General features: G+C 44.9%; 2 protein-coding genes across 15 annotated transcripts in view; one reads left to right on the top strand and one right to left on the bottom strand.

The window, feature by feature from the left end:
- Window positions 1-27846: 27846 nt before the first annotated feature.
- On the top strand, window positions 27847-130512 carry MPRIP (myosin phosphatase Rho interacting protein). 14 transcript variants are annotated; one of them, XM_073648506.1, is made up of 26 exons: window positions 27847-28190; window positions 41400-41477; window positions 50992-51057; window positions 75767-75915; window positions 87091-87175; window positions 88999-89194; window positions 89326-89755; window positions 98999-99134; window positions 99819-99923; window positions 100687-100743; window positions 102396-102464; window positions 102552-102641; window positions 103393-103502; window positions 103714-103752; window positions 107893-108463; window positions 108586-108702; window positions 110001-113489; window positions 118752-118899; window positions 119026-119143; window positions 119320-119479; window positions 119574-119684; window positions 122559-122645; window positions 122765-122927; window positions 123181-123266; window positions 124051-124112; window positions 125871-130512. In XM_073648506.1, exons 1-25 carry the CDS (start codon window positions 28071-28073, stop codon window positions 124081-124083), a joined length of 6813 nt encoding a protein of 2270 aa, XP_073504607.1. In that variant the 5' UTR covers window positions 27847-28070; the 3' UTR covers window positions 124084-124112; window positions 125871-130512. The 14 variants fall into 14 exon arrangements, with proteins under 14 accessions (XP_073504607.1, XP_073504608.1, XP_073504609.1 ...); XM_073648507.1 differs by having other exon boundaries at window positions 124051-124116; XM_073648508.1 differs by lacking the exon at window positions 124051-124112 and adding an exon at window positions 123832-123869.
- Window positions 130513-142100: 11588 nt separating this feature from the next.
- Window positions 142101-144179, bottom strand: part of PLD6 (phospholipase D family member 6) — a 3505-nt gene continuing 1426 nt past the window's right edge. The window contains exon 2 of the mRNA XM_073645980.1: window positions 142101-142665. Coding sequence (XP_073502081.1) covers window positions 142424-142665 — 242 coding nt within the window. The 3' untranslated portion in view covers window positions 142101-142423. The remainder of the gene's footprint in view (window positions 142666-144179) is intronic.

Genomic DNA, 144179 nt, shown 5'->3' with positions numbered 1-144179 from the left:
GCTTCACAAATTAATCTGTAAAAATAAAAAAGTGGTTTTTTTTCCACTTTTTCATTTTTACGAATCAATTTGTGAAGCACCTGGGGGTTCCAAGTGCTCACTATGCATCTAGATAGGTGCCTTGGGGGGTCTAGTTTCTAAAATGGGGTCACTTGTGGGGGGCTCAAATGTATTATCTCTGTACTGTGACATCACTGGGTTTATAATCCCTGTACAGTGACATCACTGTGTGTATTATCCCAGTACTGTGACATCACTATGTATTATCCCTATACTGTGACATTACTGTGTGTATAATCCCTGTACTGTGACATCACTGTGGGTATAATCTCTGTACTGTGACATCACTGTGTGTATTTTCCCTGTACTGTGACATCACTGTGTGTATTTTCTCTGTACTGTGACATCACTGTGTATTATTCCTTTACTGTGTCATCACTGTGTGTATTATCTCTGTATTGTGACATCACTGTGTATATTATCACGGTACTGTGACATCACTGTGTGTATAATCTCTGTACTGTGAAATCACTGTGTGTATTATGCCTGTACTGTGACATCACTGTGTGTATTTTCTCTGTACTGTGACATCACTATGTATTATCCCTATACTGTGACATCACTGTCTGAATTATTTCTGTAATGTGACATCACTGTGTAGTATCCCTGTACTGTGACATCACTGTGTATTATCCCTGTACTGTGACATCACTGTGTGTATTATCCCTGTACTGTGACATCACTGTGTGTATTATCTCAGTACTGTGACATCACTGTGCATATTATCCTTGTAATGTGACATCACTGTGTACATCATTTCTGTAATGTGACATCACTGTGTATTATCCCAGTACTGTGACATCACTGTGTGTATTATCCCTGTACTGTGACATCACTGTGTGTATGATCTCTGTACTGTGACATCACTGTATGTATTATCCCTGTACTGTGACATCACTGTGTGTATTATCTCTGTACTGTGACATCACTCTGTGTATTATCTCTATACTGTGACATCACTATGTGTATTATCCCTGTACTGTGACATAACTGTGTGTATTCTCCCTGTACTGTGACATCACTGTGTGTATATTCCCTGTACTGTGACATCACTGTGTGTATTATCTCTGCACTGTGACATCACTGTGTGTATTATCCCTGTACTATGATATCACTGTGTGTATTATCCCTGTACTGTGACATCACTGTATGTATTATCTTTGTACTGTGACATCACTGTGTATTATCCCTGTACTGTGACATCACTGTGTGTATTATCACTGTACTGTGACATCACTGAGTATATTATTTCTGTAATGTGACATGACTGTGTATTATCCCAGTACTGTGAAATCACTGTGTGTATTATCTCTGTACTGTGACATCACTGGTTGTATTATCCCTGTACTGTGACATGACTGTATTTATTATCCCTGTACTGTGACATCACTGTGTGTATTATCCCTGTACTGTGACATCACTGTGTGTATTATCCCTGTACTGTGACATCACAGTGTATATTATACCTGTACTGTGACCTCATTATGTATTATCTCTGCACTGTCACATCACTGTGTGTATTATCTCTGTACTGTGACATCGCTGTGTGTATTATCTCTGTACTGTGACATCACTGTGTGTATTATCTCTGTACTGTGACATCACTGTGTGTGTAATCCCTGTACTGTGACATCACTGTGTATTATCTCTGCACTGTGACATCACTGTGTGTATTATCTCTGTACTGTGACATCACTGTGTGTATTATCCCTATTCTGTGACATCACTATGTTTTATCTCTGTACTGTGACATCACTGTGCGTATTATCCCTGTACTGTGACATCACTATGTATTATCTCTGCAGTGTGACATCACTGTGTGTAATATCTTTGTACTGTGACATCACTGTGTGTATTATCCCTGTACTGTGACATCACTGTGTGTATTATCCCTGTACTGTGACATCACTGTGTGTATTATCTCTGTACTGTGACATAACTGTGTGTGTTATCTTTGTACTGTGACATCAATGTGTGTATTATCCCTGTACTGTGACATCACTGTGTGTATTATCCCTTTACTGTGACATCACTGTGTGTATTATCTCTGTACTGTGACATCACTGTGTTTATTATCCCTGTACTGTGACCTCACAATGTGCATTATCTATGTACTGTGACATCACTGTGTGTATTATTTCTGTACTGTGACATCACTGTGTATATTAATAATATACACAGTGATGTCACAGTACAGGGATAATATAATATTATACCTGTACTGTGACATCACTAAGTATTATCTCTGCACTGTGACATCACTGTGTGTATAATCCCTGTACTGTGACATCACTGTGTGTAAAATCCGTATACTGTGACATCACTGTGTGTATTATCTCTGTACTGTGACATCACTGTGTGTATAATCCCTGTACTGTGACATCACTGTGTATTATCTCTGCACTGTGATATCACTGTGTGTATTATCTCTGTACTGTGACATCACTGTGTGTATTATTCCTATTCTGTGACATCACTATGTTTTATCTCTGCACTGTGACATCACTGTGTGTATTATCTCTGTACTGTGACATCACTGTGTGTATTATCCCTATTCTGTGACATCACTGTATTATCTCTGCACTGTGACACCACTGTGTGTAATATCTTTGTACTGTGACACCACTGTGTGTATTATCCCTGTACTGTGACATCACTGTGTGTATTATCCCTGTACTGTGACATCACTGTGTGTATTATCTCTGTACTGTGACATAACTGTGTGTATTATCCCTGTACTGTGACATCACTTTGTGTATTATCCCTGTTCTGTGACATCACTGTGTGTATTATCTCTGTGCTGTGACATAACTGTGTGTATTATCTCTGTACTGTGACATCACTGTGTGTATTATCCCTGTACTGTGATATCACTGTGTGTATTATCCCTGTACTGTGACATCGATGTATGTATTATCCTTGTACTCTGACATCACTGTGTGTTATCCCTGTACTGTGACATCACTGTGTGTATTATCTCTGTACTGTGACATCACTGAGTATTATCCCTGTACTGTGACATCACTGTGTGTATTATTCCTGTACTGTGACATCACTGTGTGTATTATATCTGTACTGTGTGTATTATCCCTGTACTGTGACATCACTTTGTGTAATATCTCTGTACTCTGACATCACTGTGTGTATTATCCCTGTACTGTGACATCACTGTGTGTATTATCCCTGTACTGTGACATCACTGTATGTATTATCCCTGTACTGTGACATCACTGTGTATATTATCCCTGTACTGTGACATCGATGTATGTATTATCCTTGTACTGTGATATCACTGTGTGTTATCCCTGTACTGTGACATCACTGTGTGTATTATCCCTGTACTGTGACATCACTTTGTAATATCTCTGTACTGTGACATCACTGTGTTTATAATCCCTGTACAGTGACATCACTGTGTGTATTATCCCAGTACTGTGACATCACTATGTATTATCCCTATACTGTGACATTACTGTGTGTATAATCCCTGTACTGTGACATCACTGTGGGTATAATCTCTGTACTGTGACATCACTGTGTGTATTTTCCCTGTACTGTGACATCACTGTGTGTATTTTCTCTGTACTGTGACATCACTGTGTATTATCCCTGTACTGTGACATCACTGTGTGTATTATCTCTGTATTGTGACATCACTGTGTATATTATCACGGTACTGTGACATCACTGTGTGTATAATCTCTATACTGTGAAATCACTGTGTGTATTATGCCTGTACTGTGACATCACTGTGTGTATTTTCTCTGCACTGTGACATCACTATGTATTATCCCTATACTGTGACATCACTGTCTGAATTATTTCTGTCATGTGACATCACTGTGTGGTATCCCTGTACTGTGACATCACTGTGTATTATCCCTGTACTGTGGCATCACTGTGTGTATTATACCTGTACTGTGACATCACTGTGTATATTATCCTTGTAATGTGACATCACTGTGTACATCATTTCTGTAATGTGACATCACTGTGTATTATCTCAGTACTGTGACATCACTGTGTGTATTATCCCTGTACTGTGACATCACTGTGTGTATGATCTCTGTACTGTGACATCACTGTATGTATTATCCCTGTACTGTGACATCACTGTGTGTATTATCTCTGTACTGTGACATCACTCTGTGTATTATCTCTGTACTGTGACATCACTATGTGTATTATCCCTGTACTGTGACATCACTGTGTGTATTCTCCCTGTACTGTGACATCACTATGTGTATTATCCCTGTACTGTGACATCACTATGTGTATTATCCCTGTACTGTGACATCACTGTGTGTATTATCTCTGTGCTGTGACATAACTGTTTGTATTATCTCTGTACTGTGACATCACTGTGTGTATTATCCCTGTACTGTGATATCACTGTGTGTATTATCCCTGTACTGTGACATCGATGTATGTATTATCCTTGTACTCTGACATCACTGTGTGTTATCTCTGTACTGTGACATCACTGTGTGTATTATCTCTGTACTGTGACATCACTGAGTATTATCCCTGTACTGTGACATCACTGTGTGTATTATCCCTGTACTGTGACATCTCTGTGTGTATTATATCTGTACTGTGTGTATTATCCCTGTACTGTGACATCACTTTGTGTAATATCTCTGTACTGTGTCATCACTGTGTGTATTATCCCTGTACTGTGACATCACTGTGTGTATTATCCCTGTACTGTGACATCACTGTATGTATTATCCCTGTACTGTGACATCACTGTGTATATTATCCCTGTACTGTGACATTGATGTATGTATTATCCTTGTACTGTGACATCACTGTGTGTTATCCCTGTACTGTGACATCACTGTGTGTATTATCTCTGTACTGTGACATCACTGAGTATTATCCCTGTACTGTGACATCACTGTGTGTATTATCCCTGTACTGTGACATCACTGGGTGTTATCCCTGTACTGTGACATCACTGTGTGTATTATATCTGTACTGTGTGTATTATCCCTGTACTGTGACATCACTGTGTGTAATGTCTCTGTACTGTGACATCACTGTGTGTATTATCCCTGTGTGACATCACTGTGTGTATTATCCATGTACTGTGACATCACTGTGTGTATTATCCCTGTACCATGACATCACTGTGTGTATTGTCTCTATACTGTGCTGTGACATCACTGTGTGTATTATCTCTGTACTATGACATCACTGTGTGTATTATGTAACATCCCTGGCGGCGTGCTTGCATAGTGCACCACTTCCCACTATGCAAGACCGCAATCTTACCTTTCAGTCCAGCCTACAAACCTTGCTCCAGTTTATGCTGTGTGCATATCTCTTGACTGACAGCTTAAGGTGGCGGCCCGGTTAGGTGCCTGAGCAACACCTTCACTCAGTTCGTCTTTGCTACTGGATTGCCAGGTCCTGTCCTGTTTCTAGTCTGTTTCCGCCTCTCTGGGGGCTGCATACCCAGACCTGTTATCTCTGACTTCTAGTCTGTTTCCGCCTCTCTGGGGGCTGCATACCCAATGTACTGTGACATTGCTGTGTGTATTATCACTGTACTGTGACATCGCTATGTGTAATATCTATGTACTGTGACATCACTGTGTGTATTATCCCTGTACTGTGACATCACTGTGTGTATTATTCCTGCACTGTGACATCACTGTGTGTATTATATTTTTACTGTGGCATCACAGTGTGTATTATCCCTGTACTGTGACATCACTGTGTGTATTATCCCTGTACTGTGACATCACTGTGTGTATTATCCCTGTACTGTGACATCACTGTGTGTAATATCTCTGTACTGTGACATCACTGTGTGTATTATCCCTGTACTGTGACATCACTGTGTGTATTATCCCTGTACTGTGACATCACTGTGTGTATTATCTCTGTACTGTGTGTATTATCCCTGTACTGTGACATCACTGTGTATTATCAATGTAATGTGACATCACTGTGTGTATTATACTTGTACTGTGACATCACTATGTGTATTATCCCTGTATTGTGACATCACTTTGTATTATCCCTGTACTGTGACATCACTGTGTGTAATATCTCTGTACTGTGACATCACTGTGTGTATTATCCTTGTACTGTGACATCACTGTGTGTATTATCCCTGTACTGTGACATCTCTGTGTGTATTCTTCCTGTACTGTGACATCACTTTGTGTATTATCCCTGTACTGTGACATCACTGTGTGTATTATCCCTGTACTGTGACATCACTGTGTGTATTCTTCTTGTACTGTGACATCACTGTGTGTATTATTCCTGTACTGTGACATCACTGTGTGCATTCTTCCTGTACTGTGATATCACTGTGTGTATTCTTCTTGTACTGTGACATCACTGTGTTTATTATCCCTGTACTGTGACATCACTGTGTGTATTATCTCTGTACTGTGACATCACTGTGTGTATTATCCCTGTACTGTGACATCACTTTGTGTATTATCTCTGTACTGTGACATCACTGTGTGTATTATCTCTGTAGTGTGACATCACTGTGTGTATTATCCCTGTACTGTGACATCACTGTGTGTATTATCTCTGTACTGTGAGATCACTGTGTGTATTATCTCTGTACTGTGACATCATTGTGTGTATTATCTCTGTACTGTGACATCACTGTGTGTATTATCTCTGTACTGTGAGATCACTGTGTGTATTATTCCTGTACTGTGACATCAATGTGTGCATTATCCCTGTACTGTGACATCATTTTGTGCATTATCCCTGTACTGTGACATCAGTGTGTGTATTATCTCTGTACTGTGACATCACTGTGTGTATTATCCCTGTACTGTGACATCACTGTGTGTATTATTCCTGTACTGTGACATCAATGTGTGTATTATCTCTGTACTGTGACATCACTGTGTGTATTATCTCTGTACTGTGAGATCACTGTGTGTATTATTCCTGTACTGTGACATCACTGTGTGTATTATCCCTGTACTGTGACATCACTGTGTGTATTATCCCTGTACTGTGACATCACTGGGTGTTATCCCTGTACTGTGACATCACTGTGTGTATTATATCTGTACTGTGTGTATTATCCCTGTACTGTGACATCACTGTGTGTAATGTCTCTGTACTGTGACATCACTGTGTGTATTATCCCTGTGTGACATCACTGTGTGTATTATCCATGTACTGTGACATCACTGTGTGTATTATCCCTGTACCGTGACATCACTGTGTGTATTGTCTCTATACTGTGCTGTGACATCACTGTGTGTATTATCTCTGTACTATGACATCACTGTGTGTATTATGTAACATCCCTGGCGGCGTGCTTGCATAGTGCACCACTTCCCACTATGCAAGACCGCAATCTTACCTTTCAGTCCAGCCTACAAACCTTGCTCCAGTTTATGCTGTGTGCATATCTCTTGACTGACAGCTTAAGGTGGCGGCCCGGTTAGGTGCCTGAGCAACACCTTCACTCAGTTCGTCTTTGCTACTGGATTGCCAGGTCCTGTCCTGTTTCTAGTCTGTTTCCGCCTCTCTGGGGGCTGCATACCCAATGTACTGTGACATTGCTGTGTGTATTATCACTGTACTGTGACATCGCTGTGTGTAATATCTATGTACTGTGACATCACTGTGTGTATTATCCCTGTACTGTGACATCACTGTGTGTATTATTCCTGCACTGTGACATCACTGTGTGTATTATCCCTGTACTGTGACATCACTGTGTGCATAATCTTTTATTGACCTTGATAGAATCCATAGATAAATGAGAAGCCAGACGTGCAGATTCCAGTAGAGAATGCTCAAGAGAAACTCAAAGTGGACAGCCTTTTGCGAAGACTCAACCAGATGCAGAATGGCATCTTGGCCGTGAAAACATTTCCAGAAATTTCTTCCGGAGCTAAATCTATTTGTCTCACAAATGGCAGAATATTATTAATTGAATTAAATTACAAAGAAATTTTATTTTGTAAAAATGGGCTTCATTGCCACTTTTTGAGGTCACCAAAAAGCCTCTTGAAATATCATTGATTTTGGGTGCCATATCGGCAGCTTTCTACAGCTAGAAATATCTATAGAAATTTTCTGCCATCAAGTGGTGAAAAGCGGTACTACGTTATCCATAAACAAAATGTATCCGCAAGAAATAGAAAGATGACCCTAAAAAGGCGAGTTTTGCAGTGGTAAGTCCCATAGGCAGATGAGCAACAACCTGACAGTCCATCTAGGCCCTTTAATTGTAATTTGTTGCATTTACCTTAGAAGGAAATTCTCTATTCTCACCCCATTTATCATCTCTGTGCCATTGTATTGCGGCAGCTGGTGACATTGATGAAAGTGTGCAGCAAGAGCTGACAGCCGGTAACCACGGATACCGCACAAAAAAATGTACAAAATATTGAAGAATTCCAGTATCTCAAGAAGTCTCATCATTTGTTCTTAATGGAGGAGTTAATAATATAATCAAGGAGAAATTGGGAGTATTACTCCAATCAAAGGCTTCAGTTCAAACAGTTTTCGCCATAATTCTGGCATAAAAGTCATAGATGCGCAAAAATGTTGCAGCTTTTGATGTTTTTACACCGACTCTTTGACAACTTGGAGTTTGTGATTGCCTGTAAGATGTCAGCAAAGTCACTAATCCAACTTTTTTTCAAGTGTCTGTACCTCTGGAACGCATCGGAAATAAGAATTTGCAATGTTGCAAAGCCTTTATTAAAAAAAAAAAATCTCTTACAATTTTGTGTCCTACAATTTCAATGCAGACTTATGTGTTGCCATGGTAACAGACTACAAGTAAACTCTGTGTAGTCTGATCCTGCAGTCGTGCATCACACCACTTCCTCCGCTCTGTATTATTATTATGATGGCACCATACAATCCTGCCAGGATTTTGTTTCATTTCTCCAGTGATTTTTCCAGCAGAGGCGAGCAGCTGATAACGACATGTGGAGGAATCCATGAACTCTCAATCCTGTGATTTGTGACGGATATCGTATTTACCTCCCACCATATAAAATCATAGCGATGACCTGTGGGCTTGCTGGGTGGCACGCAGAGTTAGAAGAACATCACATGGCTGTAGGGAACAGGTGGCTGCCTGCTATAGCAATGACTATTGGTAGGCTTTGTGCCAGTCCATTTAAGTGGATAGAATGTGGAACGGAGCAATTCTCACCGAAGACGCAGTCCGGCTGGCTACAGATGTGCCCTGAGTGGCTACAATTACCCATTAATCCATGACACTGCCTGAAGGGCACAAAATCCATAAAACTGGAACAAGCTGAAAGTGGAACAGAGACTTCTCAAAAATACAAATAAAACTTTTCTTCTACCTCAGCAATGAATATAGTCAGTATATGGACCCAGAGGAACATCCAGGCCCCTAATAATTATCCCATACATTATGATGTATCACACCTTTTCTGATCAGCTCTTGACTGAGGAAACTGCACGATACTCCACCTTGGGCAAATTTGGGCTCATCCAGCAGTGTCACTGTATTTCTCTGGGACTCCATCACTAATATAGTCAGCATATGGACCCAGAGGAACTGCTATGGGGGTGCATTCAGGCCCCTGATAATTATCCTACACTTTATGATGTGTCACAGCTATTTCTGATCAGCTCTTGACTGAGGTACTGCGCTATACTTCACTGGCCCATGAAATTTGGTTTTATCCAGCTGTGTCACTGTGATTTCCTGGTACTCCACCACTAATATAGTTAGTATATGGGCTCAGAGGAACTGCTATGGGGGGTGCATCCAGGCCCCTGACAATTATCCTACACTTTATGATGTGTCACAGCTATTTCTGATCAGCTCTCGACTGAGGTACTGCGCTATACTTCACTGGCCCATGAAATTTGGTTTTATCCAGCAGTGTCACTGTGATTTTCTGGTACTCTACCACTAATATATTTAGTATATGGGCTCAGAGGAACCGTTATGGGGGGTGCATCCAGGTTACTGATAATTATCCTATATTTTATGATGTGTCACTACTATTTCTGATATAACAGCGGTAGAATGGGATAGGGAAAGTCAGCTCCCCACATTTAGATGCAAATTCCTTCACCTGACGAGCACTGCACTGAGCCGTCTTAGTCTGGGACATAAGAATCAAGAAGTGCAGGAAAAGGAAGTTTCCACCAGTGATGACAACATCAGTTAAAAAGTAGAAAAATCATCTTTATTAATCCAATTGTAAAAAGTGGTAAATACACTGGTCACCATGAGATATCCATAGTACACAACCCAATACTCATGGTGACCAGTGTATTTACCATTTCTTTACAATTGTATTAATAAAGATGATTTTTCTCCTTTTGAACGGATGTTTCGTCGCTGGAGGATCTTCCTTTTCCTGAACTATTTCTGATCAGCCATTGATTGAGGTTCTGTGCTATACTCCGCTGGCTCATGAAAACTGTTTTTTTCCAGGAGTGTCACTGTGATTTTCTGGTACTCTACCACTAATATAGTCAGAATATGGGCTCAGAGGAACTGCTATGGGGTGCATCCAGGTTACTGATAATTATCCTATATTTTATGATGTGTCACAACTATTTCTGATCAGCCATTGATTGTGCGATACTCTGCTGGTCCATAAAATTTGGGCCAGTCCAGCAGTATCACTGTATTTTTCTGCAACTCCGTCGCTAATGTAATCACCATATGGACCCAGTTGGAGCATTCAGGGAATGCATGCCGGGCCACTGATAATTATCCTAAACTTTATGATGTATCACAACTGTTTCCGATCAGCCCTTCACTGAGGAAATGTGCAAAACTCCGCTGGCCGATGAAATTTAAGTTCCTTTAGCAGTGTCACTATATTTCTCTGTGACTCCACCAGTAATATAGTCAGTATATAGGCTCAGAGGAACCGCTATGGGGGTGCATCCAGGCCCCTAATAATTATCCTAATATTCATAATCCTGTTGTGCAGTATCACCCAAAGCTCAGCACAAGCTTACCATCCCAAAAAGTGGCACCACACTTTCAGTTTAAAGGATATTAACCCTTTGGGGGCATTTTATTTTTACTTTTTTCTTTGCTTAAATGTATATCTTTTAGACTATCAATAATTTTTGAAGTTATGTTTCATTAAAAATTTTGCACTGTTTGGCTGTTAAGGCAGTTTGCTTCCTTGCTCTTTCCCAGCTTTTTGTCCGTGACCTGCCTCCATGATTTTTTTTTGCACTCACACTGTCTGCAAGAAAGCACGGACATGTGAACAGCCACATAGACTATAATGAGTACGTGGTCTATCCCTAAAACCACTTATAGAACACGTATGCAAAAAATAAACACCTGAATAAGACTTAAAAGACACATGGTGGAAGCTCTCACACAGAACAAACTCACTGACAAATACTTTGATAACTCGTTCTGCATCTAGCAATTGACAGTGCAACACGGAAGCTATGGAAGATAAACAGTCTGTTATGGGTCCGGGGGGGTGGAACCTCTGTACTACGGTGCAAGGAGGGACCCAGAGGGGCGTAACTAAGTATCAACCCGGACTAACCCTGGTCGTACGGCGGCTAACGACTCCGTGACCAGGGAGGGACCGAGCCGAGGGACCAGGTGCTACTCTGGGGACGACCTTGTAAGGGAGCAGGTGACTCCCACGGTACAGATGGCAGGGACTGACCGGAATAGCAGGTAGGCACAGCAGGCAGGCTGGCAAGCGGAAGCCTCCAGGTAGGCTATCAGGTAGACACGGCAAGTGACGGCACGAGTCTCTAGGTGGGCTGGCAGGTGGTCACGGCAAGTGACAGCAGGAGTCTCTAGGTGGGCTGGCAGGTGGTCACAGCAAGAGACGGCAGGAGCCTCCGGGTAGGCACGGCAGGTAACAAGCAGGTAACAGGCAGGTCACAGGCAAGTGCTCCCAGGTGAGCGGGCTGGCAGGCACGGCAGGTAACAGGCAGGCAACAGGCAAGTGCTCCCAGCTGAGTGGACTGGCAGGCACGGCAGGTAACAGGCAGGCAACAGGCAAGTGCTCCCAGGTGAGCGGGCTGGCAGGCACGGCAGGTAACAGGCAGGCAACAGGCAAGTGCTCCCAGGTGAGCGGGCTGGCAGGCACGGCAGGTGACAGGCAGGTAACAGGCAGGTATCAGGCAGGTAACAGGCTGGTGGGCAAGACTGGTAGTCAGGCTTGCAGTGGGACCTGAGGGCTGAAGCAGAGGTCAGAAACACTGTGCAACAACTGTTGCTCGGGCACCTCCATTTTGGAGGAGGTGCCTTATATATGGGAGGACCCTCGGCTATTGGCCGGGGACTCCTTAGGACGGCGCGCGCGGCCCCTTTAAGAGGGAGGGAGCCCGCGCGCGCCCTAAGCACAGTGCCCGGGGAGCTGTGCGCGCCGGCAGCAGGAAGAGGAGCGCTGGTGAACGCAGAGCAGGGATCGCGGGGAGCGAGGAGGTGAGTGGGACGGCGTCTCTGCCTAGCAGGGGGCAGAGACACCGATGCTACACAGTCCGGCATTTTTAGTGAAAACCAATTGCAAAAATTGTTTTTAGCCCAAAATACAAGCATTTAAGTTAAAAAAAAATTATCCTGAAGGTTTCCATATCTTTTAATTCCTTGTTACAATAGGGACAGTCTCTTTTAGCTTATCGCACCAGTGACATTACAGAGCTTATGCCTGACCTTCACCACCTCGCAGGATGGTTCTCTGGGCACGTAGGGTTTTTCTGAGAGTCCAGTGGGCTTGTCATGGTCTTTCTAAACTTTCCGAGTTCTTTGACACTACTAGATGCAGAGGCATGTGATCGTAGGTCTCTCTTTTGTTCTACAACTCTGGACTGACACTTCCACAGCCCACCCTGACCCCGTCTCATCCCACCAGGGCATTCCTGTGTTCAGATCTAGATCCAAGCGCCTCATGTGGTCTCACAATAACTTGTACGAAAATCCCCCCCACCTGCCAGCAGGGGCATAACTCTAGAGGTTGCAGAGGTTACTGTCTCACCTAAAGCTTAGGGGAGTCCAAAAGATGTCTTCGGCCCATATATGAAGACCAATACCAATATTTGTATGTGTATATGTATATGTGTATATGTGAATGCATTTGTCTATACGCGTATGAATGTCTAGGTATATACACAGTGCATTTAAAAAGTCTCCACCCCCCCCCCCCACATTAAAATGACAGTTCATTCCAAGAAGGATCATAAATTATACCAAGAAAGATCATTGCAGACATTTTCCCATAATCTTTACAAATCCATTGAGAAACTTTTTGTGTGGAAGAAGAAAAGTAAAGAAGTAAAATATTATGGTTGCGTAAATCTGCACACCCTTAAACTAATACTTTGTTGAAGGCCCGTTTGAATTTCTGACAGCATTCAGTCTTTTTGGGTCGGAGTGTATCAGGATGGCACATGTAGAATTGGCGCTTTGCTCCATCTTCTTTGCAGTTGCTCCACAATTGTTAAATCATGGGGGCATCTCCTGTGTACAGCGCCCTCTTCAGATCACCAACAAATTGTCACTTGGATTCATGTGTGGCTTCTGGCTGGGCCTTTCTAAAACTGTGATCTACTGGAGAAGCCATTCTTTTGGTGATTTTGGAGGTCACCTAGGGTCATTGTTGTGCTGAAATTCCTCTTCCTCTTTACCTTTTAGCCGAGGCCTGAAGTTGTTTTTGGCTAAACTGATTGATATTTGGAACTGTTCATAATTCCCTGCACCTTGAATAAAGGCCTAGTTCCAGCTGCCAAAAAACAGCCCCAAAGCACAATGCTGCCTCCATCATGCCTCACTGTGGGGATGTTTACCTTCTGATTATGCGCGGAGTTGGCTTTGCACCTTTTGGAATTATGGCCAAAAAGGTCCCCTTGCTCTCATCAGACACTTTTTTTCCCACAGGCTTTTGACAGACTTGAAGTAGGATTTAGCAAAACATAGCCAGGTCTGGATGTTTATCTTTGTAAGAAAAGGCTTCCATCTTGCCTCCGTAGCCCACAGGCCAGACATATGAAGAACACGGGAGATGCATGGTCAAATGCAGTGCAGAACCAGTACTGTCCTCAAATTCCTGCAGCTCCTTTAATGTTGCTGTTAGTCTTTTGGAAGCCTGCAGGACCATTTTTTTTCATCAATATTTCACAGGCGTTCAGTTCTAGGTGATGTCACTGTTGTGCCCAATTTAAGCCACTTCTTGATGATGTCTTCACAGTATCCAATGCTTTGGAAATTTTTTGTCCCTTCTCCTGTCTGATAACTTTCAACAATGAGATCCATTTGTGTGTTGTCAGCAGTTTACGGACAATGGATTCTGCTGAAAAATGCAACCAAGAAAACGTCAGGAGAATCCTTGTCAAACAATGAAACTTTGATCAGAATCGCTGTAAATGACGGCAGACGTACTGACTACGACACTGTGTGCCGAATTATTAGGCAAATGCATATTTTGATCACTTTGATATTTTTTATACATGTTGTCCTACTCCAAGCTGCATAGGCTTGAGAGCCAACTACCAATTAAGTAAATCTGGAGCTGTGCATCTCTGTAATGAGGAGGGGTGTTGAATAATGACATCGACACCCTATATAAGGTGTGCTTAATTATTAGGCAACTTCCTTTCCTTTGGCAAAATGGGTCAGAAGAGAGATTTGACGGGCTCTGAAAAGTACAAAATTGTGAGATGTCTTGCAGAGGGATGCAGCAGTCTTGAAATTTCCAAACTTTTGAAGCGTGATCACCGAACAATCAAGCGTTTCATGGCAAATAGCCAACAGGGTCGCAAGAAGCGTGTTGGCCAAAAAAGGCGCAAAATAACTGCCCATGAATTGAGGAAAATCAAGCGTGAAGCTGCCAAGATGCCATTCGCCACCAGTTTTACCATATTTCAAAGCTGCAACATTACTGGAGTATCAAAAAGCACAAGGTGTGCGATACTCAGGGACATGGCCAAGGTAAGGAAGGCTGAAAAACGACCACCTTTGAACAAGAAACATAAGATAAAACGTCAAGAATGGGCCAAGAAATATCTTAAGACTGATTTTTCAAAGGTTTTATGGACTGATGAAATGAGAGTGACTCTTGATGGGCTGGATGGATGGGCCAGAGGCTGGATCAGTAAAGGGCAGAGAGCTCCACTTGACTCAGACACCAGCAAGGTGGAGGTGGGGTACTGGTATGGGCTGGTATCATCAAAGATGAACTTGTGGGACCTTTTCGGGTTGAGGATGGAGTGAAGCTCAACTCCCAGACCTACTGCCAGTTTCTGGAAGACAACTTCTTCAAGCAGTGGTACAGGAAAAAGTCGGTATCATTCAAGAAAAACATGATTTTCATGTAGGACAATGCTCCATCACATGCATCCAACTACTCCACAGCGTGGCTGGCCAGTAAAGGTCTAAAAGAAGAAAAAATAATGACATGGCCCCCTTGTTCACCTGATCTAAACCCCATAGAGAACCTGTGGTCCATCATAAAATGTGAGATCTACAGGGAGGGAAAACAGTACACCTCTCGAAACAGTGTCTGGGAGGCTGTGGTGGCTGCTGCCCGCAATGTTGATGGAAAACAGATCAAGCAACTGACAGAATCTATGGATGGAAGGCTGTTGAGTGTGATCATAAAGAAAGGGGGCTATATTGATCACTAATTTTTTTGGTTTTGGTTTTTGCATGTCAGAAATGTTTATTTCTAAATTTTGTGCACTGATATTGGTTTACCTGGTGAAAATAAACAAGTGAGATGGGATTATATTTGGTTTTTCTTAAGTTGCCTAATAATTCGGCACAGTAATAGTTACCTGCACAAACAGATATCCTCCTAAGATAGCCAAATCTAAAAAAAAAACCACTCCAACTTCCAAAAATATTAAGCTTGGATATTTATGAGTCTTTTGAGTTGATTGAGAACATAGTTGTTGATAAATAATAAAAATAATCCTCTAAAATACAACTTGCCTAATAATTCTGCACACAGTGTATGTAACATGACTGTAAATTTAACTGTCTAATTCTGTCACGGGTGTGTCAGAGGTGACAGACAGTTGCCCTGAGGTGGTTTTCAGGAGGTCTCCACGTTTGGCAATGCAGACAGCTGCCTAGATAGGATGCTGTGTTTAGGACCCAGTGACTACCTCCCTTTAGTCTGGGTGCATATATACCTGGTGTGTCTAGGTGGGCGTCGCCGGTTCTACTCATTTCTACTTGGAACTTGACTGAAGCAGCATCACGTCCTCTTTGGAGTCTTGAGGCCGTGTGCTCTGTTGGAGTTTCTTCTAAAGCTAAGTTTGTTATTCCCCTGTGTTGTCTTCCCTTTTTGTCTTTAGAGTGCTAGCGGAAGTTGACTAGTGCTCGTCTCCTTCCGCCCGCAGCTTTAGCCTTACACCAGAGATAGTAGGGCGAGGCACGTGATCGGCGACAGCTGCGGAGGCTGTATAGGGATGTTAGGGGGAGACAGGGTGACGCTAGTCCAGATTAGGAGGTCACCTCTTCCCCCCTTTCCCTAGTGTCTAGGCTGCTTTTCCCTTTCCACTGTGTTGCACTCACACCTGGCCTGACTCTCTGTGTTGCACTCACACCTGGCATGACATTTTCTGAACACAACCACATCCCCAATTATAAGAGGGTGTTCACACTTATGCAACCACATTATTATAATTTAATTATTTTTATTTTCCTATTCAAAATTATTTCAGATTGTTTCTCAAAGGATTTGTACAAATTATGGGCGACATTGAAGGGGAAAAAAGTTCTGAAATGATTCTCTCTGGTATGATATTTTTACATGTCAGAAACCTGGAATTTTAACAGGAGTGTGTAGACTTTTTCTATCCACTATATGTACAGGAATATAACTCTTATAACGTTTGCTATAATATTTGCCGTTTTCAGTATCTTCGTACATGATGTGCAGTGCTGGGGTTTTCTTTCTCATTCGTGGTACATTGGTGATTTCACGTAACATCTGTTCTTGGCGTTTGGATAATGTATCTTGGGTTCACGTCAGGTGTTTCGCCTGAGACAATGATGGATCCAGTGGGGCGCATTCCTGTGGTAAGCTGAGGTTGTAGTCATTATCCCACTCGTCATCCGTCCCCGGCGATTCTCTAGCGCTTCTTTACCTCCCATTTCCGTCATCTCTTATAGAAGATACATACAATAGGTAGAACCCGTTCTTACTGTTTATTATGATTTTGGTGTCTGATGTGGTCATGTGACCGTGTGAATCACGACCGCTTGCGTCTGTACCAGATGAAAACATAAAAAGGGGCAGCAACATGAAACCATCTCATATAAGAACATAAACACGGACCCCTTGCTGTAAGGATGAGTCAGCTTCCTCCAGTCCCACAGATTTATAGTGTTTTCAGTCCAATCCGTTACTTTACACAGAACATCATGTCTCCGAGAGCATTTCCAGTCAGAGCTGACGATAACGGCAAAGTAGAGTTACGACATGTGTTAGGATGGGGATCAAAACGTAAAACCAACTGCAAAAGAATAGGAAGAGAACCCTTTGGAATTCCCTTTAGTTCTGCATTAATTACAAATAATCTTTTCGGACCAATCTTTAGTTGATCTAGTTGTGTGCTTTGGGTTATTGTCTTATTGCGTCACACAAAGTCTCTACCATGTCAGGTCATGGTCAATTCATTGTTCCTTCAATGCTTGCAAAGCGTCCAGGTAGGAAACTGCCTCACAACGATGATCTGTCCACCATGATGTTCACTCCAACATGATGCCTCTTCCACCATGATCATCCTCCCACCATCTGCTTGCTCCACCATGATGCTCTGTCAACCAGGTTGCTTTCTCCACCATGAGCTTTCCATTAAGCTGATGTTTTCTTCAGCATGGTGCCCCCCACCATGAACATCTCTCCACCTTAAGTCTTCCTCTACCATGATGCATTTTCCATTGTCAAACTTCCTCCATCATGTGCCTTCCTTCACCATGAACCTTTTTCAACAGTGATGCTCCACCTTTCATGATGCATGATGATTTCACCACAATGAAACTTCTTCCATTATAAGCCTTTGTCCAAAATGAACCTTTCTCCACCATGATGCCTCATCTACCATGATGCGTCTTCCACCATAAGTCTTCCTCCACTACTATTACACTTCCTTCCCCATTATACTTCCTCCACCATGATGGTTCCTCTACCATGATGCTTTTTCCATCGTCAAGTTTCCTCCACTATGAACCTTTTTCCACCGTGATGCTCCCTCTTCCATGATACTCATTCCAGTTTGATACACACCACAATGAAGCTTCTTCCATTATAAGTCTTCGTCCACAAAGAATCTTTCTCCACCATGATGCCTCAAAACACCTGTGAAATGCACAATTCGAAATTTCATATTTTTAATTGTACAGAATAAAGAAAAAAAAATCAGAACATGGCACCTCATAGAGCAATGTGACCCAGAATGATCTTAATCCACCTGCTATACTGCTCACCTTGGAAAGTTGTGCACAAGGCAGGCACAACACTGAGGATTGGGGTGTAGTGAACAGAGGTGGTAGCAGTAATCCAGCAGTAGCAGTAAACCAGGAACCGCTGCCGCTCAGGGGAGTGGTGGTGCACTTGCATCCACTCTTTAGAGTAATGGGGTAAAATGTAAAAGAAAGAGCCAAGCGATGGGCCCTGTTGGATATAGATGCACAGGAGAAATTTCAAATGGATCCAAGGCTGTAAAGTATTTAGATACTGTACATGTATTTCTGTTATGGCTTACTTGGTGAGTTGAATTTTCTAAGCTGAAGGATGAACAGGAGGCATTTTATGCAATGAAAAATTGTGGGGTTGGAAGCCTTGTGGAACAGCAGAGATTGATATGCAGGTTTGGTACCCAGAGAGGCATGGAACAGTAGAACTGGATGTGATGGACAGCACATGGAACAGTGGAGCTGGAGATGCTGGATACAGCAGAGCTGAGTGAGTAGTCAAGTAACTTGGTACATCAGAGCTGAGTAAACGAACAAACACACTGGCACAGTAGAGCTGAGTATGTGGAAAAACACACTGGTACAGCAGAGATGAGTGTGCAGACAAACACATTGGTAAAGCAGAGCAGAGTGTGAAGACAAACACACTGGTACAGTAGAGCTGAGTGTGTGGAAAAACACACGGGTACAGCAGAGATGAGTATGCAAACAAACACCTTGGTAAAGCAGAGCAGAGTGTGCGGACAAACACACTGGTACAGTAGAGCTGAGTGTGTGGACAAACACACTGGTACAGTAGAGCTGAGTGTGCGGACAAACACACTGGTACAGTAGAGCTGAGTGTGCAGATAAGCACACTGGTACAATAGAGCTGAGTGAGTGGACAAACACATTGTACAGTAGAGCAGAGTGTGCATACAAACACCTTGGTAAAGCAGAGCAGAGTGTGAAGACAAACACACTGGTACAGTAGAGCTGATTGTGCGCAAAAAGACACTGGTACAGCAGAGATGAGTGTGCAGACAAACACACTGGTACAGTAGAGCTGAGTGAGTGGACAAACACATTGTACAGTAGAGCAGAGTGTGCACACAAACACCTTGGTAAAGCAGAGCAGAGTGTGAAGACAAACACACTGGTACAGTAGAGCTGATTGTGCGCAAAAAGACACTGGTACAGCAGAGATGAGTGTGCAGACAAACACCTTGGTAAAGCAGAGCAGAGTGTGAAGACAAACACACTGGTACAGTAGAGCTGAGTGTGCAGATAAGCACACTGGTACAATAGAGCTGAGTGAGTGGACAAACACATTGTACAGTAGAGCAGAGTGTGCACACAAACACCTTGGTAAAGCAGAGCAGAGTGTGAAGACAAACACACTGGTACAGTAGAGCTGATTGTGCGCAAAAAGACACTGGTACAGCAGAGATGAGTGTGCAGACAAACACCTTGGTAAAGCAGAGCAGAGTGTGAAGACAAACACACTGGTACAGTAGAGCTGAGTGTGCAGATAAGCACACTGGTACAATAGAGCTGAGTGAGTGGACAAACACATTGTACAGTAGAGCAGAGTGTGCATACAAAACCTTGGTAAAGCAGAGCAGAGTGTGAAGACAAACACACTGGTACAATAGAGCTGATTGTGCGCAAAAAGACACTGGTACAGCAGAGATGAGTGTGCAGACAAACACCTTGGTAAAGCAGAGCAGAGTGTGAAGATTGTAAAGTGCTGCGGAATATGTTGGCGCTATATAAATAAAAATTATTATTATTAAGACAAACACACTGGTACAGTACAGCTGATTGTGTGCAAAAACGCACTGGTAGAGCAGAGATGAGTGAATGGACAAACACATTGTACAGTAGAGCAGAGTGTGTGGACACACTGGTACAGCAGAGCTGAGTGTGCAGACACACTGGTACAGCAGAGCTGAGTGTGCGGACACACTGGTACAGCAGAGCTGAGTGTGCAGACACACTGGTACAGCAGAGCTGAGTGTGCGGACACACTGGTACAGTAGCCAGAGAGTGAGGACAAACACATTGGTACAGTAGAACTGAGTGTGCGGCCAAGTACACTGGTACAGCAGAGCTGAGTGTGTGGAATAGCAGAGAGGAGGATGAATAACAGAGACCATAGATAAAGTAAAGCTGGGATTGCCAGCAGAAGGTGTCAGCCTGCAAGATGTCGAAGTACATAGTAGATTATCAAGGTGGTCTCGGGTAAGAAGCAAAGCCTCGGGGAGAGACATTAGAGGTGCGCGCTGCAGTAGAGGGAGCCGGGTCCCAGGGAGGAAAGAAGCAGAGTCTGACGCTGGAGCTGAGGAACAATTTCTCAATTTCTAGAACAAGTTAACATCCAACAAATATATATATGTATATGTATATATATATAAATATATATTAGCTTCAACATGTCTGAGCGTTGTACCGGCATCTTCATCAGGTGTGAGTTCCATAGATTACATCAGATATATGCTGGAGCCGGGAGATGCTTTGCGGTATTCTAGTAATGTGACGTACAATGCAGTGAACTGTGGATGACCTATACATCGTATTATACAGGTTGTAATCTACCTGCACAGTGAATAGCCCTGCCCCACAGTGATGCAGGATACATAAACACCGCACGGCAGAGGAGGCGAAGACTGGAGGCATCCGAAAATGTCCTACGTGCGACTCTGTAATGCACATTCATTATTCTATATGGAATAGACTAAGACCTGTATATAGTCCGTGCACAATGCAGTATATAGTATACAGGGGTGGACACTGATAGCGAGGAGCTCCTGGGCAGAACGTGCACAACATTTTTTTTACACCTTTATTTTATGCCATTTACTGATCACCATAAATAATATTTTGGCTGTATTATAAGGGTTGTTATAGTTGACTGATTTGTGAAGTTTATTTTAAAAAAAAAGTTTATAAATCGTTCTTAGTTTTCAACTTTTTTATGGAAATTTTTTTTTGACTAATATAGAGGTTATATAGAGATGTGTCTCCATGTACCGGTGCAATATTCCAGCGAAGAAGAAGACGGAGGAGAAGAAGACTGTTTAGTTCTTTAGGCAGAGAAAATTCTCCTACACTCAGCTGTTCAGCCTGTGGCTCACTGGTAAAGTTTCTGCCTCTTCTGCTACAACAGGGAAGTCAAACTTAAACACACATAGGGCCAACATGAAAAAATAGGACAAAGTCGTGGGCCAACCAGTATAGAGTATAATGTGCCCCACATAGTCCTCCATACAGAATAATGGGCCCCACATAGTCCTCCATACAGAAAACTGGGTCCCCCATACAGAATAATGGCCCCACATAGTCCTCCATACAGAATAATGGGCCCCGCATAGTCCTCCATACAGTATAATGGGCCCCACATAGTCCTCCATACAGAATAATGGGCCCCACATAGTCCTCCATACAGAATAATGGGCCCCACATAGTCCTCCATACAGAAAACTGGGTCCCCCATACAGAAAACTGGGTCCCCCATACAGAATAATGGCCCCACATAGTCCTCCATACAGAATAATGGGCCCCGCATAGTCCTCCATACAGTATAATGGGCCCCACATAGTCCTCCATACAGAATAATGGGCCCCACATAGTCCTCCATACAGAAAACTGGGTCCCCCATACAGAAAACTGGGTCCCCCATACAGAATAATGGCCCCACATAGTCCTCCATACAGAATAATGGGCCCCGCATAGTCCTCCATACAGTATAATGGGCCCCACATAGCCTCCATACAGAATAATGGCCCCACATAGTCCTCCATACAGAATAATGGGCCCCACATAGTCCTCCATACAGTATAATGGGCCCCACATAGTCCTCCATACAGAATAATGGGCCCCACATAGTCCTCCATACAGTATAATGGGCCCCACATAGTCCTCCATACAGAATAATGGGCTCCACATAGTCCTCCATATAGTATAATGGCCCCACATAGACCTCCATACAGTATAATAGGCCCCACATAGTCCTCCATACAGAATAATGGCCCCACATTGTCCTCCATAGAGAATAATGGCCCCGCATAGTCCTCCATATAGTATAATGGGCCCCACATAGTCCTCCATACAGAATAATGGCCCTACATAGTCCTCCATAGAGAATATGGCCCCACATAGTCCTCCATATAGTATAATGGCCCCACATAGTCCTCCATAGAGAATAATGGCCCCACATAGTCGTCCATACAGTATAATGGGCCCACATAGTCCTCCATATAGTATAATGGGCCCCCATAATTCTCCATACAGAATAATGGGCTCCACATAGTCCTCCATATAGTATCATGGCCCCACATAGCCCTCCATACAGTATAACTGGCCCCACATTGTCCTCCATACAGTATAATGGGCCTCACATTGTCCCCCATACAGAATAATGGCCCCACATTGTCCCCCATATAGTATAATGGCCCCGCATAGTCCTCCATAGAGAATAATGGCCCCACATAGTCCTCCATATAGTATAATGGGCCCACATAGTCCTCCATATAGTATAATGGGCCCGCATAGTCCTCCATGTAGTATAATGGGCCCGCATAGTCCTCCATAGAGAATAATAGCCCCACATAGTCTTCCATACAGTATAATGTGCCCACATAGTCCTCCATATAGTATAATGGGCCCCCATAGTTCTCCATACAGAATAATGGGCTCCACATAGTCCTCCATATAGTATAATGGTCCCACATAGTCCTCCATATAGTATAATGGGCCCCCATAGTTCTCCATACAGAATAATGGGCTCCACATAGTCCTCCATATAGTATAATGGCCCCACATAGTCCTCCATATAGTATAATGGGCCCACATAGTCCTCCATATAGTATAATGGGAGCGCATAGTCCTCCATGTAGTATAATGGGCCCCACATAGTCCTCCATAGAGAATAATGGCCCCACATAGTCCTCCATACAGTATAATGGGCCCACATAGTCCTCCATATAGTATAATGGGCCCCCATAGTTCTCCATACAGAATAATGGGCTCCACATAGTCCTCTATATAGTATAATGGGCCCACATAGTCCTCCATATAGTATAATGGCCCCACATAGTCATCCATATAGTATAATGGGCCCACATAGTCTTCCATATAGTATAATGGGCCCCCATAGTTCTCCATACAGAATAATGGCCTCACATAGTCCTCCATACAGAATAATGGCCCCACATAATCCTCCATACAGAATAATGGGCCCCACATAGTCCTCCATATAATATAATGGGCCTACATAGTCCTCCATATAGTATAATGGGCCCCCATAGTTCTCCATACAAAATAGTGGCCCCACATAGTCCTCCATACAGAATAATGGGCCCCACATAGTTCTCCATACAGAATAATGGGCCCACATAATCCTCCATACAGAATAATGGCCCCACATAGTCCTCCATACAGTATAATGGGCCCCACATAGTCCTCCATACAGAATAATGGGCCCCACATAGTCCTCCATACAGAATAATGGGCCCCACATAGTCCTCCATACAGAATAATGGTCCCACATAGTCCTCCATGCAGAATAATGGGCCCCACATAGTCCTCCATACAGAATAATGGGCCCCACATAGTCCTCCATACAGAATAATGGGCCCCACATAGTCATCCATACAGAATAATGGGCCCCACATAGTCCTCCATACAGTATAATGGCCCCACATAGTCCTCCATACAGTATAATGGCCCCACATAGTCCTCCATACAGTATAATGGGCCCCACATAGTCCTCCATACAGTATAATGGCCCCACATAGTCCTCCATACAGTATAATGGCCCCACATAGTCCTCCATACAGTATAATGGGCTCCACATAGTCCTCCATACAGAATAATGGCCCCACATTATCCTCCATACAGTATAATGGCCCCACATAGCCCACCATACAGAATAATGGCCCCACATAGTCCTCCATACAGTATAATGGGCCCCACATAGGGGTGGTGATTCTGGTGTCGCGGGCCAAATATTTATAAATACATCTGCTGAGCACAGACTGATGTCAGGGGCCCGGGTCCCCCGATGTACTGAGTGTGAGGAGATCTACAGCAGAAGAGAGCAGCGCACACAGCCGTGTCCTCAGTGACAATACACATCCTGATTCACAGATCTACGTTGCCCTTATTCAGCCGAACCAACTGCAATAGCATCTGATCCTGAGTGTCACACAAGTATATATATGTATGTATGTATATATATACAGTACAGACCAAAAGTTTGGACACACCTTCTCATTTTAAGATTTTTCTGTATTTTCATGACTATGAAAATTGTACATTCACACTGAAGGCATCAAAACTATGAATTAACACATGTGGAATTATATACTTAACAAAAAAGTGTGAAACAACTGAAAACATGTCTTATATTCTAGGTTCTTCGAAGTAGCCACCTTTTGCTTTGATGACTGCTTTGCACGCCGGAAATGGTCTTCCAACAATCTTGAAGGAGTTCCCAGAGATGCTTAGCACTTGTTGGCCCTTTTGCCTTCACTCTGCTGTCCAGCTCATCCCAAACCATCTCGATTGGGTTCAGGTCTGGTGTCTGTGGAGGCCAGGTCTTCTGGCGTAGCCCCCCATCACTCTCCTTCTTGGTCAAATAGCCCTTACACAGCCTGGAGGTGTGTTTGGGGTCATTGTCCTGTTGAAAAATAAATGATGGTCCAACTAAAGGCAAACCGGATGGAATAGCATGCCGCTGCAAGATGCTGTGGTAGCCATGCTGGTTCAGTATACCTTCAATTTTGAATAAATCCCCAACAGAGTCACCAGAAAAGCACCCCCACACCATCACACCTCCTCCTCCATGCTTCACGGTGGGAACCAGGCATGTAGAGTCCATCCGTTCACCTTTTCTGCGTCGCACAAAGACACGGTGGTTGGAACCAAAGATCTCAAATTTGGACTCATCATACCAAAGCACAGATTTCCACTCGTCTAATGTCCATTCCTTGTGTTCTTTAGCCCAAACAAGTCTCTTCTGCTTGTTGCCTGACCTTAGCAGTGGTTTCCTAGCAGCTATTTTACCATGAAGGCCGGCTGCACAAAGTCTCCTCTTAACAGTTGTTGTAGAGATATGTCTGCTGCTAGAACTCTGTGTGGCATTGACCTGGTCTCTAATCTGAGCTGCTGTTAACCTGCGATTTCTGAGGCTGGTGACTCAGATAAACTTATCCTCAGAAGCAGAGGTGACTCTTGGTCTTTCTTTCCTGGGGCGGTCCTCATGTGAGCCAGTTTCTTTGTAGCGCTTGATGGTTTCAAAGTTTGCCCAATTTTTCGGACTGACTGACCTTCATTTCTTGAAGTAATGATGGCCACTTGTTTTTCTTTACTTAGCTGCTTTTTTCTTGCCATAATACAAATTCTAACAGTCTATTCAGTAGGACTATCAGCTGTATATCCACCTGACTTCTGCACAACACAACTGATGTTCCCAACCCCATTTATAAGGCAAGAAATCCCACTTATTAAACCTGACAGGGCACACCTGTGAAGTGAAAACCATTTCCGGTGACTACCTCTTGAAGCTCATCAAGAGAATGCCAAGAGTGTGCAAAGCAGTCATCAAAGCAAAAGGTGGCTACTTTGAAGAACCTAGAATATAAGACATATTTTCAGTTGTTTCACACTTTTTTGTTAAGTATATAATTCCACATGTGGTAATTCATAGTTTTGATGCCTTCAGTGTGAATGTACAATTTTCATAGTCATGAAAATACAGAAAAATCTTTAAATGAGAAGGTGTGTCCAAACTTTTGGTCTGTACTGTATATGTGTACACTGAAATGTAAGGTATCTCTTCTGCTATGCAGGATGGTATACACATTGTAGTACTGTATGATGTAGATTGTGCAAACGTTTTAGGCAGGTGTGGAAAGAATCCTGCACAGTAACCCATCAATATTTGGTGTATATACACATATTTATTGCAGTCCCTGGACACAGTTGTATACATACATTGCAGTGTAATATACATATATACCCTAATATAGTGTATGTAATAGTATAGATTGCAGTGCACTGTCCACAATTTACAGATTGCAGTGCACTGTACATAGTATATAGCTCAGATTGCAGTGCACTGTGTATAGATTGCAGTGCACTGTGTATAGATTGCAGTGCACTGTACATAGTATATAGCTCAGATTGCAGTGCACTGTGTATAGATTGCAGTGCACTGTACATAGTATATAGCTCAGATTGCAGAGCACTGTGTATAGATTGCAGAGCACTGTGTATAGATTGCAGTGCACTGTGTATAGATTGCCGTGCACTGTGTATAGATTGCAGAGCACTGTGTATAGATTGCAGAGCACTGTGTATAGATTGCAGTGCACTGTGTATAGATTGCAGAGCACTGTGTATAGATTGCAGAACACTGTGTATAGATTGCAGAGCACTGTGTATAGATTGCAGTGCACAGTGTATAGATTGCAGTGCACTGTGTATAGATTGCAGAACACTGTGTATAGATTGCAGAGCACTGTGTATAGATTGCAGTGCACTGTGTATAGATTGCAGTGCACTGTGTATAGATTGCAGTGCACTGTGTATAGATTGCAGAGCACTGTGTATAGATTGCAGTGCACTGTGTATAGATTGCAGTGCACTGTGTATAGATTGCAGAGCCTGTGTATAGATTGCAGTGCACTGTGCATAGATTGCAGAGCACTGTGTATAGATTGCAGAGCACTGTGTATAGATTGCAGTGCACTGTGTATAGATTGCAGAGCACTGTGTATAGATTGCAGAACACTGTGTATAGATTGCAGAGCACTGTGTATAGATTGCAGTGCACAGTGTATAGATTGCAGTGCACTGTGTATAGATTGCAGAACACTGTGTATACACTGTGTATAGATTGCAGAGCACTGTGTATAGATTGCAGTGCACTGTGTATAGATTGCAGAGCACTGTGTATAGATTGCAGTGCACTGTGTATAGATTGCAGAGCACTGTGTATAGATTGCAGAGCACTGTGTATAGATTGCAGTGCACTGTGTATAGATTGCAGAGCCTGTGTATAGATTGCAGTGCACTGTGTATAGATTGCAGAGCACTGTGTATAGATTGCAGTGCACTGTGTATAGATTGCAGTGCACTGTGTATAGATTGCAGAGCCTGTGTATAGATTGCAGTGCACTGTGTATAGATTGCAGTGCACTGTACACAGGCTCCGCCCCCCGCAGCTGTCACTGGATCCCTGGGGAATGCTGCGCCTCCACCTAACTTTTTCCAGGCTCCGCCCTCTGCAGTGACAGCTGAACTTGCTGGCCACTCGCGCTCCGCTTTCTTTTGTTATCCTGCGGGGGGGGGGAGGCGGTGGGGGAGGGCGCGCCGCGCTCTCATTGGTTCTCCCTCCTGTCACTCACGCTCCCCGTTGGCCCCGCCCGGCGCCTCTGCCAGGTCCGTTCCAATGTCTCAGTGAGCGGCGGAGAGCAGAGCGGGGGAGCGCCGGGATTACAGGAGCAGCTCCGCTGCCCGGGATGTGAGTGTGAGCCCGAGGATGGGGGACGGCCCCTAGTCTCCTCTCACCCGCCCGCCTGCACCGCTGTACACTCGCCCGGCCCTCGCTATGTCTGCGAAGGAGAACCCGTGTAAGAAGTTCCAGGCCAATATCTTCAACAAGAGCAAATGTCAGAACTGCTTTAAGCCGCGGGAGTCACATCTGCTGTCAGACGAGGACCTGAACCAGGTGAGAGGCTGCCCCGGCTCTCCGCACTGCCCCCTGCCGGCCGGAGGTGTGCAGCCCGGGACGTCCGCCAGGGGGCGCCGGAGGCGGTGTGCGGGCGGGAGACCCCCGGAGTGAGGCCTCTGCAGACCCTGATACCCCAGAGCGAGCACCCCCCCTCGTCTCCTGCCCCGATACCTCCGGAGCGAGCACCCCTTCCCTCGTCTCCTGCCCCGATACCCCCGAAGCGAGCACCCCCCCCATCTCTCCTGCACAGATACCCCCGAAGCGAGCGCCCCCCCCCCTCGTCTCTTGCCCCGATACCCCCGGAGCGAGCGCCCCCCCCTATCTCTCCTGCCCCGATACCCCCGGAGCGAGCACCCCCCCCCCTCGTCTCCTGCCCCGATACCCCCGAAGCGAGCGCCCCCCCCTATCTCTCCTGCCCCGATACCCCCGAAGCGAGCACCCCCCCCCCCTATCTCTCCTGCCCCGATACCCCCGGAGCGAGCACCCCCCCCCTCGTCTCCTGCCCCGATACCCCCGAAGCGAGCGCCCCCCCCTATCTCTCCTGCCCCGATACCCCCGAAGCGAGCACCCCCCCCCCCTCGTCTCCTGCCCCGATACCCCCGGAGCGAGCGCCCCCCCCTATCTCTCCTGCCCCGATACCCCCGAAACGAGCACCCCCCCCCCTCGTCTCCTGCCCCGATACCCCCGGAGCGAGCACCCCCCCCCCCTCGTCTCCTGCCCCGATACCCCCGGAGCGAGCACCCCCCCCCTCGTCTCCTGCCCCGATACCTCCGGAGCGAGCACCCCCCCCCTCGTCTCCTGCCCCGATACCTCCGGAGCGAGCACCCCCCCCCTCGTCTCCTGCCCCGATACCCCCGGAGCGAGCACCCCCCCCCTCGTCTCCTGCCCCGATACCCCCGGAGCGAGCACCCCCCCCCTCGTCTCCTGCCCCGATACCCCCGAAGCGAGCACCCCCCCCCCTCGTCTCCTGCCCCGATACCCCCGGAGCGAGCACCCCCCCCCTCGTCTCCTGCCCCGATACCCCCGGAGCGAGCACCCCCCCCCTCGTCTCCTGCCCCGATACCTCCGGAGCGAGCACCCCCCCCCAGTGTGCGCGGGGCACTGATATGTGTTTGAGGCCTTCATACCCCTCGGGTTTATATTCCCCACATTGTGCCTCATCATAGTGAACGGCAGCACCTGGGTTATCAATATTAGGGTGAGGCCTTATCTCCCTTCGGGTTGTAAGAAGAGACCCCTCATATTCCACCCTGGGTCTTACGTGGCCTTTAATTCCCACTCAGTTTTTGTTAAGTTACAGATGTTGAGGTGACTCCTCTTATTCCTTCCCTTGCTGACCTTATATCGGTATCTGTCCCCCTAGTAATCCTCCATGGGTGGCAATGATTGGGGTGACCCCTCATTAGCTGACCCTATATTTGTATGCGCCTCCAGTGATCCTTTTCGGGGATTCATGTATTGGGGTGGCCCCCGATTGGGGGGTACAGAAGTTACTTCTCCAGTTGCCCCCCCAATATGGAGGACTTGTCTTGAAATGGTGACTTATAAAGTTGGGTTTCTTTCTCTTCCCTCCTGCCCCCGCTGCTGCGTCTTCTTGGCTGATATGTTACTTTGTCCGTCTTATACTCGGTGTCACAATGTTTCCATTGACTGTATAATATTTGCCATCATGTGACCTGGCCCCAGGATTCTGGGTTTAGGATGAGGCCTTGTCTTAGGCCCCACGTCTTTGCTCCCCCCTCCCTTGTCTTGTATGAATGTGTGGCAGTTGAGGGGTTAATCCTCGACTATTTCGCCTTGGGCCCAAGCGTTCGTTCTCCAGCTTTATGGGTTGCACTTAGCAGTGGAAATTGCATATTTCCTGAATGTGCAGCAGAATTCCTGCGCTCGGGAGCCGCCGTGGAGCCTGGAATCATCATCATCATCATCACTGTATGGGAGGATTCCTCAGCCTTTCCACTTGTCTATCTGCAGGAGGAGGAGGACGAAGATCCGGATGATCCAAAATCTGAGCCAGCGACTGTTTCTTTACCAAGAACTGGTCACTTCCTGACAAGTTCTCCCTGTTTTTGCTGTTTGGTGTCTGTGTATTGGGGCCTTCCTGTGATAGGGGGCGGCATGAATGGTTGTAGTCATGGCGCCCTGTGTTGTGTGTCTGCAGTTTAATCCATGGATGTGCAGAGAAAAGGAGGTTGTAAACTCCGATCCGAGGTCTTGTAATGTAACATTCCCATTCTGCAAACTGGATGTTTATTGGAGGACGCAATGTTAAATTATTGGTGTGGTATGTTAGGAGCCTGGGCTCGAGTCCGTCACTTGTGGCCTTCATAATACACATGTAATGGGAATAACTATTACTATCAACGTGCAACATGTCCAAAGGGGCAAGACCAGCTCTGAAGCCAACAATGTGTTGAGAGTTACATCCTGTATTATACTCCACAGCTGCACTCACTATTCTGCTGGTGTAGTCACTGTGTACATACATTACATTACTGATCCTGAGTTACATCCTGTATTATACTCCAGAGCTGCACTCACTATTCTGCTGGTGTAGTCACTGTGTACATACATTACATTACTGACCCTGTACTGATCCTGAGTTACATCCTGTATTATACTCCAGAGCTGCACTCACTATTCTGCTGGTGCAGTCACTGCGTACATACATTACATTACCTATCCTGAGTTACATCCTGTATTATACTCCAGAGCTGCACTCACTATTCTGCTGGTGCAGTCACTGTGTACGTACATTACAATACTGATCCTGAGTTACATCCTGTATTATACTCCAGAGCTGCACCCACTATTCTGCTGGTGCAGTCACTGCGTACATACATTACATTACCTATCCTGAGTTACATCCTGTATTATACTCCAGAGCTGCACTCACTATTCTGCTGGTGCAGTCACTGTGTACGTACATTACAATACTGATCCTGAGTTACATCCTGTATTATACTCCAGAGCTGCACTCACTATTCTGCTGGTGCAGTCACTGTGTACATACATTACATTACTGATCCTGAGTTACATCCTGTATTATACTCCAGAGCTGCACTCACTATTCTGCTGGTGCAGTCACTGTGTACATACATTACATTACTGACCCTGAGTTACATCCTGTATTATACTCCAGAGCTGCACTCACTATTCTGCTGGTGTAGTCACTGTGTACATACATTACATTACTGACCCTGTACTGATCCTGAGTTACATCCTGTATTATACTCCAGAGCTGCACTCACTATTCTGCTGGTGCAGTCACTGCGTACATACATTACATTACCTATCCTGAGTTACATCCTGTATTATACTCCAGATCTGCACTCACTATTCTGCTGGTGCAGTCACTGTGTACGTACATTACAATACTGATCTTGAGTTACATCCTGTATTATACTCCAGAGCTGCACCCACTATTCTGCTGGTGCAGTCACTGTGTACATACATTACATTACTGATCCTGAGTTACATCCTGTATTATACTCCAGAGCTGCACTCACTATTCTGCTGGTGCAGTCACTGTGTACATACATTACATTACTGACCCTGAGTTACATCCTGTATTATACTCCAGAGCTGCACTCACTATTCTGCTGGTGCACTCTCTGTGTACATACATTACATTACTGATCCTGAGTTACATCCTGTATTATACCCCAGAGCTGCACTCACTATTCTGCTGGTGCAGTCACTGTGTACATACATTACATTACTGACCCTGAGTTACATCCTGTATTATACTCCAGAGCTGCACTCACTATTCTGCTGGTGCAGTCACTGTGTACATACATTACATTGCTGATCCTGAGTTACATCCTGTATTATACCCCAGAGCTGCACTCACTATTCTGCTGGTGCAGTCACTGTGTACATACATTACATTGCTGATCCTGAGTTACATCCTGTATTATACCCCAGAGCTGCACTCACTATTCTGCTGGTGCAGTCACTGTGTACATACATTACATTGCTGATCCTGAGTTACATCCTGTATTATACCCCAGAGCTGCACTCACTATTCTGCTGGTGCACTCGCTGTGTACATACATTACATTACTGATCCTGAGTTACATCCTGTATTATACTCCAGAGCTGCACTCACTATTCTGCTGGTGCACTCGCTGTGTACATACATTACTTTACTGATCCTGAGTTACATCCTGTATTATACTCCAGAGCTGCACTCACTATTCTGCTGGTGCAGTCACTGTGTACATACATTACATTACTGATCCTGAGTTACATCCTGTATTATACTCCAGAGCTGCACTCACTATTCTGCTGGTGCAGTCACTGTGTACATTGCCTATACTGTACCTTTTATGGGTGATTGGGGGGCTCGTGCATAGGATGGACCCTTCCTCCTTCCCCATTGGTGATGTGACCCTACATAGATGTCCCTGTGTAGTCTTGGCCTTGGTATAACCAGACCCGGAGATTTCTCCTCCTGAGATTTGTGAGGACTGGTGACTCTGCGCTCGCCTTCTTGTCTTGGTGTCAGGATCTTGGTGCTATTTACCCTGTAGCCCCCCTATCCCCTATGCTCTTATGACCTTGCCCCATTGTGCAGTGATGATGAGGAGCCCCTCTTAGTATTTAGGATATGGCCTGTCGGGGTGATGTCATCTTCCAGGAGCTCTCGATCCTTTAGTTGTTGGTGGTGGTTTTGCAGCTTCTGTGTGCAGCCCCCGAGGCGAGAGTCGTCTTCATCACTGACCGAACATGAATTAAACATAACTGACGACTTTTTTTCCCGGGGGCTCTATGCACTCATAGGTTTCAGGCCCCCACAAGCCTGAAATTCTCACACCTGAACTACACACCTGGTGATAAGGGATGCAGTACCCGGGCAGCTTTGCACTGCCACCTCTACTCTGTGCTGTGATGTCACCATGTACATGATTTCATTACAGACAGTGGAGGAAAAGGGAAAGTATCTTAAAAGGGCCTTTACCAGAGTGTGGGGCCATGTAAACACTAGCGTGTCTGTGGTGCTGGGGTTTGGCTTCCCAAACATGTCCTTGTCCAAACGGTCTTCTTCAACATTGGGTAGTAAAAGAAGTTACCTGAGATGAGACCAGAAACATTGGGTGCATTGCACAGACGCAGCCAAGGACTGTACAGCTGGCTTCTGTGCACATTGCGTGGATGCAGCTGAGGATGGGTCACCTTGCTTTGCTGCACATTAATGTATACAGCTATGTTTTCATGCACATTGCACAAATGCAGGCGAGGACAGCTGTCCGTGTTACGCGTGCTCATGGTGAGGATGTGGCTGAGGACCGTTCACCCCGATGTGCATGCATATTGCACAAATGCTACGGAGCTCAGGTCCCCTCAACCTGCTGTGCATGCGTATTGCACAAAAGCTGCGGAGCTCAGGTCCCCTCAACCTGCTGTGCATGCTTATTGCACAAATGCTACGGAGCTCAGGTCCCCTCAACCTGCTGTGCATGCGTATTGCACAAATGCTACGGAGCTCAGGTCCCCTCAACCTGCTGTGCATGCGTATTGCACAAAAGCTGCGGAGCTCAGGTCCCCTCACCCTGCTGTGCATGCTTATTGCACAAATGCTGCGGAGCTCAGGTCCCCTCACCCTGCTGTGCATGCTTATTGCACAAATGCTACGGAGCTCAGGTCCCCTCACCCTGCTGTGCATGCTTATTGCACAAATGCTACGGAGCTCAGGTCCCCTCACCCTGCTGTGCATGCGTATTGCACAAATGCTGCGGAGCTCAGGTCCCCTCACTGTGCTGTGCATGCGTATTGCACAAATGCTGCGGAGCTCAGGTCCCCTCACTGTGCTGTGCATGCGTATTGCACAAATGCTGCGGAGCTCAGGTCCCCTCACCCTGCTGTGCATGCGTATTGCACAAATGCTGCGGAGCTCAGGTCCCCTCACTGTGCTGTGCATTGCACGGGTGCAGCGGAGGAGAGGTGACCTCGCTTCCCTGCACATGAGCCAGATGCCACTGGCATGTCTGACTGCATACTTGGGACAGTAGGAAAAATTTATGTTTTCGGTAAACCAGGATGACAAGTGCTGGAGAAAGGCAGCAATAGGGACTGTGGAGCTTGAGTCACCAGTCTGGGGGTCAGCGACCAGGATGCGGCCCCTCACTTCTCCGGAATCTTGACACGATGGGATTGCCTTTCTTTCCTCCTTCCTGCGTATTCTGGTTGCTCGCCTTTTGATCTGGCCAATTATTTCGGGAACGCCTTTGTTGTTGTCGCCTTCATCTATGATCTGGGAGGATGCATGGTGTTTGGGTTTGTCACGTGTTGATGGGTGAATGCTTTGTATTCTGCTGGGATATGTAGTTCTGCAGAAGCTGCTCGCTTTGCTGTAGAGCCCCCCCTGTTTATTTAGGACGTGCTCCTGGTGACATATATCTTGTATATTTGGGCACAGGATTAGAAGGTGGATACGGATGCCGCGTGTTGGCAGAGACCACTGTGTACACAGCACGTCAGTCATCCCCTGCAGATTCTGCCAGGACATGAAACACTATACAGCGCAGCACAATTAATCCAGGGCATTACTGGTGTTCATCCAGAGCCAAGACGTTCTGCACGGGTTCAAGACTCCTGAATGCCACGGGGCAGAGGGCTCCTCCTCACTTACTGTAAAACTTCCATCCATTTACCATGGCTTCTTTAGAAATCCATTACTGTCGCGTTTTGCCCTGACTTTTCACATATTCAGTGCACCAAGTGCTGATGCATTTCTGATCTAGAGTCTTGGTATAGTCCTCCCTAAGTCGGAGTTTGTGTAAAACAAATGCGAGCTGCTTAAGTGATGCTGTGACTAGAAGTGTTAGGAAGCCTTAATTGATGCGTTTTGAATCATAAAATCTGTGAAATGTTTTGAACCCACTTTGGGCATAATTCTAAGGTTGTGACAATCAGAAAACATCTAGGCTTAAAATCAGAAATGCGTCAGCACTTGGTTATATAAACTTTAACTTGTGTGCAAAATGCGTCAGCGCTTGGTGCTTTTTAACTCTGATCCAAACTCAGTCAAATACGAAGCAATAAAAAACGGCACCAAATGGCATGTGACACATTTTGGACCAGAGTTAAAATCCACAAGCGCTGACGCATTTCGAACATAAGTTATACAAGTGCTGGCTCATATCTGATTTAAATCTTCGGCATAATATCGTTGTCATTCGCAGCCTTGGGATTATGCCTAAAATAAGTCCTAAATGTTTCAGCAATGCTGTAAACCAAAATGCATCAGTAGCATTTGGTGCTGTTTATGATTTCTTAGCCGACACGTTTTGGACCAGGGTTAAGAGCACCAAGTACGGATGCATTTTTGATTTTACGTTTCTATATTGTTCGTCCTAGCGCTGATGCTTTTCTGAACAAGATCCTTTGTGTGTTTTCGAGGTAGCGGCTCCTTTCCGTGAAGCTGAATGAATAAGGTCTTAGTTTTGAACCGGGTCAGGCGGGAATGAAATGCAAGTTATTGTACCCCCGGTTATCAGCCCAGTGTCGCAGTGTTATACTTGCCCCCGCCTGTCGATGAGCTCTACGTCCCGACCAGTCATGGAGGAGACAACCTTTTTCAGCGCTGCTTCTTGTAGCACATCCTCGGGAGGAATGGAGGGGCCTGGGGCTGTGCAGTTTGGATTTTACCGTCTCCGCCATCGCCTTTGGTTTTGTGTGTGGGCCTCGGCCGGTGACATAACAGCGTAATCCACTGCGGTGATGTAACCAGTAATCTTATTGCTTTAATGAGCCTCTGCCAAGTGACTCACTCGGGGAATGTTGGCTCTCGTCTCCACTCTGGGCGACGGCTCCTCGCTAAAGATCTGGTCTGTTTTTTTTTTCCTAATGGGTTAAGTACTTTTAAATGTTTAACCCCTTTAATGTGGAGTTGATCCAGAGGATCTGCTATGACATCAGGATGCTGGTCATTAAAAGGGACAGACACGCAAAAATAGTTTCCATACTGCCATATTGTGCTCCATCGGTCACTGGATACGTCCAAAAATATCTGAAGGGGTCAGTGGGGCTCCCATTACCATGCCTTAGGTGCCATAATTCAGCTTCATCTGCCACTGTAATGGCCTCTTGGTGATTACTTTCTGGTTGATCAGGAGTGATCGGCGTTAGAAATCATTGATGACGAGGATGATCGATGGCGAAAATGACCATTAGTTTGCTCAAAGTCTTTCTAAATCTGTAACTACCAAGTTGCAGAACCTTTCATTCAGAATGTATTTCATGGGATAATTGTGTAAAGTAATTGTTATATAAGCGATTTTCCCGTGGGGAGAGGGGATCACCAGATGTGAAGCTGCTCCTGGGAGGTAGAACTAGTCTGTAACCTTGGGGGGCTCTAGGCCTTTTGTGATTTGGTAGAGGCTCTTGGGACCTCTCGGTGCTTTCTGACGTTCCCAGATTTGCATAATGAATGGTTTGAGGAGCTTCTTATTACACGGCAGCAGGTAGAGGAGGCGTCTATAGGATTGGGAGCCGCGGTGACACGGTCGTATCCTCAGGTTAATATGCGGATGCGAGTGATGAAACATGGACATCCCAGCACTGGATATGTAAGTGTCAGCCGAAGACCCCCCCCCCACTGTGGCTGCTTACGCTATGTACATGCATATGGCGCTCTACTTCTATGTAGGGCATTATTTTACGACTTTTCTAATTCTCTGCTGTTAGCTCTCGCACCTTGCTGGTTTGTGAAGTGCATCATGGGATATGTAGTTTTAATTGAGTTTTGTTCTCCCAGCTGGGAGCTGTAGTTTTGCAACAAGTAGGGGAGAGACCCAAAAAATAGGAAGGTGTTTTCCGGGCGCCTATCGGTTATTTAGGATGTACTGGCGTCATTATTGCTCCTCAGCTGCGGTTCCTGCTGAATCCGGTCAGGGCCATTTTGAGAACTCCCGCAGCGATTGCCCTTTTATCCGTGGACCTCTCATGACCTTCACAAAGGTATCTGAATTATTTCCTTATGTGTAAGGTTAACTTACAAACTTTTACCTTTTAATACCTGTCCTTCTCATTAAAGCTGTTCCTCCCCTCGGTATATGTGGCTGCACTGTAAAGCATGGAAGCCTGAGCGTCTGATGATACTGGAGGCAGATTTCAGACTCCCTTAGACAGTGAGGTGAGTGGGAGTCAGTCCTCTTAACTCCCTCGAAATCTTCCTCCTATGCCCATCCTAAATTCCGCCATATCTGACCTTTCTTTGCCTACATCTGTTGTCTTGGGAGAGTTGGGACCATATCTACCTTAGATGGTCAGGTTCCCACCGAAGTTGAAGGTTATGGCCACCTTCAGCATCGGGACGAGTAAACTGAACCCTCTTGTTGGATTAGAGCTCATCTGAATGAGGAGCCGGGTGATGGAGGTAGAGACGCAGGTGGCGCGTCCAAAGACCTGTGACCTGCGAGTCACCACGACCATCCAACTTGTTCTGACTTTTTATGACTTTACTCTTGCGGTCGTGGGACTTTTGGGGGGTCCCAATGCTGCGTTTTTTTTTTTTGTTTTTTTTTGGCCACGTGACCTGTGTTGTTGCCTCATAGTCCCAGGCTTTCGGGAGGAGTGATAAATGCGTGATTGGTATGTATGTATGGGTCTGATCGGTGGGACGTCCATCGATCTCAAGACCAGGCTTCGTGAAGACCCTAGTGTGGTTAGAGCGGCAGTGAGCATGTGTGACCGGTTGCTACATAGAAGATTTTGGGACCCCGGTTATCAGGATTTTGGGGGGCTCTCAATGGATGGACACCAAGCGCTCATACATTTCCCTGCTCTGCAGAAAAACCCCTTTAATGGCAGCCTCCGTATGATATAAACGTGGTGGCTCTGACCCCTTACAGTAGCTATGGGGCCCTGGTCTGGTTATTCCCATCCTCTTTCCGTCTCTGATGAAGCTGAGGGTCCCGGTTTTCATTGTGTGGCCCCTCTTCTACTTGATCTGTTCAGGCTTTTCTGTGGTTATTAGGGGGCCGTGGGGCCCGGTGGTCCATGCTTTGTCCTTGCTGTCCACGCAGCCTGATTGTCCGCCATATCTGCTCTTGTTTTCCAGTTAGCGATGGATGAATTATTCCCGGTGCGTTCCCGCACACGACGCCCGCTCTGCAGCGGCTGCTCATCGTCTGCTCCGGGATATGTTACTTTGCGGCGGAGCTGGACGTGCTGTTTACCCTGCCGGACTCGTGTACGGCGGTGTCTGAACCTGGCCCCGTCCGTCAGCGCTCAGGGATTTCCTCTCGGGTTTTATACCTTTCTAAAAACAGACGGACAGCTGCTGTCTGCGGATATCGGGGTGACGAAACAATGCGACAGCTGGAAGCTGCCCCATACGTCCATTGTAGTACCTTACAGCTGAGGGTTTGTTACAGTTAGATCCAGTCTAGACAGTCCTCTGAGCTGTGCTGATCATTTGCTACAGTGTATCAGTGCAGATAACCGGATGCTATTTCTTACGGTCACACCCAGGATGTGAGATTTTAAGGATCCTATAAAGGAGTTTTCCCATCTTGTAAAAGTTATTGCATGTAGCTCGCCATCGCTTTGTTATTGATCCTGAGAATGAGGGGGCTCTGGTGTAGTGAAGGGGGCTGGCTGCTCGCCCCCGTTATCCTATCCATTGGAAGCGATCCTAGCAATACGCCATCACTTTATGAAACTCCCCTTTAAATATGACATTCTGCTCGCTAATGTCGCCTCGTTTACAGCCACCTTCTGGTTTATGTGGCACAGACCTATTATCAGAGCGGTTATTTTCGGGAGTGACGGGGCCGCTGGACTGGACGGATCGCCCTTTCAATAAACCAAGCATTAAATGCCTCACAAACTGTTCCAGGCGGCATTAATGGGGCATTTCACAACCGTCATAAATGTGGTCATCGCCTCCCCGGGTGTCTGCGGTGCGGAGGAACAACGCCGGATGTGAAATGTCAGAGGAGGGACGCGTGTTCATTCAGCAATTCAGGGCTCAAAAACTTTCTGATTTTTGAGCAAAAAAAACCCCCAAAAATGCAGGTGGCAACGACTCTGCTGTTATTGTGCAAGAAAACAAGGCCATAAAGCTGCCCCATGTGAATACATCCCAACAGCTGTAATCTACATTATAGGGACGGGTCAGCAGGAAAGGGTTTGGTCTCTCTTATCCGTGTGTAATGAGGCACGGACAGTTTATGTGGACTTGCGTGTGACCTCCGTCGCAAATCATATGACGGTCATAGAAAGTTTCTTGTGAATTAAGCCAATGCCGATAATTTACTAGGACCCGTCGTTATTAAAGAGGTGGTCAGGTTAAATCAAGTTATCTCCTATCCATAGGACAGACTAATTTGTGGGGGTCCGAGCGCTGGGACCTACACCGATCGAGGAACTTTAATCACCATTATCCCCAAGATGGCGCGGCCGGGATGCTTGATCGTCACTCCATTCACGCTCCGTGAAACTGCTGGAAAAAGACGAGCGCAGCCCCGTAGGGAATGAATGGAGCGGCGATCGGCACTGTGCTCTGTCGCTCCATTCTTGGTGTCCCAGTGGTTGGACTCCCACCGATCAAGTCAATCCTGTGGATGGTGGATAATTTGTTTTATATGGACAACCCCTTTATGTTGCTGATGCTTAAATGGATCGTCTTGTATGGAGGCATGTCCTAGGACCTAGGTTATAGTACATGCCCTAAAAGGGCTTCAATCTACAGCCGGTATAAAGGGTATTTCTGGTTCTAGCTTTAATCATTGTGTCATGAAAAGTTCTGTAACTTTCCAAAATACTTTAGGCCCAATTCATTATTACATTTGCAATTTTTTTTTTCATTTGTGCCTTCTCTAAAGTCTATAATTTTTTTTTTTTAATGTTCGTCATTGTGGACCAGATTTGGTGCTTCCACCTGATTCATCAATTGAGACTTCATAAAACGTCACAGTTTTTGTGCAAATATTCTCCTTCCCGCAGAGTGAATTTTATGTACGGCTGTAATGTTTGTGCAATTTTTTTGACATTTTATTGGAATATGCAACTTTTTCCTCCAAAAAGTTTAAAGATAAAGAACATTTTATTTGTGCCAAATTTGTGAATCGCGTTGCACCATTTTCAAGAATTTAGCAAAAAAAAACAATCAACGAATACGACACTGTGTAAAAAGAAAATTGATTTAAAAAAGCAAAATACGAGGAAATGATGAACCGGCCCTTTTGTATTTCAGTTCTTTTCTATTTTTACGATCTCTGCTTGCTTTTGGTGAATGGGAACAGGCTTAAAACTTGAGTTGTGCAAAAAGAAGGACCACGATTCAGCAGCCTATGTCTGTAGTCGCCCCGGGTCTGAGCCCTGCGGACCTCCTCCTACCTGCAGCATCCCCGGCGCCTCTTCTGATTACTAGGCCTGGCGTGATGTCTTCTCGTCTACCCTCGTGGGCCGCCGCGGGCATCGTGTCTGTTAGGAATGTCCTAATATGGATCCTATAGAAATGTGGAGGTTTCACTTCTCTGGCCGAGGCCAGGAAGCTGCCACGAGCCTCCACTCAACCCACAGCATTGGGGGGTCTGTGTGATGTCAGCGGCCGCGGAGAAGTAAACTGTTTGTTCCATGCACCCATCACTTATCCCTTATATAGTCATATGGTGCCGGCCCGGACCCCCGAGGTGACTGATGGATCTAAGATGCCAGGTCTGGGGGCTTCTGTACTAGTTGACCACAGGTGACGTGTGAAATCCTCACTCTCAGGAAACATGGCGGCCACGATGCTGCTCAGGATCACTGTGGCAGATCTTCCTGTAACGTGTAAACTAACCCCCGGGACTTCCCGCTGGCCTTTCTCACCCTGTCACCCGCTGGCGCGTGTTAAGGTGCTGCTGTCACCTCTGATCCAGTGCAGGCGCTAGCAACACTGAGCAGAGCAGCCGCACCGTCCCCTGTGTATATACAGGTGCAGTCTGCAGACGGGGTGATCAGTCCTTTATCACTCAGCTTTACCAGGCTACTGAATGGCTAACCCCACCATATGTATAGGAACAGAGAAGATGCATTACAGTCGAATGCTGTGCAGATCATCACCCAGCTTTCCCAGGAGCTGATAGGACTGTCTTATGGGGTCGTCTGAGACGCTGCAGGGTCTTCACGTCACACATGTACTCATCAGAGTCCTGAGATTTGTCCTCGGAAATTAAAGGATCCTATAATATTATCTTTTTCTGTGTTTTACAGGCCAAGCCCATCTACGGAGGATGGCTGCTGCTCGCTCCAGAGGGCACCGATTTTGACAATCCAATGCACAGATCCCGGGTAAGAGAAAAAACAAAACACCCTGACGTTAAATGGCTTAAAGTTTCTCAGGTGTCGCCCATAGTCCGGTCCACGGCAGCCGGCTCTGTACTGCAACGTGGCTGGGTCACTGTATGAAATTTAGCAGGCATTGTGGAAATCAACTGCTTTGTGGTGTGTTATTGGGATTTTAGGGATCCAAACTGTAGGACCAGTACTATAACATGGATAAATTAGGGGCCTTCGGGGTCGTGTTCTACAATCCATGGGTCTTACGTGACGGACCTGTACCGATCTATGAAATTATAAGCTTGGGATACCCCTTTAATAAGAGACAAGGTTTCAATGCTCAAAGGGAAAGTTGAGTGTAAAGAGAAGGATTTTCTTACATTTTTCTAAAAAAAAAATCTGATTACTAAGGCAGAAGGCAAAGACAGGCCGGAAATAAAGGCCCTCATACACCTAATACAATGGTGGACCGGAGATAAAGGCCTTCATACACCTAATACAATGGTGGACCGGAGATAAAGGCCCTCATACACCTAATACAATGGTGGACCGGAGATAAAGGCCCTCATACACCTAATACAATGGTGGACCGGAGATAAAGGCTCTCATACACCTAATGCAATGGTGGACCGGAGATAAAGGCCCTCATACACCTAATACAATGGTGGACCGGAGATAAAGGCTCTCATACACCTAATACAATGGTGGACCGGAGATAAAGGCCCTCATACACCTAATACAATGGTGGACCGGAGATAAAGGCCCTCATACACCTAATGCAATGGTGGACCGGAGATAAAGGCCCTCATACACCTAATACAATGGTGGACCGGAGATAAAGGCTCTCATACACCTAATGCAATGGTGGACCGGAGATAAAGGCCCTCATACACCTAATACAATGGTGGACCGGAGATAAAGGCCCTCATACACCTAATGCAATGGTGGACCGGAGATAAAGGCCCTCATACACCTAATACAATGGTGGACCGGAGATAAAGGCTCTCATACACCTAATGCAATGGTGGACCGGAGATAAAGGCCCTCATACACCTAATACAATGGTGGACCGGAGAGAAAGGCCCTCATACACCTAATGCAATGGTGGACCGGAGATAAAGGCCCTCATACACCTAATACAATGGTGGACCGGAGATAAAGGCCTTCATACACCTAATACAATGGTGGACCGGAAATAAAGGCCTTCATACACCTAATACAATGGTGGACCGGAGATAAAGGCCCTCATACACCTAATACAATGGTGGACCGGAGATAAAGGCCCTCATACACCTAATGCAATGGTGGACCGGAGATAAAGGCCCTCATACACCTAATACAATGGTGGACCGGAGATAAAGGCTCTCATACACCTAATACAATGGTGGACCGGAGATAAAGGCCCTCATACACCTAATACAATGGTGGACCGGAGATAAAGGCCCTCATACACCTAATGCAATGGTGGACCGGAGATAAAGGCCCTCATACACCTAATACAATGGTGGACCGGAGATAAAGGCCCTCATACACCTAATACAATGGTGGACCGGAGATAAAGGCCTTCATACACCTTATGCAATGGTGGACCGGAGATAAAGGCCCTCATACACCTAATACAATGGTGGACCGGAGATAAAGGCTCTCATACACATAATACAATGGTGGACCGGAGATAAAGGCCTTCATACACCTAATGCAATGGTGGACCGGAGATAAAGGCCTTCATACACCTTATGCAATGGTGGACCGGAGATAAAGGCCTTCATACACCTAATACAATGGTGGACCGGAGATAAAGGCCCTCATACACCTAATACAATGGTGGACCGGAGATAAAGGCCCTCATACACCTAATACAATGGTGGACTGGAGATAAAGGCCCTCATACACCTAATACAATGGTGGACCGGAGATAAAGGCTCTCATACACCTAATACAATGGTGGACCGGAGATAAAGGCTCTCATACACCTAATACAATGGTGGACCGGAGATAAAGGCTCTCATACACCTAATACAATGGTGGACCGGATCACAGTTGGTAGTCAGCGGTAACCACAACATCTCTGACCTCATCGGCCGTGTTAGATCTTTTGTCAGCAGATGATGTTGCCGATCCTGATCATTGGTGGAAAAAGTCTAACATGCCCGGTGTGTTTAGAACGATTAACAGCCGTTTTCTCAAGACAGCCGACCGTCAATCTGTACTGTCAAAATTGATGATTTCAGCCAACTTTTATCTAATGTGTATGGGGCGTAAATCCCACCAAATCTCCTATCTGTCCTGTTGAACCATTGTGAGACAACTAGAAGGCAGTGATCTGTAGTAACCAGACGGACAGCCATCTTTATCTGGACTGTGCCCACACTGGGATGTTCCCGCTTTACTAATCAGATTTTTCTACATTCATAAACCGGAGCGCATGTTTCCATCCCTAGCTATAAAAATATTTCCTTGGAAAACTTTTTTTTTTTTTTTTTAACTTAGTAAGATAGTAAGAGATCGAGAAAGGAGACTTGTCAGGACTTCTCCCCAGCCCTTACTCATCTCTTACAGCCTTAGTAATTAGATTTATTTTTTGTTATTAATCTAGGCAAATCTCTCATAGAATCATAGAATGGTAGAGTTGGAAGGGACCTCCTGGGTCATCTGGTCCAACCCCCTGCTCAAAGCAGGATTCACTAGATCATCTCAGACAGATGTCTGTCCAGCCTCTGTTTGAAGACGTCCATTGAAGGGGAACTCACCACCTCTCGTGGCAGCCTGTTCCACTCATTAATCACCCTAACTGTCAAAAAGTTTTTTCTAATATCTAATCTGTGTCTCCTCCCATTTAGTTTCATCCCATTGCTTCTAGTCTTTCCTTGTGCAAATGAGAATAAAGATGATCCTTCTACAATGTGACAGCCCTTGACATATTTGTAGACAGCTATTAAGTCTCCTCTCAGTCTTCTTTTTTGCAAGCTAAACATTCCCAAATCCTGCAACCGTTCCTCATAGGACATGGTTTGCAGACCAGTCACCATTCTGGTCGCTCTTCTCTGAACTTGCTCCAGTTTGTCTATGTCTTTTTTAAAATGTGGTGCCCAAAACTGTACACAGTATTCCAGATGAGGTCTGACCAAAGAGGAGTAAAGACCGATAATGACTTCACGTGATCTAGACTGTATGCTTCTGTTAATACATCCCAGAATTGTATTTGCCTTTTTTGCTGCTGCATCACACTGTTGACTCATGTTCAGTCTATGATCTATTAGTATACCTAAGTCTTTTTCACATGTACTGTTGCTTAGCTCTATTCCTCCCATTTTGTATATGCTTTTTTCATTTTTATTGCCCAGATGTAGTACTTTGCATTTTTCCCTGTTAAAAACCATTCTGTTGGTTGCTGCCCACTGCTCCAGTTTATTTAGGTCTTTTTGAATCCTCTCTCTCTCTTCTCTAGTATTAGCTATCCCTCCTAGCTTTGTGTCATCAGCAAATTTAATCAGCTTACCCTCAATTCCTTCATCTAAATCATTGATAAAGATGTTGAACAATACAGGTCCCAGGACGGAGCCCTGTGGTACCCCACTTGAGACATTCATCCAGCTGGATGTGAAGCCATTTACAACCACCCTTTGAGTCCGATCACTAAGCCAGTTATGAATCCACCTAACAGTTGCCTGGTCCGTTGCATACTTGGTCATTTTTTCAATAAGGATGGTGTGAGATACTTTGTCAAATGCTTTGCTGAAGTCAAGATATACTATATCTACAGCATTTCCCTGATCCACCCAGTCAGTGATTCTGTCATAGAAGGAAATTAAGTTAGTCTGACATGACTTGTTAGTTACAAACCCATGCTGACTCTGGTTAATCACTTCATTCTTATCCATGTACTTACATACATGTTGTTTAATAATTTGCTCAAAGATCTTTCCTGGTATAGAAGTCAGACTCACCGGCCTATAGTTCCCTGGGTCCACCTTCTTCCCCTTTTTGAAGATAGGAACAACATTTGCTCTTCTCCAGTCTTCTGGGACTTCACCTGTTCTCCAAGAATTTTCAAAGATTATGGAGAGTGGTTCTAAAATTTCTTCTACGATCTCCTTCAGTACTCTGGGGTGTAATTCATCTGGACCTGGAGACTTGAACTCATTTATGTTAGCTAAATATTCCCTCACAATCTTTCTGTTTACAGATAACTTGGATTCCTCTATTCCTTTAAAAGGACAGTGAAGATCAGTTGATGTTACATTTTCTTTCTGAGAGAAAACAGATGCAAAATAGGAATTAAAAAGTTCGGCCTTCTCAACATCCTCTCTTACCATTTCTCCATTTTCATCCTGTAAAAATCCTATAGCATCTTTGACTTTTCTTTTACTTTTGACATACCCCCAAAATCCTTTTTTATTGCTTTTGACATCTCTTGCAAGCCTTAATTCATTGTCAGCTTTAGCTAACCTGATACGTGCCCTACAGGATCTGCAGACTGCATTATAATCTTCTTTAGATATGCCTCCCTCTTTCCATTTAATAAACATTTCTTTCTTTCTTTTTAGCATGTGTTTAAGTTCTGTGTTCATCCATCCTGGTTTCCTTAAATGCTTCCCATTCTTCCTACTTTCCGGGATTGTTAACGATTGTGCTTTGAGAATCTCATTTTTAAAAATTTCCCATCCTTCCTGGACATTTTTGTCCTTAAGGACATCCAGCCATTGGATCCCTCCTATTCTCTTTCTGAGTCTCTTAAAATCTGCCTTTCTAAAATCTAACCTTGAAGTTTGAGTCTTCACATGTCTTCCTCCTCTAGTTATCCAAAATTCTATAATAGCATGATCGCTGCCTCCTAGGGTCCCAGCCACCTTTACCTCCTCAACCATTTCCTCCCTGTTTATAAGGATTAGATCCAAAGTAGCAGATCCCCTTGTTTTCTCCCCTACCTTTTGGAAGATAAAGTTGTCAGCAAGAGAGGATAAGAATTTGCTTGACCTGTTAGTTTTACTTGAGAGAGATTCCCAACAAATGTCTGGATAGTTGAAATCTCCCATGACCACTACGTCATATTTTTTGGAGAACTTGGTCATTTGATACATAAAGAGTTCATCCATATCTTCAGCTTGCCCAGGTGGCCTGTAGTAAATGCCTACAATGGTGTCCTTTCCGTTGTTCTCTCCTTGTATTCTTACCCAAACAGTTTCCACAGAACTCCCAGTCTCTGAAGCTTCAATCTCTGTGCAGATATACGCTTTTCTAACATACAATGAGACACCTCCTCCTCTTTTATCAAGTCTGTTTCTGGCAAATAAGTTGTATCCTTTTAGCCTTTTATTCCAATCATGTGTATCGTCCCACCAAGTTTCAGTGATTCCAATGACATCATATTCCTTTTCCTGCATTAGTAGTTCCAATTCTCCTTGTTTGTTGCCCATGCTTTGTGCATTTGTATAAAAACATTTTAGTTTGTGATTGGTTTCTCTTCCTCCCATATTTTTATTATTTAAATTGTTTTGTCTTTGTTCTTCCTTTCCACTTCCATTAGCAGAGATCTCAATAGTATTTGTCAGCTGTATGGCTTTTTCTGGCCTTTTGCTTCCCTTCCCACATTGTTCTAGTTTAAAGCTCTTCTGATGAGTGTAGCAAGGCGACTTCCAAATACATGTTTTCCAGTCTTCGTAAGGTGCACCCCATCTCTAGCAAGTAGTCCATCGTATAGGTAATTCATTCCGTGATCCAGAAATCCAAATCCTTGTTGACGGCACCATCGACGTAGCCAGTTGTTCACCTGTAGAATCTTATTCCACCTCATTGTTCCATGGCCATCCACTGGGAGGATGGATGAGAAGACCACCTGCGCTCCCAATTCTTTCACTTTCTTGCCTAAGTCTTCAAAGTCACTGCAGATGGTTTCCAGGTCCTTTCTTGCGGTGTCATTTGTCCCCACATGTATTAGCAGGAATGGGTAGTGATCTGTAGGTCTGAAGAGTCTTGATATCCTGTCAGACACATCTTTAATTTTTGCTCCTGGAAGACAGCACATTTCTCTTGAGGTTATGTCTGGTCTGCAGATAGCGGCCTCTGTTCCTCTTAACAGGGAATCCCCCATGACCACCACTCTCCGTTTTTTCTTCACAACATTCTTCTTTCTCCATCCAGGAGGATTCTGAGGGCTTACAAGGTTATTCATTGCTGGCAAAGTCTTATCTTGCTGTATTTCTTCATGGTTCTCCTGCGTGAGAGCCTGGTACTGGTTCCTGAGCAGTATGGGTGCTGACTGCCTCTCGATCCTCCTGCTTCTGTGGGTCACATGCTTCCATTCCTCTGTTTCGTCAGGTGCAGTTCGAATTTCTTCTCTTTCTGAATCATGAAGAGATAATTCTGCTCTGTCTAAGAACTCTTCACCTTCCTTAATGATTTTCAAGGTAGTTAACCTCTCTTCTAGATTTCGCAACTTTTCCTCCAACAGGGACACAAGCTTGCATTTCTGGCATGTGAAGTTTGGCTTTTCCACTGGCAAGTCTGTGAACATGTAGCAGGATATGCAGCTCACCAAATGGCTCCTGGACTCTTCCATGTTCTGAAAACAGTGAAAAAAGCTTAAAAAAAAAAGCTTCAAAATGCAAATTATCTCCTCAGGACTCCTCCCCTGGTTTACCGATGTCCTCTTTTCAGCTCCAACAGCCAAAATCCAGTGTTCTTTGAGCTCGCGGAGACTCTTCACTTACCCCAAAATGCAGTGGGAATATGCAAATTATCTCCTCAGGACTCCTCCCCTGGTTTTGTAGGTTAGGGGAATGTTGAATCGTTAACTCCAGTCTATGTATGTGGAAAAATCTAAAGGGATTGTTCAGTAGCAAAAGTCTAATAAAATTTAAAAAAAAACTAAAAAAAAAACGGAGCAATGTCACTCATGCGATGTCGGCGCTGTGGCTGCTTGCGGTCATGTTATTATATTACGTGATTGGCTACAGTAATCAGCGACCACTGATCGGCTGCAGCCTCTCAGTGTTCCGTTACAGCGGACATCGCAATGGTTCCCTTTCAACAAGACAGAGAAGATCCTTGGCAGGACTCATCCCAGAACCTCTGACAACTTAAAGGGTCGTGTATCCATCAAGACCAGACTGTCAGTCCTCTGTAAGGACCGTGCTGTCACTGTGACACCTTCTTGGCTCATTTTTTTTAAATAGTCCATCTTTTGGAATATTGAATTGTGCCCTGGGATATTCCAATAAAATATTTTCTACGGTGAGTTACTGGGGTTGGGAACATGATCTCCATTTTATGTATACAGGAAAATCTGATTAATAAAGCGTGCTGAGCCTGGGAGTGTCGGTGTCAGCACAGGCCCGGTCCAGATAATGTCTGGCTCTGATGGATACACGACCTGCCATGGTTCCTTATCATCCAGACTGGTGGCAGCACTTGGTCTGCTTTATGAATCAGATTTTCGACATACATCTGCTGGAGATCTGGTACATTATCTCTGCCCTTCCGGTCTGGTGTGAGAATGTTGTCCTCCGTCATCTGCTGCCGATTATGTAGTTGTTAATTCCTTCCCCGCTTTTCCCATTGGGGACGCTATCCCATCACATTTCGCCTCGCGTCTTTCCTGCCTCTGACCTCATCGCTTAATAACAGGTTAAATATAGAAGGTTAATGAATAGATAGAAAACCCGATCATTTGGGGATTAGGCTACATCCAACCAACGCAGGAGCCAAAAGTGACGTACCCGGCCAGGAGCCGCTTGGCGCAGACGTGTGGTCTCCAGCCAGGCTCCACTCCGGCACGTCGGGAGTTAAATACTGCGATTTTCGTTTATCTCCAGCATAATCTTCCGACGGCGTTGTGTGAAGCTTGTGTCATTCCCAAAAATAGCAACGGGATATGAGAGACTTTGCCTTTTGATTAAGGTTTAATGCAAGAAGCGTAGTCTATACGGGCAGAAGCAGAATATTCTCTTATAAGGAAGAAAGTGCATCTGTGGGGGAGGAGGGGTCCGAAGCTGCAGAGCCGGCAATGTTAATGATCTTTGGGGGGTTAATATTGGTAATGTCTTTCTGGGATTTACGAGGCTGATGTCTCAGTAATATCAGGTGTAGGATCTCCACTACCGACCACATACTGAGGTCCTGTGCAGCACAGATCACGTTTGTTGTATGGCAATGGTTAATTTGGGCACCATTGGCCAGTTCAGGAGGTAAGTATGTGGTAATTTATGCTGCACAGTGGCGCTTTTAACATGGGAGCGTCATCATGGCTCCTCGCTGCCATTAGTTTGGGATGAGGTTCAGACCTGGGTGTAAGTGTACGAACCCCCGGAGTAATAATTCTGCGGACACGACACTTCTGTTCCTTGGTGCCAGATTTCAGGACAAGTCGTAGGATGGTGGGATGTGCTGCAGCGTGCGCTGCTGTGACCAGGTGACCCTCGCTCCCATCCCCCGCCGCTCGCCCGGCTCTCTCCCTCCCTCCAGGAGAAGAAAGTTGAAGCTGGAGTTTATTGGAGCAGAATTTGCCTCCTGGATAATGCTGCCTTACATGGGCATCAAAGCAGCAGCCAGCGGGGGCGAGCGCCCAGAGGGGCTTGTGCTCCATCCTGGGTGGTGACACACCAACCCCAATCCGTACAGCAGATGTAGGGTTAAACCGATCGCAGTGTGCGCCCCTTTCCCCCTAAAGGCAGAATGGGGTTATTCTAGGGAAACTGCTGACTTTCCAGGAATAATAGAGATCCGGCAAAGGCATTTACAGTAGGAGAAATCATTATCTGGCCTCGCTCCACACACAGGGAGCCTGGCGGCCGCGGGGTTGGAGGCACAATGTACCTCGCCAATATCGCTGGTCTCGGGGCCAGCAAGAGCAGCCGTATAGTCCAATATTGTTAGGTTGGCATAATCCGCGTGAGATAAAACTTTACGTTTTCCGATTTTATGGGATCCTAAAAGCAAAATATATTCCCAAATGGCTGATACCATAGAACAATAGTTTGCAGGTAGATACCAAATAAATGTCATAATATACCGATAATATCCCAGAAACGTTGCGGAGCAGCTGGCATAGCCGCTCGGCTCCTCTGGTCTGACATCTGCTCAGGTTTCCCAGTTGCTGACACTTGGCGGTAATAGTCAGGTGATGGATGGCGCTGCCGCCTGCCAGGCGGGCTCTGCCGATGTGTTATTAACAAGTCCAGGGTCTGCTTCTCCCTCCGATCATCTGCTCAGCCTCGAGGTGACAGCGATGCGAGGCAGCGCTGTACGACTGGAGGGCGGCCTGTGCGTAATGGGGGCCACTAGCTGTCCTGGGGGCCAAATTGTTCTCCTCCCTGTGGGATGATTTCAGTTTTATTTATAATAATCATAGTCCAGTATAATATCGCTAGGTTTGGCTCCCGGGTGCCGGGCAGGGGACGATAACTGAGAACAATAGACTGACTTCATAGAGGTTTCTTGCAGTCTCATGCATTTTTGCTGTCGGTCCTGACTTTTGTGATGCGGTGTTTCTTTCTTGCTCTGATCCTTTCCTCTTCCTCATCTACAGAAATGGCAGCGGAGATTCTTCATCCTGTACGAGCACGGCCTGCTGCGCTACGCCCTGGACGAGATGGTAAGTGCCTGCTGCGCTACGCCCTGGACGAGATGGTAAGTGCCTGCTGCAGCCGGCGCCTGCTGTCACCTTACACAATGAAATGTCTGATTCTCGGCGGCTGCCCTGTTATTTCTGGCATGGAGTAACCTCGCCAGAAGCCGGAGGATCAGGTTTAGTAGTTGTGCATCTCTCTGCGAGTCGTTGCGGTATTTTCTTAGAGGCTGTTATTACCGTGGCGGCACTGTGTGATTTCCTGGGTGCCGTCATCGTGTCTTATTTTTTTTATTCATTCTGGTGATATTTCCACTCATGAGCATTCTCTATAGAGAAATATATGGGTATATACGAGGGGCGATCCAAAAGTAATGATAATCAATACTAAACACAATGAATATAGTAAAAAAAAATAAAATTTATTTTTCTACATAGTCTCCTAACAAGTCTATACATTTAGTCCATCTCTTTTCTAAACTTAGAATTCCCTTCGAAAAAAATTCTTGATCTTGACCCTCAAAAAAATCCCCAAAAGCGGTTATCACGTTGCTATTGTCGTCAAATTTCTTGCCCCAGAGGTGTTCCTTGAGCCAAGGAAAGAGAAAGAAGTCACTGGGGGCTAGATCTGGCGAATAGGGGGGTGTTCCCCCAGTTCAAAGCCCGCTTCTTGAATGGTAGCCATGGCAGCTGCAGCGTTGTGAGCCGGCGCGTTATCTTGGTGAAACACCACTCCAGCCCGCAGTTTGCCGCGCCTTTTCTCCTTGATAGCCTCTCGCAATCTTCTTATTTGTTCTGCGTAGTAGGAGCCCGTAATAGTGGCTCCCTTCTCCAAATAGTCCACCATAATAATTCCTTCAGCGTCCCAAAAAACGGACGCCATAACCTTCCCTGCTGAGCTTGACACTTTGAATCTCTTCGGCGTCGGTTCGTTGGCTCGTTTCCATGTCATCGATTGTTGTTTAGTTTCGGGATCAAAGTGGTGGATCCAGGTCTCGTCCATGGTCAAAAAACGTGACAAAAAATTCTCCTTGTCTGCTTGGAACTTTTCGAGATTTGCTATTGAAATGTCAACTCGTTTCTTCCTTTGCTCGTCGATTAACATTTTTGGCACCCAACGCGCCGAGACCTTTCTCATATGCAATTCTTTTGCAAGGATTCTTTGAATACTGCCATATGAGATCCCTGTGACCTCAGCTACATGCCTGATAGTCACTCTTCGATCGGCCAATACAACTTCTTCAACTTTTTTCACGTTTTCTTCATTGAGGGACGTGGATGGGCGTCCTTCACGATGTTCATCTTCTGTCGATGTTCTTCCCAGCTTAAATCCCTTGGCCCAGCGTGCAACTGTGGAATATGGAGGAGAAGAGTCCCCCAATGTTTCCACCAAGTCGCTGTGTACGTCTTTGGTAGTCATTTTTTTCAAGCCGAGGTATTTGATGACAGCTCTGAGCTTGTTTTTTTTCCATTTTGATCTTCACTCCTCGGCAGTTCCTATTCAAATGAATGTAGCTCCCGGGAATCGTGGCCTATTTAAGTGATTTTTTTTCCTGGACTAGTGGGTACCGAAGAGAGAAGAAAACATTTTATTTTAATTTCTGAGTGCAATAGAAATAACCGATTATCATTACTTTTGGATCGCCCCTCGTACAGTAAGATCCCATCATTTTGGGGACATGCGGACAGAAATGTAGCAGATCGGGATGGATGTGCGCTGCTTGTGTATCATCTCGGGATTTGCTCAGACTGGACACAACTGTGTCACAGCTGTGACTAGTTTTAGGGATGTACATTTTTTTTTTAACTTCTAGGTGTAAACAGTAATATTACAATTCACTGACCGCAAGCTGAGATCTTGAAAATGGTGAATAATTTTAGAAAAGTGCCGAACATTGTCATAATCATTATTTGCATAAAATTTAGAAAACCTGCCGCATGCATCTTCATGCGCAGACGTGTTGCGCCCTTCCTCCCTTGGCCACCTGCGCAGACGCGTTGCCCCCTCCCCTTGGCCTCCTGCGCAGACGCGTTGGCCCCCCTCTCCCCTTGGCCTCCTGCGCGGACGCGTTGGCCCCCCTCTCCCCTTGGCCTCCTGCGCGGACGCGTTGGCCCCCCCTCTCCCCTTGGCCTCCTGCGCGGACGCGTTGGCCCCCCCTCTCCCCTTGGCCTCCTGCGCGGACGCGTTGGCCCCCCCTCTCCCCTTGGCCTCCTGCGCGGACGCGTTGGCCCCCCCTCTCCCCTTGGCCTCCTGCGCGGACGCGTTGGCCTCCTGCGCGGACGCGTTGGCCCCCCCTCTCCCCTTGGCCTCCTGCGCGGACGCGTTGGCCCCCCCTCTCCCCTTGGCCCCCTGCGCGGACGCGTTGGCCCCCCCTCTCCCCTTGGCCCCCTGCGCGGACGCGTTGGCCCCCCCTCTCCCCTTGGCCCCCTGCGCGGACGCGTTGGCCCCCCCTCTCCCCTTGGCCTCCTGCGCGGACGCGTTGGCCCCCCCTCTCCCCTTGGCCTCCTGCGCGGACGCGTTGGCCCCCCCTCTCCCCTTGGCCTCCTGCGCGGACGCGTTGGCCCCCCCTCTCCCCTTGGCCTCCTGCGCGGACGCGTTGGCCCCCCCTCTCCCCTTGGCCTCCTGCGCGGACGCGTTGGCCCCCCCTCTCCCCTTGGCCTCCTGCGCGGACGCGTTGGCCCCCCCTCTCCCCTTGGCCTCCTGCGCGGACGCGTTGGCCCCCCCTCTCCCCTTGGCCTCCTGCGCGGACGCGTTGGCCCCCCCTCTCCCCTTGGCCTCCTGCGCGGACGCGTTGGCCCCCCCTCTCCCCTTGGCCTCCTGCGCGGACGCGTTGGCCCCCCCTCTCCCCTTGGCCTCCTGCGCGGACGCGTTGGCCCCCCCTCTCCCCTTGGCCTCCTGCGCGGACGCGTTGGCCCCCCCTCTCCCCTTGGCCTCCTGCGCGGACGCGTTGGCCCCCCCTCTCCCCTTGGCCTCCTGCGCGGACGCGTTGGCCCCCCCTCTCCCCTTGGCCTCCTGCGCGGACGCGTTGGCCCCCCCTCTCCCCTTGGCCTCCTGCGCGGACGCGTTGGCCCCCCCTCTCCCCTTGGCCTCCTGCGCGGACGCGTTGGCCCCCCCTCTCCCCTTGGCCTCCTGCGCGGACGCGTTGGCCCCCCCTCTCCCCTTGGCCTCCTGCGCGGACGCGTTGGCCCCCCCTCTCCCCTTGGCCTCCTGCGCGGACGCGTTGGCCCCCCCTCTCCCCTTGGCCTCCTGCGCGGACGCGTTGGCCCCCCCTCTCCCCTTGGCCTCCTGCGCGGACGCGTTGGCCCCCCCCTCTCCCCTTGGCCTCCTGCGCGGACGCGTTGGCCCCCCCCTCTCCCCTTGGCCTCCTGCGCGGACGCGTTGGCCCCCCCTCTCCCCTTGGCCTCCTGCGCGGACGCGTTGGCCCCCCCTCTCCCCTTGGCCTCCTGCGCGGACGCGTTGGCCCCCCCTCTCCCCTTGGCCTCCTGCGCGGACGCGTTGGCCCCCCCTCTCCCCTTGGCCTCCTGCGCGGACGCGTTGGCCCCCCCTCTCCCCTTGGCCTCCTGCGCGGACGCGTTGGCCCCCCCTCTCCCCTTGGCCTCCTGCGCGGACGCGTTGGCCCCCCCTCTCCCCTTGGCCTCCTGCGCGGACGCGTTGGCCCCCCCTCTCCCCTTGGCCTCCTGCGCGGACGCGTTGGCCCCCCCTCTCCCCTTGGCCTCCTGCGCGGACGCGTTGGCCCCCCCTCTCCCCTTGGCCTCCTGCGCGGACGCGTTGGCCCCCCCTCTCCCCTTGGCCTCCTGCGCGGACGCGTTGGCCCCCCCTCTCCCCTTGGCCTCCTGCGCGGACGCGTTGGCCCCCCCTCTCCCCTTGGCCTCCTGCGCGGACGCGTTGGCCCCCCCTCTCCCCTTGGCCTCCTGCGCGGACGCGTTGGCCCCCCCTCTCCCCTTGGCCTCCTGCGCGGACGCGTTGGCCCCCCCTCTCCCCTTGGCCTCCTGCGCGGACGCGTTGGCCCCCCCTCTCCCCTTGGCCTCCTGCGCGGACGCGTTGGCCCCCCCTCTCCCCTTGGCCTCCTGCGCGGACGCGTTGGCCCCCCCTCTCCCCTTGGCCTCCTGCGCGGACGCGTTGGCCCCCCCTCTCCCCTTGGCCTCCTGCGCGGACGCGTTGGCCCCCCCTCTCCCCTTGGCCTCCTGCGCGGACGCGTTGGCCCCCCCTCTCCCCTTGGCCTCCTGCGCGGACGCGTTGGCCCCCCCTCTCCCCTTGGCCTCCTGCGCGGACGCGTTGGCCCCCCCTCTCCCCTTGGCCTCCTGCGCGGACGCGTTGGCCCCCCCTCTCCCCTTGGCCTCCTGCGCGGACGCGTTGGCCCCCCCTCTCCCCTTGGCCTCCTGCGCGGACGCGTTGGCCCCCCCTCTCCCCTTGGCCTCCTGCGCGGACGCGTTGCCCCCCCTTAGCCTCCTGCGCAGACGCGTTGCCCCCCCCCCTCCCCTTGGCCTCCTGCGCGGATACGTTGCCCCCCCTTAGCCTCCTGCGCAGACGCGTTGCCCCCCCCTCCCCTTGGCCTCCTGCGCAGACGCGTTGCCCCCCCCCCTCCCCTTGGCCTCCTGCGCAGACGCGTTGCCCCCCCCTCCCCTTGGCCTCCTGCGCAGACGCGTTGCCCCCCCTCCCCTTGGCCTCCTGCGCAGACGCGTTGCCCCCCCCCCCCTCCCCTTGGCCTCCTGCGCAGATACGTTGCCCCCCCTCCCCTTGGCCTCCTGCGCAGATACGTTGCCCCCCCTTAGCCTCCTGCGCAGACGCGTTGCCCCCCCCCTCCCCTTGGCCTCCTGCGCAGACGCGTTGGCCGCCCCCCCCCCCCCTCTTGGCCTCCTGCGCAGACGCGTCCCCCCCCCCCTCCCTTTGGCCTCCTGCGCAGACGCGTTCCGGCCCCCCCCTCCCCTTGGCCTCCTGCGCAGACGCGTTGCCCCCCCCTCCCCTTGGCCTCCTGCGCAGATACGTTGCCCCCCCTTAGCCTCCTGCGCAGACGCGTTGCCCCCCCTCCCCTTGGCCTCCTGCGCAGATACGTTGCCCCCCCTTAGCCTCCTGCGCAGACGCGTTGCCCCCCCCTCCCCTTGGCCTCCTGCGCAGACGCGTTGGCCGCCCCCCCCCCTCTTGGCCTCCTGCGCAGACGCGTTCCCCCCCCCCTCCCTTTGGCCTCCTGCGCAGACGCGTTGGGCCCCCCCTCCCCTTGGCCTCCTGCGCAGATACGTTGCCCCCCCTTAGCCTCCTGCGCAGACGCGTTGCCCCCCCTCCCCTTGGCCTCCTGCGCAGACGCGTTGCCCCCCCCCCCTCCCCTTGGCCTCCTGCGCAGATACGTTGCCCCCCCCTTAGCCTCCTGCGCAGACGCGTTGCCCCCCCTCCCCTTGGCCTCCTGCGCAGACGCGTTGCCCCCCCCTCCCCTCTTGGCCTCCTGCGCAGACGCGTCCCCCCCCCCCCCCCTTTGGCCTCCTGCGCAGACGCGTTGGCCCCCCCCCTCCCCTTGGCCTCCTGCGCAGATACGTTGCCCCCCCCCCCCCCCTTGGCCTCCTGCGCAGACGCGTTGCCCCCCCCCCCCTTGGCCTCCTGCGCAGACGCGTTGGCCCCCCCCCTCCCCTTGGCCTCCTGCGCAGATACGTTGCCCCCCCCCCCCTTGGCCTCCTGCGCAGACGCGTTGCCCCCCCCCCCTTGGCCTCCTGCGCAGACGCGTTGCCCCCCCCCCTCCCCTTGGCCTCCTGCGCAGACGCGTTGCCCCCCCCCCCTCCCCTTGGCCTCCTGCGCAGACGCGTTGCCCCCCCCCCTCCCCTTGGCCTCCTGCGCAGACGCGTTGCCCCCCCCCCCTCCCCTTGGCCTCCTGCGCAGACGCGTTGGCCCCACCCTCCCCTTGGCCTCCTGCGCAGACGCGTTGGCCCCCCCCCCCTCCCCTTGACCTCCTGCGCAGATACGTTGCCCCCCCTCCCCTTGGCCTCCTGCGCAGACGCGTTGCCCCCCCCCTCCCCTTGGCCTCCTGCGCAGATACGTTGCCCCCCCTCCCCTTGGCCTCCTGCGCAGATACGTTGCCCCCCCTTAGCCTCCTGCGCAGACGCGTTGGCCCCCCCCCCCCTTGGCCTCCTGCGCAGATACGTTGCCCCCCCTTAGCCTCCTGCGCAGACGCGTTGCCCCCCCCCTTGGCCTCCTGCGCAGATACGTTGCCCCCCCTTAGCCTCCTGCGCAGACGCGTTGCCCCCCCTCCCCTTGGCCTCCTGCGCAGATACGTTGCCCCCCCTTAGCCTCCTGCGCAGACGCGTTGCCCCCCCCTCCCCTTGGCCTCCTGCGCAGACGCGTTGGCCGCCCCCCCCCCTCTTGGCCTCCTGCGCAGACGCGTTCCCCCCCCCCTCCCTTTGGCCTCCTGCGCAGACGCGTTGGGCCCCCCCTCCCCTTGGCCTCCTGCGCAGATACGTTGCCCCCCCTTAGCCTCCTGCGCAGACGCGTTGCCCCCCCTCCCCTTGGCCTCCTGCGCAGACGCGTTGCCCCCCCCCCTCCCCTTGGCCTCCTGCGCAGATACGTTGCCCCCCCCTTAGCCTCCTGCGCAGACGCGTTGCCCCCCCTCCCCTTGGCCTCCTGCGCAGACGCGTTGCCCCCCCCCCTCCCCTCTTGGCCTCCTGCGCAGACGCGTCCCCCCCCCCCCCCCCCTTTGGCCTCCTGCGCAGACGCGTTGGCCCCCCCCCTCCCCTTGGCCTCCTGCGCAGATACGTTGCCCCCCCCCCCCCCTTGGCCTCCTGCGCAGACGCGTTGCCCCCCCCCCCCCTTGGCCTCCTGCGCAGACGCGTTGGCCCCCCCCCTCCCCTTGGCCTCCTGCGCAGATACGTTGCCCCCCCCCCCCCTTGGCCTCCTGCGCAGACGCGTTGCCCCCCCCCCCCTTGGCCTCCTGCGCAGACGCGTTGCCCCCCCCCCTCCCCTTGGCCTCCTGCGCAGACGCGTTGCCCCCCCCCCTCCCCTTGGCCTCCTGCGCAGACGCGTTGCCCCCCCCCCCTCCCCTTGGCCTCCTGCGCAGACGCGTTGGCCCCCCCCTCCCCTTGGCCTCCTGCGCAGACGCGTTGGCCCCCCCCCCCTCCCCTTGACCTCCTGCGCAGATACGTTGCCCCCCCTCCCCTTGGCCTCCTGCGCAGACGCGTTGCCCCCCCCCCCTCCCCTTGGCCTCCTGCGCAGATACGTTGCCCCCCCTCCCCTTGGCCTCCTGCGCAGATACGTTGCCCCCCCTTAGCCTCCTGCGCAGACGCGTTGGCCCCCCCCCCCCTTGGCCTCCTGCGCAGATACGTTGCCCCCCCTTAGCCTCCTGCGCAGACGCGTTGCCCCCCCCCTTGGCCTCCTGCGCAGATACGTTGCCCCCCCTTAGCCTCCTGCGCAGACGCGTTGCCCCCCCCCCCCTTGGCCTCCTGCGCGGACGCGTTGGCCCCCCCCCCTCTTGGCCTCCTGCGCAGACGCGTTGGCCCCCCCCCCTTGGCCTCCTGCGCAGATACGTTGCCCCCCCTTAGCCTCCTGCGCAGACGCCTTGCCCCTCCACCACCTCATCCCCATGACAGATGGTGAAATATTTCAGCGGTAATGTTATGTGGTGACTGAGTTTCAGTTGTGCCCCAGGACAGAAGACAAAGCCCAGACTCAGCACTTACACATACAGACATGTTCTAGATTTCTGCCTTCAGAAGGTCCAATGAGCTGCGGGTCGAACTCCATAGGGACTACAACTCTCAGCATTCACTGTGAATCTCTGGTGCATAACCTGGAGCTGTTGTAATCGGTGGCAGGATGTACCACGGGAAAACCAATGATTGAAGGAAAGCGGTGGACCCATAATCCATTATGTAGACATCTCGGTCTCGGTGTGCCCCTTTTGCCAGGCATCATTGGTACCTCTATCTGCCCACAAGTTACCGCCATATTGGAGCTCCTCTGTGATGGGCACATGTGGGCGTCAGTGATCGTTACCCACTGTCCGTGGTGACCTAAATAGCTTGGAAATGGTCTAACGGGGCTTTTTTTTTTGTCGGGATAAAGCCTGGTAATCTTGGCTGCTCTCTGCCCCGGTTGTGAAGGGGTTAAGATTGCACGTGAGCAGCGGATGCGGTGGATGGCGGAGCGTGTCGCTGCGTGCCGCAGCCGGCGTGTAATGTGCATTCCTCAGCCCCGTTTTCTACCTGTCTGTAGGCGCCAGCCACTCAAAAAATGTGTCGGCCACTCAAGAAATAATTAAAAAAGAGGGAAGAAAAAAAAGAAAAAAAATTCTTTGTAGTCTCCGAACTGCAAGACCCAAAGCCACAACACGGAGCCACAGAGCTGGGATATTACCAGCGCACCCCTCCCCCGCCGTGGAGAATACTATACCAATAGCGGCCAGGAACCCAGGGGTTGACAAACTTGTCTAAATGATTAATGATTTATGTTACCGCGCACAATGATGCCCTCTGGTATCCTCCTCGTATCCTAGAAACGAAGGAACGGGCAGGTAACAAGCCGCCATACCAGCACACCAGTGCCCCCGCTCCCCAGGCAGCGGAACGGACCCCACATTATACTACAGGGACGGAAGTGAAATGTAATTACTGGGGGTGTAGCCCTTTAAGAGTCTCTTTTTTTTTGCAACATTCTGATTAAATATGGCTGTTTTTTATGGGGGGTGTGATGGTATCAATTAACCCCCTGCGGTGCCCCTGTCTGGGTACATTGGATTGGTTTCGAATGTTTGCAGCACAAGTCTTAGTAAATAACCCGAGGAGCATCGATTTCTACTAATTTCATCCTTATCCATGGCATGTAAATGAGCGGGAAGATGCAGAAGGATCAATTAAAGGCGACTTTGCATTTACAGTCTCTTTGATAGGGAAAACAAACAAACCGGCAATTACGGGCGCTCGTCCTTTTTATCTCGCTGTCGTTCAGATGAATTAATAACGTGTTGTTGATATAGAAGCTACATACACTGCGGGAATAAGCGGCGTCTGTCCCAAATAACCCGAGAAAAAGCCTGCAAGGAACCTTTGTGGTGGCCCCCAGTCCTGTCCTGCTTTATTCCTAGCACTGAGTGTTGTTTAGACAGAGCAGACACATTCACAACCCTGGTGTAATGTTACCTCATCTACCCTGTATCCTGGGCACCGATCTCATTACCATGGTAAACTGGGGACACTTACACATCATAGGGGGCAGTGTATAAGAATATAACTACTATAATACTGCCCCCTATGTACAAGAATATAACTACTATAATACTGCCCCCTATGTAGAAGAATATAACTACTATAATACTGCCCCCTATGTACAAGAATATAACTACTATAATACTGCTCCCCATGTATAAGAATATAACTACTATAATACTGCCCCCTATGTACAAGAATATAACTACTATAATACTGCTCCTATATACAAGAATATAACTACTATAATACTGCCCCCTATGTAGAAGAATATAACTACTATAATACTGCCCCCTATGTACAAGAATATAACTACTATAATACTGCCCCCTATGTACAAGAATATAACTACTATAATACTGCCCCCTATGTACAAGAATATAACTACTATAATACTGCCCCCTATGTACAGGAATATAACTACTATAATACTGCCCCCTATGTACAAGAATATAACTACTATAATACTGCCCCCTATGTACAAGAATATAACTACTATAATACTGCCACCTATGTACAAGAATATAACTACTATAATACTGCTCCTATGTACAAGAATATAACTACTATAATACTGCTCCTATGTACAAGAATATAACTACTATAATACTGCCCCTATGTACAGGAATATAACTACTATAATACTGCCCCTATGAACAAGAATATAACTACTATAATACTGCCCCCTATGTACAAGAATATAACTACTATAATACTGCCCCCTATGTACAAGAATATAACTACTATAATACTGCCACCTATGTACAAGAATATAACTACTATAATACTGCTCCTATGTACAAGAATATAACTACTATAATACTGCCCCTATGTACAGGAATATAACTACTATAATACTGCCCCTATGAACAAGAATATAACTACTATAATACTGCCCCCTATGTAGAAGAATATAACTACTATAATACTGCCCCCTATGTACAAGAATATAACTACTATAATACTGCCCATATGGAGGGACTAGATGGAGTAGTGGTGCTTTACTGTAGCTGCTTATACTTTTCCTGTAGAGATGTTGTACATGTTGCTGATAATCTCTGGTTCTTTTATTGCTGTTGACCCCATTATTTTCTATCTTGGGTTTATCCTCTCTACAATCTTTTGGTTTCTATTTTTTTGGGGATATCTCAGTGTCCTGGGTTGTGACAGTTTCGCTTCTCTGCGGGTCATATGTGTTTATCATGGGAGTTTTCCCGCAGATAAGCCAGCTGCCAGAGGACTTTGTAACCATCCTGCCGCTCTTGGTTTGTAGCCTGGCATTTCCTGGTGCTTTAAGGGCACCGACCTCGGGACTTTGCCGGTGTTTATTACTGTGCATTTTGGGCAACGATATATACCCTTTAATTAGAATCCGATGCACGAGATCACGAAAAACTGACGTGCTCGTGTCCCCCGGCCCCTTCTCCCATTAACCACAGGCCTGTGCATCGTGGGAGCATCAGTCTTACTCGCTGGGTTAATGGTGGACTCTGTATCTTCAGCTGCTTCCCATGGACTCTGTGTTGTGGCTCCAGGAAGTGTGGGGGAGGGAGTCTGTCCCTGAATGGTTAAATTAACGCACAGCCTATATATAAATAGATGGCAGGCGCTCCCAGGATACTGCTACACTCCTTTATAGGTCTGCACAATGATTTATATAAGGGGCATAAGATCCGGGTCTGATGCCAACAGACTGTAGCAAATAGGTCATATGGGGAGGGCAAATCCCACCTCCTCTGCAAGACTGTACAGCAGTCATAAAGAATGGCCTCTGGAGGGCATCAGACGTCAGAGGGCATCATTAAGCCACTTTACAGATTCCTTAATTTAAAGGGTTTTTCTGACCCTTTAAGGGAGAAGAAATTTTTTTTTATTATTTTTTATTTTTTAGGTTAAACATTCTGTGCTAATATTTTATCAGTGCCATTTTTCTGCTCCATAAATACTCTGCATAGAAATATTATTTTTCTGTCTGCAGCCACCTCTAGGGGGAGCACCCTGTATACAGAGACACATGATAAGATCCTGTCTACAGCTACCACTAGGGGGAGCTCCCTGTATACAGAGATACATGATAAGATCCTGTCTACAGCTACCACTAGGGGGAGCTCCCTGTATACAGAGATACATGATAAGATTCTGTCTGCAGCCACCACTAGGGGGAGCTCCCTGTATACAGAGATACATAAGATCCTGTCTGCAGCCACCACTAGGGGGAGCTCCCTGTATAAAGAGATGCATAAGATTCTGTCTGCAGCCACCACTAGGGGGAGCTCCCTGTATACAGAGATACAAGATAAGATTCTGTCTGTAGCCACCACTAGAGGGAGCTCCTTGCATACAGAGATACATAAGATCCTGTCTGCAGCCACCACTAGGGGGAGCTCCCTGTATACAGAGATACATGATAAGATCCTGTCTGCAGCCACCACTATTGGGAGCTCCCTGTATACAGAGATACATGATAAGATTCTGTCTGCAGTCACCACTAGGGGGAGCTCCCTGTATACAGAGATACAGGATAAGATTCTGTCTGCAGTCACCACTAGGGGGAGCTCCCTGTATATAGAGATACATGATAAGATTCTGTCTGCTGCCACCACTAGGGGGAGCTCCCTGTATACAGAGATGCATGATAAGATTCTGTCTGCAGTCACCACTAGGGGGAGCTCCCTGTATACAGAGATACATGATAAGATTCTGTCTGCTGCCACCACTAGGGGGAGCTCCCTGTATACAGAGATACATGATAAGATCCTGTCTGCAGTCTCCACTAGGGGGAGCTCCCTGTATACAGAGATACATGATAAGATTCTGTCTGCTGCCACCACTAGGGGGAGCTCCCTGTATACAGAGATACATGATAAGATTCTGTCTGCAGCCACCACTAGGGGGAGCTCCCTGTATACAGAGATACATGATAAGATTCTGTCTGCTGCCACCACTAGGGGGAGCTCCCTGTATACAGAGATACATGATAAGATTCTGTCTGCTGCCACCACTAGGGGGAGCGCCCTGTATACAGAGATACATAAGATTCTGTCTGTAGCCACCACTAGGGGGAGCTCCCTGTATACAGAGATACATGATAAGATTCTGTCTGTAGCCTGTAGTTTGATTTAATGCAGTAAACTATCAGGACAAATGCAAATTCGCTGTCTCCCAGAAGGAAGAAAATTCTCTATTACCACCTTTTAGATCGGCTGCACACGTGAATTTGCTGCAGGTTTTCAGCTGCTTATCTGCATTGTTTCTGCATCTAATTCAGCACAATGCACTCAGATTTTGAGCGCATTGAAAGAGTGAAGGCCACAATGAATATGCGTCTGATTTTATAATCCGCAGAGCAGGTCGATTTATTTGTGGAAAATTTCCACAACTTGTAGATGAGATTTTTTTTTAGCTTTTATTAACTTGCTTTAGGCTATGTGCCCACGATGCAGAAATATTCCGGATTTTTTCCTGAGCGTTTCTGCATCTCCCTGGCAGAAAAAAACGCGTGCGGATTGTACGTGCGGATTTTACATGCGTTTTCCTGCCAGGGACATGCGGATGTGAAGCGTTCTTCACATGCATTTCCGTATGCGGGTTGACAAGTGCTTTCCAGGCGATTTTAGCATCACTTGGAAAGTGCTTGACAACTTCACACTATATAAATCCATGCAACCGGCATATATAGTGTGACCGTAAAAGAATGGTAAAAAATAAATCTATACTTACCTTCTGATGGCCCCCGGAGTCTTTATTCGATGCGTCCTGGCTGCCGGCAGCTCGCGGTACACTGAAGGACCTGCTGACGTCAGCGGTCGCGTGACTCGTCACATGACTAAATGGCGTCAGCGCAGGTCCTTGAGTCCACCACGATCTGCCGGCAAGCCAAGACAAAGACACCGGGGGCCATCAGAAGGTAAATATAATATTTATTTTTTATTTTATTCTTTTTTTACAGGTTCTATGGTACCCGGGTCCGGAGGAGAGTCTCCTGTCCTCTAGACCCGGGTACCATCCGCACATTGAAACGCATGGATTCTGCATGTACAGATGCAGTGATGCGGATTCCATGCGTTCCAATGCAAGTCAATGGCGGCGAAAACGCCGCGCTTCCACAAAATAATTGGTAATGCTGCGGATTTTTCCGCAATGATAATCCGCAGTGGAAATTTCCGCAGCATGTGCACAGCAGATGTGGATTATCATTGGGGAACATGGCAGACCTTCTACCATGCGTTTTTTAAGCGTTTCTGCAGCGGAATTGGTTAAACGCGTCGTGGGCACACAGCCTTATACGGTTTTACACTGCATTTTTTTTCCATAAGCAAATCGGCGGTGTGCATTTACCCTTAGATAGCTACCCTGTAAGTCAATGTGCGACTGATTGAAAGGCCTTGAACAATGAGAAGTGCACCCCACTTGGCAAGAATGATCTTTCTTGGCTGATGGCGGCCATAATAATTCTCAGCCAGGGCCGATGTTGAAAATACTCTCCACTTCGTGTGGGTGGGGTACATGAGGGACAAGCTGTGACGTTGGTCATTTCTCCCATATCGTGGCACATCTATATATTCTGTACTTCCAGGGGAGGGAGGTGGAAATCATATTGCCCCCCTTTTTTTTTTTGAGCCTGCCTAATTGATGAGCCAGGGGTAAGATTTATGGGGTTATGAAGCGACGTAAGGAGACATTGAGTGTTTAGCTCCTGGATGTGTCCGGCAAGGAGCGAGGGAGTTAACGCCTGATGTCATTCCTTCACCTCCATCTGGTCCTGGTAGCAGAAACAGCTGTTCCTCGCTGCTGTCTGGGAGTGTGAGACTCCTCTGGTAGCTGCTGTGTGTAATTACAGTGGAAAATCGCTCCCCGCAAAGTCCTCAAAAAATATGCTTCTTTTGAACCACTTCCCGGCCGTTCTTGGGCAAATTGGATTAGATCCCTTGTAATGTGTGAGCGCTCTCTCCTGTTATGGGCAAGGTCCGCGCTCCGGGTCATGACGTCCCATCCCAAGTGTTAAACTCGGATTAGTGGCCAGAGACTCCCAAGAATATAAACACCCTTTCATCTGCCCTCAGACTTATCGGCTTTCTTTGCCTTGTGGTGCCATTTCCAGGTCAGTCACGCTGATAAAACGAGCCAAGCTAAAGAAAATCTTACATTAGGGAATTGCTTTCTGGGCAATTGTCCGGCCGAGCAACTGCAGGGAAATGCTCTGTAATGCAAGGCGCTCTCCGCTGTTTGGAGCCTGTGATTCTGCTTTATGAGCTTGGTAGCGAGATTGTTGGTGTAGCCCTTTAATTAAAGGTGTATTCCACCATCTTATTTTTGTTGTTGTTTGCATTGCACTTTTGAGCTAGAAGACTAGATTTATTGCATCTGCGGCTGCACATGTAGACACCCGGGCATGCACACATTCCCATCTTGTTTGTGTCTGCCCCGGCTCAGTGTCTCTGCTCTGTTCCTATTAATATTTTATGAGTGTAAGGCCTTTAGTGTCCTACCCCGTGGACCCCCGCTGTCTGTGGGAAGCCTAAGCCTTGGGCTCTATTCTCAAGCATTCCTAAATTCAGACATATCCCTCATCCTCCGTTGGCAATGTGCCTAATTGATCCGTTACTTAAGCTTTTTTCTTCATTTTTTTCCTCCAGTTTGGGGCTGAGGAGTGGACGTCCTCGAGCTCAGTGACATGGAGATCAGGGCTCCCTGTGACATTGCTGCGGGGGGACAAAGGATGATATATTGACAGCAGCAGAACTGGAAATGTGTGTGTGTCAGGCAGGACGAGGTGGCAGCGGTGGTCAGCCAGCACGGCTGCGCTCATAAGTTGCGCTCTTGTGTGATTTTCCGCCTCTCTGGTTCGTCAGGTTTGGTCGGCCAGACCTCGTCCAGGTTCACTTGCTCTGTTAGCGATTAGAAAATCCCCCCGCAGGGCTTGCAATCTACACCCAGGGGGCCATAGGCTGCACAGTCTGCTTTCATTAGAAGAGGGGTTGGGTACATCGTGTCATACCGCTTATTATCACAGGGGTATGGAGCGGTTTTCTAGAAATATTTGCAGCAGTGGCAAAGCGAGGCCCCCTCATGCACACATCCTCACATACGAAACAGAAGCGGAGTTGCACAACGTGAGGAATGAGGCCGGGATGGGAACACCTGGTTACGGTCAGGAGGGCTGCCAGCGCTTGTCACTCACCGTGATTTAAGTGGCAATATCTCCTGTAGAGCCTGGTCATTAAAGGGGCAGCAGGCCTTATTTCAATGTGCCATCTATTAGGGGCGCTAGGTCATGGTACATCATTTGTAAACTATCAATTCCAACCGAAATTGTAGCTTTTTCTTTCTTTCGACTGAAATGGCAAAGGTAACGTTCGCAGGTCTGTGCCTCTCTGTTCATTGCCCCAACCGGGACTCCTACAAGTTTTCTTTTTCTCTCCTTCGCTGCGGCTGTATTTTTGGGTGTTATTTTTAGGTCGTTCTATTTTATTAATAGCCTGGGGGAATTTAATTCTTCGAGCTTCCTGTGATCTTAAATTCAGCACCAACTTCATGCAAAACCGTGTCTGTGCGGAGAAAGTCCGGCCGCTCCCGCCCAACGCCCATAATGAACCCGCCGTCCAGGGCTTTGTTCCATGTATGTCGGATGTTTACCTCTGGGCTCGCCTCGTAGATGTCTGACAGCGGCGAATAACAGGAAAAGGGGGCATTGTGTTCTCGTTAGTAAGACGTGGAGATCTCTTCATGGTGATAGTGACCCCCACCCCAAAAAAATATGACATCCTCTCAAAGTAGTAAGAGCAGATGATGATGTCTGTATACAGCGCTGTGGAATTAATGGCGCCATATAAGTGAGTAAAATACATACATTTCAGGTGCGTGTTCTCCATGTGATGGCCATCGGCTGACGTCAGCCAGCAGCTTATCTTGAGGAGGCGATGGGCAGAATGAAATCTGACATGCTTGATCGATATTTCCCCCGACCAATCAGTCGTTCGGCGCCCCCATACACATCGATATTGGCAGGGTCAGCCAGTACTAGTCTGTGTATGGGGGGGCCTTAAGCCTGGTCTGGCTTTTGCAATGAGTGAATGTTTCCATTTGTTGGCAGCTAGCAGAGATCTTGTCAGAAGATTGCAATGATTTTTTTCCCCGGCTTTAGGGTCACTCCGAAGCCGTAGGTGTTCCCAGCACTGTGTACAATCTCTCCGAAAAATAAAGCCTTATAAGTGCGTGCAGAGTTTTACTGTCTGCTCCTGTTTATCAGAGTCCTCTTTACAGGCCTAGTAAAAGCCGGCATTTCTCTGTAGCCTCTCCCTGCCTTCCATCATCTGCGCTTGATACGTTTTATGGTGCAGATGACATCATCTCCAGATCATCCCGCAGCCGCTATACAGCCCTGATACATTGTAACCAACAGGTCTGATACACCTGGCAATCCCTACACTATTCATACAATTGTAGCAAACCAAATGCTTCCAGGAGTCTTCAAAGGGAGATGGGTTTTGGGGACTTGGAATATAAAATATATATATGTGAGTCCCCCCTATTTACACATATTTGCATCATGGTTGGAAAAAAACCAAATCCTGCACTTTTTCTCCCCGCTGTTGAGAGCGACACCCGGTCGGGAAGCTGTGGCCGAGATGGTAGTGGTGTGACGGTAGTATTGTGCTGCACATCGGGGCGGTGAGATGTGGGAACCTCTCGCAGTGAAGGTCAGGGCTATGAATGCATTCTTCGCGCCCGCATATATTTCTCGGCGTACACGCATGTCGGTGTTGACATCTTACTGGCACAGGTCCGTCCTGTTTCAGCACATACCTGTACGTCACTGATCCGACCAGCAAACACTGCTCCATTCATGCTGTTTGTGTACTGCCGCCTGCTACAACCGCGCCGGCCGGGCCTGATTACCGCTATAGAGCAGGCTGGATGAGACGATTATCTGCAGGCTGTATCTTGGGGTGCTACAACCGGAGCTAAAAACATACAGACGAAAGAAAGGAAAATCCTCTCAGCGACACCCAGGTGCGCGGCTCGGTATGGCCGTGGTCCGAGCCGTGTCTGGTGATGAACCCTGCCGCTGTGTCCATCACGTGACTTTTTCCCTGGAATTGAGCAATGGAGAGTTGTACTAAATGTCAGCAAGCAGAGATTTTGAAAGCTTTGAGGGATTAAAAGATTGATCAAATTTATTTTACAAGAAGTAATCAATCCTCTGCTGCTTCTTGGTCTGTGGTCACTCGCGTCTAGGGATGATATATCAATGCAACATGTGACCGCTGCAGCCAATCACTGGTCACAGCGTTGACCTCACTGGTCGACACAGCATCGCAAGAGCCACATCATTACCAGCGACAGGAGAGGTATTGGATTGGTAATCTTTTAAGGCTCATTTAGAAAGCTCTTTTAACAATGATGTAAAGCCAGAAAACTCAGGTCACCGCGATGGCCAACTGGTGCACTATTGTTTCACAATTATGCGGCCATTGGCCAGATGCGGGTGGGCATTGCTTCTTCTGCGTTCTGGTCCAACCCTTAACATGCCGGCAATCGTCCCAATGAATGGTTCATACATGCCGTCCATAAAGTCGCCATTCTTAGCAGCGCATCGCCCGATGTAAGCAGGACATGTGCTGCTGATAACGCAATGTTTTATATGTATTAACAATCATTCTGGGAGCAAAGATTTGGTTCTGGCTGATCAAACGGGCTATTAAGCCACTGCCGATTTTGGCTTGCATATAACTGGTAGGTCGTTGTTTAATGGCTGCGACTGGTGCAAGTAAATGGGTTTTTGTAAAAAAAAAAAAGTTTGGACAAGTTAGTTTACAAGTTTGAAAGATCTTTGCGGTCATTTAATAATTTAATACTGCTCTTTACTGATCTAAAAAGAACGTCTTCAACTTATATATTTTTATCTGTTTATGAAAAGTAACATTTGCTGAAATTGTAATGCCGCTTTAAGACACAACCAGGTCTGGATAGGAAATTTATTTATTTTTTTTCTCTAAGGTCTCCCAGTCTGAAAAGGGGTTAACCCTGGGAGGCTTCAGCATAGATAGGACTGTAACTCTAAAAATCAGTGTGGTGGGCCCGGGGGGGTGGTGTATCAGAGCTCGGTCCAACTGGATGGAGTGCGACCCTGGATGAGTTGCGTGAAGGGCGAGCGAGTCTGTGATTGAGTAAAGAGCCGCGTCTGCCGCTTCAGTCCTCGCAGAATAGCCTTATAAGGACACAGACGGACCCCGCTACGCTGGTGGAATCTTAACTTTTTTGTGTGCGCTTGAAGCAGACAGATTAGTTATTTTGGGTATAAGGTCCTGTTCCAATTACACCCTCCTTCCCAGGCATTTGTTTTGGGGAAACTTAGAGGGGGGGGGATTAACCCCTTCCCTTCTTAAAACATTGTCCTGGGCACCCGACTTTTACCCCTAACACTTTTTAAAAAAAAACAAAAAAAAAACTGAAATCTATATGAGAGTAATGATTGGACTGGATCTGTCGGCTTCATAGTACGGCGACGACCTCCGGTGACCCGAGTCTTGCTGCGCCCACGTCTCCAGTGACTCTTTCCTGCGATCGTCCGGACGTCTGCTCTCCTCATTGAACTCCGGTCGCTGTGTCTCAATGGCTCGCTTCCTCCATGACGCCTTCACTTTCCAAAGGAGAGTTTGCTTTTCATATTTAAGACCGTCATCGTCGAAGAAATGCTTCAGATTCCCAACCTGTAAGAAGTTATCGCCTCTTGCATTTGCTTTTTTTTACCTGCACATAAGTTTATGATAAGTGATGACATGTAATTTTCTGTGAAAAGAGAAGGGTGAACTCGCCCCCCCACCCCACCCAAAAAAAAATAATTAAAAATCTCAAATTAAGACTATAGGAAACACCAGATCAGAAAAAAAAAATTCCGCCAAGTCCGATTCTTGTGACCCTCGAGAAATGAATCCCGGAAAAAAAACTGATGTTTATAACTAATAGGCGGAGAAGACGACCGATCAGAAATGTGATTAGTCAGATTGCTCACATTTCTTAGATGTGTAGTAGTACTTGTATTCGCAGCGCTGTTCCCCACACTGCATTGTATATATAGGTCATTACGGAAGAATGTCACTAATGTTACGGCACTGCTATATAGGTCATTGAATGGTTGTCATGCTGCCGTATAACTCGGAGGGAGGACTCACTCAGCTGAAGATGCTGGTTATAGAGCAGCGTTGATTATTGCTTGCATAGTGTTAGGCTGGGTTTCGCCAACAGTGTACAATGCACTTGGACTGTCTTGCTCCATCAGGGGCACAATTAAATCCCATCTTTTGGGGGCTTCATGCAGAAGGCTGCATCGGAGCCAGAAATGGGTCTCAGTAGCTATACAGTCCCGACATGAGGACCTTCAGGTCAATGTACACAGGTGGTAGAACTACATGGTGATCAACTGTACTCCGCAGAGTCCTGTGCATTTGTATATTTCATCTCTTCTGGCCGGGGTTAGAGGAAATGCCTAATGTTTAGAAAGCTCACTTTTTGCCTGAGGCGTTGCTGAGTTGTTAGTGAAGTCTCACGCTCTTCAGTCATCCATCATCCCCGCTTCTCTCCTTCAAAGAGGCCTCTTCCTTGTAGACAGCATCTTGACATACAGATTAGCAAGTTCTTCAACCTCGTTACTTGGAAAGCTCATTTCTGCTTTATATGTTAATATGACCGTGACGGACACAGGATCCATGGCCTTAAAGGAGCAACAGTAATTACTGTCCACACCGCACTGCACCTAGATGAATGTGGCAGGTGACTAGGAGAGAAAACCATCCGAGGCAGATTACCATTACACAAAACCTAAGGAGCCTACTGTATGTGACCCGTCAGGACCAAGGCATTTATATTATATAACGGTTATTAAAGTGGTCACACTGTGGTCATCCTGCTGCCGGGCTCGTACAATTCAGAATGACTACTGGTCCCAATACTGCGATCATGTGTACTTACAAGATCATACGATTTATTAGTGCATACCTGAGGGCAATACGCAGCATGGTCACGAGATGTACTAACTGATGTTAGTAACAAAACTATATGTCACTGACCATATCATCCTTATACTACAATATAGCTACTATAATACTGCCCCCTATGTACAAGAATATAACTACTATAATACTGCCCCTATGTACAAGAATATAACTACTATAATACTGCTCCTATATACAAGAATACACTACTATAATACTGCTCCTATGTACAAGAATAGAACTACTATAATACTGCTCCCTATGTACAAGAATATAACTACTATAATACTGCCCCTATGTGCAAGAATATAACTACTATAATATTGCTCCTATGTACAAGAATATAACTACAATGCTGCTCCTATGTACAAGAATATAACTACTATAATACTGCCCCCCTATGTACAAGAATATAACTACTATAATACTGCCCCTATGTACAAGAATATAACTACTATAATACTGCCCCCTATGTACAAGAATATAACTACTATAATACTGCCCCCCTATGTACAAGAATATAACTACTATAATACTGCCCCCCTATGTACAAGAATATAACTACTATAATACTGCCCCTATGTGCAAGAATATAACTACTATAATATTGCTCCTATGTACAAGAATATAACTACTATAATACTGCCCCCCTATGTACAAGAATATAACTACTATAATACTGCCCCTATGTACAAGAATATAACTACTATAATACTGCCCCCTATGTACAAGAATATAACTACTATAATACTGCCCCCCTATGTACAAGAATATAACTACTATAATACTGCCCCCCTATGTACAAGAATATAACTACTATAATACTGCCCCCCTATGTACAAGAATATAACTACTATAATACTGCCCCCCTATGTACAAGAATATAACTACTATAATATTGCCCCTATGTACAGGAATATAACTACTATAATACTGGCCCTATGTACAAGAATATAACTACTATAATATTGCCCCTATGTACAAGAATATAACTACTATAATATTGCCCCTATGTACAAGAATATAACTACTATAATACTGCCCCCCTATGTACAAGAATATAACTACTATAATACTGCCCCTATGTACAAGAATATAACTACTATAATATTGCCCCTATGTACAAGAATATAACTACTATAATATTGCCCCTATGTACAAGAATATAACTACTATAATACTGCTCCTATGTACAAGAATATAACTACTATAATACTGCCCCCTATGTACAAGAATATAACTACTATACTACTGCTCCTATGTACAGAATATAACTACTATACTACTGGCCCTTATGTACAAGAATATAACTACTATACTACTGCTCCTATGTACAGAATATAACTACTATACTACTGGCCCTTATGTACAAGAATATAAGTACTATAATACTGCCTCCTATGTACAAGAATATAACTACTATAATACTGCCCCCTATGTACAAGAATATAACTACTATAATACTGCCCCCTATGTACAGGAATATAACTACTATAATACTGCCCCTATGTACAAGAATATAACTACTATAATACTGCCCTCTATGTACAAGACTATAACTACTATAATACTGCCCCCTATGTACAAGAATATAACTACTATAATACTGCCCCCTATGTACAAGAATATAACTACTATAATACTGCCCCCTATGTACAAGAATATAACTACTATAATACTGCCCCCTATGTACAAGAATATAACTACTATAATACTGCCCCCCTATGTACAAGAATATAACTACTATAATACTGCCCCCCTATGTACAAGAATATAACTACTATAATACTGCCCCCCTATGTACAAGAATATAACTACTATAATACTGCCCCCCTATGTACAAGAATATAACTACTATAATATTGCCCCTATGTACAGGAATATAACTACTATAATACTGCCCCCTATGTACAAGAATATAACTACTATAATACTGCCCCCTATGTACAGGAATATAACTACTATAATACTGCCCCTATGTACAGGAATATAACTACTATAATACTGCCCCTATGTACAAGAATATAACTACTATAATACTGCCCCTATGTACAAGAATATAACTACTATAATACTGCCCCTAGTTCTAGCTTATACATATTTTGTAGATGGAGACTTTGCTTGAGCGCTGTGATGCCACAGAGTTTTAGGATAGCTAGATGAGAGCAAATTACCGTAGATTGAAAATGGTGTCTGCTTTGGGTATTGGTCTTTCCGTCGGTCAGTGTCATGTAACTCGGGATCCCTCTGCAGACTTTCATCTTCTGTGTGCAGAGGCTTGGGAGCTAGATTACAATAATGAAAGCTTTATTCTGCGCTGCTCCTGAGGCTCTCCCCCTCCCATCTTGCTGTTTCGCTCTTTTCTAGCTTGCTCTGATGACCCTTGTTGTTTGGTGTCGGACTCCTTTCCAAATCGGTCTCCATGTATAAGGCCTTTGGCAGCTTTCTGGCTGTTGTAGGCAGACCAGTGTGAAAATGCGGCTGCTTCCCTCCATTTGACCTTTCTGGAAGGAAGAAGCTGATGTGTTATAGCAACTCATGGAGACTGTGCTTATCTGTGTAGATGCTTCCATGCATGACACGGGCTCGTAGCATCTGGTACCGTTCACCAAACCTGTTTGTCCAGTTCTGTTTGTGAGATGCACAACTTCTAAGCCGTTGCTTCCCCTCTGCGGCGGAAACCTGTAACTAATCGTCAGAAGCCATCGGTTCAGAGACACCTGAAGTATGGTGGAACAAAAGGTGCCCAGAGGTGGCGGTCACTTAAGTGACTTTTCCTCTGACAGCTACCTCTCCCGACAAGTGCTTTTGTTAGAGTTGGAGGGGAGAAGCCGCTGTTGGGACTGTCTGGCAGGAGAACAAAAGGATGTGACCATTAAATTCATCCTACAGCAGTTGCGACCCTGCACCCACGACCCATCCGACAGGGTGTGTTTTCTTGGTTGGAAGCATGGAGTACTCTGCGGTTTCACTCCTCCAATGGTGATACATCTAAAGATCCAACTGAGCTTCCCCAACATCGTGTCGTCCATTTCAATAAAAAATCATCCTGTCAGGACTGTTTGAATGCCGAAACAAGTGATCACGCTGTATAAGATCTAGTGCAACAATAAACATGCCTCCTTTTTGTAGTTTTTCGATGCTGAGTCTTCGAGCTTTGAAGTCACATGTAGAATAGCCTGGAAATATGTTGGGGGAATTCTCAATGGACTTGGGAGTAGATGGTCACGCTCCTAATCCACTCGCAGGGTAATGCAGGGGTAGTCAATAAAAAAGGCAGGCGGATGTATTTCTGTAAGTAATGTGGGTTTATATGGAATTCACACCTATCCGGAAGCTGAATAACCATGGAAAATGGCGATTATTACAGCACGTGTGACTGTTTCCAATGGAAATCACTTACTCTTAAAGGGGTTGTCCAGATTAAAAGAAAATGACCCCAGGGGATTGGAGCTGTAAAAAAAACAAACAAAAAACTCTTTGGCACTCCCCTGGATCCAGCGCTGGGGGCCGCTCCATGGTCTACGTTCATTGACACAGGAAGAGGAGATGCCACCATTACACCAGCAGGACTGCTGCGGCCGGTGATTGGCTGCAGAGATCAGGTGACGTGAGAAATACATCCAATGACGTGCTGATCAAAACTGATTAAGCCAATTCAGGTGGATGCCAGTAGGGGAGGATCACAGTGTTTATTTTTTTCTGGACAGCCCCTTTAAGCCTTCACAAAAAGTGAGTTCTTCAGGAATTGTGTAGTTTCAAAGATACAAGTGGTTCCTTTTTTCTTAGTAGCGTGCTTATCTAGATACTTAGCACTCACTGTAGATGGCCGCAGCGTGTCCTTAGGTGAAATCTCATGCCACGTAATTAGGTTGACTTGCGCGATCTAGGCTATAGATAACACACAGCTCATTATGGACTTAAAGGGTTTAGCTGTAGTTCATGCTGTCGTCAGACCAAGGATTTTCCTAAGGTGCCCATGCGTATTAGAGGGCAGTCGGACAAATCTGTCTATCTTGTGAAGACTTGACTACTTTCTTAATCATTAGGGAGTCTCTCAAGTGAAGGATTGAGCATGTTGGATGCAATATGCCTACTCCGTTTTCACAGAAGAGCGAAACCACTGCCAGAGTAGCTTTCGAAGCTTTTTGTAAGCCTGAACTCTGTGGCCAAAATGATTAAGATTTTAGGCGTTTCCAAGAAGGGAAATCCGGCATAATCGAATTGTAAATATTGGTACAGCTGTTCAATCATTGTGCAATCGTGACCATAGATATCTGATTTCTTTGCTTTGCCCTCCAACAAAGATGGAATTTCTCAAAAAAAATAGTGGTCACATAAACGCAATGTAAATCCAATAACTATTAGAGGTTACAATCTGCTTCCACTCGTGTTGGCATAGTGCAGACCATCTAATCTACCCGCACCCTTGTATGCCGGATATATTGATTCATGATGGCCGCGGTGGGATATCTGTGGGTAGAGTGGCTTCTCCATCTTGTGCGGTCCATTAGCCGGTGACACAAGTCTCATTTACTGAATGTGTTTTTGTTCTCTCGCAGCCCACCACTCTACCACAGGGGACCATCAACATGAACCAGTGCACAGACGTCATAGATGGGGAGAGTCGAACTGGACAGAAGTTCTCCTTGTGCATCATGACCCCAGAAGAACATTTTATCAGGGCGGAGAACAAAGAAATAATCAATGGGTGAGTAACTCCGAAGCGTTATCAGCTGATATTAGTCACATAGATGGCTGTAGTGGGGGCTTTCCTGATACCTCCTGACAGAGATTCTCACATGTGTATTTTGATACCTTGCTGTAGTATTTGTATGCATCGGTATGGTGGGATGGCATGGAATATAATCAGTGTTCACAAGTCCCCTTTATAACACTAGAACCAGTGTGTGCAGGTGTGCTGGGTCCGCTCCAACCTGTGCTCGCCCACAAGCTGCCTACAATGGGGACATTGTGTCTGATGCTTGTTCTCGGGAGACACCCACAGAGATTAGAAACCGTGCTGCCAGCCACAGCACACTGCTCCTTCAGGATCCTGCTCCATGCACTTACCCGAGTTTTCTGCCCACCTCTTATGCCCTTTTTCTGTGCACTACATACCCACTTATTTTCTGTGTTTGCCCCGTTTGCTTTCTGTAACCTGCCCTGCATACACTTCTCTCTTGCTGTGTGCGCTTACCATTCTCTCTCCTGTCTGTAGTGCCCATTTCATGCCCTCTCAAGGCTTCTAACCTGTGGAAACACTTTCTGCTTAGTTTTCCAAAATTATACTTATTTCCTCTGAGCTGTAAACCAACCTCTTTGTACAGTGTGTTATGTGCCACTTGTGTGTCCGCCTGTGTCTCTGTGCGCCTGTTACTACAGCCGTGCAGATCTCTTTCCTAGGTTGGATGTTCCTTTGTAAATTCTTAGCGCTCTCCTTTTCCTGCCTCTGTAAAATCAATGAGTGCACTCAGCTTCACTGCTGTTCTTTCCTCTTGCACTTCTTTATTCTTTCCCACTGTATTCTTCTTTCACTCCCCTACACTATATGGTCCTCCTCTTCCTCCTCCTCCTCCTCTTCCTCCTCCTCCTCTTCCTCCTCTTCCTCCTCTTCCTCCTCCTCCTCCTCCTCTTCCTCCTCTTCCTCCTCTTCCTCCTCTTCCTCCTCCTCTTCCTCCTCTTCCTCCTCTTCCTCCTCCTCCTCCTCCTCCTCTTCCTCCTCCTCCTCCTCCTCCTCCTCCTCCTCCTCCTCTTCCTCCTCCTCCTCCTCTTCCTCCTCCTCCTCCTCCTCTTCCTCCTCTTCCTCCTCTTCCTCCTCTTCCTCCTCCTCTTCCTCCTCTTCCTCCTCCTCTTCCTCTTCTTCCTCTTCCTCTTCCTCCTCTTCCTCTTCTTCCTCTTCCTCTTCCTCCTCTTCCTCTTCCTCTTCTTCCTCTTCTTCCTCTTCCTCCTCTTCCTCCTCTTCCTCCTCTTCCTCCTCTTCCTCCTCTTCCTCCTCTTCCTCCTCTTCCTCCTCTTCCTCCTCTTCCTCTTCCTCTTCCTCCTCTTCCTCTTCCTCTTCCTCCTCTTCCTCCTCTTCCTCTTCCTCTTCCTCTTCCTCTTCCTCTTCCTCTTCCTCTTCCTCTTCCTCTTCCTCTTCCTCTTCCTCTTCCTCTTCCTCTTCCTCTTCCTCTTCCTCCTCCTCTTCTTGCAGTTCTCTTATATATGTAGATAGAGCAGGGCACTCCTGTAGGAGTCCAATCGTTACTCAAATATATGCAGAACTTGGCACTCAGAAATCCATTTTCATATGAAGAAGTGTTTAAAAGCAATCAAGAAAAAAACATGTATATGACGTTTTGGTCTTTACTAGACCTTCCTTGGATAGATTGCTTAAAAGGGGTTTTCCCACTAACAAAACTTCATTTTTATCAATAGATCTTGGAATAATAATAACTTCCACAATTGGATGTGATTAAATAAAATGAGATAATCTTATAAATGTGCCCCTGCTGTGTACTGTGTAATGGCTGTGTCTGACAGTGCAGATCATATACCACAGCTCCTGGGCAGGGGAGGGCGCAAAAGAGTATACAGACATTACAGCAGGGGATCACAAATGATTCTATCTATGAAGTAAAACTTTGTTAATAAACAGGCAGTGAAATGCTTTACCTCACAGAAAAAATCAGCTGTGATCCCCTGCTGTAATGTCTGTATACTATTTTGCTTCCTCCCCTGCCCAGGAGATGTGGTACGATCAGATCATGTTCCTGCACGGTCAGGCACAGCCATTACACAGTACACAGCAGGGGCACATTTATAAGATTATCTCAGCACAGGAACATTTTATTTAAACACATCCAATTGTGGAAATTATTATTATTCCAAGATCTATTGATTAAAAAGAACTTTTAAGGGGGTTTTCCCACGAAAAAGGGGTAAATGAAACAGGAAGACGCTGTGAACTTGTATAGAAAGTAGCGCGCAATAGTAGAACTATCACTGTCCGTATGGCGCCTATGCAAGTTATCCATAAGTCTTTTATTAATAATTTTGGTTTTGGCGTTGTGCGGTCCAGATTATTATATGGCTCTAATGGGTAAATGCACCAATGACACTTTCTAATTTAACAAGGCTAGACATCAGTTTGGAGAGCTGTAGGTTTACTATCCACTGCTGTCGTACTGCTGCAAAAATTACAGATTTACAATTATAGAATCTGAAAGCTGGGTGGCAATTCCCAAAGGAACTTTCATTTACATGGAGGTTGATATAAAGTCTTCCCAGAAGTAGATAAACCTGAAACGTTATTTCTGCAAGGAGTTTTAGGACGGTCTCCTGGTTATTATTTTTTTTCTTTGTTCTGTTCACCAACAACAAGCAGAGAGTTAATCTGAACCACATTACAGGATAATATTTCTGTGTGTCCTTATAAAACCACTTTGAGTTGTGTAATGCTGTAGGAGCCCAGCGCATACACCTGGGGCAATCCTCTGCTTTCTACCTAGCGTTATTACAGTACCAGAGTATTTCCTGTAATCCATTAACTCCCTACTAAGTGATTGGGCAGCACCATGTACATTGCTGTGAAACAACCACTGATGACATTATTCAGCAAGATGAATGGCAAGAGTTAATAGATAACTTGTTAGCTGGTGGCTATATATTACTGTATATAAGAGCTGTATTATAGTAGTGCTTGCATTTAGGGCAGGGATGTCAAACTAAAACACACAAAGGGCCAAAATGAAAAATTTGGACAAAGTCGCGGGCCAACCAGTATACAGTATAATGGGCCCCACATAGTCCTCCATACAGTATAATGGGCCCCACATAGTCCTCCATACAGCATAATGGCCCCACATAGTCCTCCATACAGTATAATGGCCCCACATAGTCCTCCATACAGTATAATGGCCCCACATAGTCCTCCATACAGTATAATGGGCCCCACATAGTCCTCCATACAGTATAATGGCCCCACATAGTCCTCCATACAATATAATGGACCCCACATAGTCCTCCATACAGTATAATGACCCCACATAGTCCTCCATACAGAATAATGGTCCCCACATAGTCCTACATACAGTATAATGAGCCCCACATAGTCCTCCATACAGTATAATGGGCCCCACATAGTCCTCCATACAGAATAATGGCCCCACATAGTCCTCCATACAGTATAATGGGCCCCACATAGTCCTCCATACAGTATAATGGGCCCCACATAGTCCTCCATACAGCATAATGGCCCCACATAGTCCTCCATACAGTATAATGGCCCCACATAGTCCTCCATACAGTATAATGGCCCCACATAGTCCTCCATACAATATAATGGACCCCAGATAGTCCTCCATACAGTATAATGACCCCACATAGTCCTCCATACAGAATAATGGTCCCCACATAGTCCTACATACAGTATAATGAGCCCCACATAGTCCTCCATACAGTATAATGGGCCCCACATAGTCCTCCATACAGAATAATGGCCCCACATAGTCCTCCATACAGTATAATGGCCCATATAGTCCTCCATTCAGTGTAATGGGCCCCACATAGTCCTCCATACAGTATAATGGGCCCCACATAGTCCTCCATACAGAATAATGGCCCCACATAGTCCTCCATACAGTATAATGGGCCCCACATAGTCCTCCATACAGAATAATGGCCCCATATAGTTCTCCATACAGTATAATGGGCCCCACATAGGGGTGGCAGTTCTTGTGTCGCAGGCCTAATATAATCACCCTGCAGGCCAGAGTCTGACATGTATGATTTAGGAGCAGTATTATAATCGTTATATTCTTGTACATAGGGGCAGTATTATAGTAGTTATATTCTTGTACATAGGGGCAGTATTATAGTAGTTATATTCTTGTACATAGGGGCAGTATTATAGTAGTTATAGTCTTGTACATAGAGGGCAGTATTATAGTAGTTATATTCTTGTACATAGGGGCAGTATTATAGTAGTTATATTCTTGTACATAGGGAGCAGCATTATAGTAGCTATATTCTTGCGCATAGGGGCAGTATTATAGTTATATTCTTGTACATAGGGGCAGTATTATAGTAGTTATAGTCTTGTACATAGAGGGCAGTATTATAGTAGTTATATTCTTGTACATAGGGGCAGTATTATAGTAGTTATAGTCTTGTACATAGAGGGCAGTATTATAGTAGTTATATTCTTGTACACAGGGAGCAGTATTATAGTAGTTATATTCTTGTACATAGGAGCAGTATTATAGTCGTTATATTCTTGTACATAGGGAGCAGCATTATAGTAGCTATATTGCACATAGGGGCAGTATTATAGTAGTTATATTCTTGTACATAGGGGCAGTATTATAGTAGTTATATTCTTGTACATAGGGAGCAGCATTATAGTAGCTATATTCTTGCACATAGGGGCAGTATTATAGTAGTTATATTCTTGTACATAGGGGCAGTATTATAGTAGTTATAGTCTTGTACATAGAGGGCAGTATTATAGTAGTTATATTCTTGTACACAGGGAGCAGTATTATAGTAGTTATATTCTTGTACATAGGAGCAGTATTATAGTCGTTATATTCTTGTACATAGGGAGCAGCATTATAGTAGCTATATTGCACATAGGGGCAGTATTATAGTAGCTATATTCTTGTACATAGGGGGCAGTATTATAGTAGTTATATTCTTGTACATAGGGGCAGTATTATAGTAGTTATAGTCTTGTACATAGAGGGCAGTATTATAGTAGTTATATTCTTGTACATAGGAGCAGTATTATAGTAGTTATATTCTTGTACATAAGGAGCAGCATTATAGTAGCTATATTCTTGCACATAGGGGCAGTATTATAGTAGTTATATTCTTGTACATAGGGGCAGTAATATAGTAGTTATATTCTTGTACATAGGAGCAGTATTATAGTAGTTATATTCTTGTACATAGGGGCAGTATTATAGTAGTTATATTCTTGTACATAGGGGGCAGTATTATAGTAGTTATATTCTTGTACATAGGGGGCAGTATTATAGTAGTTATATTCTTGTACATAGGGGCAGTATTATAGTAGTTATATTCTTGTACATAGGGGCAGTATTATAGTAGTTATATTCTTGTACATAGGGGGCAGTATTATAGTAGATATATTCTTGTACATAGGGGGCAGTATTATAGTAGTTATATTCTTGTACATAGGGGCAGTATTATAGTAGTTATATTCTTGCACATAGGAGGCAGTAATATAGTAGTTATATTCTTGTACATAGGGGGCAGTAATATAGTAGTTATATTCTTGTACATAGGGGCAGTATTATAGTAGTTATATTCTTGTACATAGGGAGCAATATTATAGTAGCTATATTCTTGCACATAGGGGCAGTATTATAGTTATATTCTTGTACATAGGGGCAGTATTATAGTAGTTATAGTCTTGTACATAGAGGGCAGTATTATAGTAGTTATATTCTTGTACATAGGGGCAGTATTATAGTAGTTATATTCTTGTACATAGGGAGCAGCATTATAGTAGCTATATTCTTGCACATAGGGGCAGTATTATAGTAGTTATATTCTTGTACATAGGAGCAGTATTATAGTAGTTATAGTCTTGTACATAGAGGGCAGTATTATAGTAGTTATATTCTTGTACACAGGGAGCAGTATTATAGTAGTTATATTCTTGTACATAGGAGCAGTATTATAGTCGTTATATTCTTGTACATAGGGAGCAGCATTATAGTAGCTATATTCTTGTACATAGGGGGCAGTATTATAGTAGTTATATTCTTGTACATAGGGGCAGTATTATAGTAGTTATAGTCTTGTACATAGAGGGCAGTATTATAGTAGTTATATTCTTGTACATAGGAGCAGTGTTATAGTAGTTATATTCTTGTACATAGGGAGCAGCATTATAGTAGCTATATTCTTGCACATAGGGGCAGTATTATAGTAGTTATATTCTTGTACATAGGGGCAGTAATATAGTAGTTATATTCTTGTACATAGGAGCAGTATTATAGTAGTTATATTCTTGTACATAGGGGCAGTATTATAGTAGTTATATTCTTGTACATAGGGGGCAGTATTATAGTAGTTATATTCTTGTACATAGGGGCAGTATTATAGTAGTTATATTCTTGTACATAGGGGCAGTATTATAGTAGTTATATTCTTGTACATAGGGGCAGTATTATAGTAGTTATATTCTTGTACATAGGGGCAGTATTATAGTAGTTATATTCTTGTACATAGGGGGCAGTATTATAGTAGATATATTCTTGTACATAGGGGGCAGTATTATAGTAGTTATGTTCTTGTACATAGGGGCAGTATTATAGTAGCTATATTCTTGCACATAGGGGGCAGTAATATAGTAGTTATATTCTTGTACATAGGAGCAGTATTATAGTAGTACAGTATAATGGTCCCCACATAGTCCTCCATACAGTATAATGAGCCCACATAGTCCTCCATACAGTATAATGGGCCCCACATAGTCCTCCTTACAGAATAATGGCCCCACATAGTCCTCCTTACAGAATAATGGCCCCACATAGTCCTCCATACAGTATAATGAGCCCCACATAGTCCTCCATACAGTATAATGGGCCCCACATAATCCTCCATACAGAATAATGGCCCCACATAGTTCTCCATACAGTATAATGGGCCCCACATAGGGGTGGCAGTTCTTGTGTCGCAGGCCTAATATAATCACCCTGCACACCAGAGTCTGACATGTATGATTTAGGAGCAGTATTATAATCGTTATATTCTTGTACATAGGGGCAGTATTATAGTAGTTATATTCTTGTACATAGGGGCAGTATTATAGTAGTTATATTCTTGTACATAGGGGCAGTATTATAGTAGTTATAGTCTTGTACATAGAGGGCAGTATTATAGTAGTTATATTCTTGTACATAGGGGCAGTATTATAGTAGTTATATTCTTGTACATAGGGAGCAGCATTATAGTAGCTATATTCTTGTACACAGGGAGCAGTATTATAGTAGTTATATTCTTGTACATAGGAGCAGTATTATAGTAGTTATATTCTTGTACATAGGGAGCAGCATTATAGTAGCTATATTGCACATAGGGGCAGTATTATAGTAGCTATATTCTTGTACATAGGGGGCAGTATTATAGTAGTTATATTCTTGTACATAGGGGCAGTATTATAGTAGTTATAGTCTTGTACATAGAGGGCAGTATTATAGTAGTTATATTCTTGTACATAGGGGCAGTATTATAGTAGTTATATTCTTGTACATAGGGGCAGTATTATAGTAGTTATATTCTTGTACATAGGGGGCAGTATTATAGTAGTTATATTCTTGTACATAGGGGCAGTATTATAGTAGTTATATTCTTGCACATAGGGGGCAGTAATATAGTAGTTATATTCTTGTACATAGGGGGCAGTATTATAGTAGTTATATTCTTGTACATAGGGGGCAGTATTATAGTAGATATATTCTTGTACATAGGGGGCAGTATTATAGTAGTTATGTTCTTGTACATAGGGGCAGTATTATAGTAGCTATATTCTTGCACATAGGGGGCAGTAATATAGTAGTTATATTCTTGTACATAGGGGGCAGTATTATAGTAGTTATGTTCTTGTACATAGGGGGCAGTATTATAGTAGATATATTCTTGTACATAGGGGGCAGTATTATAGTAGTTATATTCTTGTACATAGGGAGCAGTATTATAGTAGTTCATAGAATCATAGAATGGTAGAGTTGGAAGGGGCCTCCTGGGTCATCTGGTCCAACCCCCTGCTCAAAGCAGGATTCACTAGATCATCTCAGACAGATGTCTGTCCAGCCTCTGTTTGAAGACGTCCATTGAAGGGGAACTCACCACCTCTCGTGGCAGCCTGTTCCACTCATTAATCACCCTAACTGTCAAAAAGTTTTTTCTAATATCTAATCTGTGTCTCCTCCCATTTAGTTTCATCCCATTGCTTCTAGTCTTTCCTTGTGCAAATGAGAATAAAGATGATCCTTCTACAATGTGACAGCCCTTGACATATTTGTAGACAGCTATTAAGTCTCCTCTCAGTCTTCTTTTTTGCAAGCTAAACATTCCCAAATCCTGCAACCGTTCCTCATAGGACATGGTTTGCAGACCAGTCACCATTCTGGTTGCTCTTCTCTGAACTTGCTCCAGTTTGTCTATGTCTTTTTTAAAATGTGGTGCCCAAAACTGTACACAGTATTCCAGATGAGGTCTGACCAAAGAGGAGTAAAGACCGATAATGACTTCACGTGATCTAGACTGTATGCTTCTGTTAATACATCCCAGAATTGTATTTGCCTTTTTTGCTGCTGCATCACACTGTTGACTCATGTTCAGTCTATGATCTATTAGTATACCTAAGTCTTTTTCACATGTACTGTTGCTTAGCTCTTTTCCTCCCATTCTGTATATGCTTTTCATTTTTATTGCCCAGATGTAGTACTTTGCATTTTTCCCTGTTAAAAACCATTCTGTTGGTTGCTGCCCACTGCTCCAGTTTATTTAGGTCTTTTTGAATCCTCTCTCTCTCTCTTCTCTAGTATTAGCTATCCCTCCTAGCTTTGTGTCATCAGCAAATTTAATCAGCTTACCCTCAATTCCTTCATCTAAATCATTGATAAAGATGTTGAACAATACAGGTCCCAGGACGGAGCCCTGTGGTACCCCACTTGAGACATTCATCCAGCTGGATGTGAAGCCATTTACAACCACCCTTTGAGTCCGATCACTAAGCCAGTTATGAATCCACCTAACAGTTGCCTGGTCCATTGCATACTTGGTCATTTTTTCAATAAGGATGGTGTGAGATACTTTGTCAAATGCTTTGCTGAAGTCAAGATATACTATATCTACAGCATTTCCCTGATCCACCCAGTCAGTGATTCTGTCATAGAAGGAAATTAAGTTAGTCTGACATGACTTGTTAGTTACAAACCCATGCTGACTCTGGTTAATCACTTCATTCTTATCCATGTACTTACATACATGTTGTTTAATAATTTGTTCAAAGATCTTTCCTGGTATAGAAGTCAGACTCACCGGCCTATAGTTCCCTGGGTCCACCTTCTTCCCCTTTTTGAAGATGGGAACAACATTTGCTCTTCTCCAGTCTTCTGGGACTTCTCCTGTTCTCCAAGAATTTTCAAAGATTATGGAGAGTGGTTCTAAAATTTCTTCTACGATCTCCTTCAGTACTCTGGGGTGTAATTCATCTGGACCTGGAGACTTGAACTCATTTATGTTAGCTAAATATTCCCTCACAATCTTTCTGTTTACAGATAACTTGGATTCCTCTATTCCTTTAAAAGGACAGTGAAGATCAGTTGATGTTACATTTTCTTTCTGAGAGAAAACAGATGCAAAATAGGAATTAAAAAGTTCGGCCTTCTCAACATCCTCTCTTACCATTTCTCCATTTTCATCCTGTAAAAATCCTATAGCATCTTTGACTTTTCTTTTACTTTTGACATACCCCCAAAATCCTTTTTTATTGCTTTTGACATCTCTTGCAAGCCTTAATTCATTGTCAGCTTTAGCTAACCTGATACGTGCCCTACAGGATCTGCAGACTGCATTATAATCTTCTTTAGATATGCCTCCCTCTTTCCATTTAATAAACATTTCTTTCTTTCTTTTTAGCATGTGTTTAAGTTCTGTGTTCATCCATCCTGGTTTCCTTAAATGCTTCCCATTCTTCCTACTTTTCGGGATTGTTAACGATTGTGCTTTGAGAATCTCATTTTTAAAAATTTCCCATCCTTCCTGGACATTTTTGTCCTTAAGGACATCCAGCCATTGGATCCCTCCTATTCTCTTTCTGAGTCTCTTAAAATCTGCCTTTCTAAAATCTAACCTTGAAGTTTGAGTCTTCACATGTCTTCCTCCTCTAGTTATCCAAAATTCTATAATAGCATGATCGCTGCCTCCTAGGGTCCCAGCCACCTTTACCTCCTCAACCATTTCCTCCCTGTTTATAAGGATTAGATCCAAAGTAGCAGATCCCCTTGTTTTCTCCCCTACCTTTTGGAAGATAAAGTTGTCAGCAAGAGAGGATAAGAATTTGCTTGACCTGTTAGTTTTACTTGAGAGAGATTCCCAACAAATGTCTGGATAGTTGAAATCTCCCATGACCACTACGTCATATTTTTTGGAGAACTTGGTCATTTGATACATAAAGAGTTCATCCATATCTTCAGCTTGCCCAGGTGGCCTGTAGTAAATGCCTACAATGGTGTCCTTTCCGTTGTTCTCTCCTTGTATTCTTACCCAAACAGTTTCCACAGAACTCCCAGTCTCTGAAGCTTCAATCTCTGTGCAGATATACGCTAGTTATATTCTTGTACATAGGAGCAGTATTATAGTAGTTATATTCTTGTACATAGGAGCAGTATTATAGTAGTTATATTCTTGTACATAGGAGCAGTATTATAGTAGTTATATTCTTGTACATAGGGGCAGTATTATAGTAGTTATATTCTTGTACATAGGGGGCAGTATTATAGTAGTTCTATTCTTGTACATAGGGAGCAGTATTATAGTAGTTATATTCTTGTACATAGGAGCAGTATTATAGTAGTTCTATTCTTGTACATAGGGGGCAGTATTATAGTAGTTATATTCTTGTACATAGGGGGCAGTATTATAGTAGATATATTCTTGTACATAGGGGGCAGTATTATAGTAGTTATATTCTTGTACATAGGGGGCAGTATTATAGTAGTTATATTCTTGTACATAGGGGGTAGTATTGAAGTTAAATTCATGTTCATATAATAAAACAAATGTACTTTGGATTGCTGTAGTTTTAAAGTGGAGTAAGTAAGTTGCCTTTTTATTGTTCTTACTATGATCTCTTTACTTTGTTCAGGTGGCTTGAAATGCTGATAGTGTATCCCAAGACTAACAAGCAGAATCAAAAGAAGAAAAGGAAAGTTGAGCCCCCCACTCCACAGGTAAGCGAACTATTGCTGCGCCTAATGGTTTTCTGTGCTTGGCCGCCGGCAGCCGGTGACTGTGCAGCCATTTGCAGACCACTGTGTGGTTTCTTCACATCGTAATAGCTATAAAATCATTAACCTGTTGTGTGACTTTTATCTATAGCTGGGATCTGCTGTATTAAGTAATCTGGGAAGTGAAATGTTCTTTACAAGAGTTCAGGTCCCATCTCTTCTCTCTGATAATGTGGGTGGGAGAGTGGGGTAACTACAGATGAATTCAATCATCTCACAGTGAAAATGAAGTCAGTGAGGGGTCCTGGTGTCCAGAGAATGGCTCTTACTATACATGGTAATGGTGAACTACTTCTCTGACTCACCCGATCTGACTGTCTTTTGCTGCGTGGGAGCCCACAGCTGAAGCCCCAGTACAGTAACTTGTCCCGAGCGGTTGGTGCCAATGATGTGCAGATCAGATGCCAGCACGGTGCATGTCTTGATTTGCAGTTTTCTATTATAACGTATGCAGTCCCTGCGAGTTATGAATGGGTCAGTGCAAAATGTTAACTGGTGTTTGGTTTCATCAACCCACTTGTCTTAGATCAGGGATGTCAAATGTAAACACACAGGGGGCCAAAATGAAAACCTTGGACAAAGTCTTGGGCCAATCAGTATACAGAATAATGGGCCCCCATAGTCCTCCATACAGAATAATGGGCCCCCATAGTCCTCCATACAGAATAATGGGCCCCCATAGTCCTCCATACAGAATAATGGGCCCCCATAGTCCTCCATACAGAATAATGGGCCCCCATAGTCCTCCATACAGAATAATGGCCCCACATAGTCCTCCATACAGAATAATGGCCCCACATAGTCCTCCATACAGAATAATGGCCCCACATAGTCCTCCATACAGAATAATGGCCCCACATAGTCCTCCATACAGAATAATGGCCCCACATAGTTCTCCATACAGTATAATGGGCCCCAGATAGTTCTCCATACAGTATAATGGCCCCCCATAGGGCTCCATACAGTATAATGGCCCCACAAAGTTCTCCATACAGAATAATGGGCCACACATAGCCCTTCATACAGAATAATGGGCCCCACATTGTTATCCATACAGAATAATGGGCCCCCCATAGTTCTCCATACAGAATAATTGTCCCACATAGTCCTCCATACAGTATAATGGCCCCACATAATGCTCCATACAGAATAATGGGCCCCACATAGTCCTCCTTACAGTATAATGGGCCCCACATAATGCTCCATACAGAATAATGGGCCCCACATTGTTCTCCATACAGAATAATGAGCCCCCCATAGTTCTCCATACAGAACAATTGTCCCACATAGTCCTCCATACAGAATAATGGCCCCACATAATGCTCCATACAGAATAATGGGCCCCACATAGTTCTCCATACAGAATAATTGTCCCACATAGGGGTGGCAGTTCTGGTGTCGGAGACTAAATATAACTACCCTGCGGGTCAGAGTTTGGCACTTGTGTGTTAGATGGTGTCCCCATAGTACGCTGCACCCTCTGCGGTCAGCTGTTTCCATTTGGGGTTGTCTTTGAAATGTACAGACACGCTGAGCCCTCTTCAGTCCGCCAGGGTGAGAGCTGCTCTCGTTGAAGATCTTGCATAATAAAGTAATATGTCCCAATGGATGGGGTCTTTGAACCGAAAGCTGGTTTCTTTCAGTCAACCACTTAGCCGCCAGAGACACTCGCATCCATGATGCAAGCATTGTCATCAGACAGGTGATGAAACAGTAATTTGAGTATTATCCTCTCTATTTAGCAACTATATTCCCTTATGTCTTAGGAACCAGGACCTGCCAAAATGGCAGCGACTAGCACGGGGATACCCAGTGCCGAAAAGGTTCCAGCCACCAAATCCACTCTCTGGCAAGCGGAAGCAAAGGGCAGAGATGGGCATGAAAGCATCGGCAATAGTCCCATCCAAAGTCCAGTCCACATGCCCTCATCCCCAAGTGAGCCGGCGCCAGATGTCAAAGTCGGTCAGTATCTTGTATACTAGGGACGTTTGTGTTTCTTGTTTGTTTGTAGTCTTGGTCTCTTATCATTGATCTGTGGGGTACTAATAAGTCTAATCCTTCTTATGTCCTTGCTTTTACTGCCCTTACATTAGATGGAAGCTTGATGAACGGAGATCGCATTGACGGCGGGCGGAAGACTCGAGTGGAAAGCGGCTATTTCTCATTAGAGAAGACTAAAGACTTGAAATCTGAAGAACAGCCGCCGACCCCGCCTTCACCTTCCACCCCCGATGCGCCCAGCAGGTATAGTGTCCACAGTGCATTCGACCAGGAGCAAGATCCCTTTTTCCCCCCAGGTAACGGCCATTGCCAGCCTCGGGAACCTCATGTCAGTAATGGAACGACAACTGCCCTTCTTCATGTTCCCAATCGGGAGTACGTCATCCTGGCTGATGTACCCCGAGCCCGCAGGATCACTCACAGGGAGGTTTTCCAGGTAGAGAAGAAGCGACTGGAACAGAAAACCCGGGCGCGGAGCCCAGGCAGGGAGGAAGTGGCACGGCTGTTTGGCCAGCAGAGAAGGTGAGTTTTCCATGTTATCCTTCTTCTCCTGTTGATATTTTTGGGGGACTAAAATGTAGTAGAGGTTTGGTGGGGTAGCTATGCTAGCAATTGGATGGGTATGTCTAGGTTTTAATAGATTGCTTTCGATTTTTATGTATTTTTTACTCAACTTTTGTGGGTAACAAGTGACTACATTGTTGCATAAAGGGGTGTTCATAGTTGGATGCCAACATCCCCCTTAGTATGAAAAATACGATCTTAGAGGGAACTTGTCACGTTGCACATGCAGTCCGGTCTATGGACAGTGTGGTATAGATAAGATGCAGTCTACCTGATGTGTAAAGGTTTATAGGAAAAGATTCAATATAGTTTGTATTTTATTTGTAGCACTCCCTGCATGGTCTTTGTTTAAGAGTCCAGTGGGCGGTCTTACTCGATAATTGACATGCACAGCCATACAGGAAAGGATATCACTAGTTAGAGCCGCCCCCTGGACTCATGCCGGGATTTAAATGACTAAAATGGAAATTTTCACCCACAAATATCTCTGAATCTGATCAGCATTTTCTGCTCTATAACCTCCTACCTGCAGATCAGATTTTGTGTTCAACACGACAGGTTCCCTTTAAGAGTGCCACACTTTTGACGGTATAGTCAGCTCATAAGCTTTTATAGCCATTTTATCTTTGGGTGACCTTGAATGACCTAACAAAGGAGCTTAGGAGAACAGGCTTTTGGACCTCCTGCTCTCCGGTCATCGGGGCAAAAAATAATTTCATAGACCTGGCTCCACTTTTTTCCAAACAGACAGCACCTAATAGACAGACATAGGTTGGATTATTGGAAGGTCTGTTTGGGGGCAGTACGTGGAGATGACAGCCCACAGGCCTCTTGCAGAGCTTTAATATGCCCATCATCGGGCACTGCCAGCCTGGTGGAGGCTCTGTGGTAGCAGAAAGCTAATTTGTAATGCATGATTGATAAATCCTGGATCCCTGCAATGGCCACGCTATTCCAGAAGGCTGGTAACTGGATGAACATCGGCCTTATCGGGGCTGGTTCTGCATTGTAACGTTTTTGTCCATTCCTTGCAGAAGCATAATATAATATAATGTAAGCCATGTATGTCTCTGTTTTGCTACCAGTGCTTCTCTAGTGGTTGTAAAACTACAACTCCCAGCATGTTGTAATTTCACAACTGCTGTAGAGCCACGGCTGCTGAACACGGATGTCTGCACCTGACTTGCTGATGAGTCCGGTCTCTGTCCATCTGCGATTGCATCCATCCATAAGCACATTCTGCAATTACTACTAACCCACTAACTCCTCCGACCTCGCCGAATTAACCCTCTGGTGATACCTTCCCATGTTCAGTCCCGCTCCCTCCGCTGCCGCTCTACTAACTCCACCACTGCTGTCACAATGCATGGTTGGCTTTGCAGGTGTTGAGGGTCTGCAGGTCTCGGCTTGTCCTCACAACCGTCCAGAAGAATGCAGGTTTTCTAAGCGTGAGCTAATGTTTCCCAGGACGTTTCTGCTTTACTCTCTGAGCAGATATTTCTGCACTGGGTTCAGTATAGGTAAATATTTGCATTGGATCTTAATGTACATTATGAAAAGAATCGACCAGTGAGCGAAGAGCACCGAAGCCGCTAACCTGTCTGCACGCTCGCTACTTTACTCTGATGATACTCCTGTTTAGTGGTCCTTTAGTTGCCTTCTGCAGTTCTCCCATGGGTCCTGACATCACTAAGGGAAGGTGACTGGGAGAAGCCGGGGATTTGTCCCTCCTGACACTGACAGACGCTGTGTACCCATGCTGAGCTATTTAGGACACGTATTGTCCTTCAGCACCAGATGATGTGTGCCAAATGAGGGGGGAGCCGCTGGGCCGAGGGCTGTCACAGCAAGGGCGACGATTATCTGAGCCCTCCTGCAATGTTGTGGCTGGGAAATCATGTTGTAGGTCATGGCGAGGAAGCCTGTGTCTCTGCAGCGGTACAACGCCGTGACGGGCTACCGAAAGCCACTACATGGGTTGATCTGGGTCCATGGCGCCCCTTTCTTATTTTGTGTTTCTGCATCGCTTCCTTTCTTTTGCTTAGTACACTTTTAAAGCCTTTTCAGTGCCAGCACATAAAAACAAAACACAATTAAATCTGCAGCCATGGCCACTGGTCCAACAACTCGCAGCATCGAGGCGTAACAGCCAACAATATATATATATATAATATATCGATGGATGGAGTACTCGCACTGAAAAAGCTTTGATCCGTCTTGTGCTTCAGTGTCTTACAGCGCTGGCTGCCATCTTGTGTCCTGACCCTTCTCCGGGGGTCTAATGCACGTTCTGGGGGGATCGGTTTGTGCTATTAAATGATTTGTTTTTATTTTACAAACTTAACAGAAACTGTTTGTTTTCATGAGTAGATGGTTCAGATTCCAAGATGGCAGCTGGTGATTGTGCACTTAATTCCTGGGTCCACTGTTAATCGCTATGTGATATAGTTTTATTCTACATAAAAAGTTGAATCTTCTTTTAAATACTGTGCGCACTTATTTTGTGCTTATCCTGAGTTACAACCTGTTATCCTGCAGAGCTGCATATATATATATATATATATATATATATATATATATATATATATATATATATATATATATATATATATATATACACATACATACATACATACATACATACATACATACATACATACATACATACATACATACATACATACATACATACATACATGGGAACGGATAGCTATAAGCTCTGTGCTGAGCAAGTACAAAATGCTTGAAGATTTCAGCTGCGAGGTCCGTAGACTTTTATAACTGAAGCTCTGGAGTTTAACACAGGATCAGTAATGTAATGTATGTACACAGTGACTGCACCAGCAGAATAGTGAGTGCAGCTCTGGAGTATAATACAGGATGTAACTCAGGATCAGTAATGTAATGTATGTACACGGTGACTGCACCAGCAGAATAGTGAGTGCAGCTCTGGAGTAGAATACAGGATGTAACTCAGGATCAGTACAGGATCAGTAATGTAATGTATGTACACAATGACTGCACCAGCAGAATAGTGAGTGCAGCTCTGGAGTATAATACTCGATGTAACTCAGGATCAGTAATGTAATGTAATGTATGTACACAGTGACTGCACCAGCAGAATAGTGAGTGCAGCTCTGGGGTATAATACAGGATGTAACTCAGGATCAGTAATGTAATGTATGTACACAGTGACTGCACCAGCAGAATAGTGAGTGCAGCTCTGGAGTAGAATACAGGATGTAACTCAGGATCAGTACAGGATAAGTAATGTACAGTACAGACCAAAAGTTTGGACACACCTCATCATTTAAAGATTTTTCTGTATTTTCACAACTATGAAAATTGTACATTCACACTGAAGGCGTCAAAACTATGAATTAACACATGTGGAATTATATACTTAACAAAAAAGTGTGAAACATCTGAAAATATGTCTTATATTCTAGGTTCTTCAAAGTAGCCACCTTTTGCTTTGATGACTGCTTTGCACACTCTTGGCATTCTCTTGATGAGCTTCAAGAGGTAGTCACCGGAAATGGTCTTCCAACAATCTTGAAGGAGTTCCCAGAGATGCTTAGCACTTGTTGGCCCTTTTGCCTTCACTCTGCGCTCCAGCTCACCCCAAACCATCTCGATTGGGTTCAGGTCTGGTAACTGTGGAGGCCAGGGCATCTGGCGTAGCACCCCATCACTCTCCTTCTTGGTCAAATAGCCCTTACACAGCCTGGAGGTGTGTTTGGGGTCATTGTCCTGTTGAAAAATAAATGATGGTCCAACTAAACGCAAACCGGATGGAATAGCATGCCGCTGCAAGATGCTGTGGTAGCCATGCTGGTTCAGTATGCCTTCAATTTTGAATAAATCCCCAACAGTGTCACCAGCAAAGCCCCCCCACACCATCACACCTCCTCCTCCATGCTTCACGGTGGGAACCAGGCATGTAGAGTCCATCCGTTCACCTTTTCTGCGTCGTACAAAGACACGGTGGTTGGAACCAAAGATCTCAAATTTGGACTCATCAGACCAAAGCACAGATTTCCACTGGTCTAATGTCCATTCCTTGTGTTCTTTAGCCCAAACAAGTCTCTTCTGCTTGTTGCCTGTCCTTAGCAGTGGTTTCCTAGCAGCTATTTTACCATGAAGGCCTGCTGCACAAAGTCTCCTCTTAACAGTTGTTGTAGAGATGTGTCTGCTGCTAGAACTCTGTGTGGGATTGACCTGGTCTCTAATCTGAGCTGCTGTTAACCTGCGATTTCTGAGACTGGTGACTCGGATAAACTTATCCTCAGAAGCAGAGGTGACTCTTGGTCTTCCTTTCCTGGGGCGGTCCTCATGTGAGCCAGTTTCTTTGTAGCGCTTGATGATTTTTGCAACTGCACTTGGGGACACTTTCAAAGTTTTCCCAATTTTCCGGACTGACTGACCTTCATTTCTTAAAGTAATGATGGCCACTCGTTTTTCTTTACTTAGCTGCTTTTTTCTTGCCATAATACAAATTCTAACAGTCTATTCAGTAGGACTATCAGGTGTGTATCCATCAGACTTCTGCACAACACAACTGATGGTCCCAACCCCATTTATAAGGCAAGAAATCCCACTTATTAAACCTGACAGGGCACACCTGTGAAGTGAAAACCATTTCCGGTGACTACCTCTTGAAGCTCATCAAGAGAATGCCAAGAGTGTGAAAGCAGTCATCAAAGCAAAAGGTGGCTACTGTGAAGAACCTAGAAAATAAGACATATTTTTAGTTGTTTCACACTTTTTTGTTAAGTATATAATTCCACATGTGTTAATGCATAGTTTTGATGCCTTCAGTGTGAATGTACAATTTCCATAGTCATGAAAATACAGAAAAATCTTTAAATGAGAAGGTGTGTCCAAACTTTTGGTCTGTACTGTATATACACAGTGACTCAACTTCTTATGTAGTTTATTTCTATATGTAAACTAGAATATACTTTAATAACCCCTGAAGTTGGATTTTTCAGCAAGGCAGGTGATGAACGTTTGCTGCCTGTCTGTGGACATATATGTGTAATGAGAGCATCCCATGTCCAGACTAATGAGAATCTCTGCCAATAACACCATTAGATGTGTTTTGATTGATGATGATTATGCATTTTGTAATATTATTAATATTGATGATGTTGATTGCTCTGATAATTGATGACTGATTTGACACCTTCTTTGTGTTAGTTCATACACTCACTTTCTAGCCTTGTTCTATTTCCAGGTCTTCTTGCTCTCCACCTCCTCCTCCTGCTGTGCTGCTGTGTGAGATGGCCATCTTTTCTGAGCCCGCTTCGCTGCCATCTCGTCTTAGTGTCCGAATTTTTGAGACAAGAGATGTGACTACTTTCTGTCTCCTAGGAAAAACAAACCCGTCTGATTTTTCCTCCCCACCCCTCCCTTCGAATATCTGCTGTCTCCTCTACTGACTCACTCTGATTTTTATTTTTTTTCCAACTTCTTTGGCTGCCTGGGAAGGCCGGTGCTAAGTTACTGGAAACAAAAAGCCCCAAAAAATGCCTTTGTTATTACGTTGCCATTGAGAATTATGTTGGGGGTGATAAAAAAGGCTTCTGTTTTAATGCATGGTGGTGCATGTTCCATAACTCAATGTACCCAGCAATGTCATCTTCGGCTTGTTGTGGCCATTTAAGATGACCACAGGAAACAATTTTATTTTTATTTCAATGCATGCATTTTTGGCTAGAAATTAGATTTGTAATTGGGTTTCATTAAAAATGTTTGTACAGTTTGCTTTCAGTTGCACGGTCTGTTGCTGGCTACAGAATGAGCCAACTGATATTCCATCTGTGAGCTCCAGTTGGAGAGATTGTCTTTTTATCTTTTCACCTGAGCTCTTCTCAGCTGATTTGTGACCACAGACCACATCAATGTTTGATGCGCTGGGAAACTGCTTGTAAAAGCTGAACAGTGCAATATTTTACTGAAACTGAATTGGAAAAAATGAGGACCTGTCACTTGCTCAAAAAACTGAGATAAATTGTTTCTAAAATCCTTTATCTCCCCTGTTTCTGCCGTTCTTTTCCATTTTGCTCTGCGTCGCTTCATTGCAGAGATATTCACATTTGTTGCTTTTGGAGCGCAGTATGTGAAATCTCTGCTTGCAGTGCAACTGGGCGTTTCTTCAGTCCTTTTTGGGGAGGGCATGTGCTCTCATCTCTTCTTCCAGACGCTGCCGTTCATAGCTTAACAGCGTCTGAGACTGCTAGACTAGCTTCAGCGCTGTGATTCCCAGTGTATGGGAGGATGAAAGCGCACACCCCAGAGAAAACTCTGAAGAAACGCCCAGTTGCGCTACAAGCAGAGATTTCACATACTGCGCTTCGAAAGCAACAAATGCGAATATCTCTGCAATTGAGCGACGCAGCGCAAAATGGAAAAGAGCGGCAGAATCGGGGGAGCTTAAGTATTTTTAGAAAGTTTTTCTCAATTTTTTTCTTTCCTTAGCACTTCAGGTATCCATTTATTTTCAGTGATGGTCGGGTACTGTTCTGAGATTCAGAAAGCCCAGCCTTACAAATCAGGGAGGGTTCGGCCCCCTTGCTCCAAAAAGAAAAATAAGGCAGTCACCATGAGTGAAAATATGGCCTTCTGAATTCGACCTTAGGTGGTTGACCCATCCCGACAAAAAGCGGTGGCTTTGGACAACTTTTAATGCATTTTAGCCACTTTAGTGAGTTTTTCCCAACATGTTGGTCCAAGCAGTTATATAGTTGTAATAATCAGTTTTTCTGTTGACACTCTGAAATTGTTGGTCACTTAGTAGTAGAGTGAATATATTCGCAAGACTCTGGTCCTGGAGCCTTGCAGACGGCCTCCTACCTGCCCCCATCCACAACTCCTCTTTAGATTAGCCGGCCTGGTGCGATGTGTGTCATGTTGTGACGATGACATTGTCAGGCCGGTTAATCAATAGAAGAAGCAGTAATGACAGCAGGTCGTAGAATACTGACATGGCCGCTAGACTGGGGTCCTGCCAATAGATCCGCTCGTCTCGTTAGTAGTCTCTAGTTGGCCAATAATGTCGCGATACCATCGTTTTTATCCCTTTTTATAATCTTGTGTGAATAATCACATCTGGTGTGCAGTGAGTTATGGAACGTGTATCTTCTCGTAACTATTCATGAACTAGTCCGCGTTATGGTTATTTTGCCAAGTTTGTTCAAATGAAATCAGAAGGAAAAGACAAAAGTGATCTGCTGTACATCTCACAAGGAACTATGAAGCTTTAGTGCTGGGTCAGTTCAGCCCCAAGATTTGCTTATCGGTTTGTCCGTACATGTTAGATGAATGTCCCCTGGTTTTTGCAGGCCTCGGTGACAAATGTTGGATTTCGACATTTCCAATTTGTTGCTTTTTCATGGGGATCAAGGCCGCTGTCAGGGATGGTGTCCTACAGGGGGGAAAAGGGTGGCTAGAGTTTCACTTTAAATTTCAGGAAATAGTTACAGGAGTAGGACTGCTGATTCGCACTTAATATGGGGGATATGCCATGCAGGTGGTCCTGCTTCATTACTCAGAATCCCATTAAATAAAAATGTAGCTCTCTCCATGACGTTGATCCATGGCGGTGTTGTGCGACAGCCTGATCTGTATTTCGTAAGGCCCAGCACTATCCCGCAGGGAATTCACCAATTGTTTAACAAGAGGCTCCAGAGTCGTTGAGGAGACTGGGGATTTAACAGCTTATAACTGCAAGATCAAAACGTTTGCGGGGAAGAGGCAGACGCTTTATTAAAAGACCCTTGTGATCTCGTTAACCGGGGTGGGGGGCCCTTGCCAACAAACTCCTTTTCCAGGAGCGCGAACAACCGCTGATCACAACACGGCCTAGTCGTGTTCACCTAAAGACTTGGCACCGAACTACTCAAGTCACACACATCTTAACATTAATATCCAAATTTGGAGGCTAATTAAACACAAAGGAACCATAGAACATTTTTCATCTCCTTTTTGAAGTCTTTTTTTATTAATCTTTAATGAAAAACACAAGGTTGTCCCACTGACCTCAGATCACATTGTGGGAAGTTGGAGCACTTTTGTCTTTTCTTCTGTAAAGTTTTATATGGAGATGTATTTGAGCATTGCTGGTTGTCACATGCAATCTGTACACGTGATGGAGGCGACTATTTTGTGGGTGGAGGTAGAAATATAACAAAAAAATGCAGCCCGTTGGGTAATACAGTGCGAGAACTTTCCTCTTTTATCAAGTTATTGTTAATTCTGTTTCATCCATTTCTCGGTTATATCTGTTTCTGAAAAAGCCACATCAACATCAGCGTGGCTGTCAGTTTTGTTAAACTTTAGAAAAAGATTGGTGACCGTAGTTATAGCAAAATTTGGTTCTGATACGGCTTTTCCAGTGACATATGTAATGGCTGAGGAGACGGAGAATTTTTGGCAACTTGACCGAAAAAGGAAAACTCTTTAAAATGGAAGAAGCTGAGACGATGGCGGCATCCATTGTGCCAAGTTGACAGGCTCTTAAGCAATGCCATCTGTTTTACAGATCTCTGTATATCCATGTATAAAGCCATTGTTGATTTGCATGTTAATAAAAAAAGTCATTAATAGAAAGGGCCGAAAACGTGATGTAGAGGTGGAGGATAATTGCGAATATGGTTGTTTTGTAAATGCAAGCAACGACCAGCTATAAACCGTTTACACTTGCCCATCTGAAAGCAATTCTGCCCTCCCTCTGTGTAGGACATGATGGAAGATAAATGGTCCACAGCGTAGGCAGTCCTAAGACGACAGCTCCCAGCAGAGCGGTAGACCGCTGGTGTAGGCCGCTGATGTAGGCCGCTGGTGTAGGCCGCTGGTGTAGGCCGGGGCATTGGAAATGCAGCCCCTGATCCAGGTGCGGACTCCATGTTTGCGCCTTCATTACCCGACTACATCCAGACATCCTGGACTCACAGGCCAGATGATAACATCCAGACAGTGTATATTATTCAGGATTGCCTGGGGTCTGTCAAACAATATAGCTGAACGGATGAGGTTGGCGTTGCTTACGTTTACTTGGTTAAAGGGAGCGTGTTAGACTAAAATTTCGTAAATACTATCTGTTATAGAGTTGATCTATTTTATTTTCTGCTTCTATTATATACTTTTTAGAATCTCCCGTTTCCCTTCCCCCTCCACCCTCTTCCTTGTTTCTCTCAGGCGTTCTCTGGTCATTGAGAAGTTTGAAGCTTTGGACATTGAGAAGGCAGAACACATGGAGACCAGCTGTTCTGCCGCCCCCAGCAGCGAGGCCCGGCAGGGCCGCAGTGAGAAGCGCACCTTTCCAAGGAAAAGGGTGAGAAACATTCAAGTGATCATTGGCTTTGATTTAAAGGCATCACGGGAACTTAAAAGTCTGCACTTATTAAAAAAAATGTCATTCAAGAACGCCAGATGTATGAAGATTGTACCTATGCCCACCACCTGGGGGTGTGTGGTCTTCTCGTTGCGTGATTTATTTTGGATGCGTTTAGGCGGGCCGAGTATAATGAGCTTGTATTCCTATGAGCACTAGTTTCCCGATAATTGGGCAGTGCAAACAGTCTGCCTGTCAGCCGATAAATGAGTAAAACACTCGTTCTTTGGTTGACATCCTTTAAATGATTTCTGTGCTTGCTCCTTCTCTGCAGTATATCGACCTGTGTGTACAGATCATTTGCTGCCAAGAATGAGAGCCGATGTACAGACGGATCCATTACCGATCGTTCTGTGCGCGCGGAGAGCGCAGGCCACCTTTGTATATGGGCTATTAAATGACCGCTGATCGACCACCACCTATCCTCACTTCTTAAACCACTTTGCGTAGATATAATTCACCACATATGAGTTGACTTTGGCTTGATATCTTCATGTTCAGGTTGTTGCTTTGACTTCTCCATCTTGTCTGTGTATTTAAGAGTACAGTGCTAAGGAACTAAACCTCTATGTAGTTGTAATTTACCTCATTTTTTTCTTCGCCTTGTATCCCATTTCTTAATAGGACGAGACAGGGGGAACTTCTATTCCTGATGTGTCCGCTTGCCCTATGTCACCATACCGAAGGGCCAAGTCCCTGGATCGCCGATCCACAGAATCCTCCATGACGGTAATTGTAGACAGACTCGACGGTCTCCACCAAACCTTTCCATCTGTTTTCGAACACCCCCCATGAATATCATCTTCTAGTCTCCATTCCTACTTTACGTCTGACCACAGCTGTTCTCCATCTGTCACATGGACTTCTAGTGTTGTCATCTGACGGAGTACATGATGGAATGGACTCTTTGTTCCACAAGTGTTTTTTTTCCCCATCCTTTATGTAAAGATATTTTAGGCACGTCTTGATTGTACCATCAAAAACCAAGCCTTGCAAATAACTGGCAAGCAGCGCTCACGAGAGGCGCCCATCAAAACGTCTGTGCATTTCAGCCCTGTTGCTATTTAAATAGGAAACCTAATTCAGACCTGAACCTTGCTGGGGTTATTGCTTGGTGAAAATAATCCTTTTTCAATTTGGCTGACCCCCCCCTCCTATCGTCTTATCCTTAATGTATTTTGGTATCCTTGGGAATGGAGGGTTATTCTGGGGTCCCAGTCATATGACTGCCGTGTGTGTGTATATATATATATATATGTATATGAGGGAGAGTTGATACTTCAGCGGCTGAGTACATGAGTGGACTGTAATCATGAAACTCGTAGGGAGAGATCAGGTTTGTAGACTCCAGTATTCTCCGGAGACCCCCAGCATGAGCAGCCATAGTGTGGCACCTATACGATCATTACCGTAATCAATGGGTGGAGGGGTGAAGCCTTTTGGCCTTTGTAATTTTCACATCTGGTTATTTCCATGTTGACTCTTTTTGCAGCCTGACCTTCTGAACTTCAAGAAAGGTTGGCTAACCAAGCAGTATCAGGATGGGCAGGTGAGTTTTTACGTCGTCTTGGCTGGTGCAGTCATAAAGGGTCTGTGCAGCGAAAGGATGATGATTATGATGGAGAGCCTTAGTACTTTGCCAGTACGGGCTACTAGAATATGCCACAGCCTGACATCTGGTGGCATTGGGCACTGCAATGGGGACCTGTGAGGGCCTGCTTACTCTCAGAACAGGCGGTAACCTATGACTTTTCTCCATAGGGAGGGAAATTTTACAGTGCCCCCTATAGGTAACACCACTGTTTTGGAGGAGAGCTAATTTGCATACCTTTCTCCATTACTTGACACACAAGCTATACCAGCTGGATCTCCATAAGGAGAATCCTTGGATGTTATACCTCTGAAGCAATGACCTGTGTATACAGGCGCGGATTGTAGACCTCCGTATTGCACGTGCCGCTCTCCTGCCCTATTCCCTGCTGTGTCTGACAGGTCACTCTTGAATCAGTTACTATCCTTTCCTGGCTGAGATCTCTAGAAAACCCTGTTAGTTCCAATGGATGAAAAATATAAAAAAAAATAAATAAATGTTAACGGCTTCCCTACTTTTTAAGACTTGTTTTACCTCAAAACGGATATAAAGATTTTGGCTTGGCAGTCTGGAATCAGACATGGGCTGATCCTTACCTCCCCGGACATCATGTCGGTGGGGGGGACTTTAGGAAATCAGTGGGGTCAGCCGATGTGAAGAACAGTACCGGAACTAGGAAAATGAGCTTGGCGTCTGTGTTGAGCCTTGGGTTATTCCTAGAAATGTTTATTACTTATGTCTATGTAGCTGGTAATTGATATCTGCCTCTCCGCTGGTATTTCCCCTCGGGCATGTGTTGGCTGTAGGTGGTCACTTGTATAGTTGTGGTTTCTCTCTTCCCGCGGCAGCCTGTCCCCAGCATGGTAATAACTCATAGCCTGGGACGGCAGCCTGTGTTTGGGTGGTAATGACGGTGCATACTTTCTCTGGAGGAGTAGTCAGGCTCTTCCAATGTGCTGCCCAGGGCTGAGATGGTGCTTGTTGTGATGCCATCTAGAAGCTATGCCGACTGTGTGTTTACAAGCCGAGGCAGTAGGGGAAGTGTACTGACATCATGACCTTATTACGGCAGCCAGCTGGGGCCCCCCTGGGACGCCGGGTTACTGGGAGATGGGGAGGGATCCGGTTACAACATGTAGCTGCCTCTGAGAGATGGATTTCACATTTGCTAGGAGCACAAACACCGCTCTATTTTGGTGGATATCCTTCTTCCGCCGCTTCCTCCCTTTCATTCAGTCCTTACTGCTTCATTGTCTATTAAATTGAATCCTCATGTGCATGTCGGCCTGGGGGAGTCTCCACATTGTTTTGTGAAAGATTAAACAATTTGTAACGTTATTGGCTCCGGTCACCTGTGCACTCGCACTTGCCAAATTTAGTTTTTAGATTCCCGTAATGGTGCATGCAGTTTGGAGTTCTGAATCACATATCTAATGAATTACTGAGTAGTTTCATCCCATTATCGATTAATATGTCATCCGAAATGTCCCAAACTGGTTCTATTCCGGCTAAAATGAACCTTGCCTTAGAGAACATGATCCTGTGACTCTCTTACTATAAAATCCAGTGCTGCTTAGAGTCCAAATCCAACCACATCTTATGTATTTCAGTGGAAGAAGCACTGGTTTGTACTGACTGACCAGAACCTGAGATACTACAGAGACTCTGTGGCGGAGGAGGTGAGCGAGACCCCTGCAGCTACTCTTCTTAATGATGCTCGTGTTCAGCTAATCAGTGTCTCCACATGGTTATTTTTCCTCTCTCAGGCTGCTGACTTGGATGGGGAAATTGACCTGTCTACCTGTTACGATGTTACAGAATACCCAGTCCAGAGAAATTATGGCTTCCAGATTCACGTAAGATGCTATTTATGCCATCATTCGTTTTCTGTTTCATAAGTGTTAAATATAGGCGGTGTTCCAGAGGTGAAGTCTTATGGAGGGTTACAACCGTGCTTTGTTGAGTCCTTGTTAAAGTCAGTAGAACTAGGTTGAAGTGGGTTATAAGTGACCCTCTGCTGAATTATACATGTGTTCATTTTTGTGCTAGATGACACGTCTGTGGTAATTCCTCCTTTAGTGTCAGAAACTGGGCATAGAAGTGTCAGGACAAAGCACGCAACGTAGGCGGTACAATGAAACACTTTCATCCTCCTAATGGCTTGTAGGTTTATTCCCATAATAAAAAGTTATCTTTTATCAGCAGGGTAGGTGAAAACTTTTGGTTTAGTGGGATCCTGACCATTGACTCGGATAAGGGGGCCCTGATTAGAATGGTGTGCAGCCCGTGCTTGCTCTCGCCACCGCTCTATTCCTTCATAGTTAGAAAGCTAAGAGCAGGACCTTTAGCAGTCCCATAAAGAATTAATTTAGAGGGTCCGACCACTCATATCCTCGCACATTCTATCTATCTGCAAGACGATAACTTTTTTTGAACTTTCTAACACTTTGTATCATCACAGAGAGACAAGATCAAATGTATCATTTTCCAATACTTTGAAATAAATTCTCGTCCAATGTGTAGCTCAATTTTTTTTTTTGGGGGGAGTGGGGATGAGATCTAGATAGTTGGTCTTAACCACAAGTTGTATTATTTTTTTTATTTTAGACAAAAGAAGGAGAGTTCACGCTGTCTGCGATGACGTCAGGCATCCGGCGAAACTGGATACAGACCATCATGAAACACGTGCGACCCAACACTGCCCCTGATGTCACCAGGTGAGGACGGCCTGTATGCCAATGCCATTCCGATCACATTAATTACACTTCTAATCTACCAGCTAAATACACCTCGGGATCATCCACTTTCACTATTTTTTTTTTTCCGTTTCTATAAGTGAAGCTTTCATTTCCCAACTTCTTTTCTCCTGTCCTTTCCCTTCTCCCTTTTCACATTTCGCCATCTCTTTAATTTCCATGCAAACCCAAGGAAAAGCTTCTCTCTGAAACTGTCTGTGCTGAAGCCAAGGTTGGAAAGCTGTGTTCTCTCCTGTATAAACGTCTTGTGGTTTGTATTCGTTGTGGTTCACTGCATGCTATGCTTCTCACGGCCAAAGGTTTTCTTCAAGTAGGTTCTTCTAGTGATTTGGACGCAGTGGAGACTGCCGTATGTGGCATTTTCTGCCTTTTTTGATTGATTTGCCCCCCCCCCCCCTGCTATGCTCACAAATGTTGAGCCGCCAGAATGGCTGCCTCCACTATGTGAAGAAAATGAATATAATTTAAGGAGATTCGGTTACACAGCGAAATAATGCACAGAAACAGCTGGCCTGTTTAACGCTTGTTGCTTGTATGCGATGTCACCACATCCTGGCATGGCATTAACGATCTGCCTGCTCTGCCACACTCATGCGGCACAGGTACCCGCGTTAGAGACATTTTAGTTCTCATTATATCTAGGGGACTCGTCCATTTTTTTCTAGGTATGCATGACGTGTGCTTTTATTTTATCCCTGTCTTCCAATCTAATAAAAATCTTCTTTTGGCATGGGTGATATGGACAGACCGCACCAGAAACGCCTGCCACATCAAGCCTTGTATAATATGTTTATTACTTCATTGAAGATGTAAAGTGTATCTGTCGCATTCCCAAAGATGAGACAGATTTGCTGAGGTTATATGGATGTTCTTGAGCTTGCAGACAATCCAGGAAACAATAACCACAATTATTTTGAATAGAATTCTTTTAAAAAACCAACCCTCCTTGGTCAATCTGGAATTTGCACTTGACAAAACTTGGAAAAACGATGAAGCAATTGTAAAAAAAATAGTCAAATCCTATGACCAAAAAAAAAAGAAAACTACTACTTATGCCACAAAAAGACAAGCTCTCGTACGCCTCAGAATATTGGCGTTAAGACATCATCACGCTTCAGTACCATGTACATGCTTGAATGCCTAATGTGGGATGATCCCTTTACCCAAGCACCCTCTAAGTAAAAGAAGGTGGCTTCAGCATCCAAGAACGTTCAGCTTGCTTTATTATGGCATCACAAATACAGAAACGTTTCGACCCTTAGTATAGATTTGGGTTTTTCTTAGCTTACAAAGCTGAAAAATAAATTTCTAATTGACTCCCGTTAAATATTTTTTATTGCACAACCAGGTAAACTAATGAAGGAAAGAAATGGAAATATTGCTGAATAAAAGGAAATAAACTAAAAGCTAATCAATAAATTTGTATGTATGCCGAAATTGAGCGATGCAACTCAATCCGTAAAATTAAAAGGTTACGGCTCTTGGGATGCGAATGATAAAAACAAAAGGTCTTTAAGTTTTTAAAGTCCAACATAGGTGGTTCTAAGGCAGGGATGTCAAACTCAGATACACAGAGGGCCAAAATGAAAAACTTGGACAAAGGCGTGGGCCAACAGAATAATGGGCCCCACATTGTCCTCCATACAGAATGGGTCCCACATAGTCCTCCATACAGAATAATGGGCCCCACATAGTCCTCCATACAGAATAATGGGCCCCACATAGTCCTCCATACAGAATAATGGGCCCCACATTGTCCTCCATACAGAATAATGGGCCCCACATTGTCCTCCATACAGAATAATGGGCCCCACATAATCCTCCATATAGAATAATGGGCCCCACATTGTCCTCCATACAGAATAATGGGCCCCACATTGTCCTCCATACAGAATAATGGGCCCCACATTGTCCTCCATACAGAATAATGGGCCCCACATTGTCCTCCATACAGAATAATGGGCCCCACATTGTCCTCCATACAGAATAATGGGCCCCACATTGTCCTCCATACAGAATAATGGGCCCCACATTGTCCTCCATACAGAATAATGGGCCCCACATTGTCCTCCATACAGAATAATGGGCCCCACATTGTCCTCCATACAGAATAATGGGCCCCACATTGTCCTCCATACAGAATAATGGGCCCCACATTGTCCTCCATACAGAATAATGGGCCCCACATTGTCCTCCATACAGAATAATGGGCCCCACATTGTCCTCCATACAGAATAATGGGCCCCACATTGTCCTCCATACAGAATAATGGGCCCCACATTGTCCTCCATACAGAATAATGGGCCCCCATAGTCCTCCATACAGAATAATGGGCCCCCATAGTCCTCCATACAGAATAATGGGCCCCACATAGTCCTCCATACAGAATAATGGGCCCCACATAGTCCTCCATACAGAATAATGGGCCCCACATAGTCCTCCATACAGAATAATGGGCCCCACATATTCCTCCATACAGAATAATGGGCCCACATAGTCCTCCATACAGAATAATGGCCCCACATAGTCCTCCATACAGAATAATGGCCCCACATAGTCCTCCATACAGAATAATGGCCCATATAGTCCTCCATAGAGAATAATGGGCCCCACATAGTCCTCCATACAGAATAATGGGCCCCACATAGTCCTCCATACAGAATAATGGGCCCCACATAGTCCTCCATGCAGAATAATGGGCCCCACATTGTCCTCCATACAGAATGATGGGCCCCACATAGTCCTCCATACAGAATGATGGGCCCCACATTGTCCTCCATACAGAATGATGGGCCCCACATAGTCCTCCATACAGAATAATGGGCCCCACATAGTCCTCCATACAGAATAATGGGCCCCACATAGTCCTCCATAGAGAATAATGGGCCCCACATAGTCCTCCATAGAGAATAATGGGCCCCACATAATCCTCCATAGAGAATAATGGGCCCCACATAGTCCTCCATACAGAATAATGGGTCCCACATAGTCCTCCATACAGAATAATGGGCCCCACATAGTCCTCCATGCAGAATAATGGGCCCCACATTGTCCTCCATACAGAATAATGGGCCCCACATAGTCCTCCATACAGAATAATGGGCCCCACATAGTCCTCCATAGAGAATAATGGGCCCCACATAGTCCTCCATACAGAATAATGGGCCCCACATAGTCCTCCATACAGAATAATGGGCCCCACATAGTCCTCCATACAGAATATTGGGCCTCACATAGTCCTCCATACAGAATAATGGTCCCCCATAGTCCTCCATACAGTATAATGGGCCCCACATAGTCTTCCATACAGTATAATGGTCCCACATAGTCCTCCATAGAGAATAATGGGCCCCACATAGTCCTCCATACAGAATATTGGGCCTCACATAGTCCTCCATACAGAATAATGGTCCCCCATAGTCCTCCATACAGTATAATGGGCCCCACATAGTCCTCCATACAGTATAATGGCCCCACATAGTCCTCCGTACAGAATAATGGCCCCACATAGTCCTCCATACAGAATAATGGTCCCACATAGTCCTCCATACAGAATAATGGGCCCACATAGTCCTCCATACAGAATAATGGCCCCACATAGTCCTCCATACAGTATAATGGCCCCACATAGTCCTCCATACAGTATAATGGCCCCACATAGTCCTCCATACAGAATAATGGGCCCCACATAGTCCTCCGTACAGAATAATGGCTCCACATAGTCCTCCATACAGAATAATGGTCCCACATAGTCCTCCATACAGAATAATGGGCGCACATAGGGGTGGTGGTTCTGGTTTTGCGGGCTGAATAAAATCACCCTGCGGGCCAGAGTTTGACATGTATGCTCTCAGGGAAAAAACTCAGTGGTTTCTCAGAGTATTTAATGAAATAGTTAAAGCCTAATTTGATGTAATCCCATCTTGTAGCTAAAGGATGTAGAGATGGCTGGCTAGTGACCCCAAGAGAAATGCATAATTATTATTATTGTTATAGCGCCATTTATTCCCTGTCGCTTTACATGTGAAGAAGGGGTATACATAGCAAATACAAGTACAATAATCTTGAACACAATGTGACAGGGGCCCTGTGTTCCTACTTGACATTATGTCCTCTATTGTAGCTTTTTTTTTTAATTCTTTCTCTTCTATTGGAATCCTCTTTTTCCCTGTACTGCCCTTCCAATGTAAAATATGAGTTTATGGCAATGGATTCTTGGAAATGTGTACCGCCTGCTAACTCCTGCCCTGCACTGTCCTGCCTTTTGAGGTCTCAGTTGAAAGTTCCTTTTTTTTTCTCTGTGAGGATGTTGGACCCATTGGTTTAACTCTATCTGTTTTTTTCTCAACAGCTCTTTGCCTGAGGAGAAAAGCAAAACCGCATCTTCGTTTGTCTCCAGTTCTATACAAAGCGAAAAGCCTGATTCTGAGTATGCGGATGCAGACGGAGAACATAAGAGGAGCCGGGCACGTGAGAGAAGACGAGAAGGACGGTCCAAAACCTTTGATTGGGCAGAGTTCCGACCAATTCAGCAAGCACTGGCTCAAGAGCGGGCTCAAGCGGGAGTGGTCACAAAGTCGATTTCTTGCTATGACACCACCGATTCCAAGAATGATTTAGGGGAGCTGGAAAGGGAGCGAACAAGGCGGAGAGAAGAGCGCAGGAAAAGGTTTGAGAGCTCAGACTCCGTGGAGGAGTCTACAGGTGAAGAATCATCACAAATGGAAGTAGACAAAGGACCAGCATGTTCTGATCCCATTGACATTAGGCCAAATGTTCATGTGGAAATTGAGCAGCGCTGGCAACAAGTAGAAACCACTCCACTAAGGGAAGAAAAACAAATACCCATTGCTCCACTTCCCTTATCCAATGCTTCCCCCAAACGCACCGCCGAAGACATCACCGTCCTCTTGGAAAAGCAGGTAAAAGCAAGGTTATCATCAGTCACAATATGCTCTGCTATGTTGTCTCTCTAGATCTGTAAAGGATCAAGAGCTTCCTGCAAACCCAATTGGAATTTTTATTTTTTCCACCCATGGTCCAGCTGGAGCAGAGTCAGAGGGAAGTGTCCGATCTCCTGGCTGAAAACCTGGTGCTGCAACAGCGATTGAAGGAAGCCTTGGAGCAACAGCATAATGCCAGAGATGGATACGTGTTACAGGTACCGATAGCGCCTCTTAACCTTCTGCTAAACCTGTCCATTGCCAGTGGGGACACCTCGATGGCAGTGGAGAGGTTTATGTGTATAGTGTTAGAGCGTTGGGTAAAGGTCTGCATGCTCCTCACATACTTTCCTGTAGTCTTCAGCTTGTTTCTCCCTTTATGTATTACCATTAACAAACAACAAAAAAAAAATCTATATTCTTAAGTCTTTCAGACACATTTTTTTTTGTTTTTTTTCTACCGACAAGCTGAACACCATTGCTTCTACAGACTGTCATTCCTTTTAATCTTGGCATCTAGAAGTAGTGTTAGTGCATGTGGAAGAACTGGAGGATTCACCAGCATCTCTCCTCTGTTTGTTTTTTTTTTCTGCCTTTCATCAACCATAAATCTAAAGTCCTCTTCTCTCTGTGCCTATAATGAGGGCAGAGGGGGGTCTTCTCACTAACACATCTCGGTGGCTTGTACTGCATGGTGTCCTGTTTATAAAGCATGGTGTACATCTAATATTTCACTGAGTGTCACATCTGTGGGCTTTTCCTACCAGCGTTTTAAAGGTTCAGCAGTTGAGGCTATAAGTTCTCCGGCTTTTGGCTGTGCTTCTGTTTTGTCCCTGTATTTATTATGTACGTCTGCATGCCTTGTAGTAACCTTCTATTATTTGCTCTCTTAAATACAAAATGTTGCCTTTTTTTTTTACCTTCCTACATCTGATTTAATTTGCCTCTTCTTTACGTTTTAAGGTAGCACTTTCAAGAGTAATATTAATGCTTGCAATAAAAAAAAAAAAAAAAAAATCAAACCTTATTTACCGTATCCTAATTTTTGTTGTGTTCCCTACTTTGCATGCTATAGGAGGACATTCATTTCCATGTTAGCTTCATGTGATTTTGCTCAGAAAAACAATTGTTTTTGTTCTGGAAAACAATATTGATCAACAAGCTGATCTTCTTCTCGCTCTGCTACAAACTCCCTGCTTCCAATCTTCTCCCCCTCTGCCTTGTTGCCCACCCTCCACTAGATTCATTCTCCTCTAACTTCACCTTCCCCATTAGAATTGTGTTTTTTTGCATTCTTTTTTTTAATTTTTTTATGTTCATCATCAAAATTTCCAGCCAATCTGAACCAGCCCGAAACTAAAAAATGCCTCTATCTGCAACCTATAGGTAACTACAAAAAAAAAAAAAAAAAAGAGGCAAGGAATTTTATTATGGTCAAATTCTGACCAGAGGTGTGACACTCAGCCTTGTCAAATGAGAGTGTTACTAATATCCTTGTTTAATCAATTTCTTTAAGACTGAATTGGCAGATCCGTCTTCGGATGCCTGGCAGAGACTCCATAAAGTCAATGAGGACCTTCAGAACGAGCTCGAGGCGCAACATAAGCGTCAGGAGATGCTCAGCCATCAGCTGCAGAGTATCAAACACAGTTATGGAGAAGCCAAGGATACCATCCGTCATCATGAGGCTGAGATCATGAATCTTCAAGCCCGACTTAGCAGTGCGTCCGCTGAGCTTTCTATTAAAGAACAAGCACTGACCAAGCTGAAAGGAGACCTAAAGCTTGAAAGGGAAAAGGCTTATGAAATGCTGGAAGAATGGAAAAATAGTGAAGTGGCGCTAAGTTCCCAGCTAAAAGTCTGCCAACAGAAGCTGAAAGAAGTAGAGTCCTTGCTTTTGGAGAAAAGGCAAGAAATTCGAGAGCTGGAAATGCAACAAGCGCTGCAGAAGGACTATCAAAAAGAAGCCCAAAGGTTGCAAGACAAGCTTGCAATCCTGCAGGCTCAGTTGGATGCGAGCGAACAAGCTCAAATATTAACAGAAGAGAGACTTCAGATGAATTACGAACAGTTGCTAGAAAGCTATGAGAAGGAGAAGCAACTATTGATCCGTAATTTAAAAGAAACGGAAGCCCGTCTTGTAGAATATGAAGATAAACTGCAAGAGAAAGATCAAGTGATGGAGATTTTGCAGAAAGAGAAGCTGAATGATAGTGCAGAAGTTAGCGTATTAGTACACCACCTGGAAGAACAGCTGGTGGGGAGGGACGCTGCTATTCAGAGATTGAAGGAGTGCATTACCGAGCTGGAGGTAGAACGAGACCACCTTAGAACGACGTGCCAAGAAATGGTCCAGCAGATCGCTGGCTCCGACTCTGACATTTCCAGTTTACAAAACAGAATTAGGGTTCGAGAAATAGAGTATGAAGAGTTAAGGAGTTCACTGGAGAAATCAACAGACGATATTCTGAAGGTGCAAGAGGCTCTTAGAGGCAAAGAGGAAGAATTAAAAAATGTCTATGATGCTCACAGTAGGCTCATGGGAAAAAAGGATCAGGATATTAACGAAGCACTTATTAAAATGGCAGCTCTGGGAAGCAGTCTAGAGGATACAGAAATAAAACTGAAAGCCAAAGAAGAGGCTTTGATAAGTTTGGGTGGGTTATGTTCGGACTCGCAAGCAAAAGAAATAGAGTCTGTTTACCTTCAGTTAGAAAGTGCAAAACGTAGAATTTCCGAGATGGAGCAGTGCCTGCAGGCGGAAGGGGGGGATGTATGCGGTGACGTGTCAGACGGAAATGATCTCATGGTGGAAGTTGACCACGAGGAGCCACTTGACACTGTGGACAGAAATGCTTCATTGGCAGAAAAAGAACACGACACGGGAGTAAAAAGACAGAGGATACGGTTTTCCAGTATTCAGTGTCAAAGATATGCTCCTCTTGATTGCACAGAGAAAACATGGACTTGTAGTCCACCGTCTGACATAAACCAAGAAGGAAGCATCTCACCTGAAATGACTGTTCCAGATCAGTCTTCTGGAGCTAATGACTTGGACAGTTGTCTGTCCATTATCCATTCTCTCGAAAGTAAGCTCTATATAACAGAGGAAAATTTGAAAGATCTGACCCTAAAACTGGAAAATGAAAATATCACTCATCAAGAGACCCTTTTGGCTCTGCACGGTCAGTGGGCAAACGCTGAGGCTAGCCTTAAAGAACAGCTCCAAGCTAGTATAAGTCAGGTCAACGCTATGACAAACCAGATGGAAGAAATGCAAAAAGAGAGACTAGATTGCCCTTCAGATATGACCAAAAGAGAAATTATATGTTGTTTAGATGCATGTTGCAATCTCCATAGAGAACTACATGAGGTAGATGAATCACGCCTAACCTCCGATTCATTGGCCAGCATTAAGCATGGTCTCTCAGGCATAATTAAATCATTACAAAGAGCCATCAGTGATTCATCAGATCATCAAAATCTGGATAGGGGTTGCCAAGAAGAATCTAGATTGCAATCTTCTCAGAATCCTGTCCATAGACTATCAGAAAAAATAAATTTCCAGGCTCAGTTAATGTATAGAATGGTTGAGTCTTTGAGAAGACCAACCTCTGAAACTGATCTACAGGTTCAAGAAGGAGAACGGAAGCGAGGTCCCTCCACAGATTATCTGGTAGAAATGTTTGCAAGGAAAATCAAGCTAGAGAGAGATTTCTGGGACAGGGTTGATCAGATTGGAATAGCCATTGTGAGGGATGAAGGGGTGGTAGTGCCTAAGGAGTCTGAATTGAGCCTAAATACAGGTTCTGATCTTCTCCAAACCTTGACAGACAATACTTTGCTCAAAGCTGAGCTTTTCCTGGCCATTCAGAAGTCAAAGGCTCTGACAGCTGATCTTAAGATAGCGGAAGCTGCTGTAGAAGGATTATCTGTGGAGGACATGGGTACAAATCCATCTGGGTCTCAGAAGATGGGACACCACCACATACTTGACTGTGAACCATACAGTTCTGAGAACACCAGCATAGCATGTTTAGAAGAACTTTCTCTTCATTTAAAGGAAAACGCAGATGAACTAAAGAGAATCTCGTGTGCCCTTATGTCCATATCGTCTGATGAAGGTCAGGGAGCTATTGAGTCCCTATTGCAAACGCACCAACAGATCTGTAGCGTTCAGTTTAGCAGTTCTCCCTCGCTACTTGTACAAGATGCCGTCGTACAGGCCCAACTGTGCTATGTTGCTGGTAAAGCCCGGCTTGAATATCAGAGAGAGTTGAGGAGGAGCATGAATGCTCTGAGCCACAGTCACTCTGAAGCTTTGTCCAAGTTGCATCAAGACTACCAGGAGATACTACAAGAGAAGCAACGTGAACTTTCAGAAGCGATGGAAAGGGAGAGAAATGCGACTGCTGCTGTAACCAGTCAGGTGGAAGATACGGAAAGATTTCTAGGAGAAGCAGAAGAAAAATTCAAAGAAACCATGTCGAAGCTTGATAGAGAATACAAGCGTGAGATGCAGACCATGATGGAAAGCTGGATGGAACGGGAGAATGCTTTGAAATCGCAGCATCTACAGGTGAATACTAAACTTCAAGCTTCAAAAAGAGAGAGGGAAGAAGCGGAGAGGTTTCATTGGGAGAAAATAAAGAATTTAGAAAATCAGTTCCAAGAGCAGATTCAAGAGCTCCAAATCATGCACCGACATGAAATGAAGACACTGGAGGATCGCTATACCCAAAGTATCCAACAGCTGCAGGATACACTGGATAGCTATCAAAGGGAACCTCCGTATACACCGTCACCAGCGGACTCAACCACTCGCAGTATTGCTTCTGATCAAGAAACGCCCGTTGATGTGGACTCCATGAATGTTCTGAAAGGACGAATACTAGAACTGGAAGCCCAGATGAATATAATGCGAGAGGAACTGGAACAGAGACACCCAGAAGACTATATGTCCTCCATAAAAAAGAAATACCAGGCAGACTTTGAGAACTTAAAGGTCCTGTTATTATATTACTAAGTCTTATTTTACTGTCCTCTCATTACTGTTTCTAACTCCAAAATTAATAGGGGTGACTTGTGATGCCCTAGACCAAACATGTCAAACTCTGGCACGTGGGTCAAATCTGGCCCGCAGGGTAGTTTTATTTGGCCTGTGACAACAGAACCCCCACCCCAATGTGGGGCCATTATTCTGTATGGGGGACTGAGGTGCCCATTATACTTTGTGGGGCCCATTATACTGTATACTGGTTGGCCCGCGACTTTGTCCAAGTTTTTCATTTTGGCCCTCTGTATTTTCAGTTTGACATCCCTGCCCTAGAGCAAACTTCTGTGACCCTTTCATATCATAATTTGTTAGTCAACTTTTTGTAATCGGGGAAAAAGTCGTAATCTTCTCCATTTAGATATGGCTTCGTTTTGTACAATGTCCCTTTTTGTTTGTTTTTCTGTATCCTCCTTTGAGACTGAGAGACTACAGGTGCTTCTCACTAAATTATATCAATTTCATCAAAAAGTTCATTTATTTCAATACAAAAAGTGAACCTCATATATTATATGGAGTCATTACACACAGAGGGATCTATTATATAGAGTCATTACACACAGAGGGATCTATTATATAGAGTCATTACACACAGAGGGATCTATTATATAGAGTCATTACACACAGAGGGATCTATTATATAGAGTCATTACACACAGAGGGATCTATTATATAGAGTCATTACACACAGAGGGATCTATTATATAGAGTCATTACACGCAGAGGGATCTATTATATAGAGTCATTACACACAGAGGGATCTATTATATAGAGTCATTACACACAGAGGGATCTATTATATAGAGTCACTACACACAGAGGGATCTATTATATAGAGTCACTACACACAGAGGGATCTATTATATAGAGTCATTACACACAGGGATCTATTATATAGAGTCATTACACGCAGAGGGATCTATTATATAGAGTCATTACACACAGGGATCTATTATATAGAGTCACTACACACAGAGGGATCTATTATATAGAGTCACTACACACAGAGGGATCTATTATATAGAGTCACTACACACAGAGGGATCTATTATATAGAGTCATTACAGAGTGATCTCTTTCAAGTGTTTATTTCTGTTAATGTTGATGATTATGGCTTACAGCCAATGGAAACACAGAAGTCATTATCTCAGTAAATTAGAATACTTTATAACAACAGCTTGAAAAATGTTTTTAAAATCCGACATGTTGTCCTACTGAAATGTCTGTTCAGTAAATGCCCTCAATACTTGGTCGGGCTCCTTTTGCATCAATTACTGCATCAATGCGGCAATGTGGCATGGAGGGATCAGCCTGTGGCACTGCTGAGGTGTTATGGAAGCCCAGGTGGCTTTGATAGCCGCCTTCAGCTCGTCTGCATTGTTGGGTCTGGGGTCTCATCTTCCTCTTGACAATACCCCATAGATTCTCTATAATAGATCCTCTATGGGGTTAAGGTCAGGCGAGTTTTCTGGCCAATCAAGCACAGTGATACTGTTGTGTGTAAACCAGGTATTGGTACTTTTGGCAGTGTGGACAGGGGCCAAGTCCTGCTGGAGAATGACATTTCCATCTCCAAAAAGCTTGTCGGCAGAGGGCAGCATGAAGTGCTGGAAAATGTCCTGGTAGACGGCTGCGCTGACTTTGGTCTTGATAAAACACAGTGGACCTACACCAGCAGATGACATGGCCCCCCAAACCATCACTGATTGTGGAGACTTCACAATAGACCTCCAGCAGCTTGGATTGTGGCCTCTCCACTCTTCCTCCAGACTCTGGGACCTTGAATTTCAAATGAAATGCAAAATTTACTTTCATCTGAAAACAACACCTTGGACCCCTGAGAACAGTCCAGGTCTTTTTCTCCTTGGCCCAGGTAAGACGCTTCTGGCGTTGTCTATTGGTGATGAGGGGCTTGACACAAGGAATGTGACACTTGTAGCCCATGTCCTGGATACGTCTGTGTGTGGTGGCTCTTGAAGCAATGACTCCAGCAGCAGTCCACTCCTTGTGAATCTCCCCCAAATTTTTGAATGGCCTTTTCTTAACAATCCTTTCAAGGCTGCGGTTATCCCGGTTGCTTGTGCACCTTTTCCTACCACACTTTTTCCTTCCACTCAACTTTCCATTAATATGCTTGGATACAGCACTCTGTGACCAGCCAGCTTCTTTATCAATGACCTTTTGTGGCTTACCCTCCTTGTGGAGTGTGTCAATGACCGCCTTCTGGACATCTGTGAAGTCGGCAGTCTTTCATCATGATTGTGGAGCCTACTGAAACAGACTAAAGGACCTTTTTAAATGCATCGGAAGCCTTTGCAGGTGTTTATTAACTATTCTAATTTACTGAGATAATGACTTTTGTGTTTTCATTGGCTGTAAGCCATAATCATCAACATTAACAGAAATAAACACGTGAAATAGATCACTCTTTGTAATGACTCTATATAATATGAGTTTCACTTTTTGTATTGAAGAACTGAAATAAATTAACTTTTTGATGATATTCTAATTTAGTGAGAAGCACTTGTATCTCCTTCCCCATTATCACTGTAGGACTTCATAGACAATCCCTAATGACTGTACTATCAGTTTAAGATTATTATTACTGTAGATTTTAAGTCCATCGTACACATTAGACGGTTCTCAGCTGAGCGATGGTTCGGCCATCTCTCCCGTTCCTTTGAGCACTCGTGTGTCTTCTGAATGATCAGTCATGAGATATGTCTGACGATAGCTTATCTCTGTTAGACAATAAGTTCAGCTTAAAATCAAGACATGCCCGATCGATATTTTCCCTGAAAATAAATTGTCCGGCCCCCCATACACACAAACTGTCAACCAAACACATTAATGTTGGCAGGTTTGGACAACATCAGTATAAATGTGTAATGGGGGATTTAGATTTTGTTGGCAGATTCAATCGATTTTTTTTTTACATTATCCACCAACTATCTGTGGGGATAGACATCCACATCAATAAAACTAGATATCTTTCTGATCCATTGCCAAACTATATCACGCCATTCTCTCTCAGGCTAGACCTGTATGTGCAGGGGTCAGAACTGCACGAACACAGACCACCTGGAAGAATAGGCAGGAGAATCTGAAATATCAGTGGCCTTGGTAGACTAAGAACTATCAGACCGCTCTATACATTTAGTATCCTGGCAATTCATGTATGAATGTAACTGTATACTTCTGAGGACATTCTTAACAATGGATGAAGTCATGCTGGGGATATAGTGTGCTCCTTGACTTAAAGGTTTATTCCCCACAATAGTTATTATAAAGATAGGCAATAACTCGTATACTGTAGAGGTTCTACTGGTACTGAGAAACTGGCTTTGAAATGCCACAGCTCCATTCATTCTTCTATAGGTCTGCCAGGGGTAGCTGAGTATAATATTTTTGGATAGGTAATAAGTTTTAATGTAGTCAATAACCCTGTAAAGGAGTTGTAGAGAAGTATGGCTGTTGTCGTCTGTAAACAGTAGCACAGCTAACCTTGCTCTTACCACCATGAACAGTCCTCCCAGAACCTACAGCCCCTGCCCCAGCCTAACTTGTGGCTGCTCTTGCAATAGTAAGTACATGTAGTACTGAATGGCACTGTTATATAGGCACTTTGTGGCAGTGTTAGTATTGCTGTATGGTAATGCTATTTGGTACTATATGGTAATATTATTGGGGCAGTATTATAATGCTCTTCATTTCTAACTTTTAATAAGCCTTCACACAGTACTTACTATACAGTGACATGGGGTTTTCAACCCTGCTCAGCCATATTCCCAGACTAAGAAACTAGCTAGATCTTACATATTCCTATTTATTATATTAGCAGAAGGTTCACGTCACCAGGAGGATATAAGTATAGAATAATGTACTAGACATATATAGTCGGCCTTTTATCTTTTTAAATATTGCGTTATAATAGGTTAGCTCTTTTATCTTGTTCCGTGTTTATTTCAAATGCTTTTTTAATCAGTCCTGGAAAGGCTAACAAGACCTAAAAAAAAAAATGAAGATTTATTTTTTCTGGAATAGCTACGGCCATTCTTTTAATTATTGCCTCTTCATGCAGTCTCCGGATAATAGTTTTCACAGCCCTTAACAGATTCTCACGTTGAATAAACTTTGTTTTAAGCTTGATTAGCCTTTTTTTATTATTCTTTATCTGACTGCACCATCGAGTTAATGTAACATCAATGGCTATAAGGTTTTGTGAATACCAGGAACCGTAAAAGCCTGATTTAACGATACGACTGACACCCTGCTCATCATCACATCATTAGTCTGAACCCGGGAGCCTTTCCCGAGTCGGGTTTATCACATCACCCCTTTTGTTTCCTTCCCTTAATTAACTAGCAAAATCTAGGACTTTGATTAAATCTGTTTGTCCACTCAAGAAATTCTCCTTTTAACTTAAAACCCCTGAACTTTCTTGTTTCCCATCTAATTTTCTTCTTAGATACTCAACGACCTGTTAAGGTGGCCATACACATTAGATAGAAGTAGGTTGATGGTTGAACATTCGTGAAACTGGAGCTGCCATACAGTTTTGTCCATATTTCTCGTAAACGGCCATACATGTCTAATGACATCAGGAACAATTATTTTTAATATGTTTTGATGATACTCTTTAAAGGACAGGTGGACTAGTGATCACAATTATTATTATTATTTTTTTTTTTTTCGAACAATTGTCCTGGTTAAATCAGACCATTTTGATCATCTTCAGAGTAATGGTTATGGCCACCTTCATGCCAGCCATAGACCATAGATGAAAGTCTGCCGTAAAAATTTGGAAAGTTTTCAGAAACAATCAGGCAAAGTTCTTTATTCAAGTTGGATTTTCTCTTCGCCATTTTTTTGTCTTAATCATATGACCCTAAATAAAAACTTTCACAGTTGATGTTTTATCACATCAGATTCCATAGTTTTGACAGTCATATATATATATATATATATATATATATATATATATATATATATATATATACCCGTTGGCCAATTATTTTATTCATGAGCAGGCAGACTTTCCTATAATGTCTGTGGCCATCTTTATTCCGTGGCTGTTTCAGTCCCAGTTTTGCAAATTTTTAGAGTCCATCGTTGATCAGTCCATTCATATCAACACTTTCTCCCTCTTCTGCTCTGATTTCCTTAGCGTCCGTAGACCTAGCATCATTTTAAAGGTTTTTTTTCCATCTGCAGGCGACATGTGAACGAGGCTTTACTGCCATGGAGGAAACCCATCAAAAGAAGATTGAGGACCTTCAGCGACAACATCATCGAGAGCTGGAGAAGTTGCGGGAAGAGAAGGACCGTCTCTTAGCAGAAGAGACTGCAGCTACCATATCGGGTACATGACTGACGGCCAAACCAGGATACTCTTGTACTAGTTGTCTGGGTCATTTTCTGATTACTTCACCAGGCTTCTCTTCGTTCAGTCAGCTTTGCCTCACTGTTAAAAATGTCATTCTTTCAGCCATTGAAGCAATGAAAAATGCACACCGCGAAGAAATTGATAGAGAGCGAGAGAAATCCTATCGATCTCAAGTCAGTAGCATCAATGCGGATGTGGAGTCGCTGCGGAGGCAGTATCTGTAAGTTGTCTTAGAGTGCTTTCCTCAGGGACTATACTGTCTAAATGTTACTATATATTCCTTCTTGTACTTATTCAAGATTTGCTCTGGGCACTTCTGAAATATGAATTTGGTAGTGTACTGGCATGCTGTATTGTTTCAGGCGCCCATTAAGGTTCATATGGTTCTTCTTGCAGGGAAGAGTTGCAGTCTGTGCAGAGAGAGTTGGAAGTCCTCTCCGAGCAATATTCTCAGAAGTGTCTTGAGAATGCCCACCTTGCTCAGGCTCTGGAGGCAGAACGCCAAGCTCTACGCCAGTGTCAGAGAGAGAACCAAGAGCTCAATGCACACAACCAGGTGACCGTTGTAGCGTAGCTGCCTCTTTATTCTTCAAGCCTCACATCTCTGTGCCGTTCATCAGTTGACACATTTTGTTTTTGTCCTGTTACAGGAGTTGAACAATCGTCTGGCCACTGAGATAACGCGGCTTCGAAATCTGGTAACCGGAGATGGAGGGGAGGTGTCGCCTCTCACCCAGGGAAAGGATGTTTATGAGTTGGAGGTAAAACCATTTTGTTTCCCAATTTCTTTGTTCTCTAACTTTTTAAAGTGCTGTGTTGAAAACTCAATTTACACAGGATAATGGTAACCATAATCAAGCGCTGATCACATCCCTGTTACACTGAACCAGGAACCATGATTTTTATTTTAGCATCAACAAAGAAATCATCTGAAGACCAAACGCTTATTCGACAGATTATCGGGGAAATGTTCACACAGGACCGTGTTTGTGTATGAGTATTTTTATACACACCATTTCAACAATTATTGGACCAAAGATTTTTTTTTTTTTTTCCCAGTAACGGTCTTAACCCCTTTCCGACATTTGTGGTAATAGTACGTCCCTGGCCCAATAGGCCCAGGGTACAATTATGCTGAATGTGATGGTGCCCACACACAAGCTGCGAGGGGCGATAGCCGCCGGGTGTCAGCTGTGACAATGTGCAAGGAGCGGTGCCGCACCGCTCCCTGCACATTAACCCCGAAATACTGCAATCAAAGTCTATCGCTGCATTCCAGGAGCAAGGGGTGGTAAACGCCGCTACTTACTTCCTCTCCGGCGTCCCGCGCTGTCTCTGCCGGGTGCTGGAAGTTGTCATGGTGACCTGATGTCGTCATGACTACATCCGGGTCACCAAACAGCAGGACGTTACTTTGATCATGTGCAGTGCGCGATAAAAGTAACTTCTCCCTGTGCAGCGCTGCTAACCTGGATAGCACAGGGATGCTGCTGCATCTCTATGCTATACAGGCGATCAGACTGCAAAAAGTGAAAGTCCCATAGTGGGACAAAGTGTAAAAGTAAGAAAAAGTATCACAGTGAAGGAAAAAAAAAAAAAAAAAATATATATATATATATATATATATATCTATATCTCTGTAATATAAGTATACTGTACCCATAAATAAATATTATTATGGGGAAAAAAAACAATTAAAATATACATATTTGGTATCTGTGTCTGGAGCGACCTGACCTATAAAACTGTCCCACTAGTTAACCCCTTTAGTGAACACGGTGTGTGGGTGTGTGTGTGTGTGTGAGTAAAAAAAAAAAAAAAAACCGATGCTTTATCATACCGCCAAACAAAAAATGGAATAAAACGCTATCAAAAAGACGAATGTAGATAAAAATGGACACCGCTGAAAACGTCATCTTGTCATGCAAAAAACAAGCTGCCATACAGCTCCATCAGCCGAAAAATAAGTTATAGCTCTCAGAGTAAAGCGATGCAAAAAAATTATTTTTTCTATAAAATAGTTTTTATTGTGTATAAGCACCAAAACTTAAAAAAAATATGTAGTATCGCTGTAAACGTACTGACCCGAAGAATTACGCTGCATTATCAATTTTACCACACGCGGAACGGCTGGAAAAAAAAACAAAAAAAAAACAATTCCTGAATTCTTGGTTTTTGTTTATTCTGCCTCCCAAAAATCTGAATAGAAAGTGATCAAAAAATGCCATGTGCCCGAAAATGGTACCAATAAAAACGTCAACTTGTCCCGCAAAAAGCAAGCAGTCACATGACTGCCGAAATATGGAAAAATTATGGCTCTCAAAATATGGCAGCAGTGTGACAGCTGTCAATCATAAAAACCCGATATGAATCTGGTATCGCTGTAATCGCACCGACCCGAAGAATAAAGTCGTCTAATCACTTATATCGCACGAGGAACGGCGTAAAAAATAAACGCTGGGGTTAGGGTTGTGTTGGGATTTTTTCAAAAGCAAAGAAAAAAAAAAAATGACGATATGGCAACTAGTGTTGAGCGCAAGTGCTCGCGACCTTGAGTTTGCATCGGGTGCTCGGGAATGCACCGAGTATTACGGGTGCTCGAGTGACATGCTAGAGTCTCCGCCACATATGTTTTGCAACTGTTATACAGCAAAAAAAAACTCGCGGGTATTGCCTGGCATGGATGAGCGATCCCCGCATGTTTTTTTTGGGGTGTCTAATAACATGCGGGTGCATACCCGAGTACCCGATGCAAACTTAAGTAGCGAGCATTTGTGCTCAAGACTAATGACAACTTATTCAATATGATGACCTAATGTTATCAAATTCTGTGTCGTACCTCTGGGTTCAAAATGTTCACTTGATAAAATCCTTGAGGGGTGTAGTTTCCAAAATGGGGTCACTTGTGGGGGGTTTCCACTGTTTAGGCACATCAGGGGCTCTCCAAACGCAACATGGCGTCCGCTCTCGATTCCAGCCAATTTTGCGTTCAAAAAGTCACACAGGTCTCCTTCCCTTCTGAATCCTGCCGTGCACCCAAACAGTGTACTTTCCCCACATATGGGGTATCGGCGTATTTAGGAGAAATTGCAGAAGTTTTTGGGGTCCATATTCCCCTCTTACCCTTGTGAAAATAAAAAAAATTTGGGGCTAAAAGATAATTTTTGTGGAAAATGTTTGATTTTTTTTTATTTTTATGGCATCCGCTAATTATGCAAGCAAATTTTACGTTCAAAAAGTCAAATGGCGCTCCTTCCCTTCCGAACCCTGCCGTGCGCCCAAACAGTGGTTTTCCCCCACATATGGGGTATTGGCGTGCTCAGGAGGAATTGCACAACAAATTTTGTGGTCCATTTTTTCCTGATACCGTTGGGAAAATAAAAAAAAATGGGGTCTAGAGTAACATTTTTGTGAAAAAAAAAGTTAAATGTTAATATTTTTCCTGAGCGTGAAATCACCAGAAATTTTCTACAAGATGGTTGACCTACCTACCTACCTACCTGCCTGATCTGATGGATTCATCTTTATGGCACATAGTCTTCTTACATTATTGGCCTAGTCTTTCCCTTCCATCATGAACATGTTTTAGGATTACCACAAAGGGTCCTGTTCTCGATGTCCGCTGTGTTTTCCAGGTCCTGTTACGTGTGAAGGAGTCTGAGATCCAATACCAGAAGCAAGAGATCAGCTCCCTGAAGGATGAGCTGCAGACAGCTCTGAGGGTAGGCGATGCGCCCCTGAATTATCTCTCTAAATCTATCCAAACATTACATTGTAAAGCAGTCACAATAAAGTAACTTTATTGTCATAACGCATTCATTATATTCTTGTCACCCAAAAGGATAAGAAGTATGCCAGCGATAAATACAAGGACATCTACTCTGAGCTGAGCAACGTGAAGGCCAAGGCCGAGTGTGACATCAGCCGGCTAAAGGAGCAGCTGAAAGCGGCCACCGAGATGTTGGGGGACAAATCCCCTGAGAATGCATCGGTGTCAGGATATGGTGAGTGGGAAAACCTAGTAACGACTGTGCCGTGACATTCAGGGTGTTCATTTATTTTATTTTTGTAAATGATATGCAGCTGTGTGGAAAATGGAAGGATAAATTTATCAAGTCATGTTCTAGTTTGTAGCACAGACTGTTACTAACCCATCGGCAACTCCACGGATTCTTCAGGCCTTATTCCGAAGGTAATTGTTCGGCGCGCAAAATGAGTCAGGAAGTCAATTTTTTTTTTTTAAATACTTTTTTCCAGATATCATGAAATCTAAGAGCAACCCAGATTTCCTGAAGAATGACCGGTCGACCATCAATAGACAGCTGCGGAACATCAGGTCCAAGGTACGCGGGCGCTCATACTACAGGGACAGTAAGATACGGAGAGTGATCTGTCAGCCTAACAGATTTCAGGAGATATAGAGGTCTGTCTGATTGATTGCCACTGATAAAGAAATGTTATTACAAGATCCCTAGCTATTATTCTATTCTATATTACTCGGGCCAAAAACATTCCCAAAATTTCACTAACCCGAGGGTCGAAAAGAGATATATAAAAAGTCTTCTTCAGGACTTTTTACCACACCTTTCTCTATAATGTACCCTACCCCTGAGAATTTGGGGGGCGTTGAATACCACAAGAAATTAGACATCCGTATCGCCTGAAGTCTCTCTGCCTTACAGATTCACCTTACATGTATAGCTAGGTTTTCAGAAATATTTTTAACAGGATTATAGAATGATGTAAAAATAGGGATAAAACTATAAAATGGGAGTAATACACATTTTCTCCCCTTTGCCCACTCCTTGGACTAGTCCATTACTAAATGACCTGTTTAGTAACTTGTTTTTCAAATCCCCAAACGTCCCCCATTTACCCTGCCTGATCCTTGTGATTTTATCTCCCTAGTTGGTCACTCCGTATAGATCATAATTGTCTGCTTGTTAGTAAGTATATGTGAGTGGTCTTCATCTCACTATGTCCGTGCAGGATCCCTGCATGATATCACATGTTCCCCAGGTTTTACGTGGTCAGGGGTGATGGGAAGGGTTCGGAGCACTTGTCACATGGGATTCATGCGCTTTCTTTGTCTGTCTGTGTCTGTGTGTCCCTTTTTGTTCACGGAAGTCCGTAATTGAGCAGGTCTCATGGGATAACTGAAAAGTTCCACGTACCAGGTTCCCTGACATGTAGGTAAAAAATCAGGCCACCAAACTCTGCATGCACAACTTTTCTCTCCATCCTGAGTGCCGCTAACGCCGGCTTGTTCCTTTCTTATAGCCTGCAATCTTCAATGTGAAAATTTTTTTTTTTATTAACATAAAACATCCCAGAAATGTCGAGGTTATTCTATGTAATGGGTTTAGGTTAAAAGGGTTATCTGAGAATCTGGATAGGTCCTACATATCCAATCTGTGCAGACACCCCCCCCCCCCGATCAGTGGTCTGCAGATCCCGCTGTAGCCGGAACATCACCGCTCTATACAGCGTTTAGTAGCCATTATCGGTAATACCGCTCAGCGCCAATAGATGTGACCTGCAGAACCCGAGACCGGCCACAATTTACAGTGTGTAGAGCTACATCAATCTGCGGCGGATCACCCCATGTAAACATTGTGATATATTGTGTCCTAGATTAGTCCTGTTTTATATACAAGATTGTGAGTCCGGTGTTTCCACAACCCATACTCTAACATCATTGTGTTTTGTATCTTGCTCCCAATGTAGGGACATCTCCCAAATATTCATCCAGACTTTTTTTTTCTGAGAGCAAACTATACGGCCCTATGGGGTTATATCTCTCACTATGTGATACAGAATAAAGTCCTTGGTGCAGCATCTGAAGGAGAGGGGGCTGGCACAGACAGAAGAGGCTTGGTGTTTCGGGTTCCGTTTTGTCTATGCTTGTAGTTGGCCCATATTTGTGTTCCTTGAAGTACGACTGGTTGATTTACGTATATAGGGTGCATTCCCATCTCGTACAGGATGTCATAGAGCCACATCTGTTATACATTTATCTTCAAAGCCAACACCATCTCAGGAGGTCAGGAACAGAGAGGTGGCCGCTCGTTTATGGCTTTTTCTTTTGAAAAATGTCCGAGCAAGCGTAGAATACCAAATATCTGAGCTAGGAAATCCACTGCTTCAAGTCAAATAGAGGGCGTTTTATTCTGCAAATCCTCTGGGAAAAGCTTGATAGGATGGATGCCACGTGGTTGGTCACTGATAAAGCGGCACAAGCCTATTTCAGTTATTTTTGCAGGAGGTACAGTGGGCAGATTTTGGCTACACCTCACTCTTATCTTGCTAAACAATCCTATTTTTACCAAATGTACTTGTAGCATCACTCCAATAAACCTTGATTTTAATGTAGGGCTTTCAGACATCCATCTGTGCCGTATTAAAAAAAAAAAAAAAAAAACTTGCTCAACCAATTGAGGGTTTGGGGTGTTCAGTGCCTCTCCTAGTTTTTAACTATAGACAAATCCTTTTTAAAGTTTTTGGTATCTTCACATCCATTGACAACTTGACAGGTTGATTTATCACTATGAAACAAAAAATATGAAGATGTTTCATAATGAGTTCCTTGTTCCATCACAATTATTATGAAGCACGACTGTCACCTTTTGGATTTCGGAACCAAAATACATCCTTTTTTTTTAATGCGATTGTAAAACAAACCTTTTAACAGTAATAGTATAATTGTCACTTAACCCCGACTTGGCCCACGGCTATGGTTTCTTTTCACGTATGGTTATTTGCACCCATTTTCCTCACATCCATCTGTCATATGTCACCCTCCTACCGATACACCCCTGTCGTTTCTTCAGCATGCAGAACTAATCTCACTCCATTTTGTGTGTGCTTACACCCCTGGCACTTGACTCTGTGTCCTTTTTTTGTCTCAACATTTGATGTTTTTTTTTTTCTTATTCCACCCCACGCAGAGCCTGAAGGAGGGGCTGACAGTCCAGGAGCGCCTTAAAATCTTCGAATCCCAGGACTACAAGAAACACTAACGTCTCCCGATTTCTGCCGCGCGTCTCTTCGGATGTGGAGCAGATGCGCCGCCCTGGATCCATCGGGCCTCAGGGGACTCTGATGTGCAGCTTCTCTGCATGTCACGTGGCTCTTGAAAATGTGCAAGACCATTAAGGTGTTGAAATGGTTAATTCCTGTGGGTACTTCTCCAGCTCAATGTCTTTCCTTAACCCTTTCCCGCTCCAGGATTAGGGCACATTAACTCGCCTTCTCCTATCTTTGTCAGAGCTTTAACTCTCATTCAGAATTGTCAGTATTAAGGCACCGCTGCTGCCGATCAATAAGCTATCAGGTGTGACGACATTGGACCTTCAGGCCTCGTGCTGGCCCCATTGTGCTGCCATCTGGAGGAGAAGGGCTGAATCGCGGATATGGAAATGTGACAGGGCTACCTGCCTGGGTACAATCGGCACAACACCCCTCACGCTACCCTTACAATGTATGTAGTTATTTATAGGTGTGTTTGTGTGTGTAATATGTGTACAGAAGGAAAACTGCTTAATCTTGCTCCTGAAATTTTGCTGTGAAAACTCTGATCCGATGGATATGATATGCTCAATGTAGTAACTTCAGGGTGCTCGCATTACTTACTCTTGAACAAAAGCGCTGGTGAGGCAGCCGTGTGGTTTGCTGTACCAATAACGCTCTGTCATCAGTTCAGGAATAGCGGCTGACATGTGGCGTCTCGTCCCCGCCGATTCCGGCATCTGCATCCTGACAAGTGGTCGCACTAATAAAATGTCTCACTATTTTTTTTTTTTTCTCTATTCCTTTATTAGTTTCTTGCCTATTCGAGCATGAGAATAAATAAAGCCTTGAACTTTTAGCAGACATTTTTTTTTTTTAGACAGACCATACCGGTCATTTTGGAAATACAACTAGCTTTCAGTACTAAATGTATATTCTCCAAATTGGTTCAGTTTTTAAAACTTTAGTCTCTTGAATTTAGTGTTTTTTTTTCCCATTTGTAAATGCTCCTAGTTTTTAAACCTAAACCTGAAGGGGATTCAAAAGGAATGGAAATATGAAAGAAGGATTTAGACTTTTCTTTTCTGTCGGGTCCACTTCTTTCGTTTCTACTACGATTACTAAAATGGCAATCCTAAATTTAATATTGTTTCATATGGGAACTTCAATTTTTGGCAGCCGAGCATACGAACATTGGAGTATTTTAATTCCCCTGAGGTTTCCTTATGATGGTCAAGAGTCTATAAATGGGATCCAGAATACTGTACGTAAAGCCATCCAGGATTTATTTTCTTTCTTGTCCTTATTTGCCATTAAAAGTAAATTTTATCTTGCGGTGTGGCTGGCAAGGAAAGCTTTATTACTGTTTTATCTTCCTTATGGATTTTCATGGAAATGTAGCCTATCCATTCACCAAGAACCATTGACATCAATGTGCATTTCATGGGCCCAAGTAATATTAGTGAAAATGCAGCCTATCCATTCACTGATTCTTGGTTTGGTTTGGCTTGTTCTCGTGTCCCGTCCAGCCTATAAATTGGGTAGGCACTTGCTGGTAAGGTAGCAGTATGGATTGGCACTGATGGGTGCTGACTTTTCCCGCAGTACCCGCGGCTCCTAGAAGCACTTGGCAGGTGATATATTACATTATATGATTGTGGTGTCGTAAAGTGAGTTATGTTACAGTGTGAAGGTTTGTGGCATGTTATTTTTTTTAATGTATGTGGTTGTTTTTCAGAACGTGATCTTTTTGCATTGGAAAATGTTTGAGGTTTGCTGAGAGGACGTTGTATCCTCCTGTATATAGCCTTCTAAGAAAATAGGATCTCTCCTCTAGCAGTTGAAGGTTTTTTTTTTGTTCACCAGCAGTTCCCTCGTAAAGGGAATGTTGTGTATTTCAGCCCAACGGAGTGTCCAGGGGTCTGGAAAGCCATGAATTGAGGCTTAAAGAAGGTGACCTGTGTGTCATTGCTATGTGCAGTCCTGTGATATAGTATGTACGCCGATGGTTGTGACGGCAGAGCGGAGCTGACCGCTGTTGATAAGTTTTAGTTATAAACCTGGAGAGAAAAAAAACAAAACCTGGCTTGTGGTGTATAGTGAAATCCTCTATATGTAGACTCTAGATCTTCGTAGGTTGTTTTCTTGGGAACCAGTTTGCATTAATGGCATCTAATTGAGAACAGTGATTATTTATTGTAACAGGGTTTTGAAAAATGAAGTCCTCTTCTTATGTCCCCCTTTCAATTTTTTCAATTTTGTGTCGTTGGAGGTGCTGTTAGCGCCACCTTGTGTCTAGTTGCTGTCACTGCAGAAAAAAAAAAGGCAATTGAGATGGTGAGAAGCTTGAAATATCCAACATTTCTTCTGTATGTTCAGAATAACGTCTTGCTCGCCTTATAGGATTAATTTAGGGTCACCGTAGTCAATAAACCCCCTCCAACAAGGATCTCTATAGCTGTATTTTTATTTATTTTAAATAGCTTTGTAATCTTTGCAATAGAGCTTTTTGTCTTCCTTTTTCCAGCGTGCGCCATCTTTTATTAGATACCCCAAGGAGCTGCATAAACGAGCCGAGGATATCAGAATCTCCAATAAATAAAGCGGAGAAAATAAGGAGATGGCCTGAATGGGCCCATACCTTCTTCTAAGCCAAGGCCTGAGCATTACACTGATGACAGACATTTTGCCAGCAGTCCCTTAGCTGCCTCTTTAGCACGATCTATACGTCCAAACATATCCGAGGACTTGTGGGTTGCATCATCTATAACGTGTAAATATCTGTAATGTTTAGAAACATCACCGCAAATCTGGAGTATTCGCAGTTCCTTCTTTGTATACATAGTAGACACATTTCTTTATTTTAAAGCGGTATTTGAGGGGCAGCGGGTTCAATCCTGTCATGTGCTAGTGTGTATATGGTCGTAATGTATTTAGATTTTTGCGATCCACCGCCTTCTCCTGCAGGTTATGGCGCACCTTAGGGACCTCAGTGAAGGTAGAGTTAGTGCATGCGCAGGTCCCAGCTAGAAATCACTTGTCTGTTTTAAATGCCAGATAATTTAAGAAAACCTGTATAGTATTCAGAACACAACTTTGTACATATTTCTTAATTCCAGAGAATAGTGAGGTTTGTGTCCGACTTGTGTTTTTAATCCTAAAACTCCCGGATGTTTAATTTTTTTTTTTTTCTTCTTTAAATCTTGTGGATTGAGTGTAACATTTGGAGTTAATTGACCCTTGTAAGTTTTTGATAATGTTTTACAACCTCACCGAATGTGAGTCCTGCATTTTTCTGTCCCGTGTAATATATATATAAATATCCGTTGTAGAGGATTGTACAGCCGGCCTCTGACCAGTATTCCACATTCCTCCAAGTGAGCGCCTGGCTCCTCTTTTCGGAGAGACCGGGTGCCAGCTGCTTAAATGAAATGGAGTCTTCTGTTGCCCGTGGGTTCTGCAGCGTCAGTTTTTAAGAGGAGATAATGTTTTGTGTAATATGTAAATAACACGCATACTTTTCTTTTTTCCTGTAACATAATCCAGGTCTTGGTTTATGACTGTTTCGGCTCCTTTGCTGTCAGTGCTCTACATTATAATCGGTTCTGGCAGGAAATGGGTGGTAGGTGCCGCTACGGACCTTATGCACTGTTCTGCCGCAGAACATATGCAACCAAAAGTTTCTTGAACCTACAGTTGTGGTATTAACACTACACACTATTTGAAGACCACACCGGCTTTGTTCACTATTTGTTAGGTTTTCTTGTTCGTCCTAAAAACACTATCATAATGTGGGTTTAGCGCTGGTAATGCAGAGGGGCCCCCATGAAAGGGCTCCTGAGGATCAGATGGTAGTCAATTGCACTTCCTGAAGGCTCCAGCATCTTCAGTCATCAACTATTGTAGCACTTAGATTGCAGGCAGACTGCCATTGTCACTATAGCTGCGGATGAACTAAAGGTTCCATCATTTCCAGTCTGAATTTGCTATAGTGCGGTGGATGTCTATCGTTGATTACATAGCGCCCCTCCCCTGACTCCTACCATCTGCCTTGGCCAAACCATGTGCACCCCCATAGGGGCGCTCACTGGACAGCCCAATAAAATATGCAAGAAGCAACCCAACTCCAGAAAAGACAGGGATACCAGAGATACATAGTTCTTCTGTCTGGATATAGATCGATGTGTCATTCTCAAAATTACTTTTACATTTTATTATTGTTTTTATGATGCCCGTTGCTGCATCTTCTGGTTCAGTATACCCTCCAGTGCTGGCTGGCACCGTAGGGTTTATTGCAGGAAGCAAATGGGCTTAAAATTACATTGATGTTCTTGTCTCTCAGTACAACATATAGTATGAATGCTTTCATTTTTTTTTTCCTCCTCTATTTGTGGTGATATCTTAAGTTCATCCCTCGACTTGCCTGTTCCCTGCAGCTCACTTCGGTCACGTTATTTCTTCCCGCCGGATGCGTGCGACTCGCTAGGTTCCTGTGGATGTAGCTGATCATTTTTATTTTGTAAATATTACCTAACTTTACATAAACTATATCGTAATAAACTATTTTTGCACCACCCTTTACATGCTGTCTGAGTGTTGTCTGTTGAGCAGCTGCTGGCAGGGTACACACTTTCTGCAAAATGCAAAGATCACTTCCACCTGGCTTCATTCTGGGAAGGTTAATTATGCATCTAGATTCTTAATAAAAACCTTTAAGGCTTTAATGGTAAAGAAATTAGGCTCTTTGGTAAGACACAGACCTACTTTTTCAAAGTAACATACATGACAAAACAGCTTACCAAGATATCTGCATACTTTATGGTTTTTGAGCAGTAATTAAAACAGAGAACCCATAAACTTTTGACACTCTCTTGCAGATCTGCTGAGAGCCAGTTGCAGCTTGGGACGAGGCAGCTCCAGCGTGTATGCCCTGACTAGCAAACCATTTAAACAGTTCTTACTATAATCACACTCGAGTGGTAATAATTCATTATTAAAATAAATAAAATATTATTACTAATCATTGCACATCCAACTGGAAGAGTGTTTCCAGTGGGGCACCACAAGGCTCTGTCCTGGCCCCAGTGTTGTTCGACGTTTTTATAAATTATAACTAGATAAGGGAACTGAAGGTAAACTAATCAAATTTGCAGACTATGCACAGCTAGGAGGGATAGTGACCATTAGAGAAGACAAAGGATTCAGAAGGCTGGAGATGAGCTTGAACAGTGGGCAGCAACTAATAGAATATTTAACGGAGAAATGCAAGATTCTACATTTGGGAAAGAAAAACAAAAATTACATCTACAGAATGGGAGAAATGGAAATAAGCATCAGCACATGTGAAAAAGACTTGGGTATACTAATAGATCAGACTGCACTTGAGTCAACAGTGTGATGCAGCAGCAAAAAAAGCAAACAGTCTAGATCACGTGAAGTAATTATCCCCCTCTACTCCTCCTCGGTCAGACCTCATCTGGAATACTGGGTTCAGTTCTGGGTACTACATTTTAAAAAAAAGACATTGAATAATTGGAGCAAGTTCATAAGAAGAGCCACCAGAATGGTGAGCAGACTGCAAACTATGTCCTACGAGAACGTGTTAAAGAATCTGTGAAAAGGCTAAAAGACTTAATAGCTGTCTACAAATATCTGAAGGGATATCAAGTGTAGAGGGATCATACTTCTCATTTGTACATGGAAACATGAGAAGCAATGGAATGAAACAAAGGAAGATACAACATTAGAAAAAACTTTGACAGTGAGGGTGATCAAAGAGTGGAACAGGCGGCCACAAGAGGTGGTGAGTTCTCCTTCAATGGAAGTCTTCAAACAGACTAGACAGACATCTGTCTGAGATGGTTTAGTGAATTGTGTATTGAGCAGGGTGGGGGGTTGGGCACAATGACCATGGAGGTCCCTTCCACCTCTTAAAAGGGCTTGTCCACTACTCGGACAAGCCCTTCTTGAATAACATGCTTGGCCCCAATAAAATAAACACTATACTTGCCTCTCGTGCCAGCAGTCACAGTCCTGGGACTCTGGTGTGGTGGAATGACACCTGGCACCTGATCAGCACTGGTGTCATTGTCCCCACCCTCGGATGTTTTGAAGAGGAAGTCCGGGCTGCAGCTGATCTGACTTCCTCCTCTTCATGTTCAATTTTGTATGTGGGCAGGGACAGTGACGCCAGCGCTGATTGGGCCCGGGCTCTACGTGTCATTCTACGGCACCAGAGCCCCGGGACCGTGAGTGCCAACACCACTAGAATGGCCCGGGAGGAAAGTACCGTATATTCCGGCGTATAAGACGACTTTTGAAGACTGAAAAATCTTCTGTCTAGTCTGGGGTCGTCTTATACGCCGGTAATGCTTTTGAACTTTCAGAAATTGACATGCGGGGATACTCTGGGGGTGTTAATAAGCTGCCGTGGCCGTATCCCTGCCATGTCGGAGTTAATATAAGGTGGAGGGAGTTAAAATACGGCGGCGGTAGGTCCAGACAGTCAGCGCTTCTGTGCTGAAACTGACACATCGCTGCGTATTCCCAGCTCCGGACACAGCGCAGGGCTTCTGTGCCGACAGCTTTCACTTGTCACAGAAGCGCTGCGCTGTGTCCGGAGCAGGGAAGTTCGCATCGCTTCTGTGACAATATATGAAAAGCCGGCACCCGACAATTTAGAATAGAAAGAATAGAGCATCACACATAGATTAGATAGATAGAAACATGTCAGTCACATATATATGAAGTACAGTGATAGTGTTGGTTACTGTACTTGTCATCGTGTTAAAATAACGGATTTATTTAAAAAAAAATTGGCGTGGGGTTCCCCGTAATTTTAGTCTCTAGCGGAGGTTAAGCAGACAGCTGGGGCAGATGTTTGAAGCCTGGGAAGGGGGTAATACCCACGGAGCTTCCCAGGCTACTAATATCAGCCCCCAGCTGAATACCTAGCCTTTACTAGCTATTAAAATGGGGGATCCCAAAAAAATGACGTGGGGGTCCCCCCTATTTTAATAGCTAGCAAAGGCTAAGCAGACAGCTGGAGGCTGATATTAATAGCCCAGGAAGGGTGCCATGAATATTGGCCCCCTCCCAGGCTAGAAACACCAGCCGTCAGCCGCCCCAGAAATGGCGCATCCATAGGATGCGCCAATTCTGGCACTTAGCCTCGCTCTTCCCACTGCCCTGTAGCGGTGGCAGTGGGGTAATAGGGTTGGGGTTGATGTCAGCTTATAATGCCAGCTGACATCAAGCCCAGGTTAGTAATGGAGAGGCGTCTATAAGACACCCCCATTACTAACCCCATAGTAAAAGTTAAAAAAAACACAAACACCCAGAATAAAGTCCTTTAATTGAAATAAACACACAATTCTTTATTGTTCTAAATTAAACCATACTTAGTCACGCCCATTCCAGCTGAAGCCAACGATCTCCTGCAATAAAAGTAAAATAATAAAGCAACCTCATCCTTACCTTTCCATGGTTCCCACAACAGCTTCAGCTCTGCTACATCGAGATGACAGGCTGGACCGCAGCAGAAAGCTGCCATCCAGCCTGTCATCCCGCAGACACTGAGAAGAGCAGGCATGCTTGCGCTCCTCAGTGTCTCGCTGTGACGGCATCCAGATGAGCCGACAATGAACTCAGCTCACCTCCTGGACGTCCGTCACTGACAGCGTGGGAAACTTCTACTGCGCATGCGGGGAGCAGGAGAATTTTCCCACGCTGTCAGTGACGTGCATGAGGTGAGCCGAGTTCATTGGACATGATCTCGGCTCATCTGGATGCCGTCACAGTCAGACACTGAGGAGCACAAGCATGCCTGCGCTTCTTAGTGTCTGCCGCATGGCAAGCTGAACGGCAGCGTTCTGCTGCGGTGCAGCCTGTCATGTGAATGTAGCAGAGCTGGACCGGTCCTGGGAACCATGGAAAGGTAAGGATGAGGTTGCTTTATTATTTTACTTTTATTGCAGGAGATCGTTGGCTTCAGCTGGAATGGGCGTGACTAAGTATGGTTTAATTTAGAACATTAAAAAATTGTGTCTTTATTTCAATTAAAGGACTTTATTCTGGGTGTTTGTGTTTTTTTTTAATTACTTTACTAGAAATTCATGGCGGTCATGTCTAATATTGGCGTGACCCCATGAATTTCGGGCTTAGGGCCAGCTGATAATGCCAAGCTGGCCCTAACCCCTTTATTACCCAGTGAGCCACCGCACCAGGGCCCTGGATGAGTTGGGTACAGCGCCAGAAGATGGCGCTTCTATGAACGCGCCATTTTCCGGGGTGGCTGCGGACTGCAATTTGCAGCGGGGGGGGGCCAGAAAGCTTGGGTCTCCCTGCGCTGCAGATTCCAGCCCCCAGCTGCCTAGTTGTACCTGGCTGGACACAAAAATAGGGCGAAGCCCCACGTCTTTTTTTTTTTAATTATTTCATGAAATAATTAAAAAAAAAAAAAAAGGCCTTCCCTATATTGTTGTGTCCGGCCAGGTACAAATAGGCAGCTGGTGGTTGGGGGCAGCCCGTTCCTGCCTGCTGTACCTGGCTGGACACAAAAATATGGCGAAGCCCACGTCAACATTTTTGGGAAAAATTAATTACAAAATTAATAATAATTTAGGGACTGCATCTTTATTAACCCCTCAATTGTCATTTAGTGTTAAAATAAAGGATTTTTTAAAAAGAAAATTGGCGTGGGATCCACCATCATTATAGTCTCTAGCGGAGGTTAAGCAGACGGCTGGGGCAGATGTTTGAAGTCTGGGAAGAGGGTAATACCCACGGAGCTTCCCAGGCTACTAATATCAGCCCCCAGCTGAATACCTAGCCTTTACCAGCTATTAGAATGGGGGATCCCCCCAAAAAATGACGTGGGGTCCCCCCTATTTTAATATGTTTATGAGTGACAGTTTTCCTGCTATATACCTGCATGTCATAAGAATTTAAATTAAAAAAGGACCATGTTAAATTCAAATCAGTTTTTTTTTAATTTTTACCGGTGTTTGGTATGCGTTGGAAAAGGGGTAGTCTTATACGGTGAATATATCCTAAACTTTATATTTTAACAGGAAAGTAGGGGGGTCGTCTTATACGCCGGAATATACGGTAGGTTTCTTTTATTTTATCAGGGCCAAACATTAGTTCAAGAAGGGTTTGTCCTAGTAGCAGACAACCCCTTTAACATTCTATCATTCTAATTACTTTTGTTAAGCACAGTAAATGCATTTATGTTAATATACAGATTAAGCCTAACATTAATTCTTTCTTTTTGCATCTCAATTAGCCCCTTTGAGCATCAAACTTTACACAGCTGAAGGGTCGGTCCTATTTTTACATTTCCCAGTAGCAAGCACCCTGCTTCTCCTCAGTGCTGCAGACTTCTCCCTCATTGTCCTTTGTGCTTCTGACAAATGCCACTGGAGTGTATGAGCTCCGATCTGTGCTGAAAGGCCACACCCCTGCCCAATTTTATCTTCTACCACCTACAGCAGTATAGCTGCATGTATGTTTTTACAGCATTAAAGGAGTACTTCTGGGAGACCATACATTCTCCTGGACAAACCAGCAAGAACTATAAAGCGGACATCCAGAGCAATGATTAACACAAGTCAGAATAAGCCATGACAATGTATTAAGTACTTGCATGTGTCAATCAGTGCTCTGCCTTACCTTGGAGTACCCCCTTTAATCTGTTAGCTGGTCTCCAGCAGAAACAGTTCTGCACTCGAGTGACTCCACGAGGAGACTTGTAACAACTACACAGACGATAATGTGGATGAACGGGGCCTGGTGAACAATATATTGAAATAAATGTCAGCTTCTTCATAAATACTGTATTGATGACAGGACAGTCTAATAAACTGTAGTGATAACATGTGAAGATGATCAATTTTCACCAGTATGGGATACATCCATTGTTTTGTGCATCTACACCCTGCAATAAGGCTATGTGCCCACGATGCAGAAACGCTCCGGATTTTTTCCTGAGCGTTTCTGCATCTCCCTGGCCGAAAAAACGCATGCGGATTGTACATGTGTTTTTCCTGCCAGGGACATGCGAATGTGAAGCGTTCTTCACATGCATTTCCGCATGCGGGTTGACAAGCGTTTTCAAAGCAATTTTAGCATCACTTGGAAAGTGCTTGACAACTTGGTCACACTATATAAATCCATGCAACCGGCATGGATTTATATAGTGTGACCGTAAAGAATAAATATATACTTACCTTCCGATGGACCCCGGTGTTTTGCTTCCCTCTGTTCTCCCTTGCTGGCAGCTCATGGTACACTGAAGGACCAGCCGATGTAAGCATTGTGTGACCCGTCACATGACTATAACATCAGCGCAGGTCCTCCAGTCCATCGCAAGCTGCCGGCAAGTGAAGACAAGGAGAGCGGCGGCCGTCAGAAGGTAAGTATAACATTTTTTATTTTCTTTTTTTTTTTTCACAGGCTCTATGGTACCCGGGTCCGGAGGAGTCTCCTGTCCTCCACACCCGGGTACCATCCGCACATTGAAACGCATGGAATGCGCATCTATATATGCAGTGATGCATAATCCATGCGTTCCAATGCAAGTCAATGGCGGTGAAAACGCCGCGCTTCCGCAAAATAATTGGTAGTGCTGCATTTTTTTCCGCAATAATCCACAGCGGAAATTTCCGCAGAATGTGCACAGCACATGTGGATTATCATTGGGGAACATGGCAGGCCTTCTACCATGCGTTTTTTAAGCGTTTCTGCAGCGTTTTTGCCACTGCGGAAATGCTTAAAAAACGCATCATAGGCACACAGCCTAAGACTAGAAATGCTCACATTGTAATAATGTGTAAGGCTGTGTGACCACGATGCGTTTAAGCGTTTCAGCAGTGGCAGAAACGCTTAAACGCTTGGTAGAAGGCCTGCCATGTTCCCCAATGATAATCCCCATGTGCTGTGCACATGCTGTGGAAATTTCCGCTGCGGATTATCATTGCGGAAAAAAATGCAGCACTACCAATTATTTTGCGGAAGCGCGGCGTTTTCACCGCCATTAACTTGCATTGGAACGCATGGATTATGCATCACTGTATATGTAGATGCGCATTCCATGCGTTTCAATGTGCAGATGGTACCTGGGTCTGGAGGACAAGAGACTCTCCTCCGGACCCGGGTACCATAGAGCCTGTGGAAAAAAAAGAATAAAATAAAAAATGTTATATTTACCTTCTGACGGCCGCCGCTCTCCTTGTCTTCACTTGCCGGCAGATCGCGATGGACTGGAGGACCTGCGCTGACGTTCTACTCATGTGATGGGTCATGCGATGCTGATGTCGGCAGGTCCTTCAGTGTACCGCTGCCGGCAAGGGAGAACGGAGGGAAGCAAAACACCGGGGGCCGTCAGAGGGTAAGTATAGATTTATTTTTCTATTTTTTACCATTCTTTACGGTCACACTATATAAATCCATGCCTTTTGCATGGATTTATATAGTGTGACCAAGTTGTCAAGCACTTTCCAAGTGATGCTAAAATCGCTTAGAAAGCGCTTGTCAACCCGCATGCGGAAATGCATGTGCAGAACGCTTCACATCCGCATGTCCCTGGCAGGAAAAAACGCATGTACAATCCGCACGTACAATCCGCATGCGTTTTTTCTGCCAGGGAGATGCAGAAACGCTCAGGAAAAATCCGGAGCATTTCTGCATCGGGGGCACATAGCCTTTATCACTTTATACAAGTGGCAGGCTTATATTAATCACAAGTGTCACAGTAGGGCTGGCCATATCAGTCATGTAAGGACAACATCTGGACCACGTATGACATTGGCCAAGTGTTGGAAGCGGAGCAGTTTTAATAATTCATAAGCATACCATAAAAACAATCTCAGGACAGTGACCCATTGAAGGGAATCTGTCACCCCCTGGCACTTACCCGACCTCTAATATGGGCATACAGATGATAGAAATGTGAATGTATAATTATATGCCTCACATTAGAGGTCTTGTTGCAGTGATATGGCTTTTTATTCTTTACATATCAGACCTGTAATATGGGCATACAGATGATAAGTGTCAGGGTGTGATAGATTCCCTTTAAAGCAGGCCATAAAATTCAGATAGGTCACACGTGCTCAACTCAGCCAAATGTGTATATGTTTAAATTTGGGGAGAAGAGATAGTCACTGCCAGACGGCTTAGCTCAGGTGATTGGGTACATTATTATTAATTGAGGGAAACCACCATACACATAAGATGCTGGACACAATATTATATATCCATCTGAAAGCTCCATTCACGTCATGTATGAGAGTGGATGGATTCCCTCACCTTTATCTATACCCATTAACTCCCGGGCTAATTCGTGACTTTTTTTTTTATTAAATTTGAGCGATGCCAACAGATGAATATCGCCGCCATGGCCGGCTCCATGTACTTGCTCACACACCAGTTGAGTGCAGGAACTGTCTTGTAGTTATTTGCGCTAGTCTGGTCCATAAATCAGATTAGACCAAGGCAAACTGAAAACATTTTTTTTTTATACACAGACCTAACGTCCACTAGTACATAAGCTATACGCTGGTTGTAGTAAACATGGACTAAAAATACACTTTTGTGAACAATCCTTAAGGCTGAGGAAACATGTCGCCCACCAAAGATCGCCCTATACCTCTACTTCCCAGCAACATAATGGAAGCGAATGCAAAGTTGCTGTGACAAGAAAGTCAGGAAAATCCAAATTTAGCATGCTTGCAAACGATTAGGCTAAGTGCCCACGTTGCGGAACTGAAGCATATTTTTTACGCTTCTCCCTGGCGGGAAAATCGCATGCGGATTTTACATGCGGTTTTCCCGCCAGGTAGAAGCGTTTGTGAGGCGTCTTTGCATGCATTTCCGCATGCGGGTTATCAAGTACTTCTCCAAGTGATTTAAGCATCACTTGGAAAGTGCTTGACAACTTGTTCACACTATATAAATCCATGCAACCGCCATGGATTTATATAGTGTGACCAAGTAATAGTTAAAAAAAAAAGAATCAGAATGGTAAAAAATAAAAAAATAAAGTTTATACTCACCTTCCGATGCATTCTCTGCCCCGTCCGGAGTCTTGAGCGGCTCACGCTGTTGTGTGCAGGACCTGCGGTGACGTCATTGAGTCATGTGATGGGTCATGTGACGTGGCAGGTCCTTCACACAACAGCGCGACGGCGGGAAAACACCGGGAAGACATCAGAAGAGAAGTATAAACTTTATTTTTTCTTTTTTTTTTACAGGTTCTTTGGTACCCAGGTCTGGATGAGAGTCTCCTCTCCTCCAGACTTGGGTACCATCCGCACATTGATTCCGCTGCGCTTCCGCAAAATTAATGAATATGCTGCGGATTTTTGACCGCAGCATGGGCATTGACATTGCGGAATGCCATTGGGGACCATGGGGTGCGGATATACATGCGTTTTACAAGTGTTTACGCTGCGGAAATTCCGCAGCATATACGCTTGTAATACGCAACGCGGGCACGCAGCCTTAGAGAAAATTGAGCAGAGCCTAATATGACATTTTCGTTCCCTAGGCCAGCCTGAAATCCTCCATTCTTCTACAAAAATAATGGACTTTCCAAATGCAGATCACTGTTTAGCTACTATTATTTTTCAATACAAATATTTTGTGTTTTTTTTTACAAGAAATTAAACACAAACTTTCAACATTGCGCGTTCACGCGTAAAATCAACGCATTACAGGTTTCATCCTTTTTGATTACATTGGGTAACATTCGCGATGAATTCAGCACAATTTCTGCATATAACGTTTCAGCCATGCGTAGAGCAGATTTATTATAAATCTCATCTTATTGATCGAGCCCTGTGTTACACTCCAAATACTCTGCATGCAAAAAAAAACATCAATGGATAATATGAAATGTTAGAGGTCTTAACTTTCCTCTTCAAAATACAATTAGAAAAACACACACTTAATAAACTCAGATTCTTGACCAACGACTGCAAATCAGATCCCTTCTGTGCTACAGTGACTGATCTGTGGGGTTTATTGGCAACACCGCCCAGCCTTGTGGGGCTTTGTGTATGGGTCTTTTTTAGGTGGATTCTGCCTGAAATAGCACCACATAAGCACCCCGAAAAGTGAACTACATTCATTTTGTGTTTTATGTCCCTTCTTTTATCCACTTAAGGGTTCAGAAACCCTGAATTTGCTAAAGATGACATGCCCATTCTTTGTCGTCTCCCAGTAGCGAGCTGCCCTCTCTCTATACTTAACAAGATAGCATGAAAACCGCGGCAAGAACGACAGCAAAGTCGCCTCAGCAAAATGACCGCCGGTGGTTTCTTGGAGCACCTTAGCCTGGGCAAACTGTGTCTACAAGATACTGTGTGCACACGGCCCATGGGCCACAGTGGTTTACCCAATTAATGCAGATATGATGCTGTATGTAGGGCTATCATAAAATACAAGATAAAAAGTGGCCAAACATTAAAGATTGCCGTCAGCCTTTCCTCCCAATCCCCCCCCCATACAAGTGCTAAATAGAGGGGAAGAAGCTGCTGCCCAACAATTCTGGCAGCAGCTCATCTCCCAGTAACTTTCATGCTATAATATACATTTATCTATATTCTGTGGTTAGGTATTAAATGTACTACGTTGGAAAACCCCTTTAAAAATGCTCAGCCGTTCGGCAACTTGGCCAGATCTGCAGATTTTATCTATACCGGGCACTCCTTTACCTCTATGGAGCTGATAGTGGAGGACGACACTCGTCTACCTCTATTTCCATCAGTCCCTGAATTAGGCAGCGATGGACGTGTGCGACCTATGCTGAGGAAAAATGGGAGATCGGGATCTCCAACTCGAGATCAAACTTTGATCACGTATTCTGAGAAAACACTTTCATTACTCATCTTAATAACATGTACAGTACAGACCAAAAGTTTGGACACACCTTCTCCTTTAAAGATTTTTCTGTATTTTCATGACCATGAAAATTGTACATTCACACTGAAGGCATCAAAACTATGAATTAACACATGTGGAATTATATACTTAACAAAAAAGTGTGAAACTGAAAATATGTCTTATATTCTAGGTTCTTCAAAGTAGCCACCTTTTGCTTTGATGACTGCTTTGCACACTCTTGGCATTCTCTTGATGAGCTTCAAGAGGTAGTCACCGGAAATGGTTTTCACTTCACAGGTGTGCCCTGTCAGGTTAATAAGTGGGATTTCTTGCCTTATAAATGGGGTTGGGACCATCAGTTGTGTTGTGCAGAAGTCAGGTGGATACACAGCTGATAGTCCTACTGAATAGACTGTTAGAATTTGTATTATGGCGAGAAAAAAGCAGCTAAGTAAAGAAAAATTAGTGGCCATCATTACTTTAAGAAATGAAGGTCAGTCAGTGCGAAAAATTGGGCAAACTTTGAAAGTGTCTCCAAGTGCAGTTGCAAAAACCATCAAGCGCTACAAAGAAACTGGCTCACATGAGGACCGCCCCAGGAAAGGAAGACCAAGAGTCACCTCTGCTTCTGAGGATAAGTTTATCTGAGTCACCAGCCTCAGAAATCTTTGTGCGACGATGAAAAGGTGAACGGATGGACTCTACATGCCTGGTTCCCACCGTGAAGCATGGAGGAGGAGGTGTGATGGTGTGGGGGTGCTTTGCTGGTGACACTGTTGGGGATTTATTAAAAATTGAAGGCATACTGAACCAGCATGGCTACCACAGCATCTTGCAGCGGCATGCTATTCCGTCCGGTTTGCGTTTAGTTGGACCATCATTTATTTTTCAACAGGACAATGACCCCAAACACCTCCAGGCTGTGTAAGGGCTATTTGACCAAGACGGAGAGTGATGGGGTGCTACGCCAGATGACCTGGCCTCCACAGTCACCAGACCTGAACCCAATCGAGATGGTTTGGGGTGAGCTGGACCGCAGAGTGAAGGCAAAAGGGCCAACAAGGGGTAAGCATCTCTGGGAACTCCTTCAAGATTGTTGGAAGACCATTTCCGGTGACTACCTCTTGAAGCTCATCAAGAGAATGCCAAGAGTGTGCAAAGCAGTCATCAAAGCAAAAGGTGGCTACTTTGAAGAACCTAGAATATAAGACATATTTTCAGTTGTTTCACACTTGTTTGTTAAGTATATAATTCCACATGTGTTAATTCATAGTTTTGATGCCTTCAGTGTGAATGTACAATTTTCATAGTCATGAAAATACAGAAAAATCTTTAAATGAGAAGGTGTGTCCAAACTTTTGGTCTGTACTGTATATACTTGGTACCTACTGCCTGTGGGTAATAGGGTGTTATCCTGGCTGCCTGTGTGCCTTGTGATGGTCACAGCTTCCTCCATCTTGATCCAAAATCTTTAGTGTAAGATTTAATCGTGGTAAAATAAAAATGTGAAAAAAAAACAACAAAACAATGAAGCAACAACAAGTCTCTTAAAACACCACTGATCTGTGCATGTGTACAGCGGCAGGGTGACCACAGCAATGAGGCCTTACGGCCCTTCCTTTGGAAAAAAACAGTAGCCGGCTGGGTCATACTCCTCCCAGAGACGCTCAAACTGCTGCAGGTAGGCCCTGACACACGCACCATCATCTGTGACCAGGAGGTTTTCTTGGTTCGTCTGTATCGCCTGCTGAGTCCAGTTCATGGAGCCGGTGAGGACAATGCTCCTATCCACTACCGCAAATTTGTGGTGCATGTAGCCGGAGGACTGATTGTGGCGAACCACGACACCTGCAAAATCAGAGGACACTGTATTCAAGACGAGGAGTCACATGCACACGCTGAGTATTCGGTGAGTATTTTACATCAGTATTTGTAAGCTAAAACCAGGGGAGGAACAATCCAAGGAAAAGTATAATAGAAACACGTCACCGCTTCTGTATTTATCACCCACTCCTGGTTTTGGCTTACAAATACTGATGTAAAATACTGAACGTGTGCCCGTATCAGAGATTTCACATAGTGCGCTGCAGAAGAATCAAATGTGAATGAATATCTCTGCAATGGAGCAACACAGAGGAAAATGGAAAAAATCTGCAGAATCAGGGATTTTTTTACAAAGTATTTACCTCCATTTTTTGAGTGACAGGTGAATAAATGAAATCTGACATTTAGTTAAACACAATGCATATGTTGGTGTGTGTATATAAAATAAAAACGTTTCCTCAGCACAAGCTGCAGGTAAAGCCCCTGAGAAATATAGTAATTATATATATATTCTACCGCGTGACCACCAATCAGTGCAAAATAATGAAGCCAAACTGTAGGGCCCCCGCCTGCAGCCAGACAGGAGGGGGCCGCTCAAAGGGGATTCAAATGTATCATCTTTCCAAGGGAGCTCTGGTGCTAGGACCCCTCATCATCCGGCCACTCATTCTACAAACCAAATAATGTAGAAAAGTCTCATATGGGTGATATAAAAGTAGATGGTTTATTTCTCCAATCTAAACTGGTACAAATGGTTGTCAGTATAGTTGCTCTAATTTCTCCAACATTAGCTGGTTCAAATCGTAGTAGATATAACTGCCCAACGTTTCAACCCCAGCGGGGTTTTCCTCACGGGCATCAAAGGAGCTTAAAACCAGAGCATAAACATAAATAAAGCCATCAGTGACATGTAATATACTAAATCATACAATGAGCAATATTATTCAAAATAAGGAGCATATTAATGAGAAAAAGAAAAAAAAGGGGGCAAAAAGGGGGAGGGGGAGGAGGAAAGAGTATATAGGAGGGCAAAAGAAAAAGGAAGGGAAAATGAGTGTAATCCCTTTAAGGCATCAGAGCAGAATGCTATAGAGTAAGAAATTTCCAAAAATACCTAATTTACTATACCCTGCTAATTTCACCCTTTTTGCCCCCCTTTTTTTGCTTTTTCTCATTAATATGCTCCTTATTTTGAATAATATTGCTCATTGTATGATTTAGTATATTACATGTCACTGATGGCTTTATTTATGTTTATGCTCTGGTTTTAAGCTCCTTTGATGCCCGTGAGGAAAACCCCGCTGGGGTTGAAACGTTGGGCAGTTATATCTACTACGATTTGAACCAGCTAATGTTGGAGAAATTAGAGCAACTATACTGACAACCATTTGTACCAGTTTAGATTGGAGAAATAAAGCATCTACTTTTATATCACCCATATGAGACTTTTCTACATTATTTGGTGTGCCGGAATCTTTACCTACACGGTTCCTTGTGTTGTATTCCTGGCACCCCTCTTCATTAGTTGAGCTTGGTCT

Source organism: Phyllobates terribilis, unplaced genomic scaffold, assembly GCF_046119375.1.
Source record: "Phyllobates terribilis strain yellow unplaced genomic scaffold, ASM4611937v1 Scaffold_9__5_contigs__length_417890890, whole genome shotgun sequence".
Taxonomy (NCBI): Eukaryota; Metazoa; Chordata; class Amphibia; order Anura; family Dendrobatidae; genus Phyllobates; species Phyllobates terribilis.
Note: the sequence above shows the minus strand (reverse complement) of the source record. Positions and strands in the feature narration are given on the sequence as shown.

Excerpts from the sequence above, each read along its gene's own strand:
- MPRIP (XM_073648504.1), top strand. The coding sequence starts at position 28,071 with ATGTCTGCGAAGGAGAACCCGTGTAAGAAGTTCCAGGCCAATATCTTC. Across the intron at positions 99,924-100,686 it reads CCACAGAATCCTCCATGACG|CCTGACCTTCTGAACTTCAA; the intron begins GTAATTGTAGAC and ends CTCTTTTTGCAG. Across the intron at positions 102,642-103,392 it reads ATTATGGCTTCCAGATTCAC|ACAAAAGAAGGAGAGTTCAC; the intron begins GTAAGATGCTAT and ends TTTTTATTTTAG.